The 144,179-nt window shown below is 39.5% G+C and overlaps 8 protein-coding genes across 8 annotated transcripts; 4 read left to right on the top strand and 4 right to left on the bottom strand.

Annotated features, from left to right (window-relative positions):
- Positions 1–990: 990 nt before the first annotated feature.
- LOC139726268 (late histone H2B.L3-like) lies at positions 991–1,425 on the top strand. Its single transcript, XM_071637340.1, has one exon. It carries the CDS (start codon positions 1,009–1,011, stop codon positions 1,378–1,380), a length of 372 nt encoding a protein of 123 aa, XP_071493441.1. The 5' UTR covers positions 991–1,008; the 3' UTR covers positions 1,381–1,425.
- Positions 1,426–5,859: 4,434 nt separating this feature from the next.
- On the top strand, positions 5,860–6,332 carry LOC139726258 (late histone H2A.L3). The gene has a single exon (XM_071637328.1). The coding sequence runs from the start codon at positions 5,901–5,903 to the stop codon at positions 6,279–6,281; it is 381 nt and encodes a 126-aa protein (XP_071493429.1). The 5' UTR covers positions 5,860–5,900; the 3' UTR covers positions 6,282–6,332.
- An 8,953-nt stretch (positions 6,333–15,285) lies between these two features.
- Positions 15,286–25,248, top strand: LOC139726247 (electron transfer flavoprotein subunit alpha, mitochondrial-like). Its single transcript, XM_071637316.1, has 8 exons — positions 15,286–15,391; positions 18,060–18,209; positions 20,257–20,521; positions 21,370–21,480; positions 22,540–22,644; positions 23,349–23,500; positions 24,450–24,596; positions 25,127–25,248. The coding sequence occupies exons 1-8, from the start codon at positions 15,347–15,349 to the stop codon at positions 25,157–25,159; spliced, it is 1,008 nt and encodes a 335-aa protein (XP_071493417.1). The 5' UTR covers positions 15,286–15,346; the 3' UTR covers positions 25,160–25,248.
- Positions 25,249–31,643: 6,395 nt separating this feature from the next.
- On the bottom strand, positions 31,644–39,478 carry LOC139727129 (28 kDa heat- and acid-stable phosphoprotein-like). Its single transcript, XM_071638112.1, has 6 exons — positions 39,359–39,478; positions 36,855–36,961; positions 34,974–35,084; positions 34,063–34,184; positions 33,177–33,328; positions 31,644–31,858 (listed from the first exon to the last, which is right to left on the bottom strand). The coding sequence occupies exons 1-6, from the start codon at positions 39,369–39,371 to the stop codon at positions 31,824–31,826; spliced, it is 540 nt and encodes a 179-aa protein (XP_071494213.1). The 5' UTR covers positions 39,372–39,478; the 3' UTR covers positions 31,644–31,823.
- Positions 39,479–67,065: 27,587 nt separating this feature from the next.
- Positions 67,066–76,679, bottom strand: LOC139726236 (lysophospholipid acyltransferase 7-like). Its single transcript, XM_071637305.1, has 7 exons — positions 76,429–76,679; positions 72,746–72,872; positions 72,158–72,335; positions 70,845–71,040; positions 70,427–70,588; positions 68,615–68,785; positions 67,066–67,536 (listed from the first exon to the last, which is right to left on the bottom strand). The coding sequence occupies exons 1-7, from the start codon at positions 76,638–76,640 to the stop codon at positions 67,152–67,154; spliced, it is 1,431 nt and encodes a 476-aa protein (XP_071493406.1). The 5' UTR covers positions 76,641–76,679; the 3' UTR covers positions 67,066–67,151.
- Positions 76,680–87,080: 10,401 nt separating this feature from the next.
- Positions 87,081–104,416, bottom strand: LOC139726225 (cerebellar degeneration-related protein 2-like). The gene is made up of 4 exons (XM_071637295.1): positions 104,034–104,416; positions 94,176–94,288; positions 89,255–89,403; positions 87,081–88,601 (listed from the first exon to the last, which is right to left on the bottom strand). The coding sequence occupies exons 1-4, from the start codon at positions 104,119–104,121 to the stop codon at positions 87,602–87,604; spliced, it is 1,350 nt and encodes a 449-aa protein (XP_071493396.1). The 5' UTR covers positions 104,122–104,416; the 3' UTR covers positions 87,081–87,601.
- A 4,686-nt stretch (positions 104,417–109,102) lies between these two features.
- LOC139727088 (uncharacterized) lies at positions 109,103–114,630 on the top strand. The gene is made up of 5 exons (XM_071638072.1): positions 109,103–109,190; positions 110,977–111,184; positions 111,898–112,045; positions 112,812–112,923; positions 114,112–114,630. Exons 2-5 carry the CDS (start codon positions 111,022–111,024, stop codon positions 114,346–114,348), a joined length of 660 nt encoding a protein of 219 aa, XP_071494173.1. The 5' UTR covers positions 109,103–109,190; positions 110,977–111,021; the 3' UTR covers positions 114,349–114,630.
- Positions 114,631–123,585: 8,955 nt separating this feature from the next.
- LOC139725389 (uncharacterized) lies at positions 123,586–141,929 on the bottom strand. The gene is made up of 15 exons (XM_071636472.1): positions 141,863–141,929; positions 139,433–141,259; positions 138,843–139,182; positions 138,086–138,376; positions 137,128–137,285; positions 133,267–133,426; positions 132,344–132,664; positions 131,507–131,701; positions 130,552–130,727; positions 129,540–129,808; positions 128,924–129,092; positions 126,789–126,882; positions 125,829–125,893; positions 124,462–125,046; positions 123,586–124,206 (listed from the first exon to the last, which is right to left on the bottom strand). Exons 1-15 carry the CDS (start codon positions 141,908–141,910, stop codon positions 123,586–123,588), a joined length of 5,319 nt encoding a protein of 1,772 aa, XP_071492573.1. The 5' UTR covers positions 141,911–141,929.
- Between the last annotated feature and the right edge of the window lie 2,250 nt (positions 141,930–144,179).

Raw genomic sequence — 144,179 nt, 5'->3', positions numbered from 1 at the left:
GACATTGTCATTTTGTCCGCGTCGTCACGTTTTGTTTTTACCTTGTTTGATTTGGTTTTTTGCCCCCCCCCCCCCCATCATTCTCCCTCCCCCCCCCCCCCTTTCCGGGCGAGTTTTTTTTTTTTCTTCTTCTTCTTCGTTTTTTTTTTTTCGTTTTTTGCGCCCCCAATGAGTGGCGCCCGGGGCACTGTATATAGTGACCATGGGTTAGTCCTGACGAGTTTTCGACTGGTGACGGTGCACCCAAAGATCAATCTGTATTTCATCGGGAATACGACTGGATCACGGAATCATCAATCAAGGAGCTTCAAACCAACACAAGCTCCTTGACGGAATCCTTCTCGAGAACAGTCACAGTAACGTCAGTATATACAAAGAAAAAGAGATAGATATAAAACTCCTCAGAAAAGACGTTTTTTTTTTAAACCCGAGAACAGACCGTACCAGTCATGCCAGTAGCTAACGATCATGAGTTGGCTGTCATGTGAAAATACAGAAACCGCCAGTACAGTCATTATCATCAATTATTTAGGGCCTTATTATATTTTCACTACATAATATCCAAAGGCAAGGGCAAGGGTAAGCTCTGTCAGGGAGGCACCTCTAACATAAGCAGATGTCCTATGCTACATGTACATGTATAAACTAGTACCACGATGGTCATAGGGACACATATTATCATCCTTATGCAGCGTCAAGAAATACCACACAGCATGACACGGGTAGAGTGGGCTTTGTTCTATCCAGGAAGTGATATAAATTCGCCGCCGCTCAAAGGGCGAATCAGCGGTGCGCATCGAATAAATATCGACCAATGGAAATTTGGCGACGAACAATGCGCCCGCAGAGTCCGATAAAATCATAAATATGCAAATTTAACTGAACGCTGGGTGGCAGCGGAGTCTAATTTACATATACCGCCAATTCCAAACTCGGGCGCTGCCTTATAAATATCCGCGGCAACCAGTTGGCAGCACAGATTCGTTTCTGACTGCAAAGTGAACAATCATGCCACCCAAAGCGCAAGCTGCTGGAAAGAAGGGCTCCAAGAAGGCCAAGGCCCCCAGGCCTAGCGGAGACAAGAAGAGACGCAGGAGGCGAAAGGAAAGCTACGGCATCTACATCTACAAGGTGCTGAAGCAGGTCCACCCCGACACTGGTATCTCTAGCCGTGCCATGTCCATCATGAACAGCTTCGTCAACGATGTCTTCGAGCGCATCGCTGCCGAGGCTTCCCGCCTTGCCCACTACAACAAGAAGTCGACCATCACTAGCCGTGAGGTCCAGACTGCTGTCCGCCTCCTCCTCCCCGGTGAGCTGGCCAAGCACGCTGTGTCCGAGGGCACCAAGGCCGTCACCAAGTACACCACCTCCAAGTAAATTGACTTCTGTCGATTTCTTGGATACCAACGGCTCTTTTTAGAGCCACCACATATTCCAGAAAGAAATCTCTTGCATTACTTCCATTTAAAGTTGTTCGATATTAACAAGTTTTAAACGTTTTCCAGTCCATTTTCTTTATGCGCCATTTTTAACGGCCATGATTTTAACTTTTTAAAATTTCTATAAAACAACATTTTAACTTTTTCGAATTCAAGTTCAATGTTGAAATACTTAATTGCTTTATGCAAAAGTTCTCACACTAAATCAAATCTAACTTATGCAGTTCTGCAAGTCCATAGTTTAAAAATGTTTTGAACACATACCAAGTTCTAATTAAGAGACTCTGAAAGTTGACATACAAGATTCTTTTAACCCTTCTTGGGCAAAGGTCCTAAAACTGTAAAAGGAATATCTGTATTATCTACGTAGGCCTATATAAAAGTAACACTTTTTTTTCACAAACCCTGGTTACATTCATCAGACTTGCTCAATGTTCATTTCTGAGCAAGGGTAAATGAACATAGACCTGTGCGTACATCAATCATTCTGAGACCACAAGAACTACATGTATAATCATTTCAAAGAAAGATGCGTTTAACGCTACCATTACCACCACTCCACATTAAAACTAGATTATCAATATCCTTCAAATATCTTTCAGGAATAAATACAGAGTTGAGAATAAATTCTCAAAAAATTGTAAAATTAATGTTTTGATATAAAGATTTTGAGTTACATCTTCCCAATTAAGAATAAACTTCTCGCAAACCAGCACAAAGGATTATTCAACTGATCTTAATTCAGTTTTGTACAAATTGAGATCATGAATAGTATCCAACAGAGAAGTTAACCCCCATGCAGACAAGAAAAGGAAGAATGAATCCTTCCAAATGAGTCTTTTGTCACAAAAAAGTCTCTCATTTGACCCCTTTATTGTTGAACCAAGCCAAACACTCACTTTCAGATAAATTAATTTTATAACCACAACTAATTATCAACCACATTAAAAAAAAAAGGTTCAAAAGAGGTATTAGTACCATTCAATAAAACAGGTTGTATCAGCAATAGTATATGCTGACCTTGTGTTCCATGTTACCAATTTTGATGCCTTCTATATAATTATTTGGCTTTTTTTGAGCGTACTGAATGAAATCCCACGAAGAAAGGGGGAATATAGGGCACCTTTGAAAGATGCCTCTTTCCAATCTGATAAAGGGTGATAATATCAATTACTATGACATAACTTTGTCTGTCTCTATAGAATTACTTATAATCCAATCAATTAAACCTTAGTCAGGATATGTACAGTTGTATTTGCCAAAATTGAAACTGTCCTGGAAAAAAATTCGAGTGCATTGTGTTTGTCATGTAATGATAATCTTCATTGACAGAAAAATCAATGCAATTAAGAATAGAAATAGAAGAGATTTGATTTTATACTTTTGTTGAATACGTGCAAAAAAGCTTTGACAGAATGATACTGTACGTCAGAACTTTGTGGAACCGGAGATCGGTAGGGATTTCTCCTATCTCCTTCTTTAAAGGGATGGTACAGTATTGGTGAAGATGAGAATTGGGCTGTTAACTTTTTGCGAGATACCAAGAAAACACTTATAATATAGTACAGAGCATACCATTTTAAGAGGAATTCAAAGTTTATTTGATGAAAATCGGATTTGGAATGACTGAAACATCCAAAAACAAAGTAAAACAAAACGATCGTAATAAAGTGTGGGTCCCACACTTTCTTAGAATCGCTATTTTTTGGATATCTCAGCCATTTCAAAACCAATTTTCATCAAATAGACGTTGAATTCCTCATACAATTACATGCTCTTTCACAATTATTCATAGAGGTTTTTCATTATCTCACCAAAAAATGTTAGAAACCTGAAATTAGGTCTCAACCAAAACTATACAATCCCTTTAATCCTTTGTCTGCTTTGAGTGTCGACTGGCACAGGAAAAACCTATAGAGCTGTACCTTACACACTGTCCAAGGTCCGTGACACAGAAAGAGATAAATTTAATCGAACGATATCACAGAAGTAGATGGCAAATGTTAGTGATATTAGTATTTCGATATTCGAACACTCCTACGAGTATCAATGATATTAGCTTATATTGAATGCATAATAACAAGACACAAAAACACAAATACATGTATTACAAAGAATATTAACACTCGACAGCAGTAAAATAGAAGACAAAAGATGTGCACACAGGTAGGCCTACATGACTGTATACAGAACAGAGATGAAAAAAAGGACAATAAACCTAAAAGATAAAAACGATTATATATAACCACGATGATACTAACAATTATATGGACTAAAAGTGACATGCTAATAAAATATCATTATAGTGTAACGATAATAATAATAATATAATATTGATAAATAGAGAACAGCTCTTGACTCTGTATTATGACAGGAATATCTGAGCGTCATGAAGACTTGAAAAGTGGAGGTGTTTGATTCGGCGCCCGTGGAGGGGATCGAACACTCAACAGTGAACTGATGATTTATACTCTCGAAACGGAATTTCTTTTTTAAATCTGTTACTTTTTTCTCTTTTTTTTTTAAAGTTTTGATTGGGCAATAGCCAACACGTAATGTACAATTACAAAAACACAATATAGCAACAAGTACTAAAGAGTATTACAATTGTACTTGACAAAGCGCGCCATTCGAAGAATGCATCACGGAATAGACACACATGCAGAGTGAGGGTATACGCTAACGTCATGACATTTTAATTGTTTCGTGATCGTAGACGATGTGCATGCGTGAATACTGTATAATATATTGCAGGTTGCCCAGTAAGTGCAATAATGTACTAAGTACCCTTTGCAACGCCATGATCTATACCGTATGCGATTATGAAACCTCATGTCAGATGAGCAGTGTATGCGAAGTCATGTCTTTTTTGATGGGGGTATATAATTTAGACCCTATAAACTACTTTTCTGGTTTATTATTTTAATTCATAGTGTCATTTGAATATGTTAGGTATTCGCAGATTTCAACTACTCAAAAGCAAAAACAGTCGTTAATATAAAATAGAAAAAGAATCCATGCAGATGTGATTATGAATGTAGGGTATGCGTATATAAGAACAGGCGTGCGTGTGTGTGTGTGTGTGTGTGTGTGTGTGTGTGTTCGTTCGTTCGTGTCTAAGCACTATTTTATACGTAAGAGCTTCACTTAGCTTCGAAATCTTTGTTTTTAATTTGAGTTTTTGAATTTAAAATTCAAAGACATTGGAAACTACCAAGGATACAGACATGATTTCGGCATTTTGTTTTATGAGCGATCTACGTTTTACAAGCTCCGCTTTTCAGTAGATCACTCTTTTCCATCTTACATTTCACTTTTTTATCATCATTATCGCAAAATATGCATTGTTTCTAGTCATAGTTAATATTTTGTAAACAACTTTGTGATCTGTGATCTGAATTGCTTGGTACAATCTTACCAAAACTTATTCTTTGTATTTGCATAGTTTCTGTCGAACATTGAGTGGAAATAAAGCACAATTGAATTGAAATGAATTGAATTGAATTGAATTCGTTACATATTGAGGCTCGTATTTTAGAAATGTTATAGATTCAAACATTGAACGATTTTAGTCGATCTCATGTTAGTCACTTTCATCGTTCTATATCGGAGTGCACATCAACATTTTAGCGATGCGGAATTACTGATGAGATTACAAGCTGTTGTATATTACCTAACGAAATTATTCAGCTGACAGCAATCCTTATCTTTTACTTCTGTTTAAATGACAGCATCATGTAATTGGAGCCATGAATGGTCATTTTTATCGTTACTATTATTTTACGGGATTCTAAATCGATTAGCGCGCGATCAAACCTTTGCGACAGATTTGGCATATAGTATATGTATATCATACAATGTATTCGATACACACACACACACACACACACACACACACACACACACATATATATATATATATATATATATATATATATACATACATATATATATACACACAGGGCCTAACATGTTTATCGTGAATTGGGTCCTATGCTATACACATACATGTTATATACCATTTACATGCATTATACGATGTACATTGTCCGAAATCTCCAAAGGGATTCGCTCATTCGATGGCAGGGGATATCCATTTACCTTCGAAGGACATTCTCCGGTCATACAAACAGAATTTCAAGACCTCTGCCCGCTGGTAATAAAGGCATTCAAAGGGGAATAACACAGCTGCATAGGCTACCTTTGTTTGCTCTGTGCACAATATCCATGCTATGCTGTTGCATGGAACATAATGCCAATCCATGTGGCGCCAGAATCGCTCGCATGCAAATTAGGCTAGCGCGAATCGCGGTTCTCATCTCTGATTGGCTGCTGCATCCCCGTGGCAGGAAATTTGACTGCGTGCGGATCGCACAGAACCCTATTTATTGGTAGCTGGAATCCGTCACAAGGCACAGTTCTTTCTTCGGAACAAATCACTACACATCTTAACTCATCATGTCTGGACGTGGCAAAGGAGGTGGAAAGGCCCGCGCTAAGGCCAAGAGCCGATCGGCTCGCGCTGGACTTCAGTTCCCCGTCGGTCGTGTTCACCGATTCCTCCGCAAGGGCAACTATGCCCAGCGTGTTGGTGCTGGTGCTCCAGTCTACCTCGCTGCCGTGCTCGAGTACCTGGCTGCCGAAATCCTCGAGTTGGCTGGCAACGCTGCCCGTGACAACAAGAAGACGAGGATCATCCCCCGTCATCTTCAGCTCGCCGTCCGCAACGACGAGGAGTTGAACAAGCTTCTCAGCGGAGTAACCATCGCCCAGGGTGGTGTGCTGCCAAACATCCAGGCCGTGCTCCTCCCCAAGAAGACCGCCAAGGCGAGCAAGTAAATCAGTCGATTTACTGTGATTCGCCAACCGACCAAACGGCTCTTTTCAGAGCCACCACATGATCAAAAAAGATATCTGAGATACTCTTGAATTGTAATCTTTCGTAATTTTAAGGTGTAAGTTGCGTTTAAAAAAATGTAATTATCTAATGTGTTCATCGTGTTCATGGGTTTCACTTAGGTATACCAACTACTATAGTGATTCATGTATGCAAAGTGCAATCAGTGGTACAAATTAATTGGTATCAAGTTCATGAATTGATCCTGTTATACCAGGGAGGTCATAAGGCAAAACCTCCCTGATCCTATCAGGCAGGTGGGAAAAGAGACACCACGCTGCCACCCTGATCCTACCGTACACAACACGTACCATAACGTACTCGATATAGGGGTCCTATTGACGGCTTGCTACTGATTCGTATGTCTGGCGTGTTCTGCCTTCTAGGTGGGTGGACAGGAAATAGAAATTCACCCATGTCATCACTATATCGAGTAACTTCTTCCCCTGAACAGTAATTGGTATTTCCTGCATTATTTTTCTCCCACCGTACAGTAAAAATACAGTTCTGCCTATAAAGGTGACTGAATGTTTCAACAGGCCTCCTACTGGAAAACGACACTTAATATAACCGTAGCGAATTAATAAAGCACTTCCCCGTTTGGAAAAGTGAACATAGTGTACATTCTACTACGTAGACAATCTAATTGTCTTATACAGTATACATACATGCGTATTAGTTATGTTCTGTCATATTAATATTTCATCCCTGTTACTGCATACATGAACAAAAGGGGAACGTCTGGTGGGTTCCCGCCAAAGATAAGTTCTAGCACTGTGGAATTATCAAGGTTGGCAGGAGTTATAGGAACATAGAGATACTTTAGTATCTATCTCTCCACATGTTCTTAATATTTTTCTCTAAATAATCAATATAAAATAATACAACATTTAGGAACTACCAATATGTGAATACAGCTGTAATGTTTAATCGCATGCATTGCGTAGGCCTGTATGGTCTGCTCTACCAAAATCAGCTGGAAATGTTTACTTCCACAAGACATTTTTAAGTTTCATTGAACGGATAATCAAGTCACAGAAATTTTTATGTTTGAATGAAATGTAAGAGCACTATATAATAATGCCATGTACACTTTTCCAATGAATATGAATTTGCAATCGTGCTCCGGACGACTTATTCAAGTACACGTAGGTCATTTTGTTTGTATGTCCAGCAGCCGGGCTTAGATATTCAGAGTACACTGTATTTGTGTTTAGTATTCTTTATTTGAATTTCGTGCAAATATACTTTAATATAAATCATATTCACAAAGAAACATGCACATAACACACACACAAAACAAATAACACGTGAGATTCTCCTCATGAATGCTGATTTATCACATAAATCGGTAACCTATACATGTAACTTAGGGGGGGGGGGGGGAGATGAAGATTCACCCAAATAAACGAATATACAAAGCCATGCAACCATGCATCGGCCTAATAGCCTATAACATACCAACTCACACGTTTTGACTTTCTTGACCAAACTTATCAATGCTTCTTGATCACACAAAATGCATACATGCAGAATGTATGAGACCAATTTACTATAAATCCATATGGTAAGAAATGTGACAAACTTAACTTAATTATCAAAAAAGAAAATTAACGAAGACACGAGATATTCATTGTACAGCTCATATGTTTGCATATAAGTAGGCTTACACACATAGTTCTCCCACCCCCGGGGAGAAAAAAAAAATGTCTTGCCTATTACTAAAGGCGTTTCAGTTTCATATTATCTGGTATTTGATATAAATTATTACTCAACGTGAAATTATGTACTTTTTTTTCAATCAATGAACAGTGATTGTGATGTTTAGCAGAGCTTGAACTATCATCTATTGCGTTTGAGTGTATCAGTGCTAGTGGTTGATGAAACTTATCGCAAAGAGGACAATCCCACTTTTGTGTTTGCTCTCGCGTTTCTGTCCCGGACTGCAGGAGGATTATTGAATACAGTGTACTGGCAGCTTTCCTCTATTATGTATACTGTACTCCGTATGTGTACAAACTTCCCTTCACTACAAAAGGTAGGGGAGACCGGGTCTAGTTGTTACAATTTTCACATTTTTAGGTCTGTACAAAAAACGAATAGAGGAATCGGCTTCATTTTTGCTTTGAGGATACTTTATTTCCTCCTTTAATTAAAAACAGTACAAACTTAGGAAGTCCAGATAATATAAACAAGATATTACGTAATCAATAAACACAAAATTTTGTAACAACTTTCCCCGATGTTGGGGTAAGTTGTTACAGCACATGGGGTACTTTAGGGCTTTTTACACTTGTGTTTCTTAACCCCGGACTTTCTCTGACCCAGGACTATCGTTAGTCCCGTACCAATTTTTTCAGCTTTTTACACTCGCCAATTAGTCCCGTACTATCTCTTGTCCGGGGCTAAGGAGAAAACTGACCTTTTTACACTCGTATTTCTTAGCCCAGGACTTTCCAAACCACACGAATATTCATAATTACGCTGTGTACTGTACAAGTACACGCACGCACCGGCAGCACTTGATGACCTCGTTTCTGATTGGTCAGTGAGGGTCGGACTTCGTCTCCGTCGCTTAGCCCAGGATTATTTTTTCGTTCTGTTTACACTCACTTGCTTGGCACCGCAATTGCGGTGCTAGCACCGCAATTGCGGTGCTAACCCCTGCTATTTTGCAGGGCCAGATATTACCGTACTATCGGTGGGGCTAGCCCACTTTGGCAAAAACGAGTGTAAACAGAAAGTGGGCTAAGGATAGTCCCGTACCAACGGTGGGGCTAAGGCCCCCCTTAGCCCCACCGTTGGTCCGGGGCTAAGCAAAATTTTACAAGTGTAAAGGGCTTTTTACACTTGTGTTTCTTAACCCCGGACTTTCTCTGACCCAGGACTATCGTTAGTCCCGTACCAATTTTTTCAGCTTTTTACACTCGCCAATTAGTCCCGTACTATCTCTTGTCCGGGGCTAAGGAGAAAACTGACCTTTTTAAGGGCTTTTTACACTTGTAAAATTTTGCTTAGCCCCGGACCAACGGTGGGGCTAAGGGGGGGGGGGGGGGCCTTAGCCCCACCGTTGGTACGGGACTATCCTTAGCCCACTTTCTGTTTACACTCGTTTTTGCCAAAGTGGGCTAGCCCCACCGATAGTACGGTACTATCTGGCCCTGCAAAATAGCAGGGGTTAGCACCGCAATTGCGGTGCCAAGCAAGTGAGTGTAAACAGAACGAAAAAATAATCCTGGGCTAAGCGACGGAGACGAAGTCCGACCCTCACTGACCAATCAGAAACGAGGTAATCAAGTGCTGCCGGTGCGTGCGTGTACGTGTACAGTACACAGCGTAATTATGAATATTCATGTGGTTTGGAAAGTCCGGGGCTAAGAAATAAAAGCCCTTTTGTTACACCGTAGAAAGTCAACTCAAATCGGGTAATGCAGATCTGACGAGTTAGGTAATTCTAACCTGTCTGGGTGTGCATGTTAGCCTATGCTGGGGTGTATGAGCGTGTTGGGTGTGTGTGGGTGTGTGTGGGTGTGTGTGTGTGTGTGTGTCTGACTCTGTGTGTGTGTGTGTGTGTGTGTGTGTGTGTGTGTGTATAACCATAGATTCAATTGAAAGTGCATTGGGGTAAGTTGTTACACCACTCGATTCTCCAGACGGGTCAAGTTGTTGTAACAACTTGACCCAGTGCGTTTTCAAAAACTTTTCACACGTGTGGCCAATAAACAATCAAACATCACGTGTTGCTACTTTCACCAAAAGACAGCCAAAACACGCTTCTTTCAACCACATACTCATCACTTACTGGAGAAGAATGGATTTGGTGTAATAAAGAAAAATCGAATTTTTCAAAATTTTACTCGGAGAGGTAAAACAGTGTTTTTTGTTGTTGTTTTTTTGGACCTATCTTCTACATGTGACGTCCAGGCAACGCCAGATTTCGCATGCAGAGATCGTTGGCTATACGTTTTGATTTGATATTACTTGTAACGCCCTCTTTTGATCATACCTAGAGAAAATGACAGTGTAACAACTTGCCCGTGTAACAACTCGACCCGGTCTCCCCTATATAAAAGGCCTTATACATGCCTTTGAGTCGACAGGACATACTCGGAGGTCAGGAGAGAATTGGATGAGAAGCAAAAGGACACCATATAGTCCATGGGCCAAGACCCGAAAAATGGGTTGTTGGTACCATCTTAGGTGGCACAACCTTGTTGGTGTCATTTTGTTTGTCGGGCATAGATATGCTTATCAAGCTATGATAGCATTTCCAAATGAGTAGCTTAGTCATAATAAATGCATTTTTAACCAATTTGGTCTCGTATTTATATCCCTATACTTCTGAATCGAAACTAAACCGCCATACAAAGAAGAGCACTGCCTTCTGTATGTCCACAGGTGTTCTGTTGTAAACGCGGTGCGCTTATTCTTTATTCAAGGCAGCGAAGGGAATATCCAAAGGGTTATGATGTCCACAGCTGTCACGCAGTGCGCTTAGTTCTTTATCTAGACCAATGTACCGTTATCATATCTAAAGTTCCTCATAAAAGGGATTATCTATACTGTTTTTATACTACCCTATCAACAAATACATCAGTTTGAAACAAAAATCACTCTGTTCATTTACAATATCATTCATTATAATGTATCGTAGTGTACCGGTACATTGTTTTTGCATTATCTTATATTGTTGGAGGGAAATAAAGCGACATTGGCGTGATATCAGCGTTTCCACCGTAGCGTTTTCACCGGAAAATGATAAATGATTGAAAAATACGGTAAAATTCACGAGGAATTGCTTTTGTTGTTGTTGTTGTTTTTAGATAAAAGGATATACACTGTATCATACGCTTTGGATATTCCCTTCGCCGTCTAGAATATAGACTAAGCGCTGTGGACATCATAACCTTTGGATATTCCCTTCGCTGCCTTGAATAAAGACTAAGCGCACCGTGTTTACAACAGAACACCTGTGAACATACCATAGAGCTGCATTTTACAGCTCTATGGAACATACAGAAGACAGTGCTCTTCTTTGTATGGCGGTTAGTTTCGATTCAGAAGTATAGGGATATAACAACGAGACCAAATTGGTTAAAAATTCATTTACTATGACTAAGCTACTCATTTGGAAATGCTATCATAGCTTGATAAGCATATCTATGCCCGACAAACAAAATGACACCAAAAAGGTTTTGCCACCTCAGATGGTACCAATATCTGGCCTGGCCCATGGACTAATACAGGGAACAAGAGAATAAAGACGGGAGCTCGACAGCTGGGATAAGGGATAACAATATGATGAGCATTGCAGAAAAAATGTGTTTTTAAACTTGATAGATTTATTAGGGAAGTGCAGTTATTATGTTAACAGCTGCGTAAAGTAATTAATCACAAAGCTTATACTTAGTATACAAGTATCGCTGATATTTTATTTTTACATTAATTTTGATATCTACATCCTTATAATTATAGGGAAGTATTTTTCTGGTATATCAAAGTTGTACGTCATTACTATAACATGTCGTAATGTAGTACACCACCACTGTGGTCTAGCGCCACCTGTTGCTGAAATGTAATCGAGCAGAACAACCATGGCTGAATCACAGAACTCTTAAAGAGTTCTGTGGGCTGAATATTCCTAGAACGATGCCGGAATTTTCTGCTCCGTCACCGCTGGATGAGAAGACTACTACAGCTTGTGATGTCACATGCGTACAACTATACAAAGAAGATTATAAAGAAGACTGCGCTTTTTTTTCACTCTTCTGGCATAATAAAACAAAAACTTGACTTGCCTCTTTCAGAAGGCAGAGAGCATATTACATACGTCAGTGACAAGTCAAGGAAATGTGCACTTTTTCAAAAAAATAAAATTTTCTGAAATTCTCTTTATATTTTCCTTATATCGTTCTATGCATGTGACATCATACACAGTAGTAGTCTTCTCATCCAGCAGTGACTGCGCAGAAACTTTAAAAATTCATAACTTTTGGAACGGATTGTTCGATTTTTCGCAAACTTTCACTGAAATGTTCTTCTAATATTGCTGCGTTTACTCACTCCACATGTATATTAAGGTGGACTTGTCCTTTAAAGAGGAAATTCACACACAAAAATAAATAAAGTTCAAAGGAAAGAAAAAACAAATATTCCCTACAGAATGATACAAAAATAATTCAAATAGGAAAAGAAATAAGAATGATATGGCATTTTGAAATTTCACATTTTTTAGGAAAACATTTTTTGACCAGTCCTTATGAATATTCAAATAAGCAAGTTGACGATGTCACGCGCTCAACTTCTTATTCATTTCACCACATACAAAAACGACAAAAATCTCACATTTCAACGGCATGGATATAAAATTTGCCTTAAAACCACCCAAAATAAAGAAAAAGAACAAGAGTTAACTCTGATATATCTTGTACGAGAACATGCTTTTACTTGTATTAGCAATATTTTAATAAACCAATATTTTTCTGAATTATACTACAGCCGTACTTATAATCATTACTGCACAATCTCAGTCCATTGTATATGAAGGTAAACTTTTTCTTTGATCACTCTCGTGTGTATCAAGTTGCGCTTACTTTATCCGAGATCGGCAGGTTGTAAGCTTCCTCATATCGTTTTCCTTATTGTTATATACACCAACATGAGAACAATTAAAATGAAACGTCAATGAAGGTAGGAAATCTAATGAATTTATCGGATGTTCTGCACTTCATCACGAATGCCGTGTGTATAGCCTAACCGAATGCCTAAATTTATCTGTCACAATTAATATTTGTAGCTAGACAGAGATTAAGGAAATGCACTACGGTCAGTGGCGTATCTAGGGAAAACGGCGCACGGGGCAAGCGCGAAAATTGCGCCCCTAATTTCTGAAAAAGTGTTCAAACCCAACCCCATCCCGGTAGGGACTTTAAACAAAGTCCACATGATATGCTTTTTCAAGCACTTTAAAGGGGTCCTTTGAGGGTGATTTAAATGTAGTGAATTTTGATAAATTTTGGCGAGCGAGCGCAGCGAGCGAGCCGAAAATTTTGGTATTTCAGCTTACAAAACATGGAATTCTTGTCATTTTTTGCTAATCAAATCTTACAATTGCAATCAAGATATAGTGACGGCTTTATAGATAACGATTTATACCAACAAACTGCATGAGGAATTTCAAAAGTACTCTAAATTAGTACGCGCGAGTTAGCCGAAATTTGTATATTTCCACGTCATCATCACGTTTTGTTCTTATCTCTTTTTTCTTTTTTTTTCTTTTTGGATATAAATTTTGGCGAGCGAGCGCAGCGAGCGAGCCGAAAATTGTGGTATTTCAGCTTACAAAACATGGAATTCTTGTCATTTTTGCTTATTAAATCTTACAATTCTAATCAAGATATAGTGACGACCTTATAGATAACGATTTATACCAACAAACTGAGGACTTATAATACTAGTACTCTAAATTAGTACGAGGCGAGTGAGCCGAAATTTGCATATTTCCGCGTCATCATTACGTTTTGTTCTTATCTTTTTTGATTTGTTTTTTTTTTTTGCGTCCCCCCCTTCATTTTGTTCGAAACTGTTGGCGTCCTCTCTTGATCCAATCGGCGATCGCTTCAGAACGAATGAAATTGCAGCCGCTGCTCCGTGTAATATTTTTCCTGCTTAATATAAAATGACATGTGTGAACACAATAGATATTGTCATTTTGTGCGCGTCATCGTCACATCTTCTTCTTTTCTTTTTTTTTTTTTTTTGGATAAATTTTGGCGAGCGAGCGCAGCGAGCGAGCCGAATTTTTTTGTATTTCAGCTTACAAAACATGGAATTCTTGTCATTTTTTACTTACACTGTATTTAATCTTACAATCCTAATCAAGATAATAGTGACGGCCTTATAGATAACGATTTATACCAAGAAACTGTGGATTTGAAAAAAATACTCTAAATTGTACGAGCGAGTGAGTCGAAATTTGCATATTTCCTCGTCATCATTACGTTTTGTTCTTATCTTGCTTGATTTTTTTGCGCCCCCTCCCCCCCCCCCCCCCATATGTTCGAAACCGTTGGCGCATTCTTTTGATCCAATTGGCGATCGCTTCAGAACGAAAGAAATTGCAGCCGCTGCTCCGTGAAACATTTTGCTTGCTAGATATAAAATGACATGTGTGAACACAATAGACATTGTCATTTTGTCCGCGTCATCATCACGTTTTGTTCTAACCTTCTTTATTTATATAAATTTTGGCGAGCGAACGCAGCGAGCGAGCCGAAAATTTTTGTATTTCAGCTGACAGAACATGGAATTCTTGTGTGAACACAATAACCATTGTCATTTTGTCCGCGTCATCATCATGTTTTGTTTTTATCTTGTTTGATTTGGTTTTCTGCCCCCCCCCCCCCCCCCTCCGGGCGAGTTTTTTTCTTCTTCTTTTTCTTCTTCTTCTTCTCTTCTTTTTTCTTTTTTCTTCTTCTTCGTTTTTTTTCTTTTTCTTCTTCTTTTTTTTTCGTTTTTTTTTCGTTTTCTGCGCCCCCAAGGAGTGGCGCCCGGGGCACGTGCCCCCCTTGCCCCCCCCCCCCCCCCCCCCCCCTAGATACGCCACTGACTACGGTATCTCAATCAATTTCACCTTAAAAATAATGTTGATAACTTCACAAAGTTGCGGAACGGATCGCAAAGAAAGAAATAATGCACAAAATGTTAGGGTGGCAACTCTTGTGGAATGGCAATTTCCCATAGCTACAGCCAATCAGGGCGCTGGATTCTTGACGTTACTATGACAATTGCCATTCCAGCAAGAGTTGCTATCATATCAACTTTTTATTAAATGGCGCTTTCCTCCGGGGATCCCTCTTTTTTCCCCACTGTCGATTTTTCGCATGATGTAACAAGCGACATTCTCTCGTGTATGACACTAGAGGGCGTGCATCGATTACGCAAGTTGAGAAAATCAGCGAACGCTCCCTTCACTTGAGACGTAACTGGCTCGGGACCTAAATTAAACATGTTTGGACTCGTGAGCAGACATTCAAGACGTATTGGACAAACTGTAAGTAAACTCAACATTTACTTGATTTGATATTTTTTTTTTTAAGTTTTTACTCTGAGAGAGAATTTAAGCAATGCATGATGATTGCTGCAACGGGTGAGTGAAATATTGAATGCGACAGTCCCGTGTATAGGAAACTGCGTAAGACCTGTATCTACTGACCTCTGCATTCATGAACGTTCACCTTCTAAAAGTGTTCGACTTCTAGTTTATCGGGTATTTGTAAGGGATTTGAGCATTGAAAAAGGTACGTAAATACTCAGCTCGTCGTAGAATTCATCACCCTCCCCCCTACAGCAGCTTACATTCATTTTCCCCTACATCTAGGCCTATTCAACGTTAGAACTGTAGAATCTAGAGTCAGTAGAGAGCTTCCAAGTAGATCTACCATATTCATTTCACTGGGCTGGGCATGATTTAGTAAGTTACTCTTGAGTGCAGTGCAGTGGACTGTGATGGGCGGGTGGTAATACCAATGAATTGCATTGAACATGTGCATATTGAACTTGTGAATTGTATACCATGTAGATCTTTATTTGTTTCCAATATTCAGTTCAAATTAAGGAAGGCCTTTTTATTCAAGTAGGGTAAGAGCACCAGTATTCGGTCAGCTACCGGTATTCGGTCACTTCAAAATATCACTAGTCACCAGCCAGTAAGTTCAACTGTCACAACACACGCAAATCACATCAATTCACATACTTGCACACTCATTCACAACAGGAAACTCCCTTAGCCCCCTCCAAAAATCCATCCAAAATCCCAAATTTTAATGTCAAAAGTGCAAAATCAGCGCTACTTTCCAAAAGCGCGCGGATAAAGCCCAGTTTTAAGAGTACAGGTCGCCGAAAAAGTGCTAAAAATTGAGAAATAGGCCGTTCTCTCGTGGGATTTTTTTGCTTATCGCAAGCTTTGAGTGTGATGGTATCCTCAAAAACGCAAAAGAAAAACAAAATTTCCGTACGTGTCGAAACAGGTGTCACAGTGTCTCAATGCACAAGGGTTGAATGCAAGTGCTGAGTCCCCAGCATTCGGTCACCAACGGGCGCCTCAAGGTCCCCGATTCAATTTTGCGCCAACAAGGTAGCGCGCGCGCGTTCTTCAGCTGCCTTGAACACGCATTGACTTTGAACGCGCATATCGCGTGACCGAATACTGGAGCCGGTGACCATTTACTGGGGAATTTTCAAGGTGATATATTTTGCGATTTTGTGAAATTCTGTGTGATATTTAACAAAATGAAAATTGAGATTAAAGAAATTTGATATATTTCACATACATTGCTGTAGATATGATGTATGTCTGTATTATTTTAGTTTGAAAAATATTGCAAAAAAGCTTAAGTGACCGAATAGTGGGGATGTTACCCTAAATAAGTTATATAACTTATGTTACTGTATTATCACTATCAGAGAGTCGCCCCCTTTTAGATGGTAGAAAGAAACTCTCATGCGATCATGCACTCATCATATAAACAAAGAAGCAAAGATGAATTGCCACCGGACATTCAGAGCACAGTCAACAACGACACTTTTAAACTTTTTTCCGCAACCAAGACTCAAGCTACAAGGACTAACAGCAATATCGTGCACTCCCCCTTTCCTCCTCGTTTGGTTCCAGACGGAACGTTGAGGAGTATTTTGAAGAAGAACAAGAATTGTGATTATAAATCAAGATGTTTCTCACCTCTGATAAAGTGATAGTGAAAGCAAAGAAAATCTTGATTATCGGTAGCAAATCGAAGTTCAGTCAGGGGTGTTTTCAAATCTTATGTTTGTTTTGTGGTGTGGACTTCTGTTATGAAAGGCTTGACCTCCGAGACATGATTGATAGGAGCCGGAGCTCAGCTGGACCTTACATACCACAGTACTTTGCCCACAGACTGCATGAAATGTAAATGCGATCTACTATATAAATCTAATTATATAAGGGAAATATGAAGAGAATTCCGTAAAATTAAATTTTTTGAAAAAAGTACACATTCTCTTAGTCTTGATTTGTCACTGACACATGTCAGGTTTCTTCCTGCCTTCTAAAAGAGGCAAATTAAATGCACATTCTTTATACAAGAAAAATGAAAATATGTTGCATTTTCTTTATATTTTCTCTATATTGTTCTACACTCATGACATTACAAGCTGTAGTAGTCTTCTCATCCAGCAATGGCGGCATCGAAACATAGAAAATGCATAACTTTTGAACAGATTTTCCTGTTTTCCTCAAACTTTCACTGATATGTTCTACTAATGTGGCCTCATTTTGTCAATCCTTGTGTATAAGAAGATGAACTTGTCCTTCAATTTACCATATTACGTGCCCACATGTCCATCTTGGCCATGTGCTCATTCTGAATAGGCTGAATAGCACACTTGGCCATCGAGTAGTTGAATTTCATTCGTACAATCACAGTTATAGTAGAAGTGAGTACTAGTGAATACTTGAAATTTGTTTCATGTTTGTGATAAAAATTATTTCATTTCATTGGAGAGATTTGAAGTGATTGCACCTGTGTATGAGAGCCAGCCGGTATGTTCTATGAGTAGTACCTGTGATCGCATGTAATAATGATATGTATCTGGAGTATGCAGATGTGCCAATAAAATTCAGAATTTGATTCTCTTTTATTCTCATTTTTTGTTTTTTTCTTTGCGCTCCCTTTCTTTTGTAGCTGTCCTATCTGCACAGGAATAACAGCACACTGATCGTTGCTGAGCACAACAATGAGTCGCTGGTGCCCATCACCCTCAATGCCATCTCGGCTGCCAAGAAAGTGGGGGGAGAGATCTCGTGTTTAGTTGCTGGTACCCAGTGTGCTAAGGTAAGGGTGGTCTGACTGAAGACCGAGTCACAATGCACCTTTGTATGTACAGGTGTATGTGCTTCTTGTTGTTGTCGTTGTTATTTGAATTTATTTGCCATTTATCATTCCTCTAGGAATATTTACGTGCAATGTACCAAAAATTAGCCTCAGTTCCAGGCTTTTATATTCTTTAATGATTTACTAATTGATGTAAAAGAGTATGATTTTGCCTAGAGTGCAGTTGTTTAATTCCCACCCCCCCCCCCCCCCCCCCCCTGTATGTGGGAGTTAGGTGCACCAGACACCTATATATCATATGCTTCAGAATTGCATTGTAGTTGTTAGAAGAGCCTATCATGGTACATGTGTCATACATGACTGTATGAAATATTGCTTGATTATCTATGGATTATTGATTGATATATATTGACAATCTTGTTGAACCATGGCAAAATCATTAATTGACCATGGATTTGTTGCATTGTACAGCAGATGAGCTGTCACTGCGGCAGCCCCCTGTAAGGTCAAACTATCAGTTCAGGATATCCACATGCTAGAGTTGCCTTGAGCAGCAAAGCAAAAATTTGATAACCAAATCAGCAACAGGATATGACTATAGGTAGCATTGAAAATTCTTCCATGAGGTATTAGATTACAAGATTGTTCATGTGATTTTACATAGCAGTTGGGAATGTTCTAAGGGTTGCAGTTCAAACACAGTGCAAGCAAGGGAATGGTGTTTGCCAAACTGATTACTGGTATGTGCACATGAAAAGGACATACATATGTAGGGCATTAAGAAAGTTTGTGCTGAGTGGAGTGGCTTTTTATTGTAATAATATTCTTCTAATCATTGTACAAAAGCGAGCACCCTTCCCTTGGCACACTGTAAACTTACAGTATACTAGTACTACATTTCCTCACTCCGTTCAAAGTCCAATGTTCAGAGCAGAAGTGTCAATACACTCAGCAATACACTGAACTACATCAGACCATAGTTTGTGCTGAGTTAGCATTTTTTAAAGAGATGAACAACACCTAAAGGTTACGTACTGATCATAGCACCCACCACTTATGAAGCATTGTTCAACTTTTAAGCTTTGGATATGTGCACAGATCAACAACTGGTTTGAAGTGGTTTGGTGGTACATGTATGTTTTCCCAACACAGAGTATATCACCATCCAGTGTGTTAAGAACTAGTCTCTTAGGCACCTATATACAGTTACTAGTATATGATTATTTTTCAAAATGTTTTAAATCGAAAGGTTTTATTCAGAAATAAGATGGACTTAGATGTTGTTCTTTTGCAACCCCAAACAAACAAATAAACAATCAAATTAAAGAAAACTTGTAACAACAACAACAACAACAACAACAACAAAAAACAAATTAAAAAATGCAAAACCAGAAAACATGATGTTGGTAGTGGTATTTACTATACCTGTATTAATATTTGTAATGAAGCTGGTAACGTACTTCAACTTTACTGTCATTTATGAAAGAGCGCTTGACTCAAGATCTAGTTTCAAAAACAGGGGGAATGATATTACCCACACATACATGTATGTTGGTAATAAGTTGAGGGAATATGTGCTATGCATAAAAAATTATGTTTTGTGGAATTCTCTTTATTTTCTTTATTTATTACTGTCCATACATGATGTCACATACTGTAGTAGTCTTATCATCCAGGGATGGCAGCTCTATAACTGTAAAACTTCACAACTTTTGATCAAATTGTCTGATTTCCTCAAACTTCGTTGATGTGTTTTACCGATATTTCTGCATTCACTCAATCTACATCTTGGATTGAATTTCCTTATAAATACAATCAAACCTGTCTAAAGCAGCCACCCAAGGAAGATAAAAAACAAAAGTGGCCATTGTAGACAGGTGATCACTAGAGTCAGGGTTGTTCACATGGCTTTTCTCTTGGGGGAAATTGCGTTAAGTGATCGCATGCAGCAGGTGGCCACTATAGGCGGTGGTTGCTATTGACAGGTTTCACCTAAAATGATCCAAGCTGTTGTTGTTGGTGTCATCCTTGATGATGTCGCACACAGGTGGTTGAGGAGCTGTCCAAGGTACCTGGAGTGAGTCGCATCCTGGTGGCGGAGAGCGACGAGTACAAGGGCTTCCTGCCCGAGGCCTTGACCCCACTGCTGGAGGCCACCCAGAAGCAGTTCAACTTCAGCCACATCGTCGCCGGCGCCTCCAGCTTCGGCAAGAGCCTCCTGCCCCGCCTGGCCGCCAAACTCGACGTCGCTCCCATCTCCGACATCATCGATGTCAAGGCCCCCGACACCTTTGTCAGAACCATCTACGCAGGTGACTCAGTAGTTCCCAACTAATGCATTCACTGCAGTTTGCAGAAATGTGAAGAGAAAGCTGTGTACAGCGTCAATACAGCATCAATTACAGTTGAACCTCTCTTATCCGGCCTCCCTTTATCCGGATGTCTCTATTATACGGACGCAATCTCGCCGTGATTTTTTTAAAATAATTATGGGAGGAAAGGGGGATTCCCAACTCCTTGAGATCTCCTACACAAACACAATGAATTACATATACTTGATACATTTCTTAATAATTATTTACGTAAATCATCCCAAGAATTTATAAAAGAAAATGATTTCATTCTTGCAAACATGAACCTCTATTTTGGGGTCTGTTACTGAGTGTAACAATGAAAAGGTTGCAGTATACACATTACTACATGTGGTACTACAATGGGCTACATCAGTACATGTGTATGTATATGTACATGTATAAAGCATTGAGTCTCCCGTATCCGGCCAAATCCCTTATCCGGATGAGCCCCGGTCCCGACTTGTCCGGATACGAGAGGTTCAACTGTAGCTGTTTTTGTGTTTGTTGAAATAATGATAGTTTCAATTTGTGTTATGTATTCCCTTGTACAGTATGTCTTTAAAAAAGATACAAAACATTAATGAAGGATAAATTCATGATTAAATACATCATTTCCAACATTGCTACAATATGTGAACCCCACCAATAATGATCCTTTTTTTTTCAACATCATTTAGGTGTGTATGTATATTGATTACTTGAGTGTGTCTGTGTTGTGAATTTGTCTCCTCATGAAGTGATCTCTAGTGTAGTTTGATATTGATGTACGCTTGACTCGCCATCTGTTTGTTTGCTGTCACATTCAGGTAATGCAATTGCGACTGTAAAGTCCCTCGATGCTCTCAAGATTTTCAGTGTTAGGGGAACAGCATTTGATCCAGCCGAAACATCTGGAGGTTCTAGTGCATCAGAACCGGGTATGTCTATGAAATTGTCTTCTTCTATTTTGATGCCTCTGCCATGAAGTGTTGCCAGAGGCGTTATTATTCTCTCTTTTTTTGATGCCTTAGGGGTATTGCTGCTGTTGATTATATTTATTTCAACTCCAATTATCGGTTTCTTTGTTGATTTGCAATATAGCTGCTGACAATAAATTTTGTGTGACATATTGCAACATAATGCACAAAGAAGCTAATAACATTGACGTGAATAGGAGATGCAGTTTTTTTGAGAGTGATAACCCATGTGTGTCATAGATTCCATTTTGTTTTATGCAAAGGTAAAATGGTGAAAACAGAACAAGATATGAAAGGGAGCATCATACGGAATATGTTCCTTTGTTATATGGAGTTTTCAGTCGGCGATCTTACTAGACATCAAATATTATCAAGCCACACATTATGCCATGGATCTACTAAAATCAATTGATAATACATACTGTTTAAATTAAGTAACCAAAAATTATCATTTACAGTCCAGAACAATATTGAAGTTCTTGCAATGTGTGTATATTGTTGATGGTTATAAAAACAGAGCATTTTAACATTATATAAAACATGTGGTCTAAGTTGACATTTAGGAAGATTATTGTCAAGAAAGACATTTTTAAGAACCGTCCATTGTCTCAAATGGAGAAGATACCACACAATGCCAAATATTGTAAGACATACCATTGGTGCGTATATATTTATACAGTTTCTTCTTTTTTTTCTGAGGAAAGTGGCTTGTGCTGATAATGTGTACTCATTGAATCTAGTTACCAAGTACAGTCAACCTTGCCTAAGTTGAATCTATTTAGACTGGAGAAATAGCGTAACCTTTGAGAAAATTTGACTTCCGAGGAATAAAAATCAGTAGAATATACCAGGTAAAGAGAAGAGGACTTGAAAAGACCCTTTGACTTCGGCGATTATTCAACTTATGCGAGGTCGATTTAAGCAAGGTGGACTGTAGTCAGTTTTCTCCCAACATTGGAAATAGATTGTTACGGTGAGAGGTATTGTGGTGTTTTATGTTCTTGTGAATTTCCATCTCAGCCCCTGTGTGTGATGCCAAGAATGACCAGTCAGCATGGCTAAGCCAGGCGCTGAGCAAGAGTGACCGGCCAGAGCTGACCAGTGCAGACTGTGTTATTTCAGGAGGTGAGAATCAGTGTAGTTTTTCCCATCTCTGTGTAGGGCAAGAAATATGCATAATGGACTGAGTTTCATATCCAGGTTGTACGGGCAAGCATGACCTGCTGTCCAACAATGTCATACTACCATGTAGTGCATGTCAAAATGCACTAACCATGTAAGGTCACCATATAACCTTGATGAAGAGATAGTGGGATCATGGTCAATCAAATATCAGTATCACTCTCTTCTGAAGGACAGCAGTTATGTAATGTGAGATAAGTGTGCATTAACCCATCATGTGCCCACTGAGTTAGCAGCCAGTATCAAGGTTTCAGTATCACAGTGAGAGATATATTTCAAATCTTTCACTAAACAACAACAGCTGATGCTGGCAGAAGACTTGTTAGCAGCCAAACAAGTAAAGTGGGACTCTTTTGATTATTTTTTAAATATATTAATCAGTCATGTGCCCATTGGAGCTCACCAAAATCATTAGGCATAGACCGTGATTGTGTGTCGATTGTGAGCAAACTGGACGATAATACTCCTGTGGATGTGAGAAAACATGAACATGGCTCGAAAAAGATGATGGTTTGATGCTTTGTCCGTTTTTGCTGTGATCATGATTGCCCTGACCATATAAATGTGATAAAGGTTTTCAGCATATTGATGAGAAACCTGCAAAGATACCAGATACATCTGTGACTTTCTACTTTTCTCCTGATCAGGGAGGGGAATGAAGAATGGAGAAAACTTTGAGCTCCTGTATAAACTTGCTGGCAAAATGAATGCCGCGGTTGGCGCCTCGCGTGCGGCAGTTGATGCCGGCTTCGTCCCCAATGACATGCAGGTCGGACAGACAGGAAAGATTGTAGCTCCAGTGAGTCAATGCACTTCTTTTTTATCGTCATTCTACTTCACTTTTTTTTCCACATCGACAACATCAACTATTACAAATGACAGTTTTTTTTCCCCCCTTCAGACCTGTGTTTTGTAGGGTTTTTTTATCATATTTTGTTAGTGTGATGTATGGAAGACTAAGATTTCTGTAAAGCTCTGATATTACACATTGTCATCTGACCTGTAAAGATATATTATGATTCATATTTTCTACCTCCGACAAGTTATTGGTCTAGGTGAGGTGATAATGGATATTCATTTGTCTTAAGCAGAAACAAAGTACCTTGTGAAAATTTATAGAAAGTAGCTCTCTCTCTCTCTCTCTCTCTAATGCAAGCCTTTCTAGTGTTTGTGGTATTCTTTCCAAAGATGTTGTTTGGTTCCAACATGGCGTGTCATACTTTGCACCAGACTGCCTTGCTCCTGTGCAATGAGATGAACACACATTTTTCTATTATCAATGTAATTACTGGGTATTACTGGGCATTGATAGTACTACATGTACCTTGTATATCTGGTCCTTGAATTACTTTCAAAGTCACTGCATGTGTCGTGTGAGTGTTTCAAAATGACTAACATGAACTCTCTGTAGCAACATGTATTCTATGAGGAGATATGTATCATGCAGCACACAAGGCCCAATTTCTGGTGTAGATGAAGCAGAGTGTTTTATAGGTAACTCCTTTCACCCTTCTATAGAATCTGAACTACATAGCAATCCTTGTGTTAGCCATCAGTAAAAAATATTTCAAACATCTGTCAGACACTTTGCAATTCAACATTTGTGCAGGCCTAGTCCAAGTGGATATTAATGACAGGATATTAAAGATCTATCACAGTAGTTTTAAGAGCAGCAATGAGACTCTCTCATTCAAATTAATAAATGTATTTGTGGTAACAAGGCTTTCTTTTGTTCTCCATATCCATAGCAACTGTACATCGCTGTGGGTATCTCTGGTGCAATCCAGCATCTTGCTGGTATGAAGGACAGTAAGACCATCGTAGCTATCAACAAGGACCCCGAGGCCCCCATCTTCCAGGTGGCAGACTTGGGTCTGGTGGCTGACCTCTTCAAGGTAAGCCCTTTCATAAAGAATACACAAACAAAAGCATTATACAGCAATGTTAATAAACACCGAATTAATCATTGCTTTGATAGTAATAGCCTTGATAAAAAATCATGGGCATACATACTCGGGCAGGATTCAAACCTATGACCTTCTAATCACCAGTGATCGGGTGGTCGTAGATTCGAATCCTGCTCAAGTATGCGTATGTGTGGGTGTGTTTGTGAGTGTGTTTGTGTGTGTGGGGGTGGGGGGGGGGGGGGGGGAGGCTTGTACCATAAAACTGGGGGATGTTTGAAATTATTCTAATGCTTCAGATAATGTGTGCCACACATGCACATAAACATGCCAGGAAAGAAACAAATAATGCCCACCCTTTGTGATTCGCCCCACCCGACTATCAGTTATTTGCAAAAGTTATCAAGTAGTCGTGTGACGTAGTACAATTGGAAAAGGAGAAAAAGTTCTAGTGTAATACCACAAGGTCATATGTGCATGTCTATAGTGCTAACCATTTGATCCTGATTCTTCCATCACAGGCTGTCCCAGAGATGACAGAAAAGCTGGACTAAGTATGGCACCCTTACCATGACACCAATGGACACCGTTCAGAAGAGACACTGCTCGCCCTCACCCAAACTTTCTCCCACTCAGAAAGGACTGACAAAAAATGCAACCATAGGCTACACAATCATCATTATAGCCACGTCCTGTTTGCCCCTCGTGACTTCGAGCAGTGCGGGATGCAGTCTGTGTGAACCATCAGTCTTTAGTCTCATTAATTCTGTGGGTTGAATGTATTCCTGTTTCATATTGTTATTTTGCCATTTCCTACAATGGCAAGAAAAAAAAAAATTCTGGGATGAAAATCCTGTGGTCCAGCACAAATCTTCTGTGAGCCTAGCTCATTTCAATAGGACAAAGATGCAATAAGATTTGTGATATATTTGAAACTTGCATGTTATAATTTGTGAGTAAGCCAGCCAATTATAACAAACTTGGAGACATGTGATGTACGATTTTAGCAAGGTTTTTTTTTTTTTCCAAAAACTTGGGGATGTATGACATATGATTTTTGCAAGGTTTTTTTTTGCTGTGGTGCCTAAACCATGCATGTTTATCAGCTCTTGGGAAATAGTTGCATCTACTGTTCATCCCTTTGCAATTAAATTTCAGTTAAAATTCAAATAATAAACTTGCTTGCTGTTATATTTGAGGGTAGAGATGCACAACTTGACAACTTGAAAGTTTGAAAGTTCAGTTTTCGTGTACAGTCAACCTGGAAGTAAAATTTTAAGGTTGATATTGAGCTCTGAATCTTTCAAGATAGAAGCCATTGGGTAAGTTGGCAGTGATTTGCCATGGCCCACATTAGTGGTCCCAGTTCTGTCCAACCAAATTAATGAGTTAAAGATGTGCATTCCTCAAAATTAGATGTGCATGGAGAAAATCAGAGTACATTGAATAGAATATACTTAAAGTTTCGAGATAAGAATTTTATCCATCCAAGTTTCAGCCCATCTTGATGAGCAGTAAGATGAGATTGAAAGGAATAAGGATTTCCAGTACGTGATTTACCGGTTCTAACATTAAAAGTTGTTTTGGGAGTGTCACTGCAATTCCATAGATTCTACAAATAAGTTGTAAGTCATCCTTTGGAATAGAAAATGAGTCATTATTTTGTACTTGTCATAAAAAACAACAACAAAAAACACAGAACAAAATTAGCTGACATTCTGTTAAAATGATATCAGTCTATGTTGATATTGTCAAGTTGTTTATATGACATGGAGAAATATGAATTTACCTTTCAGTGTGCATATAATAGTAAATTTCACCGAAAAAAATTGACATTGTACCACTGCATAGGCCATGTCACAATTCCACTTCAGATGATATTGAAAGGTATGTTTAAAATATATCACAAATATGTCAATGTACAATTAATGGAGTTTTATGATGCATTTCTTTCATATGTTATGTTTGTGTTGTCTTCCTTTGAGAAGACTTCAATTATGGTGTCGTCTATGTTGTTCAAAATACTGTAAAACGTGATATATTCGCGGCATGAATTTTTTGCGAATTGGAGCTGACCGCCTTTTTTGCGGCATGAAATTTTCGCGAATTGCCACTGGCGTTCAATGCATATAGTGTAGACAAGAACTTTTGCGTGCATTTTAATTTTGCGAATCTTGGCGCTCGCGAAATTCAAATGCACGCGAAAATTCCTCGTTTTACAGTAACCGAGAGGATACGTGGTCAGTGAAGAGGGTGTGTGTGGGTGTGCAGAGAAGTGTGTCTGTCTGTGTATCTGTGCTTGTTTATGAAAGAGAGACAACTCTTGCCCATTTTCTTAAAGCTGAAACATAGTACTTAGCGAGACTCTAACATTCATCTTCTACCATTTTGAATTTGCTTGCTATATATCGGAAAGATCTATCAAGAAACTTGTCTGGCCGACAGACACCATTTGTCAGGATATCGAGTTGTTTTGTAGTACAATGTATTATTTTGAGATCAAAGAGTGTGAAATAGTTGGTATACCAACTTTTATTCCGCAAGGGAGTGCCCTCCCCAGTCATTAGTGGGTGTGTAGAATGCTGCTGGTTGGTGATGATTGAATCATGTCCAAGCAGTAGTTTTGAATCACACGCAGAACAGACTGCAAGCAGTTCACCCACGTGAGCGATGGATACCATTATGGACCAATATATTGTAATTGATGTTATCGAATGTATAACATTCCGTAGCAAGGATGATTGGGTAAGCTCTGAAACTGAAATACTTTGTGTGAACCATATTGGTTACTGTTTCACATTTTCATCACTACCTAATTGTAATTGCATTCTTTCACACATTCCTTATACATAAGTGTACAGATTAGCAAAAATTTAGTTCTGCAAGCACACGAGAAAACTGTTTTGGCTTCAAACATACAAATGTATCCACAACTTAACACACACACACACACACACACACACACAGACACACAAAATATACTCCAGCTGATATGCACTGTATTGTGCAATAAATGAATATTCAGAACAAATGTACAATGTACAAAGTTAACTCCATACAAAGCCTCTTGTATGAAAAATTTACAGCCAAACTGGCTTTACTGATAAACGGAGTGGGTCTGCAGTGTGTTGTGTGTGTGTGTGTGCGTGTGTGTTGTAGCAACCTGGTATATGACTTCACCTGCAGTATTTACATGGTACTCGCATGGTAGCGATGAATGCTTGCATACAGAGATACACCGTGTATACAAGACACAGAGACCCAAACACACAGACATACACACATACATTATCATTGCAGTTGTGAATATTGTCCAGTCCAGTGGAGGGTTGCATTTATCTAGGAGTATAACCCATCCCATGTGGAAATCTTCATACACATACACATATACATACACTGAGATTTCTGAGGTGGAGTTAAATCTTTATTACATAAACAATCCACAGAGATGCACTTCTGAGGCATGCAGTGCCAATGAAATAATAAAGAATTGAATTGAGACATACACTATTACATACCAGTATATCACAAGTGAAGTAAGTAGGCTTGTGAGTGCTCTATTCCAAACATAATGTGAAGGAGAACGAAACACAAAAATAAGAACGAAACACAAAAATAAGAACTTAATTAATAAGAGGGAAGTAAACTCAGAAAAGAAATATGAAAAGATATTACCAAGATCAATTCATCGGCCCTCTCCCCCATGAAAAAAAAAAAAGATAATAATAAAAATGTATACAGTCTGTAGCTTTGAAACCATGAAAATCCATAGGGATGAAAGTCTTGCTATACATGAGTATTTATGTGCAGAACATGACTAGATTTGCAACAAAGAGAGTTAATAGACAAATATTTTAAGTACAGCAAATAAGGCAGTGAATGCTGCACAACCCTATTACAGTTTTTTCTGTATGTCACTGAAATCATAACCAAACTGAAGAAAAGTGACACAAACTTGTTACATTCTGGGTACACATTACGTGGAGGAGACATCAACGATAGATAATTTTTTCAACGAGACTGATTTGCAGCTTCTTCAAAATATCATGTACTAAAGTAGTACACATATAATTATAAATGCATACTAGTTCATAAATACATTTCAGAAAATGCAAACATTGAATTGTAAAAAAAACAAAAAAAAACAGCAATAATGATTATAATGGCTTTGACATCATATGAAGCAAAAGACAGAATAGAGCAAGACAAAACTGAGGAGAAATAATATTATGTCGGATGACAATTCACTGTCAGTGACCCTTCATGGAAACTTTGCTAGCTACACGACATTAGGAAAGTCTATACTTTGTACAAAATTTCACATCATATTATAATGCTGCTTGTCCTGCCCACAATATTCCCTGCATTCAGCATTTTGTTTCCACTTCTGGCAGTAAAAATAACAAACAAAAACAAAAACGAAACAAAAGCTGAAACTGTTTGCCAAAAGCCATTACCTGAAAATCCTAGGCAGTCCCAAGACGATCATTTTATTCACACAATATTTTGCTGTTCCCCAAGGAATTTCATATACAACTGTGTATTGACATTTAAGGGTCATATGTTATTTTAACCTTTAATAAATGACATATTGCATAATGAGAACCAAGAGATATTATCTAGGGAGGAATCTTACAGAATAACCCCCTGTCTAGAACACACTAATGATGTACTGGTATGTTAGTGTACCTACTAGTTAAAAGAGCTACAGGCTTTAGGCAGGCCTGCGTACATATCTTCTGATCTTAACTGGAACTCATGATTGACCATTCAAAGTGGAATGGACACACCAGATCATATTCTTGGTGTGGCTTTGACACAGAATCTATCACTTTGTTTTTCTTATGCCACCATCTCGATCTCTGACCATTAAGTTTTCAGACATGCCACATGATGTAACTCAGAAGCCAGCAAAAACTCACATTTTTAAGACTTCGTACACATGTTGTTTTATGAGGAACATGAATGTTCTGCGTATCTATTCACAAGACACGTTCTTCTTTAAAGAAACATAAGAAGCAGTTAATTCCCAATTTAGAAAATGAAATATCTCTACCTCAAGACCAGCCAAGTTACACACAAGACTACCAATAGTCCTTCCTGCAAGGCTTGTGGAAGTGGAATACTGTAAAAGTAGAAATTTTCGTGCACACTGCGCGACCAGAAATTAGCGCGAAAATAAAAGCATGCAATATATTTGCTCCGTATATGGAACACTATTCAATGTTATGATTCTGTGACATTAAGAATACTCAAAATTCATCTTGCCCGACCAAACACAACAAAATTACTCACATGAAAATTTCCACTTTCACAGTCAATTCCACACTGAATGGAGGCAGGTGAGAGATAAATAGCACTTTGCCACAAAATTTCTGAAAAATTCGCGAAGCCACTATACTCTGCCACACTAAAGCATATATTTGACTACTAAAGTAATATATTCTTAATTGACCGGCACAATATATTCACAAAAATTCATAAACTCGGAGTTGAAATTGATATGTTGTTTTTTTCTCCCTCTCTCTCCCAACAACTCAAGACTCGATTTTTGGTAATTTGCTATAACATGACCACAATTCAAATCAACAACCGTTTCTGACGTTGAATCTGAGGAAATTTTTGCACTATTTCCACTTAAAGTGGACTTGAAGATACACAGAGCTGATTGCGATATGAAATTACAGTCCATTATTTCAATTCATCTCTTATTTTTCATGAGTGACTGGCAGAACAATGCTATTTCACATGGGGGGGGGGGGGGGGGGATTGCAGAGCATCCCCTACGTATCTATGCGATACTTGCTGAGGAATCTGAGCATGTGTATGACCGTAACATCTGAACTGCAACAGATGGACATGTGAGCTTTGTTTTGCACATTGATTGATAAGCAAAGAGTTGTGCTTTGTGATGAGAAACCAACAAAATGGAAGCCACTAGGTGTATGTATGATTCATCTTCAATGCATAAATAAAATGCAGGGGTGGATCCAGGAATTCTGTAAAGAGGGGGTGCGTTTACAAAATTAAAGGGGGGGGGGGGGGCGCACGCACCCCTCCCCCCAATTTTTTTTCATTTCTTTTGTTTCAACAAAAAATAAAGGGAGGGGGGGCATGCACCGGTTGCAGTCCTCCCTGGATCCGCCACTGTAAAATGGAGCCAGATTATGGCACGTAATCCTTGAGTAAATATAAAGACTTGAACAATGATATGAAGCCACAGGGCATGGCTATTCCCTATCATTTGACAACTAGCAAACAACTCGCGGCTCTGGTATAAAAAGCAACAGACTCAATTGATTACAGACAATATCCCACTGAAATACTGGGGGGTGTTTCATCATCGCTTGTCAGCGCCAACAACTGTCGCCGCTGTCGAGGCTGACCAATTTCAGCAAAATCCTTGGTTTTGATTGGCTGAGATGCTCTGGTCACTGACTGTTACTATGGTTATTCAAGTTTTCAGCGCCGACAAACGTTGATGAAACACCCCCCAGATCTTACTGAAATAGAGCCTTTTTTGCATATGAATGCTGCACGCTACACTACTAACTGTATTTTGATGTTTCACAGTGATCTAACAGGATCTCACAGGTGAAATATCAGAAATCTTATCTAATGGACAACTACTTATGGACTGACAATATTTGGTAACATTTTTAAATTGACTGTCTGCGATATGTTGACCACATCAAAATTGTTCTGAACAAGTAACCAACGTCCATTTTCTATGCCTTCCTCAGCATGTCTTCCGTCCCCCACCCCCCCCCCCCCCCCCAACCAGTGGACAGTTACCCCTCCTTCTTTCATAATATATTATGCATGCATTCACCCCTGGTATTTGGAGTAATTGTTGACAGGAAGTCTATCTCAAGATGGTATATACATACTAAAAACAAAATAAAACAAAGACAAAACAAAAACATCTACTACGGGGGGAATTAAGATCTTGAAGTAGCCGTTCAAAAAAAAATCACATTTGCTTGACACGGTGGAATTCTGCATCGGGCATCCAATGCAATCATATCCATTTCTTTCCCTCCGGTGGAGTGGGTGGGCACACCACCGCTGACATGGTATATTCGCTTATCTTCTTGCCAGTACGTGGACGTTTTCCAGAAAGATGACCCAGGGCGACCATTCTTATTGCAGGCTTACTAGCATTGCAGAGATGTAGTTGCGCTCACAGACATGAGAAAATATTGGCCGTCTCCGTCGTCATTTCTTGCCTTTGGCCTTTTGAGATTCTTTTGCTGTACAAACAAATCAAAAAGGAGGCAGGCACCGAATGAGAGAGATGGAGACATAGACCGACAGACAGACATACACACAAACAGATTTTGGACAGACACATAAAGCAGAATGACAGCAGAAAAAGGACGCAATGAGGAAAGAGACAAAGATGAAACAATTAATCATTTTCTCTCAAAAGATGACTCTCTAACCCAGCACACTGTTTCATTGACATGAAAAAATACTCAGATGGTCAGAGATCCAGACATACAGCCAGTTGATGCTCTCTACATCTACAACTGTACATATATTCATATGACGCAGAAAATAACTGAAGTTCTATTGATATCCAAAGATATAAAATGCCACATTTTAGGATAGTAAAGAGTTTCTAGTTCCTTACCACCTCGACTACTTCTTACATTCTGTAATGATTTTCATTGATTTCATTGACTGATTTAATCAATGATTTTAGGAATGGCGATTGTGATAACAATCACAGTCATACATGTGTATTGACTATTAAACAGGAAGTACTGAAGGGAAGTGCTCTAATACTGCTATTAGGGCTGTGGTCTCATGAACTAATGATCATTGCTCATTGATTGCAAGGCCCTTCAAAAGAGCAGTGGCTAGCAATGACTAGGCTGTGGAAAAGCAAAACAACAGCTTCATACCTATCACCATCATCATCATCCTCATCATCATCATTACTATCATCATCATCATCCTCATCATCATCATTACTATCATCATCATTATCACTATTGTTACTATTATCATAATCATTATCATCATTATCATTTTCATCTCTTTTATAATTATTATCATTATTGATACTATTATCTTTGTCATCATATTCATCGCTATCACTTACATTATCAATATCTTTTCACCACTAATGCTACTTTTATCATCTTCGTTATCGCTATCATCAGTACTATTGGACAAAATATGCATGTAAATGATGAAAGCATTTCGTAAGTAATACTGTAAGCCCAGAAACATCTGCGGCATGAGACGTTTGTGAATTGGTGACTGGCATTCAGTGCATGTGGGTAGACAAAAACTCTCCCGTGCTTTTGACTTCCGAATCTTGGCTCCTTGCAAAATGCACAAAAATTTCATGCACGCAAAATGTCTGGTTTTACACAGGGCTGCACAATAACCCCTTTTTTCTACTGGTTCGGCCAGTCCCTGTTGGACCAGTAGGTACCCAGTTTTTCCATTTGATTACTGGTCCATTTTTGAAAAAGTTACTGGTCCAACAGTGATTTTTACTGGTCCTGACCATCCGACCAGTGGCCAGTGTGCAGCCTGGTTTTACAGTAAACTGACCTTTGGCCTCAAGTTCCCTCCTCTTGGCCGCCTCCTCTCTCTCCTTCTTAACGATTGCTAGCCTTGCCAGGTCAGCCCGAGCCTCCTCCGTCTTCCCCGCTGCGTGGAACTTGAGGTATCGGTCCTTCGCTTGCTGCTTCTCTATCTCTTCTCTGGGAAATATAACAACAACAGAAATTAAACTGGCAAAAAATGTGAGAAACATGTTGAGAATGGTGACTGACGAAAGAAAAAAAAAAACGTTCTATGGAAGCACATGCGACGGTCAAACCCTGTGCTGTGACATAATATCAACAAAACAGTAACTTATTCAAGATATTGTTGACAACTGCAACAAAATCATCATACACTGGTAGACTGTTCTAATGAAACTCTGGAGAACGAAACAGATAAAACAGAATGCCATAAAGAATCTTCTAACTTTATGAATCAGTCTACAAAAATAAAAATTTATTTCATATTTTAGATGTGATACGAATCCTGGACAAATAACGAAATGATTCATTCGTTATTGACAATCACACACTCAAAATAATGTAATTGTATCCAGGAAAAATCTGAAAAATAGTACAATTGGATTAACACTTCAGCAATCAGAAATGTAATACAGTGTATATGTACTGCATGGGGAAATGAATGGTGATCACTTAGATTTTGTGTGATTGTTGTCAACCTAAAAAATATGCTGTAAATATACCTATATTGTAATTTGTTCACTGTTAGAATCTGTGCTTCATTACCTGCCATGTATAAAGAATAGGACCATGGACCTGGTATATGTCAACATGTCCTTTGTTTTATTTATCAATAAAGACAGGATTACAACAATCACACTACTGGCATCCAAAAGTTCATTGAAAACTCTTCTATGTAATTGCTTTCTCACCGTTCTCTTCTTGAGAGATTTTGCACTCCTTGGTTGACATCGACGTTGGAAGCTTTCTGCATCTTCTGCAATTTCCTGTTGGGATTTGAGACTTCTATAAGATGTTCCACACCTTTTCCTTTCTGTAAGGAGATAAGAAACGATTCCTTCAGTGATTAAGGGTGAAGTACAGAAACAAGATGCTAACTCAATTTGAACACGTACCTCATATACATGTATATACAGATACCAGGTAAATTTCCAATGGCACATATCAGTGAGCATCAAAGCTACTACTCGTTTGTTTGTTCTATTTTTTTTTTTTTTTTTATGACAATTGGGTAAACTAAGAGTGTTTAACTGTACAAGATCCTACAGACAATGAAGGGCCAGAAAGGAATATAATGGACTGTGTGTTCCTATGGAGGGATGTTGACAAACTTCATATCACAGTGATTATATTCTAATTAGCAAGTCTACATCTGCTACAGTATAGAATGAATTGGGTTGATTTTGATACCCTCACCATGTCTTGACACAAGCCAGCAGTTAGCATGCCACTGGAGAACCTACACTCACTTTTTACTCTCCTACTACCATTCTTTCATTTTGGGGTGTTGACATTGGCATACTGCAGCTTCATTCTGCTTTTATTCATGCTTTGCAAAGCATCACATCGTGTGATACTCACTTAAATCACTGCTATCTGTTGATAAGGCAAAGTACAATTACTAAACTTGACACCAAAAGATATGGATAGTATTGTTTCATTAAACCAGTGAGGATGAGTCCCGAGTATACTCGGGCAAGCGTCTATGGGGAATAAGTGCAGCAAAATCAAACTGTCCTGAACGGGTTAACAAAACATGTAAGTTACCCCAATCATGCTACATTAGATGTAATCTCTTGACTGCATGGGATAAGATTCCTACCGATTCCTCTTCCTCCTCCTCGCTACTCTCCTCAGAGTCTGATGGGGGCAGTCTTCCTGCTCTGCTCTGCGGACTCTCATCCTCCTCACCACCATCCTCATCACCCCTTGGCTAGGTGAGAAGCAGACATCATGAATTAAAGTATCAAGGCTAGAACCCCTTCAAAAATTGGGATAGAACACTGATTTCTTGCATATTTACTTGACTGATTGCTACTGATTGCCAACAAAAATATCTATGAACTAGAAATGTCGCTATGGCGACTGGTATGCCTCCGCCATAATGCATGGTTCTCCTAATAGGTCTATAGTACAATGTCTTGACAATGTGTGATGACAGTTTCACACAACTGGCAAAATATTAAAATGACAGGTTTGCCACAAATGTGCTGAATGTTCACTTTCCTAGAACTAGGTTCAATTGGATGAATGATTAAAACGTCAGAGTGCAGGTATTTGGGGGAACTGATGATTTGTACTTGACTTTTGACCCTTTTATAAGTTTATGCATTGAGTAATTTTCAAGGTATTGAGAAAAAGTATAATTTCAGTATCAAATGGTAAAATAGTACTATCTAAACCTGGCCTTTGACCTTTGACCTCACAGTTCCAAAGAGAATCACTGTTAGGTAGAACATGCATAAATATGTAAGTTTCATGATAATACCTTGAGTTACTTTTGAGATATGGAGGAAGACGTGCAATTTAGCACTTTCACTTGACCTTTAAACCTTTTGGCAAGAAACTTCCCACAGAATATATATTGGGTTATACATGCATACATCAAGTTAAAAAAAAATCCTTCAGGCATTGCATAAATATAAGGAAAGTAGTGATATTTTGAGGAGTTGACCTTGACCTTTGACCCCCCCCTGACCTTTGACCCATGACCTCCAACTTCCCTAGATAATCACTGCCCATCGGTACATGCATATATACTAAGTTCCATGAAGATACCTTGAACCATTTGCGAGATATGGAGAAAAACATGAAATTTCAACCTTTTTTCACAAAATAACCTGTGACCTTTGACCTTTGACCCCGTGACCCTAAAATCCAAACAAAGTATTATCCCCCCAGGATATACCCTCATACCATGTTTGATGCAAAACCACCTCACGGTTCTTGAGATATCGACAAAAACAAAACGGGACGGACGTACGGACAGACGGACGGACGACCCGAAAACATAATGCCTCCAGCCACTTCGTTGGCGGAGGCATAAAAAGATATTTTCATGCAGGCATAACATTATTGTCTCTTAAGTGTTCCTGAAAGATCAAACAATTACTGCAGCTATCAGAGTATCAGTTTTAATAGCTTTTTCAACGGTACAAGGTTGTTCCAGCCCAAAAAGCCTAGTAGAGTACATAGAAGAGATAATTTCCCCCATAAACCAAAATAGTGTGTTATGACATATACTACAGTTAAAATAGATGCAATGGTATCCTGTATGTCAGAGTGCATGACTACTCATTTTTATCCGACCTAAGATTGTAAGAGAGAAAATAATAAGACTACAAAATATGACACTGTGTCCCGTTTTTATACATTTCATCCAGTCCAAGCATGTAAGACAAAACTTAAAAAAACAAAAAATGACATGACATTCCATGACATTTATATGTTACTTGCATACCCACTCATATATTCAGAAATATGACTGCATTTTGAAAGTACTTGTAATGCCATCTCTACCACGAAGTCTGTACTAAGTTGCTGCAGTGCAGTCCTTGAATAACAAAGTAATCTGTACATAATTTAGGCCAAAGTAGGAAGCCTCATCAGTGGTAATGAGCTGGTTTTGGCATTTCCCTTTCCAGCAGATGTTGTTATATGAAGAATGAATCATTCCTAGCAGATCAAGACTTCTTTTGCTTACCCCTCGCTTTCTGGCTTCTTCATCTTCCTTCATCTGAGCGGCCATCTCTTCTGGTGAGGTAAACTTCCGAGCACGTCCCTTGTGCTGGGGTTTTGACCTTCCTCCACCTGATGAAAAACAAAATAATTACCCACTGGGTATTTTTTTTTTTGGAATTTCTTTAAGGCAGTCACTGTTTAGTTTTATATGCATGTCCTTGTTCACATGCACAATGTGAAGATTTGGCATGTCATATGACACCTACTCTGCATGCATGTGGACATGTTACTCTCATGAATACTGACAAAACACTTTTTTTACTTCCACACATACTCTCAGGCACAGGCATAGAACCTAGTTCTAGTGAGATTAAACTTTTTGTTTTACTACATACATCAATAGGTGAAGTCCTCGCAGCTTAAAATCATTCTGTTTAAATAGATAGAGGAAAATCCCCAGTTTTCGGATGGCCTCCAGAATCTGGACTCTAACACTTTGACTTATCACAAGCCAGCAAATTCTACTGTTACAGCACATGTGAATCACATGCACCATTTCATATACTGGCAATCGTTCACAACAGAAAAGTGCCTTAGTCACCTCCCAAAATTCAACGTGAATTTTGTCGTCAAAAACGCAGAATCTGCGCAACTTTTCCAAAGTAAGCGCGAATGAAATCCAGTGTGGAGAATCAGGGTCACCTAAAAAGTGTTAAAGATTGAGAAATCATGCCATTTTGTGTGAGACTTTTCACTTATAAATCGCAAGCTCAGAGTGTGATGGTATCCTCAAAAACACAAAAGAAAAACAAAAATCTCCGTACGTGCCAATGCAGTGATTAAATGTACCGCGGTTGAATGCAAGTACCGACTCGCCAGAATTTAAACACCAACGGGCGAGGCAACGTCCGTGGTGCAACCCAACGGCAACAAGGTATGGCGCGGCCCATTTTTCAGTGGCCTTGTACGCGAATAGCGCGTGTGACATTGAACGCGCATATCGCGTGTCCGCATTCTCAGATTCTGGAGAGAGAGAGGCTGGACTGATTTCTGATGGATTATCATGGTGATAAATTTGGGGATTCTGTGAAATTTCATGATGTAAATTTAATTTCATGATGTATTAAACGTTTATAATCAACATTAACATAAAAGTAGTTTGATACATGTAACATGGCATGTAGACTATTAGAGTAACTGCGGCAGTAAGCGGCCGTGCAGCCGTTCACTGCAGGTACAACATACACGGTAATATACCGCTAAACACAGCACTGCACTGTTACATGCATACTACACATATACTAACACACTAGCAATCAACAAAAACCAACCGATACATTGGGCACGATCTCTGACGAAAGTGAAATTTTCTCACCTAAATGACAACATATAGCATCCAAAATAAAATTTTCGGTACTTCTTAACACATCAATTAAGAAATAATGGTTCAAGAAACTTGATTTTTTGTCGTATCCTCAAATAAAATAGAACTTTCGCGAGCCGATGTGGGCCGAACACCGCCAGAATTACGATCTTGTTTGCGGCCGATGCATGTGCACCCGCTATTTTCACATGCTTTCGCAATGGGAATTGGCGCTTACGCAATGTTTTGCGAGACATGTGAAGGCATTCAGCTAAAGATCGCGGAGCATGCGCGCATTGCATAGGGATTGTACATCGTGCCGCTAGCAGAAATACTACGTCGCATATCGCCCTTATCGTTATCGGCGAAAATTGTGCCGGGTTTTGCCCTGGTAAATCATGAAAACTGTATTGGTCAATTGTAAATTTCTTTTATGAAAACAATTGCGTTAATGAATAATCTTGTCTATGATATATGAAATGGTTGAAAATAATTTGCCCGATTTGTTTACAAGTTGGAAAAACACTAACAATGCTTAAACTGCCGCAAACGGGATATTTTACTCTAACGGTTAAATTAGATTGTTGCAGACATGATTTTGTATACATTTTTGTAGTTAAATATTGCAGAGAAGCTTAATGTTGTCGTTACTGATGTAAATAAGCCTAAAATAAAACTGGTGGTTTTTTAGTGCCAGCGCAGCGCGCAGCGGTTTACATGGCCCATGCCCGCCATACGCGCCATTGAATATGGTCAAGAGCTCGGTAACAAAATATTTTTACACTGGTAAATTTACAATCTAGAACAGTAACGCGCGCTAGATAGAGCAGAAATCTGCATTTTAGTAAAATCTAAATGATACGTTAGAATGAAGCTGTGCAATGCTGTCGTGGTAACTACAAGGAAAGCAAAATGATGACACAATAATAGATGACAAGTTACACTAACTGTAGTAATCCATAAACATGAGGCAGATTGGACAACTGGAATAGAACTATTTCTAGTAGAACCTACACTGTATATAGTGTATGTGACATCAGAAACATAGTCTTCGATAGATGGGACCAAGGCAATTACGCACTGACGGGAATACACGTGTCAAAAGTCATAAAGACTAACATTCTTCGTATCCTATATAGGTACACACTCTTTTACCAATTTACCTTTTTTTGGCATCTTGTCACGGATTGATGTCACAGTAAAAAGTAGAATGTAGGTGAGTGAATCTCGGCTGCAATGGCTAGGTAATTACGCAGCAATTCAAGCCAATATGTCTCAGGCAGGCTCTCAGCTCTCACTCACTGGCAACACACTCTCACTACAAGCGCAAGCCCTTTGGTAGGGCCAAGGGCTGCATCGCATGCATTATATCCATACTAGTAATACACATTTCATCGTTACATACAGTGCATGCAATGTACTGTATGTCGAGCGGTTCATTTCGCGCGCCCGCGCGCGTTTCGCTTACGGCACATAAATAATTTACTAGTACTCTAGTATGTAAATCGTCAACTCCAATGTCAAGTGCGTCGTTTTTTTTTTCTTTTCTCTGTTTTTTCCGTGGCATACATTTGCATATGACAGTCGACGCATCGAAGGAAAATAAAACATTCAAACGAATCCGGAGAACAGAGTAGGCTAACCTCTAAAGCAAATTTCGGATCTTTTACTCTCCAAATTGCATGAATATGAACTAAATTATAATCTAAATCCAAATTTAATCCCAATCGCCACTGGTGAGTGATGAACGGGGCAGAAAGGGGGAGGATCCTGAAATTTTGTAAAGGTAATGTGCCTTTTAAACGGGGGGCACAAAAAAAAAAAAAAAGATTGAGGATCTGGACTGATAATTAAGGACACAGATGTCAATCTGTTTTCACAATGGGGGAGGGTGGGGGGGGGGGGGGTGGGCAAAACTTGGAACACATGTGCAAGGGCGGGGAGGAGGGTATCTCGATCCCCTCAAGACATGTCGAGAGAGATTTTGCATAATTTTCAGACCTAAAATTCAGTGATCTGTTATGGTGCACTCTTTGGGTGAATTTTTTAAATATTTTTTTTTTCTATCAAAAAAAAAAAAAAAAAAGAGAAAAGAATTCAAAATGAATATTTAGAGAAGTGTGAATGACTAGTATCATGGTACATGGTAACTCATTCAGCTCACCTGAGAGATTTTGCATTTTCAGAATTGATACTAAGCAATCTGGTGCACAATTGGGAGAAACGGACACTTTTCTATTAAAAGGCAAGAAAATTTTCATTATGTACACACCTTGGGAATTACAGGGAATAATTCCCCCTCCCCCCCCCCCCCCCCGCACACACACACACACACACACACACACACACACATCCACACACATTTTTTTTTTTTTTTTGGGGGGGGGGGGGGGGGACCGCCCCCACCCTGGACTGAGGTCCCCACAACATAAGACCATTTTCTTGACACACCGCAGTGATCAGCACCCATAACTTATTATGATATGTCGTGTTTTATGGTATTTCATACATACACTATAATTATGTTTTTCATTCATATGTTATTTGATCAAAATACATTTAGCTTGCATAAATCTGCCACAATTTCACTGTAAAACTAAAAAAGAAATAGTGTCAAATTGACTAGAAACAGCAAGGGTGACTAAAATGCATCCAACTTTAATAATTCTCTCATATATCTTATTCCACCACACTGTACCGTATGACAGGTGTGACTCTTATTCTTTGGATTTAATAAGCTCAGCAATCCCGACAATTGACCCAGAGGATCAATTAACCCATGACAATCTCTGCACAGAGGAAAATATTTCAGTTTGTTTCTGCCCATGCATATGTCACATGCCAAAATACCTTCTATATCCATTTATGATTTTCTTTTGACCTCGATATTTTCTCCCGAAGCATTGACTATTAAGAGGCATCCCCATTCATCAATGCATCTGTATCCTTTATCATAGACTGATATTACGTTAACGGTTTGGACAGATCTCGAGTTATGACTTGGATTGCCTTTTTGGGGGGTCAGTTTAGTACAGTAACCTACTACTCTATAACATGACAGGATCTCCTTACGCCTATGTGGTACGAACCAAGCTATCTACCAGTGCCGGTACCTAGTTGAGTCTGAGATGTAACCACTGGGAAATAATATGGCACCTTAAAAAGACATTAAAATTTGGTCTACAAGTGTGTTTAACAAAAGTGAGCATGCAAGCAAGCAAACAAATACTAGTGCTCTTGTAAGCAGTAAAACAAACAAACAAACAAACAAACAAACAAAAAAACAAAAAAACAAAAACATAACCCTGCAATGTTTATGGTTTGTATCAGTGTATCATCAAATGTGTACTACGTTTTAACGTGTGCCTGCCATTTCACGTACAGGGTGTGGCACTGTGTATTAAATAATTTCAAAAGTTTATGTCTTCAGTCATACATGTACATGGGGATTTCCCAGTGGTTGTGCAACGGCAAAAGTTTATTGGCCTTCTATTGTACTAGTAACACTTCATGCAGTATGCTATCTATCATACCCTTTAAAGTGAAAACAGAGTTCTGGTAAGAACCCGCCTTGCACCATTTCACATTTGCTTGCAGTATATAGAAAGAGTCTACCAAGAAACTTACCTGGCAGACGTGATTTGCCAGGACGATGAGTTGTTTGGGAGTATTTTCAGATCAAAAGTGAAGAACAATAAAAGTCAGTTAATCAACTTTTATTCCAAAAGGTTCCAGGCTAACTCGGTCTCAGGGACAACTCGGTCCTATATCTCAGACAATTTACATGCAGTTCGTGATCGCCATAATGTCATAAAAAGCACATGAAGAGTTTGTTTGCAAAAACCGATGTCCATTTTTGAAGATTTTGAAGTACGGTCTCTGTCAGAAAGTACAAAATGATACCTTTTAAATGATATATTGGTCACTACATATAAAGGTACATTTTTGAAGTTATGGTCAAAAGACACAAAAATTTTCTTATTATTCTCTTTATTTTTTTTAACCTTTAATCGCAAATATCTCCATTTGACAAATATGGACTTATCGGTTTTTGCAAACAAACTCTTCACATGTTCATTTTGTATGCACACCACAGAGATTTGTTGATGCGCGCATTGTATCAACTCGGCCCATAACTTCCTAAGATAGTTTGTTGATGAGAGAGCTGTTAAAATGCCATATTCAGTCAATCAATTGACATGGAGATTGGGATCAAAATTGTTATACTACTGATGAGCTTGTCAGAAATCTTCAGAAGGGGGCCTACTACTGTCATATTATTCTCTGATATACAGTTTGTATATTATACATTCACAGCACCTCAAATGTCTCATTCAAACCAAAATGCTCAACTGACATACATGTACATACACATGCACACACACTCACACACACGCACGCACACACACATATGACTGTGTACAGAACATTGAATCCTTGTGAAAACAGAACACAGTGATTATAAATGGAATGCATCACAAAACTAGACAAAAAAAAAAAAAACAGGTTGCTTCTAGGAGAAGTACAAAGAAATTAAACAGCTCATATGAACAATTTTGCTAGAGACATGTTTTAATAGCGATCAAAGAAAATTCAATTTATACACAACACATAATCACTGGAATTCAATAAAAATACATTTAGGAAACACACTAATCTGTGAGCAATGATCAGGGTCTAGAGAATAATCAAATACATCTGTATGCACACATGGTAGACTGCATAACTTAAACAACAGAGAAAAGATAATGCCTCCGGCACCCTTCGGGCGGAGGCATAAAAATGCGGGAATCCAACTTGTGCATAAGACTATATAGTAAAAATCTGTGGATGAACCAAAGACACAGAACATTACACACTTTAAGTCACAATTCTCTTTATAAATATGTTTTTTGCCTCTATCCCTACCTGTCATGGTACTTCTGCTTTACACTCACACTTTGAAAAATCTATCATTCTTGTAACATATGTACAGAGACCAGTCAGACAACTGTCAGTTGGTAAGGATATGACACGTCTATGGTTTCTTAGGCAAATGTCAATCAAGAATGAGATTTCTCAAATGCTTGACGACATTTGCCTCAATCAAGTACAGGGGCAGTCCAAGAATTCCGTAAAGGGGGGGGGGGGGTGAATTCCACAAGCTGAATTCCACAAGCCCTTCACAGAAGAGACCGATGCGAGTCAGTAGCATCACCTGTAATTATACTTTAAAAGGATGATGATGAAGGGAACAAGCATGTCACTGCATGCCTCACAGCTGCAAGTTGCTCTTACAGCCCAGTTCCCCACTTGGATCATCATTTCTATGTATGTGTCTATCTCACAATACCAACACTATACACTGTTAATCTGACTGCACCAAGATATCACTCACCAGAACTGCAAAAGGTCATGCAGGATTCCCATCATGGACTTTTTATACATTTTTTTTTTGAAATTTCACACAATTTTATAACATTTTGATAAATGGTAAAATGTGACCAAATTATCACCTTTCTGTTGACAGTGGTATTTGCATTTAAATATACAGTGTAACTGTATGCATTCACAGGGAATACCCCAGTAATAATAGTGGTACATAATATCTGTCTGGTATTCACAAATACGCACTCACATGAAATGAAAGACAATGCTGAAAACTGTACCCGATACTCATTTTGTCACACATACATATAATTCTCCGATCACTCAAATGAAAGCCACTTTTAAGAGTCAAAGTGACATAGGTTACAGAGCTACCATCCAGAAATGACATTTCATCCACCAGCAGTATGTTTGTATACCTTCTTTTTGTCTGGACCTTACCATCAAGATAACAGATAAAACTCAGTCCACCTTCAACAAACTTTATTATGAAAAGCTGGCTTAAGTAATAAGTTAAAACACTACTTCAACTGTTTGGTCCACTAAAGTCTTGCAGAGGATTTTGAAGTCTAAATCTTCCCTTGTCAGCTGTATGCTCAATATATCAGATACCAATAATCAGTCACAAGTTCATATTCAATGCATACTCTGCAATGCCATATTCTATCGTAAGGGAAACAAATACTAGATTGCCTAAACACATACAGAACATTCTCAGTACCGGTAGTACATTCTTGCTCTTGTGTTTATTGCATCTTTAATAATTTCATTGAAAAAACAAACATAACAGCAGACTCACTGAGAAACAAAACACAGAAATATACTTTGTATCTTTATCAAAATAAAAAAACTCACACATTTCATATGACCTCTTATGATATTTTGCTCTGGAAATAAAATTGTATGGCTTCGGAGATGTTTTAAAATGGTTGGTTTAGATATAAAATATTTTTCTCTCCTTAAACGAGTAACTGTTATAAATGGACACATGTTGACTACATAACTTGTCACAACTGGTGTGCCCCAAGGTAGTAAACTGGGCCCAATGTTATTCATTCTGTACACGGACGATCTACCTCATGTTGATCACCATTGCACTATGTCACTGTACGCAGATGAGACATGTGTTGTGTATCTAGATGACATAATCATCTTCTCCAAGACCAATGACAAGTACAAAGACAGAATATGACAAGTGCTCGACCAACTGACCAAGCATGGGTTTAAACTTAAACCCAACAAGTGCAAACTCCTCCAAAATAGGATCACATATTTAGGACATGTAGTATCACAAGAAGGAATCAAAACTGACCTGGACAAGATTGAAACTGTTAAGTCATGGCCGAGACCAGTGCACACGCGCGATGTTTGGGGATTCCTCAGGTTTGTGAGCTTTCATCAGAAGTTCATCCGCAATTTCTCGCAAATTGGGAAGCCCTTCAATGAAATTGTTGGCGGCTCCCATAATACAGAAAAGGCAAAACAACCCAACAAAAAACCCCTCCCTTCAATTGGACCCTAAATGCGAATTAGCCTTTTAAATGATCAAAGAGAAATTGATGAGCACCCCCGTTTTGGCCTATGTCGATTTCAAGAAACCATTTGTCCTCCACACAGATGCCAGCACTTCAGGCCTTGCCGCGGCACTGTACCAGGTAGATGATTCGGGAAAGGGAAAAGTCAAAACATATGCAAGTAGGTCCCTCAGTAAAAGTGAGAGCCATGCCTCAGTGCATAAGCTTGAGTTTTTAGTACCGACATGGTGGGCCATGGCTGACAAATTCCATGACTACTTGTATGGCAATAAGTACAGGTACCGTACTGACAGACGATAATCCATTGACCTATGTAAATTCTACAGCAAAGCTAGATGCTACACAACACAGGTGGCTCGCTGAGCTGGGCGAATTATAACATCGCCATCAAATATCAATTAGGTAAGTCCAACACAGACGCTGACCTACTCTCCTGCTTACATGCTGGACGAAGTGATGAGAGCGAGCATGATGTGAGCAAGTGTGACCACATTCAGTCTGATTTATTTGAGGCTATTTGTGGTTATGCCATGCATGCAGATGTTGACACAGACCCGTATGCTGAGAGCCCATGCTGGTAGTGTAGTGCCTCCTGAGCAACATTTCTTTTGGAGTTTTACGTGTTGTCTTAAAGGAAACTCCTCACAAGTGTGAGGCAGCCACAAAAACTCTGAACATTTCAAATAATGTTCAAGTGACGTAATTCAATACTCATTATCAATTTAAGTTAATTTCAAAAATTTAAGTTGAACACTGAAACAGTCATCGGAATAACTAAAAAGGATTGAAAGGCAGAAGTGACGTCAATCGATGAAGCTTGTAAATCATCACTTATAATGAAAGAGGATGGCTCAAATCACAATGTAAAGAGTGTCTGCAGTGACAGGAGCAGAGTTAGTAGGTCTGCCAGGCAGCAGTCACGCCAGTTCCAACCAGTCAGTGAGGCATGAAAAGTTTAATCTTCGCAGAAGGATGGCATCGATGACACTTCCACCTTTTATCCCACATGTCAACCCTGTCAGGTGTTTATCTCGGTGGACAGCATGGATTCAGAGCCTTGAATTCTACTTTGACGCGGATGAAATCACTCAGGCCTCGAGAAAGAAAGCTCTCCTTCTACATCACAAGGGAACAGCTGCCCAGAGCATATTCACGCAGTCGATAAGGCTGCAACTTGCCACCCAAACGCACCCATTGGCAGAAACATATGCCAAATCACCAGTACATTAAGTCGCACTTTGCACCGAGGGTCAACATCGACTTCGAAGTCTACCGGATTAGCCAGGCAAGACAGCATGAAGAGGAAATTGTAGATCAATATGTCGATCGTCTAAGATCATTAGTGACTCAATGTTCCTTTTCCAACACAAATGCACAAATAAAGTCACAAATTATTTGCAGTTGCCTCGACCCAGGTCTTCGACATCACGTTCTTTGTGACTCTACTCTGGACCTCTCACAGATGCTAATGCTAGCCAAGACGTACGAGGCAACATAGACAACAAGCATGTAACAAGAGACCCGCGGGTCTAGCGCTCACCTGAGTATCGCAAGTTCACCTTTCACGCAATCACTAATCTAAATTATTCACAGCTCTACCAAAATTTGACCAGGCATTCTCAAGTAGAAGATGAAAATGTACAATAAGGGCCCAAATTTTAACAGATTCCTTAATTTGGGGGGATTGGAGCCCCCTGGGGCCCTCTGGGTGGGGCATGGTGCTCATTTTGATAAATTGAGATCCTGACCCCCTCGGGATGCTACCTGCCAAGTTTGATGAAAATCCATCACGAGGTGTTCAGGAAGAGAAGATGAAAATGTACAATTCAGGCCCCCATTTGGACCTTCCCAACCACCCCCCCCCCCTACCCCTGCCCCCAAGAGGGGCACCCCTGGATCTCCTATGAACAAACTTGAAACTACAGTCATCAATGTACTCACTCGTAGTATTATCTTAGCTCTATAACTTCTGATTCTAGAGAAGATTTTTAAAGATTCCTTCATTTTGGGGGTGTGGGCCCCCCTGGGGCCCCCTGGGTGGGGCATGGTGCCCATTTTAACAAATTGAGATCCTAACCCCTTAGGGATGCTACCTGCCAAGTTTGGTGAAAATGGGTCATGGGGTTCTCAAGAAGAAGATAAAAATGTACAATTCAGGCCCCATTAGGACCCCTCCTCACCCCCCTCCCCTGGGTCCCAGGGGGGGGGGGGGGGGGGGCACCCCTGATTCTGCCATGAACAAACTTGAAACTACAGTCATTAATGTACTCACTCATAGTATTAACTTAGCTCTATCACTTCTGGTTCTAGAGAAGAAGATTTTTACAGATTCCTTAATTTTGGGAGGTTTGGGCCCCATGGGGGCCCCCTGGGTGGGGCATGGTGCCCATTTTAACAAATTGAGTTCCTAACCCCCTACAGATGCTACCTGCCAAGTTTGGTGAAAATGGGTCATGGGGTTCTTAAGAGGAAGATGAAAATGTACAATTTAGGCCCCATTAGAACCCCTCCCCACCCCCCTCCCCTGCGTCCCAAGGGGGGCACCCCTGATTCTGCCATGAACAAACTTGAAACTACAGTCATCAATGTACTAACCCATAGTATTAACTTAGCTCTATCACTTCTGGTTCTAGAGAAGAAGATTTTTACAGATTCCTTAATTTTGGGGGGTTTGGGCCCCATGGGGGCCCCCTGGGTGGGGCATGGTGCCCATTTTAACAAATTGAGATCCTAACCCCTTAGGGATGCTACCTGCCAAGTTTGGTGAAAATGGGTCATGGGGTTCTCAAGAAGAAGATAAAAATGTACAATTTAGGCCCCATTAGGACCCCTCCTCACCCCCCTCCCCTGGGTCCCGGGGGGGGGGGGGGGGGGCACCCCTGATTCTGCCATGAACAAACTTGAAACTACAGTCATTAATGTACTCACTCATAGTATTAACTTAGCTCTATCACTTCTGGTTCTAGAGAAGAAGATTTTTACAGATTCCTTAATTTTGGGGGGTTTGGGCCCCATGGGGGCCCCCTGGGTGGGGCATGGTGCCCATTTTAAGAAATTGAGTTCCTAACCCCCTACAGATGCTACCTGCCAAGTTTGGTGAAAATGGGTCATGGGGTTCTTAAGAAGAAGATGAAAATGTACAATTTAAGCCCCATTAGAACCCCTCCCCACCCCCCTCCCCTGGGTCCCAAGGGGGGCACCCCTGATTCTGCCATGAACAAACTTGAAACTACAGTCATCAATGTACTAACCCATAGTATTAACTTAGCTCTATCACTTCTGGTTCTAGAGAAGAAGATTTTTACAGATTCCTTAATTTTGGGGGGTTTGGGCCCCATGGGGGCCCCCTGGGTGGGGCATGGTGCCCATTTTAACAAATTGAGTTCCTAACCCCCTAGGGATGCTACCTGCCAAGTTTGATGAAAATCGGTCTTGGGGTTTTCAAGAAGAAGATGAAAATGTAAAAAGTTTACGCACGACGCACGACGGACGACGGACGACGCACGACGGACGACGGACGACGCACGACGCACGACGCACGACGCACGACGCACGACGGACGCCGGACGAAGGGCGATCGCAATAGCTCACTTGAGCCTTTGGCTCAGGTGAGCTAAAAAGGAAAAAGGACTCCTGATTCTCAGCCTGACACAGACGATAAATAATGTCACTGTTCAATCGTCATCATGCCCGAATTGTGGAACGAATCATTCAAAGACCGAGTCCTGCCCTGTCCATGGTCGCACCTGCCTTCATTGCCAAAAGCGCAATCACTTCTCGTCAGTTTGCCGCTCAAGACCAACAGGCATACTACAAGTATCTCAAATGGTGATGACCCCTTCATGTCATCGTGATCGTCAAAGTCACATCAAAACTGGTGATGCAAAATGTGGAGAAAAGTCACACCACTGTCATAAAAATCAATCGTCTACTCACCAACATCACAATGACAAACGATCACGATCCCCGTCACACTGCCAAAATCATCGTAACAGATGACGCAAATGCACATTGCACTCGCGATCCTCTTCAACATCATCATGTGATGTGAACTGTACCTCACATGGTGACCAGAGGGAATGCTTATCATCAGACACTGACGTTTCGACATTTCATGTTCATGCTCTCACCAGCAGTTGTTGACTACCCCAAGGCAGTGTAGTCATCGCAGGGAAGAAACTTGAAATGACAACTGACATTGGGTCAAGCATCGACATTCTTCAGGAGCGGGACTACAGACAACTCTAAGCTCCGCCGACCCTGCATCACTGTAACATCAAGCTGTTCGCATACGGCTCCACACAGATGGAGATAAGGCCCCCCCCAAAAAATGGTTTGTTTGCCCTTCACGACCGACCGAAAATCACGGAAATTTCGGGTCAGGGTTTTTTTTTTTTTTTTTGCTCTTTCAAGGTTATTTTTTTCCACGAATCTCATCTTCTGCAAATTTGGGAACGGTTTTAAACCCAAAATTATCCATTTTAAGCTAAAGAAAGAATGAAAAAAAAGTCTAAAAATGTTTTTTCATCTCATCGACCCGTCGTAATTGTTTTCAGGCCGCGCGGGGCCGCAGGCTACGTTTTATAGCATGCATTGCATGCTAGCTACCTTTTTGACTCACGTGCGTGCACGCGCACGAAATCCAATCAATGAACTACATAGGTAGTGCGCTAGCTAGCTAGCTACCGTACCAGCCGTGGCGCAGAGCAGCTCGACTGCCAAGATGGCTACTTTTGCAGCATCCGTTACCAGCTGTCATGGCATTTAAACTGTTTGGAAGGTACTATTTTGGAGCTGTTTGCAAAATTTAACAGACTCTCGAGATGAACGTTATAAGTGTTTGTCAGCGAGTGTTTCTGCCTCGCCTAACGGGCCCTGGCAAGACGTAAATTTGAATGAATCCCTTGGAGTTTTGAGTGCATTATTAGTACCAGACGACAGTGGCTCCATGTTTTAGATTTGAAATATATTTGGACAAAACAAAATATGGCTTCCGAGCTATGAGATACATAAAACCTCATTTTTGGATATAAAAAATGGAAATACATGTACAAGGTTTCGTCACCCCAGTGATGACATGCATTTTCCGAATTCAAGTTTGAAAAATGCAGATCCCCAATGTACTTACTTTTTCATGACTATACATGTAGTTGCCTTTTAATCAAATACACTGGTGAATAGATGAACACATCATTCGAGAACGGAAATTGAATTAAAGTATCAAAGATCAAAATTTTTCTTGTCTACTAGTCTTTTTTGAGTTCTTTAAGGTGCATATGTGTAGCCTAAAGGCATGAGTGATATTTATTGTGCTGCTGGATGAGTGTATTACGAGATGGTAAGCACTGTTGGGGCACCCCATCCCACTTCATCATGAATATTCATCAACTACATGTATCCATAATACCATGGAAATACATGATTTTTACACTTCCCGGCAGCGTTTTTACAGTTCTCGACAAAACACTTTCCATCTCCCGGCGAGACGTTTTCACATTCCCCGTTGATGCAATTTTTCGAGATTTTTACATTCTATGGCACCTATCCAGTGCTCTGGGCACTTACTAGTACAGTATCTTACTGCCTGATGAATATTCATGATGAAGCGGGACGGGTGCCCAAACAGTGCTTACCTTACGAAATGCCCTGCCAAAGTTACAAAATCACATGGGTAAAAAGGGTATTAAAAAAAAAAATGACCTACCGACCCTCTTGGGTTTTGACAATTTAGGGCAAACAAACATTTTTTTTTGCCTACGGATAGATACAAGAGAGCACGCCAGCAGTTGGAAGAGCGTCATTCGAGCACCTCTAGCGTCACCTTCACAAAGAAGTTAAATTCCAGGAGTAGGATCGGAAATTGTGATGCTAGTGGCCTGAGGGACTTTTCAGACTTCCTAGTGAGGGTAAGAGCAGTGAAAACAAACTTGTCACAGCCCTGGGATCCTTGATTACCCTCAGAATAATGCAAAACTTGGGGGAGAAACTCCAACCCCATCTAGAGTGCAAATGGAAAGGGAAATTGTCAGGTGGCAGAAGAGAGAGGCCTTCAAAGCTATCCATCATTTTTGTACTTTGTTGAGTTTGTGAAGATGGCTGCGACCAGTGCGAATATTCCACAGTTGGGAGTCCGTCTCAAGAGAGACAGCCAGACCCAGGTACTTGACAAACAAAGCTGACAAGACCAACAAGGCAAAGACATTCACTATCAGTGGGAATGTTGATGAACAGAAGAAAGTCCATTAGTATGAAAAACATTCTTCTTTCAAAAGTTGTTGTGTATGGGCTGTGGAACTACGGATGAGCACCTCTACAGGAACTGTAAGAAACTGAAAGCCTGCAAGACTTGTGGAAAAGCCCATCTCACATGTCTCCACACTCAGAGAACCAACTTCACAGGTAAGGCAGGATAATGGATCCGCCAACTGCACTTCAGTCTATTCCCTTCCCAACCAAGACAAAAAGGACAACTGCATAACTGTACATGTATGGCTTCATCACAGAGACAATTGGTCAAAAGAGTGCCTCATCTATGCAATTCTAGATGACCAGTCAAATGTCAGCTTGGTTTCAAAGATTGACACAAAACAGCTCAGTGTCAAAGGGCCACAAACAGATGAGTAGTCGGCAAAGTTCTTTTTTTTAATAAAAAAAAAAAATAATAATATTATTTTTTATTGACAATAACAATATTGTAGTGTACATTGTTGTTAAGGTTTAGGTTACATTCAGAGTTTTGTTGTTGTTGTTGTTAACGTTGTTTTGGGCAAATACGCTATAGTTTAAATGAATAACTGAGGGGGAGGTGTAAAATATTTGGGGTTGATTTTAGACGAACAATTGTGGGGGCTCCTTCGAAGACATTCCGGGTTCTTTGCGGGCCAGGCCGAATTTCTGGAAGCTTTTGGCAAGCCCCTCCCCCTTAAGTATCAGTTTGGGGTACCTTGGCATATCCAAGAGCCCCTGGGAATATTTGCCACCTTGGTAGACGGGTTATTGCAGAAGCCAGGTTTTCGAATTTTGCATATTGAGGATTTCGTGGAGCTGTGTAGTTGTATACTTGTAGAAGAACTAGTGATCGTAGGACTAATAGCGGGGTCGAGTGGGGGCTACCAGCCCACCGAAGGCGCGTTTTTGCGTCACATTTTTCAGGCCGAGAAGGAGGAGTACGACCGGTTGGCGTCATTCCTTTACAGTAGCCTGGGATTAACGGAGACGCGGTGGTACCTTAAAAACCAGACGCTAGACGAATTCGAGCAGCAGTTCAGCTGGGTATTGCTGCCGAATTTGATGCGGCAGCACCATCCAGTGCACTGTGCAGTTCGCCAAAATCAGCGCGAGTATACTCACCCTTTGCTTCTACGATTTCCCGCCCTGACGCTTAAGGCCCAGTGTCCTAGGCTTCGGTAACGAACCCCGGGCTGCTGTGGCGCATCAGGTAGAGCCCTGGAATAATTCTCCAGCCCTCCCTGACAACACATCTAGTTTGCCCAGCCATTCCCCGGCCCTCCCCATCCATTCCCCCGGTCTCCCTCCCCCAACCAGCAGTTCGACCGGTGGAACGACCGCCCCGCTATCCCTGGCCGCGGGCGCGAATACTCATCGTCATGTACACTTAGAGCGCTATTAGATTCTGACGATCATTATAGGGATAAGTCAGGGTCTCATGCAAGATTGTTCATAAATATTGTATTTGGGTCAGTTGCGAATTGCGACCTTGCATGCAGAATAAGTGTGTCCTAAATTACGCGCAAATTATATTAACTGATGGACAGGGAGGATATAGTAGAATTTTGTACCGAGCACTGGCTTGTCATCGCCGTTGGGGTAGTATTGTTATTGTTGCTATTGATCGTTTTAATTATTTGCATTTCGATTTACGGGTTTTGAGCATTTACATTTTGCTAGGTCGTCAACCATTTTTGTTGTTTATATAGCACCAAGATTTTGTATTAATAGGAATTAAGTGTATTTGTTAGGACATTTTTTTTTTTGGTCGGTGGAGCGACAAATCATGGCGGCCCGCGCCGATTGCGTAATCATAGTGAAGAATCTCGCCCCTGAGATAACTGAAAAGGACTTGGCAACTTTCTTTAAAAGTATTGGGGGCATAGAGCAGGTCCAGTTGGGACTAGACTCAATCACTAATGAGCCCACAGGGACAGCCTACTGTGTTTTTGATTCACCTTCCCGTGTCGCCAAGGCCCTTTCTTTAGAGGACCCTGAGTTGGGCTCTCCGGTCCTAACCCTTGAGGAGGCTCCAAAAAGACTTCTCAAGTTAAGTGTTAAGGGGGAAGAGGGCGAGCCGGGGGGCGCTGCCACTCCCCAGGTGGTCCTGCAGAACTCAGTTCACCTCTCCCAGTTTAGTGGGGACCCGAAACTGAAAGGGGGGAAGTTGATTTTGAGCTATGGAAGTATGAAGTAGAATGCCTCCAGCGGGATAGTTCGTGTAGTTCTGAGGCACTTGCCCGGCTAGTTAGGCGGTCACTTAGGGGGGAAGCCAGTCAATTATTTCTGCACCTTGGCATAGACGCCACTGTGGGACAAATACTCGATAAACTCACAGGGTCCTACGGGACAGTGGAGTCCGGGGCCGTCCTTCTCCAACAACTCTACGCTGCAAAGCAAGGCCCAGATGAAACAATTTCAGCCTTTAGTGCAAGATTGCAACTAGCCATAGACAAAGCCGAGGGGCGAGGGGGGATAGCCCCCCAAGCCAAAGATGAGACACTCCGGGTCGTATTTTGGAAGGGATTAAGTAGGGAAGCGATCAAAACGGCCATACGCCACAAATACGATGTGGTCACCTCCTTCGATGAGCTGGTGCGTGTCGCCAGACTCGTCGAACAGGAGCAGGAGGACTTTAAGAAATTTCACACACATAGTTCCGGGGTTGCGGACACGGGTAGGCATCCATGCTAGCCAGACTGAAAAGAGTAAACCCGATATAGCCAATGAACTTAAGGCTCTTAGGGATCGGGTCCAGGCTATGGAAATGGGAAGGCGGCCTCCCCGAAGTAGTACCGAGTTGCTCGGAGGATCAAAGAAGCGTAAAACCAAGACCAAGACACCTCGCCCCAGCCCCGCACCCCCGTGGGAGTGGAGCGCAAGGCGTGACCAGGCCTTTAAGGAGTTGAAGGAAAGGTTAACCCATATTGCAATATGCTGATTTCTCCAAGCCCTTCATATTGCACACAGATGCCAGCACTCATGGGTTAGGTGCTGCCCTCTACCAGGTGGACGACGATGGTAGGGAGCGCGTCATTGCATACGCTAGTAGGTCAGTGAATCGAAGTGAGAAGAATTGTCCGGCCCACAAACTAGAGTTCCTCACCTTAAAATGGGCGGTAACAGAGAAATTCCATGACTATTTGTATGATAATAAGGTGCATGTGTACACTAACAACCCCCTAACTTATGTGTTAACCACCACAAAGCTTTACGCCGCGGGCCACCGCTGCCTAGCAGCCTTGGCCAATTATGATATACCTGGTAATGTTGACTTATCACTCAGGTAAAATGAATGTAGATGCCGCACTCGCTTTTCCTTGTAAATTTGAGCTAAATTGTGTCCTATTTTTAATTGTTTTAATTCATTAATAAGTTGAATGAGTGGTGTGTCCTCTAGCTCCTGGTCGAGTAGACTACTAAGCTAACAGACCCTTTGAAAAATAAACTCCAGTCTACTCGGATTGACCTGTCGACCTAGTGTCGAGCCCCTTCCCCGAGAGCGGAGGTTGGGGGTGGGCTAGACTAACATTGAGCTCGAAAATATTGAATTAGTGTTCCTCCCTGCCAATACTACAAGTGTCACCCAGCCAATGGACAGAGGGATCATTCGCAATCTGAAGCTACACTACAGGCACTTTTTGTCTTTCTGACGCCTTGTTGCTGCTGAACATGACACTCCATTCTGGTGGAACTTGCTTGATGCATTCCTTGCTGTCAGATCTGCCTGAGCCAAGGTGACAGAGGAAACCATTGCCATTGTCTACCAAAAGGTGGGTTTCACAGCAGGAGCAGCATTTCCCTCGCCGACCACGATCCTGCTCCTGATGACTGTATAAAATGTCCCAGTCCCAAACTATAATTCAAACCTACCTAAGGGGGGAGAAGTCTCTTTCGAGGTATGGAGGCAGGAAATTTAATGCCACAAATTAGACAAAGAATGCAGCTCTGCCTCCCTTGCTAGATTAGTGCATTGCTCCCTAAGAGGAGAGGCAGACCAATTGATAATAAATATGGGGGTGGACTCAAAGTTAGGAGAGATTGTTGACAGACTGGATGGCTTTTATGGAAAGGTAGAGTCTGGAGCTGTACTGCTCCAGCAGCTCTACTCCACGAAACAAAACCTGGGGGAAAACATCATGCATACAAGGCACGATTACAGCTTACAGAGGACAAAGCGGGGCAGAGGAGTGGCCTATCTCCTTCTGCAAAGGATAAAACCTTGTGAGTAGGTTTCTTGGAAGGGGTTGTCTAATGAGGTGATCAAACAGGCAATCCAGCACAAATATGATTCCATGAAGAATTCTGACAAGCTTGTTAGAGAGTCCAGGCTGGTTGAACAAGAGACAGTCGACAGGAGAAAATGGCCAACCTGTACCCCATTTAGATTATGTAGAGATTTCAATTTTTCTCCCCGGTTCCTTCCCTCAGCCTGTTGACCTAGATGCCCCTAGTTTTGATTGTACAAGATACCCCATACAATAGGAAAGTCCCTTTGTGTGTTGGTACAAATGTGATCCAAGTGTGTTTCGATTGAGGTTTGTCAAAGTTTGGAGAAAACTTTGGGACACAGAGTCAAGCTGACCCTGTGTGGCAGTTAGTGTATCAATGTATGCAGTCCCCAGTTGCAACTAACTCGACAAGCAAGATACACATATTTAGTAGTGCAGCCAAGCGTACAATTAGGATCCCTCTCCAGCAAGCCGTGATCACAGATGGGGAAGTCCCTCCTCCATCCTCAGGCAGGTCCTATGATGTAATCATAGAACCTAGAATGCCTAGCAGACCACCGGCCGGTATTGTAGTAGACCAGAATGTAGTTAAGGTATCAAACGAGAATCAGAGAGCAAAGAGGGTCCCTGTATTGATAAGAAATCAGTCTGATGGTCCCATCTGGATCTATCGTCACACCCCCCCCCCCCCAAATGAAGTATATGTGTGCAACGTCCAAGGAACTGTTAATGTAAATTCACAGTCTGTAGGTAAGCACGATAAAGGAAGTACAAGTAGGGTTGTCGAAGGGTTAGATTTTTCAGACTCCCCGGCTTCCCTTGAGGATACTGATCTTGTCATAGGTGTAATTAGTAGGTATCCACATGCGTTTAGCCAGTCAGATACTGATCTGGGCTGTAGTAACATAACTAAACATAGTATTCCTCTTGGTGATCCCCAACCATTTAGAGAGAGGTACCGCCGCATACCTCCTGAGATGTATGAAGAGGTGGATGAGCATCTCTGATCCATACATGAGGCAAAGGCCATTTGAGAGTCCTCTTCCCCTTACGCAAGCCCCGTGGTTCTCCTAAGGAAGAAGGATGGTTCCCTGCGATTTTGCATAGACTTTCGGAAACTGAATACAAAGGATACTTTTGAACAACGAGCAACATTTCTGTGAATGTTACTGTTGTTTTCACTGGATGCAAGTCCCATTGTTTTGGTAGGGAAAGATGGCTCTCTGCATTTTTGCATAGATTTTCGGAAATTAAATCAAAACACAATGTAAGATTCATATGCACTACCCTGCATTGATGAGACCTTACAAATACTGTCAGGTGCAAAATGGTTTAGCTCATTAGATTTGAAATCAGGATATTGGCAACTTGACAATGACGAAAGAGACGAGCCTAAGATTGCTTTTGCTCTACCTCCACATTTCGGCATATGGGAATGCAATCGTATGCCATTTGGACTGTGCAATGCTCCCAGTACTTTCCAATGAGCAAAGGAAAAATGTTAAACCCGGATCTGAATCACACTTGCTGTGTCTACTTGGATGACATCATCATTTTCAGCAAGACCATCGACAAGCATATTATGTGCCTTAGTGCCGTAGCTGACCAATTAACCCCCGCATGGTTTCAAACTAAAGGCCTCAAAGGGCAAATTACTGCAGACTAGAGTAAAACATCTAGGTCATGTGTTTATGGAATTGATGGAATCAAAACTGATCCAGAAAAGACAGCTGGTGCGAGAAAGTGGCCTACTCCCTGCAATGTGAAAGAATTGCATACATTTCTCGACTAGAGTCCCGTTTAGAGTCCCCCTGTCTAGGAGGACCTCCAGAGGAACTCTGGAGGACATGCCAGACGAAAACAAGCATTTTTTTTTAAACCTCTCAGCGGGGGATGAGAGAGACCCCCGTTTACAGTCCCCCCTATCGTCTAGTGTAAGGTCGGCATATGTTTCAGTGGAGATCAGTGAGCGCGCATTTTTCCTTGGAAGAGAGGCACGCGATTTGAATCGCTATGGAGACAGCGGGGGGTGAGAGTACGATTGTGCGATGCAATGACAGTATACATGTGTATGCGATGCATGTCCCCGTCGTCACGTCCTTTCAAATACACACATGTATACGTATAATCATGTATTGCTGAGGCATTCCAAAAATCGTGAAGCTCTGTTAATTTTGTACAGTCTAGTTGTTCTGAGTGCTTAGCTAATGTGATAACCATCGTCACAATGGATCCAAAGAAGAAATATCTCCTGTTTCTACAGTTGTTGGGCTGTCCTCTCCTACGTTTAGGAGGACGGCCCAAGAACACCTGGCGGAGAACGGTTGAGAATGAGCTAAGGACCTTAACCCAAAATTGGGGAACGATGACAAGGATGGCCTAAGACAGGCAGAGGTGGAGAACATTCGTTGCTGCCCTACATGCCGATCAGCATAATGGACAGTAAGTAAGTAACTACAGTTGTTGCTGCATTTTGTTGCAAACTGAAGCAGGGCAGTGCTGTTTTTGACGACTGAAATGGGCAGCGTTTACCATGAGAACATCAGGAAATGGGCGCGTCGCAAATTTGAGAGCCGCATCGCGTCTCTCAGTGCCCAATCCCACTTGTTGGAAATACAGCTGGTCAACATTTTCATTCATACTGTGGTTCTTGGTATGGGAAGAGAAAGATCCGCCCACAGCTGGAGCAGGCCGCAAGGTGCCGTATTCTGGGAGGAGGCAGAAAGAAATTTCAGGGATGACCAGTGAAGGGAGGATTTTCGGATGTCAAGAGAGACATTTGAATACCTTGCTACGGAACTTCGGCCTGCTCTTGAGAAGGAGTCAACCAAGAGAGAGGCAATTCATTACAAGCGCAGATTGGCTCCAACTCTATGGTGGCTTGCCACACCATGCGAATACCGGACCATCTCTACCCTTTTTGGCATCGGAAGGTCAACTTTGCGCATTCTCATCAAAGAAGTTTGCTTCGGCATCAAATGTAATACTGTTATATAACACTTATTAACAAAAAGTTAATGACGCAAAAACAGAAGAAGAAGATATCAAAAAAAATTGGGCTAAACATCAAGATATTCTAAACAAGGCAAAGAAAAAAGCCAACCAATCACCCTCATACATGGTCAAGAGGAATGTGAGGAAGAACCCCCCCCCCCTTCTTCCTATGAAGTAGGAGAGAAGGTTTTTCTTCGAGTAAAGGACAAGGGAAGTGGCGTGATTCGTGGTGGAAAACCATTACATAAGCCATTGGTTCATAAAGCCAAAATTATTCATGTTAATCATGAAACACATCGCTACAAGGTCAAATATGTCGACGCTGGGAAAGACTGCATTGATTGCGTCAGTGTTAATAACATCACGTCACTAACCCGAGCACAGGAAAAAGATAAACAAATGCAAGCAAGGGGACACTCTAAAAGAAAACTTTTATGCATGTGCGAGGATGATGACTGTAAAAGGAAGCCAGCCTGTGACTGCAGATTCAAAATGAATGCTGCCTGCTGTGAAAGGCAAGCAAGGAAGTGTCGCCATCACAGGGTCGGGTACTCCACACAACAGCAATCTTTATCAGAACAACCCTCTACAGTACAACAGCCGTCAAAATCATTACAGGACTCAACATTATGTGTCTCTTCAACATTTTCAACTTGCAGGTATAATCTATCCTCGCCCAATATATTAGGACGATTTTTTGGAGATTTTTCCAAGGATCTTCACCTGATGACATCAAATCTATCCCCACAAAACAATGAGAGAAACTTAGATATAAACATACAAAATGCAGGTCTGAAATGTGAAGTGCCGAGAACACCTGGTGATGGGAATTGTCTGTTCCATGCCCTTGCTGCACAGCTCCGAAGGACCACAAGTATCAGGATCACACATAGTCAGTTAAGAGCCCAGATAGTAGATCACCTCCACAGAAATCGCAATACTACTCCTGATGGAACTCACATGCAAGCATGGATTTTGAATGAAGACTGGGATGGATATTTGGCATTCACACCAGACTCACTTCCAGACTCGTGCTAGATGCTTTGTGCTGTGACAGTTTAGAGTCCCCATCGTCTGGCGTGAACACGGCACAACCGCTAGAGGTTGTGCCATGTTTCGGGGGATTCTAAACAAGGCATTAGTAAGCTATCATCAGAAATTCATTCCTAATTTGTCCAAAATTGCAAGCCCTCTAAATGAGTTGCTCAGCACAACAAAGAGACACAAGGCGAAGACGAAGACACCTCGCCCCAGCCCCATACCACCGTGGAAGAGGAGCGAGAGGCGTTATCGCGCCTTTCAGGAAATAAAGGAAGAGCTAATACATGCCTCCATACTGTAGTATGCCATTTTTTCGAAGCCCTTCGTACTACACACTGACGCCAATACTCAAGGCTTGGGTGCTGCCCTCTACCAGGTGGATAATGACGGAAGAGAATGTGTACTTGCAAACACTATTAGGTCTGTGAACTGCAGCGAAAAGAATTGCCCAACCCACAAATACGAATTCCTTGCCTAGAAATGGGCAGTAACCAAGAAATTCTACGATTATCTATGTGGTTATGAGGTACATGTGTATACTGATAATAATCCCCTAACAAACATATTAACTGGTCACAGCTAAGTTTAATAGACACCACGGGCCATCGCTGGATAGCAACCTTGACCAGCTATGACACATCGCTCATGTAAGATGAGCATAGATGTTGACGCTCTGTCCCCAAAGCCGGAACAGGTGACTTCTGGCCCGGCTGAAGAAGGGACGCCCCACATTCCAGTAAAATTGCTTTATTATTCATTTTTTTAAGACAAATTTAATATTTATACAGCTGAAAGTGATATTTTTGTCTATTCTGTATATGAAATGAATAAGAAATTGTGAGAGCATGACATCATCATAAGCACTGGTCAAGAAATGTTTTTAAAAATACATAAAATTTCAAAATGCCAAATCTTCCGTATTTGTTATCCGATTTTTGTTATTTTTGTATCGTTCTGTTGAGAATATTTTTCTCTTTCTTTTGAAGTTTATTTATTTTTGGGGCGGATTTCCTCTTTAAAGGTAGGGGATACCTTTTACAGACCTCCCAAAATGCAGCAAAACATTAAATATGAACCTCAGGGGACTTGCTTAGGCCACTGCTTAGAAATTTGGAAGTCAACAGTTATCTAAAATTTGAATAATGCACAAAACTCAACTACTCAGTAGTTCTGTGTGTCGGCCACACTTAAGCATTTTTGTTGCATTCTTCTGTATTTGTGATCTATAAACACAAATCTAAAAGTACAAGAGCTGATGTAATAACATATAGAGTGTGTGGTAAGAATGTATATATAGAAATGTTTGTAAGTGTTGATGAACTTTCTTCACAAAATATACATGATGGACACACATGCAGTACATGGGTCTGCAAAGGTAGCCTAGTAATGTACTGGAATTTACGGTGAGCCCCGAAAACAATTCAATTCAAAATCTAACCGTCAAAAAAATGTACTAAATGTTACCTTCCACTTTCAATACTTTATGGGAGTTTCTAAAATGATATTCTCTTCACCATACCACTGTATTTATACAACTCTTCATTTAAGGCATGCAAATGGGATTCCCTACCTTTAACTGCTGGTTATCATATTGCTATTGTTTGCAAAAACCTTCCCACATTTTCCTTAATCTCCTTCCCCAATACTGCAGAAAGTAATGGGTCTCTTGTCTTATCATTTTCAATCATCTCAACAGCCTCTACTATGACATCTTCAAGAAGACGTATAGAAAACAGATATTCATTGACATGGAGAAAATCATTGAGCAGTATAACAAAGACCAGCAGGACATTTGTACTTGCATGGCAACTACTGAAGGCGATGAAATGGTTGTGGCTATATGCACCCTACTGATGAAGAGAGTCTAAAACTGATGAAACATAGTGCTGAAATGCTATTCATTGATTCATCAGGGAACTGTGATCAACACAACCAGGATGTTTGTCCTTCTTACACATGCTAGAGCTGGGGGACTACCTCTTGGAGTGATTTCGACTACTCCCGAGAGTCAAAACACAATTGCTGCAGGCCTAAACTTTCTGAAGAGAGTTCTCCCTGAGGAAAGCTTCTTTGGAATGGAGTCACATAGGCCAAAAGTAAACATCACAGATGATTCCCTTGGACAGGCCTTGCACTTAGTATATCCACAGGCAGTACTTTGTAGCAGCACGTACCCTGTTAGTTTGACAGTAAGTCACCGGCCGAGAGAGGGAGCTATTTCAATCGGTAGTATAATCATGTTACTCTCTCCGGACGCTCCCCGATGGCAAAAAGAAACAAAAGAGCTAATTTTTGCTGACCAGTCCTTTGACCACGGTTATGTAAAAAGGTACACGTAGGCTTATCCCATAATACTTGCCATGTAGCCCCCTTTTCCTAACATTAACCGTGGACATAGCTCTTACTCTCACTCTGGCTCCTCAACCTCCAAAGGAGAGGGATTTGGACCATCGCTCTCCTGCGTCCAATACAAAAGGGAGATGCAATATTACTTTCCAGAGTCAAGTCCATTCCTTATTGAGGCGGTTTTACTATAATTCTTGAAGTTCATACATGTCTATTTTACACAACACATCGGTGAGATGCTTGGTTCCAGCAACATCAATTTTAAATAGTTTTGGAACAATTATTACGGAAGAGGAGTTGCCTTCCTGTCACACTTGCGGACGCTGCATGAGGCCATTGCATCAGAGCTCGTCTCGCATCTCCTCTCATCGTCAACCCCGTCGTCAATAACTGAGGATGAACTTCATCCATTTCCAGCTCACGACGAATTAGCATGAATGTGAATCTCCAAGCTGGGATCGCATCCTTACTAATCGCATTAGTGTCAACGCTAAGTGATGTGAGTGCCAGGCGATGACCAGACAGCGAACACCCGTTCCAGACAGAGTACATGTCAGCATCTCGACCCGGAGCTCATCGTGGCAGTGCACACTGCAGTTCGCAATCGCGATCGCGATCGAGGTCCCCTTGGAGAGTGACGTGGCCATATTTCACCCTTGAAGCGACTTGGGACTCTGTTCGGACTATCGCTGTGGTTCGTACCTTATGCACCCTTTGATTTGTATTACCGCTCCTAATATAACCACATATATTATGTCCCCTCAAGTTAAAGACCTCCGTTTAAACATTTGAGCAGATATAATTTAGTGATGTTGTTAACTGCTCATTGAGAGTCTTATAATCAATTCACTGATTAATTCATAATTCTGTGGAAAATACCCTATAATTCTGTGGAAAATACCCTATAATTATCACCTGCGTGTGATACATAATGTACATGACAATAAAGCGTGTATACTAATAATTGAACATAATATTCTGTTGTCAACGACTGTTATTATAATCAGTTAATCGAGTGGAGTCATAACTCAGGAAGTTGGAATATGGCTGTATGATGAGAGTGTGTTTGGCATGTAGTCTTGTTACATAACGATAATAATATCTTGCCACATTTAACAGTTCATAACACGTCACGAGGCCTACCTTCCAACAACTTCTTCCATGCATCTTTCATCTCCTACAAGCCATGTGGCGTTGGGTTGTGGAACAGCCACAATGGCATTCCAAAGAAGGACAGGTCATCCATTCTTCAGGTGTTTAAGAGGATGATGTATGCAGAAACAGCCACAGACCTCAATGAAAGTTATGATGTTATCTGTCAGGATGCTGCTGAAACACAACATCCCAAGTACATGAAACACATTGGAAAGGTATATGAGAGGCAACAAGCATGGGCTCTCTGTCTTAGGACGAACTTGCCAACAAGAAGGAATCACACTGGTAACAATTTTGTGGAGAGTGCGATGCGAATCGTTAGGGAGACAGTTCTTCACAGTTTGAAGGTCTATTATGTGACCCAACTCCTGTATTTCATCATGACAAGGATGGAGGACTATTATGCCAGGTGCCTGACAGATGTGGCCAACAACAGAATGACAAGTTTTTGTTTTTGTTGTTGTTTTTCTCCCTGGAATACTAGTATGTCGGAGCCCCGGGGGAACATTAACTGGACCCTCGACCTGCAATGATTTCTAATAACCAAGTGGCAGGAAAAGGTGGTGAGGGGCATTTTGGATGGAAAGACTAAACGAAATTCAGTGGCCTACCACAAAATGGCAGAGGCGGTGGTAGTGCAAGCAGGGCTTGTGATTTACTGACAACAACAAGAAGACTATCAAGGCGTCTATAAAAAAAATAAGTTGAAATATTTGCGGGAACGTTTCTGTAAGGCCGTGTATATAGGCTTCATATGTCAGGGAAAGAGAGGGATGACATCCTTAAAGTATGCCCCCTCTACTACGAGCTGTTCACGAGACCAGCAGTGGTGACGGACTCCGCGACCCGATCTGTGACCTGAACATACGCAACTTCCAGGTTCACCGCATTTTAAATTGCATGTTACCTCGCGTCACCGGGTAGTATTTTATCGCTCAGTAGAAACAGCTCGAAGAGTCGTAAAAATACAAGGTGATGCGGGGGACAAAATTCGCAGTGATGCGAGGTTCCCTCTGTAGAAACACGTTTAACTAGAAATATCACTGAAGGTGATTAATACCCCCGCCCCGTGACGACAGTCTGACCCAAGGAATGATCTTTCCTTGATCTTCTGCCATTTAAATGCCGTTACCATGGCAACGCAGCTTCCGACACGTCCAAAAAATATGTCTTGCACATCTTCCCACCAAGACTATTGTGTGTGCCACATTTCATAAGCTTTTGTCAAAAACTGAGGAAGTAGTTCAATCCGCAAGATCTTTCCTTGATCTTCTGCCATTAATATGCCGTTACCATGGCAACGCAGCTTCCGACACGTCCGAAAAATATGTCTTCCACATCTTCCCACCAAGATCAAGGTGTGTACCACATTTCATAAGCTTTGGTCAAAAAACTGAGGAAGTAGTTAAATCCGCAAGATCTTTCCTTGATCTTCTGCCATTAATATGCCGTTACCATGGCAACGTACTTTCGGGTACTGTCAAAAAATGCGTCTTGCACATCTACAACCAAAGGCACACATCTGTACCAAGTTTCATGGAAATTGGGCAAAAACTGAGGAAGTAGTTTGCAACACAAAATTTTCCATCATTTTGGCTCATAATATGTGAGCTGTTACCATGGCAACATACTTTTTGTCACTGTCAAGAAATGTGTCCTGCTGACCTATATCCTAAGACAAACATTCAATATGAATTCCATGAGAATTGGAAGAACACTGATGAAGCAGTTTTGCCATGAAGCATTTTGCCCTATATTTTACCAATAACATGCCGTTACCATGGCAACGCACTTTTTGCCACTGCGGAAATATGTGTCTTGCACATTAACATATTCAGATGAACATCTGTACCTAATTTCATAAAAATTGATCAAAAACTGTGGGAGGAGTTCGCGACGCAAGATTTGTACCCATTTTTGCCCATAATATGCCGTTACCATGGCAACATACTTTTGGGTACTGTCAAAAAATACGTCTTGCACATCTACAACCCAAGGCACACATCTGTGCCAAGTTTTATGGGAATCGGTTGAAAACTGAGGAAGTAGTTCGCGACGCAAGATTTGCAACGGACCGACCGCCCGACCGCCCGACCGCCCGACCGACCGCCCGACCGCCCGACCGCCCGACCGCCCGACCGCCCGCTGATTCCTATATACCCCCTTCAAACTTCGTTTGGCGGGGGTATAATTAAGCAGGAGAAGAAGAGGCAGAAGGCTGCTGCTGATGCAGAAGCTGAAAGGGCTCCATCACACACCCTGCCCCCTCAAGCACTGTCCCGGGCTGTTGCCAGGTCTCCCACCCCACTTCCTGAAGCTGCCGCTGTCGATGAGGTCCTGGAAGTCCTTTCTGGTCCTAATCGTGCCAGAGACGCATCTGATACACTTCCTACTGTTGGCAAGAGGAAAGGCAGGGGAAAGAAGAACAAGGAGAAAGCAACAGACCAGCAGCTAGAGAGCAAGCTAAGGAAGAACTTCACCCTCCTAGCAGGAACAAGAGGAGGCTGTGTTTGAGTGGCTGGAGGAAAATGAGCTACTGTGGAGAAGGGCGCACAGGCTGTTCAAGGACAAGAACAGAAAGAAGGCCTTGTGGGAAATGGAAGAGGAAGAGAGGGAGCTGGATGTGCCCTCTGAACATCTGCAGGGCTGGTGGAGGGGGATGCATACCTGGTGCATGGGTATCATGTTATCAATCGTATCATTCCTGTAGCGGCACAGGAAGTATAAATGATGACAACACTGTATCCCTCAACAAGATAGAGTACAGCAACTCCCCCAAAATATTTGGACTAACCCTGAATCCCCCAAATATTGTCTATCTGTCCGGTGGTCTAATTTGCATAGAGCACCCTCACCCCAAGAGAGTGTATCATATTGTATGTAGAGTGATTTGGAAGTGGGAAAGACAAGCAGTGTCTTCCAAGAGCCATGACGAATTTGATTGATTGGGACACGTAACAGTTGTGAACCATGTTAGCCACACACGTGAGCCATACATGTGAGCCATACACTAAGCCATACATTTTCAACGAGTAACAATATAAGCATCGACTAGACATAGCATGAATGACACTACCTGAATAAAGTCACTATCCAGTATAGAACGCAAAGAACTGTGTCTGGTGTAAATGATTCAGACTGCGTGTATATGGACATGTGCGTTTACGACGTTAGATTCTCAAATGTAGGAAAGGTCCTTCGGACAAAGCTATATTCCATCATGATAAAATTATCCCCCAAAAAAAGAAAAAAAAATTCAAGATAATTGCAATATACTGTACAAAGTCAATCAATTTAATTATGACGAAACATTAGGAAAGGTAATATCACAATCACCTCAAGTTGTTTTTGGAGCACACATTTTTTGGTCATTTGCACTTTGGTAGCTGAGATTTTCTCTAGGCACAGAGGCACAACATATCCCTTAGTGCCCCTACCAACACCACCATCTATGGTAAAAATCAGCTCTCTTTCTTTGGGGATATAGCTCGAAGTTGAATCAGATTTATTCTTGGGTTTCCTTGAATTTTTGGAGACATGTTGATGCTTTCAAACATCTATTTATAAAATGATATTTTATTCTTTCCTTGTTTTTTTTTTTTTTTTTTTTTTTTTTTTTTTTTGGGGGGGGGGGGGGTTTACTACCATACCATTTAAGTCACAGGGGAGATAGCACAAATTCACGAGAAGACACATAGTGCTTATTAAATCTTGAGCAATTTTTGGTATAAAGTCTTAAAACAAGGTGTGTCTGAAATTTGTCTTCCTCAGCCACAGAAGAATGTAGTACTTCACTGGCTGCAGATACATTTTGATACATAGAACTGATTCAATCGAAGAGTTTTGTTACATACATTTACAAGTATAGAGATTTTTATCTTAACAAAAGACATCAAAGGTGTACCCAAATGAATACCAAAATATTTTGTCTCATAACTGATAGGGATACTGGATACACTGACTGTTGGTGGGATGGGCAAGCCCCAGGCATGTGTCAAGAACATCATAGCAGCCTTGCTGGTGATGTATCTAACTAAGCCAAGTACCATGGTAGTCCATCATTTGTTCTTGTCCTCAGTGGGACGATCGCTGGACACGACGGGCTGACTGTCTGCGTCCGTTTTCCTCTTCTTCTTTGGTTGAAATGCGAGACCTATACCAATGAATGCAAACGTTACCACGTGAACGATGAAGAACGTCGACGCCCAGTAACGAGTGACCGCCTCCCAGCTGAGGAGAAGAAACCCGCAGGCGAGGTAGTCAAAGGCGCGCATGCGGAGGAACCAGTTGAGCCAGTCAAAAGCGGTCTTGTTCTGCTCGGTGCGGAAGGCTCGGATGAGGAGATCCTCGGCGTAGAGAATCATTGGTACTGTCATGAAGCTGAGGTAGTAACCAGGGTGGATTCCGTGCCAGAATGCACTGACAAGCATCGTGGCTGAAGTACTGTCAGCATGCAGAGATTAAAAGTGTTTTTACCATCAAATTTCATTGTAATGATTATCCTTAATAAGATGAATACAAGCACCTCAAAAATTAATAAAAAAGACACCTACAAACTTGTCATGTAATGTAAAGTCAAGATTTTCAGAGAATGTGTGGTTGCTCATAGCGATTACATTTCAACAATGTTACAGGTTTCCCATTGCTATTGTCATTTTTCTCAAAAACTTTGAAGATATAATTAAAAACTATAATGAATGTTATACCCATTATTGTAACAGATTTTGGATTTTGGTCAGTTAGGACAATACATTTTTCCCTTGATTTCTGCTTACTTTATTTATAATGCAGAGACTCCAACCCAAAACACCTTCTGATCTGGAGATTCTCCCGCCTGAAACCCCTAGCAAACGGGAGACCCCAACTTGATGTGTGCGAAGCGCGAAGTTCCTAGGGTTCTAGATGCTCTCTTGTGCTATCTAAGGCTTATTTTTTCAACATACGATAGAAATAAGTAAGAAATCCCTTCCAACGGGAGACAAAGAGCCAGGGCGGGAGAAATTAAATCTCAAACGGGAGAACGGGAGATTTTGCAAAAATGGGTTTTCGGCGGGAGATCTCAAGTCGAAAATGGGAGAGTTGGAGTCTCTGATAATGATAAATGATGCCAAGTGACAGGTTTAGATTTGTGTGTATGTGTCTGTGCGTGCAGTACACAGCAACTTAACAAAACAAGTTATTGCCTGAAATGGAAAATTATTTTGTTTGCACTGGTCATACAGACATAATGTTGTTCCTATAATAACGACACTTTGGCACAACACATCATACATAAAACCACAACACATCATACATAAAACCACATCACATCTTATTTACACCACATATGAAGGCAAAATAAAAACAGTTGTCAGTTATGAAATCTGGCACAAAATGGTGGCTGAATTTGAGCTCAATGTGATGCAAAAGAAATGGAGGAAAATTTCAAAGAAATCACTACATTAGTCAATTTTTTAAGAGTATTTTTTTTTCATACCACAAAAAGTTTTTTCTGGACATTTCACGGTCAAGCTAATCTCACCTCCATGCCCTGACTGGACACCTAAAATAGATGAAATTCTTGAGCCACCACTGGACGGACATGTTCCACCATCTCATCCCATCTCTGAATGTGGTGGTCATGTCACACATGTAGCCATTGATGTTGTGCACAGCCTCGTAGTCATAATCCGAAGGATCGATCTCTTTACCACTGTGGACAGTCAAGAGATGATTAATATTCTCTGAGTAATGTCATACACTATGGGTATTGTGTTGGGTAAATCTGGAGGGACTGCGCACAAATTCAGAATGATTACAAAAGGGATGTACGAGCGTGAATTTAAGACAGAAACAATCAATGAGGCCCTTATACCATACAGGAGAAAAACTCATTTTAGAAAAAAAGCAATGCAGCAAAAACTGTTTCACTCATTATTTAATCACAAGTGGCAGTCTATTTCAAGAGTTGAAAATTATAATTGATGCCTTAATACATCAAGTACTGTATACGGCTATACGCTATATGTGACCCGCTACAACAGAATGATCCTAAAGTTGGGCAAGGTCGATTATTTGAAAATTGCATGACACAATTTCCTAATCTTTCTGCTTTAAATTGATATATAACACATCTTATAAAAATAATCGGCTGCGGAGATATCGATGTTTAAAAAAGAGCATGTCGAGACGTCTGGGAAATCACTGTTTCGAGAAAAGCGCCCTAAAAGTTCTCCTTGCGACGCAATCACGATCAAGGGACACGCAAGTCAGTATTCACCTCCGGACAATAGAAGGTAAGCCCTAGCAACCCCCGAAATGTTCATTCAAACATAGCGTCGACGGTCTCCTCACCGACCAATCAGTGACCAGGAGGCCAGAAGAAGTGGCTGGGCATAGCGCACCCCGCCAGCACGCACCAGTCGACTGGGCAGTGTGCGAGCTTCACGCTTCGGTTAGCGGCAAGCAGCAAACTGACCAATGAGATCACTCTGGTCGTTGTTAGGGGCGGAGCCTATGTGTGGGGCTCAATCCAAATGTTCGAACCAGTTTCTGCTTCATTGAAACGCCAAAAAAAAACATGGCCCAGAAAAACGCTATTTTTTAGTCTTTCCTTCCATCATTTTGCTTCAAAATTTCGACAGATGATAGAAGACATGTCAGACTCTAATAATATGTCAAATTCAGAAAATCGTAAGTTTTGACCAATTTTGATGCTCTGACTTCAAACTCGATTTTCACGGCTTCGACCGTGCGCGACTTTAGGACCATTTTGTTGTAGCGGGTCACATATATATTCAGTGAGTCTAATTTTTCATGAATCAGGACTTCCCAACAATTTTACAAGTGGTTAAATTTGCGACTGTGGAGTACAGTGTACTGAACAGAGAAATGTATGCGTGCACATCAGACTCATGTCGGGATCAGAATGACTATTTTTGTGTGTTTTTAAATTTGCGAATAGCATCCGACTTGCAAAACTTACAAATATAAAAACCTTGCAAAATATTCTGCGTATACAGTACCTCTTTCAATCATCCTTCCTTCAGAAATAGATGATCAGCATGGAATTTGTAAGTTATTTGTACACAAATGTTCAGTAAATTCAGACCTGACTAATGAAAACTCTGCAGAACTGAAAGGTTCCCAGATGGAAAATTCCCTGGCAAAGTCACAACAGTTGTATGCACATGAATGATTGCACAAAGTAACACTTAATCTCATGCACAACTTGTCATTTTCAAAGTGAAATTGAACCAGTCATTTAATAGGCCAGTTCAAATCTATGGGTATGCTTCTACTAAGAAACTAATAACACGTTCACTTCATTCATATGTGCACCCATGGCACCCACCTGATTTCCTCTGGATCAATAGAAGGACCTTGGCCACACTTTGGTTTCAGAGCCTTCGGGTAAGCTCCCAGCGCTGCACTCATGCACACGCACTCAGACAGAAGCCAGGCCGAATACATCCGTGTCCGGAAGACAACAAAGATCGGGACCATGTAGAATGTCCTACAGGGTAAAGGAGAAATTCATGTACTGAGCTACATTTATTTTTCTGCTAGATACAACAAAATTTCAACATGTCTGTTCAACTTGCCCAGAAATATCAAGTTTCATTATCTGGTGGACACAGTAGCACAGAGTCTTTAGCAACAAGCTAAATGTAGTGCTGTATTAGATTTAGTATTACTGGCTGATCTGTTCATCTATTCCAATAAATCAAAAGAATGAATGAATAGGTGATAGCCCACTTAATAAAACTCACCTATACCAATAGCTGTTTTCATAGAATTCATCAGTCTTCATGTAGTCCACTGTAAAATAGTGTGAAAAGAGGAGGAAAGCGCCCCCTACTGGTATCAGCACCTTAATACGGTTCAGCAGCGGCTCTATGCTTGGCAGTGAGGCAGAGTGTGGATGGTGAAGCATGTCATAGTAGGTCTTGTACTTGAAATAGGGTCCTACAGCGGAAGAGAACAAGGTAATTTCAAATCAAAAAGTGTTGAAGTAAAATAAAAAGTGAGAAGATAAATCATTGGAATACAGTTATTCAGTTGTTCAGTACGGTATTTGAAATGATTCAGTACCAGACCTTCAAATGAGATATTCGTAAGAATCTATTGACAGCAACTGCATTTCATTCTTTTTGATCATAAACTGATTCAAAGCAAGCTACATAGAGTTTAAGGCACATGGCAAAAATACAAGGTTAGTAGAAAGTATCTACATCTACTAATATATACCAAAATTATTTACTACATTTAAATATGCACTTACAGCTGAACTTTCTTTCATGTTAAATGTAAGCTTCACAGCTGAACTTTTCTTTCATTTCAAATGTAAGCTTTAACCCCAACACAAAATTAACAATATTGATCAAATATTGGTTCAAGCTAAATCAATCAATACAGCAGGGCTGCAAACTACCCCATTTTTTCTACTGGTCCAACAAGTTCCGTGGGAACAGTAGGCACCCAGTTTTTACCATTTTGACTAGTCTGAACCTAAAACTTACAAGTCCGAAAAAAGAGGGAAACAAAATTTGTAAGCGTATGGTTTCCTTTTCCCTGTTCCCTGGGATGGGGCCTCATGCAATTTACAGGCAGTTTACGACCTGCTGGGGAGTGAAGGAATGCATATAAGCATTCCTTTTTCTGGCTGACAACACTTAATGATCGACTCTGCTTTCATGGAAATCTCCACAAGTTTGACCTTGGCTGGCATGGCATGGGTGTCAAGTTTCCCTCTCATCCAGCAGGATGCACTAAAAATGTGGAGTTAGATGCCGACGGGCCATATATGATTGCTACTGTATTCCAACAAAACCTGATACGATCACTTGTGTAAAACTTCTTGAACAATGTGATTGTCTTTGAATTTTATCTCCCCTTCATTACACTTGTTCTTCTTTTGACTGGCCCTAATAAAGACACTTTTTTTTTTTTCACTGGTCATGTCAGACCAGCATTGCTAAAAAGTGACTTGCCCGACAGTGATTTTTACTGGTCTGGACTGGCAGATCGTCACCAGTGTGCAGCCTTGAATAAAGTACTCTCATCATTTCTATTGAAGGTTTACCTGTTAAGATACCGATGAAACAGAATCCGTAGTGAAAGTGTTCAAGGATGGATGGATCTTCTATGGTTGGAACGTATCGTTGGACCTTCTTGTCCTTCTCCTCTCCCTCTGGAGAATTTGTTGATGCTGCCTGCTTGATTTTATGAGAGTCATGAACCTCAAAGGATACCCCAATAATCTGTTGATAGGATAGAAAAAAAAAAGTATGATCAGAGTCAGTGAGACTGGCGAGGATGGTGAGATCAATGAGATGCAGGTAACCTACACACTGACAGATTCATTCCAGATCAGACTTGGTACTTTAGTGCACCTCTGGGGTAAGGAGAAGCTACACAACATCAGAGGAAGAAGTCAGATGTTCAAAGCCAAAGTACCGGGTACTGTCAATACTGATACTGTCTCATCACTCAAGGGTGAATGCACAATTTTACACTCTTAAATGTTCTGATCATCTCTTACTTTGCTATCTTGTCATAAAGACATAATCTTTGAAGCTCTTTATCAACACTAAGCCTATGCAGGGGATCAGCTACAATCTTTAAGATTTCTCCAAAGCTACAGCTGTATATGATTGATGTGTTAATGTACCTTTAAAGTAAGGAGAAGCTGCACAACATTGGAGAAAGATGTTGGAGGATCAAAGCCGAAGTAACCTGCTGCCCGGAAGAAGGCAAGGTAGGAGAAACAGAAGATGAAGCTCCAGACATGACACTTCCTGTGAGAAAGAAAACATAAAGCTGCACATCACAAAAACTATGCCTAGAATAATGAAATTCACTTATTTCTCAATTCATTTCAAAGATGGTTCACCAGTGCTGTTCAGCTTCATCTATACAGAATACAGTGTTGGTGGTAGGGCCTATAGATCATGGATGTAGCTATGGATGAGACATATCAACAGCCACATCAAGGTTCAACCTCCTGTGCCAAGGTTGGACCATGCGCAAAAGTCTATATAGGTTTCTACACGTAGCAGGTGGTTGAATTTTGGATGGTGTTGTGGTCGAATTATGGGCCAGGCACTTGCATTACACGCAAATTTTAATCTAACTACAGATCTACATCTAGACTGTCTACTTTCTCAACCCAAACGTAGAAACAGTCAGTAGGCCCAAATATTTACAAAATGCACTGATCTCATCTATAATGTACAGTATGGCCTAATTCTAATTGATTGGTGATGTCAATCCTGGGTTTTAGGGGGCCAAATCATTTTAGGCTTCCAACTTCAGCACAGCCATATGTAATTTACCTCTGCTAAAATTGGGGGAAAAAATTAAGTGATACCGTATGCATCAAAGTAATATGACTAACCTGTTCCTCCCGCAATTCTCCGAGTCCCTTCAATGCCCCAAAACAAGATTCTTTTTGCGGGGTGACAGAGAATGGACAGGTTGGTGATCCACAGTGGCGGATCCAGAGGGGGGCACACGGGGCGTGCACCCTCTCTTTATTTTTTGTTAAAACAAAAGAAATAACAAGAAAAAAATGGGGGCGCATGCACCCCCATTTAATTTTGTAAAGACGCCTCCCCTTTATGGAATTCCTGGATCCGCCCCTGATCCACTTCTGCAAAAGCAGCCTAGTTGTACTTGTACTCCCTTTCCGACGTCAACTACATATGTGTCATTGAACAATAGAAATATTGATCGGGCGCAAGATGAATAGAGCATACACTGGAATGCCCACACAAACTCTTTTGTCATTTTTTTTTTAACTCTTTTGTTATACACAAAAGATGCACCTAAATCATAAAATGGGGTCAACAAAGTCAAATATCTACTGAGCTCAACCTTCATCGCTATGTACATTTTTAAACGAGTTAAACAGGAAAACAAGTACATGCTGCATTGAAAAAAAAGCAAATAATACTGTGATATACGAAATTTTCATACAGAGAGAAAACAGATATTGATAGAAGAAACTCTTATCTTTCTATTAGAACACTACATTACAGGCATTTTTGTGAGCAGCATTTATAATACTAAATAACATACGGATTTAGGACATGAAGAGTTGATATGATACAGATTTTTAAGATTGTGAATGGGATCGATGATATGAAGTCTTTGGAGTCTTTTGAGTTCTCATCTGGAGTAAGGACGTGTGGTCATAAATTCAAGATACTGAAGAAACATGTTAAGTCTAAAGTGAGACAGTGCTCTTTATCTCAAAGAGTTATTAGCAAGTGGAATAAGTTGCCACCATTTGTAGTTGACAGCCCATCTGTAAACAGTTTCAAGTCTAACCTAGAGAGGTTCTGGAGTCAAAACAAGAACAAATACAGCCCCAAAGGGATATTCCTTTGTCAACGTAATACAATTTCTGCACAGCGCCCAACAAAAAGTTATTAATGTCATATAATGACGACACAGAGGGGCAAATAAGTTGTGTTTTACTTTACGCCCACATCCAAGGACTAAGGTACCTTAGGTATGTTATCCAAGGTATGTTATGAATGCAGGCACTCCTGTATTTCCATAAAGGAACAGGTTAAATATAGGTGGCCTTAGCTTAATTTAGGGTTTAACAGGATTAAAGTTAAAGGGAAGATAAACCCCAAGAGCAATGTGGATTGAGTGAAAGCAGCAACATTAGTAGAACACATCAGTGAAAGTTTGAAGAAAATCGGACAATCGATGCAAAAGTTATGAATTTTTAAAGTTTTGGTGTTGGAACCGCTGGATGAGGAGACTACTAGAGGTTATGACGTATGAGTGGACAACAATACCAAGAAAATATAAAGAAAATTCTACAAAAATCCATTTTTCATGAAAATTACAAATTCCATCAACTTGATATTGACATATGTTAAGGGTAGCAATTATTCCCCCTGCTTTCTGAAAGAGGATGGTCCATTGCTCTTTCATAACTCTAGAAAAGTGAACTTTTGTTGAATTTCCTTTATATTTTCTTTGTATTGTTGTCCACTCATACGTCATATCCTCTAGTAGTCTCCTCATCTAGCGGTTCCAACACCAAAACTTTAAAAATTCATAACTTTTGCATCGATTGTCCGATTTTCCTCAAACTTTCACTGATGTGTTCTACTAATGTTGCTGCTTTCACTCAATCCACATTGCTCTTTGGGTTTACCTTCCCTTTAATCATTTCTTTTTTTCACTGAAAGGGCTATCTGTGAAAACAATTGATGGACATGTTTATGCCAGTTGTATCACTAAACATTAGGCTACCATACAAACATTTTGCAATAAAGTCATAGATATATACTGTAAGGGGATATCACTACTCTACCCATGTGCCAAATATGAAAGCGATACATCAAATGATGAAGAAATTACAGAGGGGGCACATTGCTCCCCCCCCCCCCCCTGGTCTAGATCTAAGTAATATTAGCTCCTAAAATCCAGGATAGCCTATTCAATTCAACATTCAATCCTGCCACGTACAATAGTCAATACTGCTACTGGTCATTCATGCATTAGACGAGCAAATGCATATATTATTATATTTTATAAAATGGGTTCAAGAATGTAGCCAATTGGAAGCGCTGAAATGAGTCACGTGTGCGTGCATTATTTTCTTACTAACATGCACGGTCGTGCAAAAAGCGTAAAGTCACTGACATCACAATGTTTACACTAGCTAGTGCACACTCAATCAGTTGTTACAAGTGCGACGCGCGCTACCATACGTGCCGTTAATCCTGTAAACAACTTCTAGTTCGGGCTGCCAGCCGGCCTTTCTTGTGCATAACATGTGGCGTATACCGCGTACGTATACTCTTATACGTACAGTACATGTACTTATATGTGCGGGATTTCCGAGTGCGACGTGCGTAAATGTTTGGGACGAACATCTTCGGACATCTTGACTTTTGAGCGAGTGCTACATATAGCTGACTGATATTGACCCACAAAGGTACATGAAAAATGCTGTTAGTTTTCGACCCATTTTATAAATCAAATGATACACAGGTTTGAGTTCGTGACGTTAGTGGAGATGCAGCTCACTCTCAGGTATTTACAATGTAGTGGCTAGTGCAACATCTCGAGTGCGCTAAATTTACATCTCCACTAATGCACTCTCACCTGTGTATTATTTGTATAAAATCATGGTAAATCATTGCGATCAGTATCATTATTTCTACTTCTTCTTCTTCTTTCCTCCTCCTCCTCCTCCTCCTCCTCCTCCTCCTTCTTCTTCTTCGTTAAGTTTATTGCACATTTCTTATCAGTGATATACTACAAAAATTCTTGTATATTTGTTTGTTTTTATTTGTTTTTCGATTGTTTGTCCTGTAATATTACCTTGGTCCAACAGCTTTGATGATGACTGCATTGACCAGCGTGGTAAACACAGAATGGAAGCTCTGCCATCGGCACAGGATGAGAACAAACGAGAGGCCCACTCCGGTACATAAAAGTTGTTTATTTCGAGCACCTTTGGTATGCTTCACAACATGACCAAGTGATATGGATAAAAGGAGCATGAAGAGGTAAATTAGCTCGTCTCGAGACATGACTAGACTCTGCTTTGATCTGCCACAAATCCAGAAGCTGAACAGTTCTTTGAGCTGATGTCCGATGAGCGCGGTGTTTTGGCCTTCGAATCGCTAGCTCGGGCTGCGCGAGTGTGACGAAGAAACTGTCCGTCGTATGTTATGTTCTGTTTCTGCTCGCCGCACTGCCCGCTCTCCGGGCGGGGCGCGGCCCCCGACGATGCAAGGCACAGAGGGCCCTACTAGGGATGCGGAGTCTCGGTTTTACGCTGTGGCAGCGATTTTCTCATAAGTATGCACAGCGCAGAACTCAAGAGTTCTGTGATTACAGCATGCATGTGAGCAGCATGCCTTTGTTGACCTTTGACCTGAACTTTACAACGAACGGCAACACTGCTGGCTTCCAACCAATGATGAATAGCCTCGCATCTGTGACATTTACTATAAAATAGATGGAATTCGCATTTTTGTAAATAAAGATTGCAATTTTAGACAAGACGATGTCTGTATATTTCAGAGTATGTAAATGTTTTTAAAGGTAAAAAAAATTAGTCTAATTGCTTTCTTTTCCGCCTATATTTCCTCTTATTCATAATCTACTCATTATATTCATTTGTTTATTGTTATTGTATGAGTATGTCACAATTTCTTATAAAACAAAAGAGCTGAAATTCTCACTCTCTTAACTTTTTTTTTTTAGATTGTAACATGTTCTTTATCATAAGCAAAAGAATGTTGACAGAATGAGTGAATTGATTAGTGACTCTCTTAAAGGGATCATTTAGTTTTGGTTGAGACCTAACTACTGGTTTCTAACATTTTTTTTGTGAGATACTGAGAAATCTCTTATGAAATGTGAAAAAGCATGTAACTCCAAGAGGAACTCAATGTTTATTTGATGAAAAATTGGTTTTGAAATGGCTGAGACATCCAAAACAGAGTGCCTGATCCTAATGAAAGGTGGGACCCACCTTTCATTACAATATATCACTTTTTTTTTTACATGTTTGTTTTTGGATCTCTCAGCCATTCCCAAACCAATTTTCATCAAATGAACTTTACATTCCTCTTAGAATGTGGTATACTTTATACTATTTCATAAGAGGTTTCTTGGTATCTTGCAAAATGTTAAAAGCCCAATCCTCACCTCCACCAATACTATCCAAATATCCCTTTAATAACTTTAAATTGGAAGATTCAATCAGGCTCCATCAACAGTATGAGCACAGCAATTATCCAAATCTATTGACATCCCTGGCCTAATTATTTTGGGATTATAGCTGTTCACTGTGCTTGTTTTTCTCTAGCTTGGGTAAATATGACTGGATTCTTAACTGGAATACCTCAGTCATTGCCAGCCCATGTGGTATGCCTTTGGATTGCTGTGGATATTATGAAGATGTAAACAAAATCAAAACATCATATCAATAAACTAATGTATATGCATGCTTACATTGGGCCAACTTAAATTGTTGACATAATCATATTGATATCGATTTTGTGAGTAATTTCCTCATTACTGCAATTAACTTTCGGCCAAGATTGAAATATCATGCCAATTTAAGATCATGGGAGCAGTGGTGAAGTGGATGAGAGTATTTTTTTTTTATTTCTGTTTTTATTGAAAACTATAACATTTGCCATGAAACAAAGGACATATCATAACTTATTTGTTTATTGAGTAGTACTGTGACTATGACTCATGTCATATACTGTCTCTCAAACTGTACCTTCTTCTTCTTTCTCTCTTTTCTTTCCTCTTCTTCCCTTTCTATTGTTTTCCCCGTAGCGCTTAGAGACATTTTATGTGATAACGCACTATATAAATGTTGTGAATTACTATTATTACCTATGAAAGTATAATGCTCAATGGAGCATAAATGAACACACAACCAAGACAACACAATCCAATACAATACAATACAACACAACACAACTCAACACAACACAACGAAAATGTCTCCCTGCATATGCAGTGGAGCCCCACCATAACAAGAGCTATGGAAATAAATTACGTTCTATAAAATAATAATTACATGTATTGAAATCACACAATAACTGGGAAAAGCATTCACAAAAATTTGAGAAAACGGCCGGGTGCCACTTTTGATGGAAAAAAGAATCAAGTACAGATTTGTCGACTAAGGTAAGCTCCCCACCAATCTCTCTAACATAATAACTCCAAAAACACTAAAACGACTCTGCCTAGGTGGGGCTCCACTGCATATTACCCATGTCTGCACAAAATTAGAATAAAGTAACATTAGAATAAATTACAGTAGGTGTCTATTATATCTTTAATCTTTGAGCTGGGAATTCACATGGACTAAGTTTATCTAAATTAAATTCTATTTATTTTATCAATTTATTACAGCCCTTGAAGGTCTGATTATTTACTTACATTTAGGCCTATCATCCATCTTGAGACATAATAGAGCACAAATGAATGCATATATGTATGCCTATTTGTGTGTGCGTGTGTGTGTGGGGGGGGGGGTATGATACTTTCAATCATCAAAATTTATATTCTTATATAATTCTAATCTGAAGTGTCTGTACTTTTTTCTCATGTAACTGCATAACATACTCATATTTTTTTTTTTTTTTTGCATTTCTCACACAAGCTAGGGACATTACCTCTGGTAAAACATCACTGTTATGATAACAGCACTGAGCTATAATAGGGTCATCCCTCCATTGAAGTGTCACTTTTTTATGTAATACATCTTTGCTTGTATATCTTTTTATGACACAAGATACAATACAATACAATACAATACAATACAATACAATACAATACAATACAATACAATACAATACAATACAATACAATACAATACAATACAATACAATACAATACAATACAATACAATACAATACAATACAATACAATACAATACAATACAATACAATACAATACAATACAATACAATACAATACAATACAATAACCTTTCCCAACCAGGCCATTGCAGTGCCAGTCTCACATGCACTGAATTTATCTTATTCAATTTCGTTATGTTATTATTAAGGCTGTGTGTGTAGACTTGAAAACATGGTTTTTCCAGTATCAATTTTGCTTTGTTTTCATTCATGTCATTGTTTTGTTTAAAGAATCTTAAAAAGCCCCTTACTTGCTGAATTCAGATCTGACCATTAGTTCCTGGGCCCTTCTCAAATTGGCAAATCTTTTCAAATTTCTCTCTGATTTTGTACAGATTAATTATAACCATAGCCAGTTCCATTTAATCTCTGTCCAATATACGATTTGCTACAAAACTGAATAGAGCCGATTATAATTAATGATAAGATAATATTTGTGGCAAATTTTCCAAGTACGACGTAATGCATGGTTCGAGAGAAATGGACTCATACATTGTAAATGCACAAACATCCCATACAGACACAAACAGAAACACACACACACACACACACACACACACACACACACACACACACACACACACATACACATACACAAACACTGCATTGTATTTACTTATTCCACACACAATTGCCATACACTTTCTCTCACTCTACTTATTTTCTTCCCCATAATTTACAGGGGAATTCATCCAAAATACATAAGAGGATTCAAGAAAGGCAAAATATCAACAGCACATGAGTTAAGTTTAATTTTTCTGGCACAATAAAAAAGCACTTGAGTTACCTCAGGCAGGGGTAGTGATTTTACCAATAAAATATGCCAGAAACAAGTTGAAAGAATATATGTAATTTTCATGAAAAATTAAATTAGATTTGGTACAATTCTCTTCACCATGGTGGTATTTTTTTTTCTTTTCTGGATTGTGTGATATTTCTCAGAGTTCACTGAAGTGTACTACAAGTACAACTATATCTGCGTTCAATGAAACCAAATGTATGGTTGGAAAAATTACCCTTGATGTAAGAGCAACACAAATGAATGCATCTCTCTGGAATTTTGTTTACTTTTCTCCTCAGCAGCAAATTTAATAGAGAAGCCACCATGCAAAAGGATGTAAGTCATACATTTTGTATTCTGCATGCATATGTTAATGCAATAATGCAACATATGTCATAAAAGAATTAAATGTCATATACTAATCAAGTATAACGAAAGATATAAAATGTATGATGAATTTCAATAAATTAATGATTAACTTTGTATAACTTTTATAACATAATGTTATGAAATGAGTGATGGCTGCAAGGCCATGTAATTGCATGAAGATTATCACAAAACAAGAGATTAACTGACAATGGTACACATTTTATCACATTACATTAAAAGTACAAATAAATTTTCAGCACCAATAAGAGAGGAACAATAATCATTACCTGAACTAATCATATATGGCTACATCATTGCACTTACAATTTTACATTCTTGTATGTGCAGGGACTATATCATTATACAAAACTGCACAAATAATACAATGATTGGTGAGGTACACTGGAAGAGACCTTAGATAATCTGAAAGGAGAATTTATCCTCCAAGAGGAAAAAAAACAACAACAATATTTCAATAAAAAACACTGACAACATAGCAGCATACCATTTAAAGAACCGAGTGTAACATCTCGAAGGAAAAAAAAAATAGAAATAGGAGAAATACTGTAAAAGTGGCAATTTTCATATATTTTGTGATACAAGAAACTAGCGCAAAAAATACATACCGGTACATGTATTTTTGCCTGTTACATATACATATATGTAACACTATTTAATGTTTGGATTCCATGGAATTGAAAACAACCGAAATTCATCTTACCCTGTTGAGTGCAAATAATTACTCATGAGAAAATTTCCACTTTTACAGTATGGCTATTTGATTGGATGTAAAATTGGGTAGCATGTGTAGTCCACGAAAGCAAAATGACAGTTATGTAAACGAAATCAATCTATCATGACTTCCAATAGACACAATATGTAAAATGCCTCCTTGACATTCAAATGGCCATAACTCCATATTCTTTAAATTCTTACTCAAATCACAATGATTATTCATCTTTCTTTCATTGTTATTTTCTTCTGAGGGATATATTCTCCTTTGACAAGACACTTTCAATGACAATGAAAAAACACAATGATCACTAAATGGATATTGCTAAGATGACTTCACAAATCGAACATTTTCTATCCTATTTTCTTTTTACAATTACATCAGCATTACATAATATTTCATACTACAACCATCATAATTACTCTTCAGCTCAATGTTTCAGGTATCCTTAAGATCAGTAATGTTACCATAAAATTGAACTTATAAATAAGAATGAGACAGATTCAGTCCGCTTAAAATCACTGCTTGGTTCCAATTTTCTAAAAGGGAGTTGATGTCGGGGAACTTTCCAACATAAATCATCACAGTCCTGGTCAGACCACAATTCACTTGAAATACTCGAAAGTATAATCTTTCACCAATACTATATTCCCTTCCTCAGTCCATGAATTATCCATCTACTGTTGCAGTCCCTCTATAATGCTACTGATCAAATCACTGTTCAGATTTCTGCTCGAGTTTATGCAAATGTACATAATTATCATTAAGTGATCTTCAGACAAATATCACTTATCAGTGTGAGCATGAAACATGGATATCTTCTTTTCCTTTTGGGGGAATTATAGTTTGATTAGAATCTCTAACAATCTTATTTCACTAATTTTCTTTCGTCAGTATTTCATACCATACAATTCTCTTTCCCTTTTATACTACCATGCAAAAAACAAATATAAATCAAGTACAAAACTCATTCTTATCAAGTACAATTAAATGTATGTGCCAAGTGAATTACCACAGTTTCTGAGAGCAATAAATTGGAATTTATAATTAAAGTACATGCAGTGTGCTACTACAGCCAAAAATATACCGGTAGTGAACACCAAAATGGAAAGACATTACAGCACAGTTTTCATGGCTCCACATGATATTGGTCACAGTTCGTTATTACAAAGCTTTGTAATTTTGAAGGTTCTTTATTCCTAAGGTTCATTAATTCGAAAATGAAGTTAGGATCATTATTCTGGAGGCTCATTACTCAAAAGATTGTTATTCCAGAGGTTTGTTAATCTCAGAACAAGATAAGGTTTGTCATTCTTGAGGTTTGTTGGCATGCACCCTCATATCACTTTTAAAGTAACAAACCTTCGTAATCATCCCATGATATAGCGAAGAAAGGAATCAATAGGATATTGTGTGGGGGACAAGTAAAGCATTATTTGGAAGGGAGGGGAAATAGCCCTTTCACAGAGGAGAATTTCTGTCTGTTTTTTTTTCCTTTCTTTTCTCAAGTTTTTGTCAGTCAATTCAAGCTGATTCAAAGCAGCTCTGGGCTAGACGAAAACGAGACACCACACACACAAATAAATGGATATGACTGTCCTAAGCCCTGAAACCATCTTAATGGGAGCTTTCATGTTTACCTTTCAACAACCTGATATCATCATTTCTCAGTCTAGCACTAGGAGGGTGTCTTTTGTGCAAAAAGAATGTGTTGCTCCTTTGTCAGCAGTAAAAAATTGTTTCCCATGAATAAGACACAGGAAGTATCAAATCTATGTGATATTCAACACAGATTGTAGAGTTTCTAGTTTTCTTCTGAATCACTGCCCACTGCATGACCTGTCTTCGATTGTGGATGGATGTATACAGCAATATCAGACTAGTCTGAACAGCATATGAAGATCCTTTCCATGTTTTGGACAAAGATTGAATTTTGTATTTATCAGTTTGGACATGATACAATATGCAAACAAGAGCATATGAGAGGTTCATGATAGAGTCCAAGAGAAAAATTGTGTTTGGTAGTCAGCAAACACTCCATGTGGATCCTTTGTATTTTCTCCTTTTTTTCATCTGGGAGTTTAGAAAAAAAAATGGTTGTACATCTTTCCTTCCAAGCACAGCATGTCCTACACAATACAGTACGGTGCATGACAATTCTGAGCCCCATTTCATATAAAGTTGATAAGATGGCAACTCTTGCTGGAATGTCAATTGTCATGGTAATGACAAGAATCCAGCTTCCTGATTGGCTGTTGCTATGGAAAGTTGTCATTCCAGCAAGAGTTGCTATCCTAACATCTCTTTATGAAATGGGGCCCTAGGTGTTGCCCCTGTCTGTATAATCACTCGATGCATAGACCCTTTTTTAGATATGGATACACACTGGCCTATCACACTTGTCATCTTTGACACCCTATGCAATAATCACACAGTGACATTTGCTTCCTCCATTGTATAACTTCATACATGTTATCACACTGTATATAATATTGTTCATCGTTGTCTTACACATGCTTATTTATGTTCACTCTTGCAGGAAATGAACTGGGAGCCCAATTTCCATGTTTCCACGTGGACACAAAATTGCATCCAATCACATTCACGTCACTCCTGTTACAATACCTTCACTTCATTCTAATTAAATACACACCAGTCTCAAATCTGTTTCACAATACAAAACTCTGTTCATTTCTTTCTTGATTACACGAATCAGACCTTTCTAATATCCACCTATCATTATAATTTGGCCAGGTAACATTCTTATGCACATTATGGCAAGATAGCTTAAATAAAATATCTTTTTTAATGAAATAATACTAACAAAATATGACGAAATTATTTCAATCGTGTCCAACAATCAGCTTTTGGTAAAGTGAGAAAAATGTATACGGCAGTCATCCTACTATTATAGTGACAGAGAATGTATCAAAATCAAGGAAATAATAATGACAGAGAAAAATCAAACAACCAAACAGCACTATTGAGGACCAATTCAATGTTAGTAATCACCTGACAACACATGTCTCAGTCACATGGTTTGTATGTGTGCCTAATCTTTTGCCACTATGTTTCTCTCAGGGGCATATCATCCTTTAAAAGGAAAGTTGTTACAAAAATGAGTTGCTACACTTCACAAACAGGTACTACAGTTGTACTTTAATACTGTTACAATTTTTTCTTCATTAAGGTAATTGCTCTAATACATGATTGTAATATATCTAAACATTAGAACTCACAGATAAATATCTATATACATGGTTTATTGCCATTAATTAAGATACTGCTGCCTTTACTTGGTGAGTCTTACTGTCAATCAGTCTAATGAGTTTACAACATCATCAAAAGATTAAGTTGAATTAGAATAAGAATGTGAATGCCACAGTTACATATAATTATAGGCAAGTCTTTCTGCACAAAATCCATTTAATTTTCCTCACTTCACTAACACAGCAAATACTATCGGCACAGCCACTGCGCTTCCTCACATTCGGAGAAAATTCCTGCTTTGCAAGTCACTTGCATGAGCAAACAGTTTTAAAGTGGTGAATCTTGAGGAAACACATCTCTCAATAGGTCAGAGACCTATCTTGAAAGAATCAGAAAGAGGGAATTACGTCTGCAGTATGTTGAATGCTCTGTGGTTTTCCGGAGGTCTGTACCGCCTGGAGGGTATTTATGAAAACTTCCGACCAATGATTGGTGCAGATGAACGAAAACATTAAGGGAAACTCCACACATTCTTGCACAGGGTTCTTTTCAACACTCTCAAAACTCCCCTTATCTTTCTCTTTCTTTTTCTCTCTCCTCGCCTTCTACCTTCTCTGCAGCTTCTAAATCACATTGGCACTAATTGCTTGGAACATATTTGATCACTACAATATAGCTGAGGATGAGAGGTTTGCAGTGTTATTTGCAGTCAGTGTTGTTTTCAAACAGCACATAGAATATTTTTTTCCTCTCGGTCTGTTTTTCCTAAGTATCTGTTCTCTTCCCTCCCAAAATATCTTTCAAGGACAACTTCAACATGGTGCAGACGACATGGTGAAAATTTTACAACATTATGAACATACCACAGACAGCTTAAGCACTCCTGTTAAAAGCAGCAGCAAGAACAAGATGATTCAAAACATGAAGTGATATGTTCACTTTTTAAAATGCAAACTTGATTGATGTTACAAATGAAGAGCATCCAACCTCCCCAACATACATTAACCTTTTACCTCTCAGAATCTGTTGGGGCCTCTCCAAAGTATATAGTCAATGGATATCTCTCAGAAAGAATCTAGGTTAGTAAATAATTATGGGCTGTAAGTGCAATTGTATGAGAATACTTTGTTATGATTGTACTTTTAACCAGTTGACCGTTGACAGATCGAGAATCTTGTGAAATCCTCATATGGCATGATGATTCAATTGCCTCTACGGAAATGAGGATGCATGTAAACCTAACCCATGATTTACAGTCAGTGTTGGAAGGCAGACACAGTATAAGACTGGTGGATCAACTTCACCATCCCCATAATGCCACACTGCATGGAAGAGCATTAATACTTAACAACGTATGATGCTACAAAATGTTGCATTATCCAAGAAAGCATTTAAAGGGTGTCATTGAAGTACTCACAGAATATGCTCAAATCTTGGATTACTGTTGCTCTGGTGAATTTCTGAGCAAATTCAAAGGAAGATTTAAAACCCTCCATTTTTTTACACGTCTTTCCCTGTATGGTATATTTATTTTTTCACCTACATTACAATGACTTGGCTGGGCATCACCACATAATACTGCAGACACTAATAACTGCTACAATACAACCTTTCAGCCACACAAACCTTATCAGTGATGTCTACAAAACACCAGCAAATAAGGTATAAAATCTGATCATCATCCTATTACCTTGAACAATTGACACGTGGATTACGCAAGAATTTCCTGAATTACCCCCTCATTGTTGGCATTTCCTGTTTAACGTGCTAAAACAAAGTATTTATCTGCCAGTGTATGAGTTGTAAATTGCATAGTTTAGTTTGTTTGTTTGGTGTTTTTTTTTGTTAAATGAGAAACTGACCCTGTTTCAGACAAGAGTTGAAAATACACTCAATGCATGTGTCCTGAAGTATATTGTTTTCCATTCTTATCAGAAGTTGCACTGTGACAACCGGGTACTACTGAAGCTGGGCAAATTTAGCTTGAACGAACATCCTGGAATCCCTGGTATGTCTTATAGATGGTGAATGATGCTAGAGCTTTAAACAGTGTTTTGCTTCAATATTATGATGAGTCTACAAAGAAATGGTAACCACAATTGGCTTTAAATTGTCATACTTTCTGCATCACCCACTTCAAGGGAGAGTATTAAGTCTTTCATTAAAATGTGCAGTCACCTTACTCTATTTTCTTGTTTGTGCTTGAAGTACTTGTGCTCTTTTCAATCTATGAAAAAGTTAAATAATAATAAACAAATAATACACAATAAAGCACTTTGTGGTTTCCACAGAAATGATACAAACTTAGCTGAGCAAAATTAAAGTGCTCTGGCATCACTCTTTAGGAGTAACACAGACAAAAATAAAAGGAGTAATACCATGTAAGAGTGACCAAGACCAAGACCATAGAAACATATAAAAGAGCATCAAAATCACTATGAACTCTTAAAACTTTTTCACTACTCAAGATGAAACACAGATCCTCTGTTAGCTCTGTGAAATGAAATAATAACACCATGTGTTGCAGTGAATTGATGAGTGAAAAGTGGAATCAAGTGCATTCCTTTCCCATAACTGTGGATGTAAACCACCGCTGAGCTGCAATTGGTAGGTAATGTCTTGATCACACTTGAAAAATAAAGGAAAGTAACAAAAAATATTGTCCTCTTATTCACAGTAATCAAAAAGATGAAATATAAGTTCTAGAAACAGCTGACACTCTATTCCTTTGAAAATAAAAATGGGAATGCAATTCTTGTTCTTTTTCAGCACACACCTAAAACTCATGCAATAATCAACACAGAAATAACATTTCTGAATGGAAAAGAGACACATAGATAATGGCATTTACACCAACGTACCTTCAACCCTTCTAACCTTGCACATATTACAACTTTTTGCTTCCTTTTTGTTTTTTTCCTCCTTATTCTTGGCAAGATAACTTAAACGAGATACAAGTTCAGTCAGCACTGTTTAAAATGTGGAAGAAAGTTTATCAAATCTTGAATCATTGATTCTTGTCATCCCCTGGGGGCTTTTTGTTCTTCTGATGGAGTTTGAGTGGTCTATGAAGCACCTCATAGATCTTCTTGAAGAGGATCTTGTACTCCGGTGGTCCCGACTCAAAGTGGACATCGACAGGACAAGCCGACTCCTGATTTGAGGCACTAGACGTGACGGGGGAAGTGCTGAGTTTCCCCATGCTAGAAGACTTACTGAGACCGGGCGTGGCATCTTGGCCATCTGCCGTCTTGCGCCGGAGGCTGTTGGTCCTGGACCGGCCCCCAGATTCATGGAAGGAAGTGCTGCGACTGCGCGTGAGCAGCGTGTTGTACTTGTCCATGAGGTTGTGGTATTGAGCATCGATCTCGCCCAGGAGGGACACCCCATCTGATTTGGGGTTGATCAGGTCGTGATTCGGAAGAGGGCACTTCGTTTCCGGGTGGAGCTCCTCGGCGATGGGCTTGAGTTCCAAACTACCATGACGCCTCAGCTCACCGTCCTGTTTGGGGGAAGCTTTCTCTTGCTCGGTTACTTTGTCTTCATCTGCTAGATTGATCATGCTATCACAGTACTTACACACCGCTTCGTTCACATTATCCAGGGAGTGGAAGTCCCGCTTTATCTCCTCCATTCTTGACTTCACCTGAAGTTCCCGATTGTGATTCTCCAGAGCCTTGTTCTCCCGCACCAACACCGCCATTTCTGACTCCAGTTCATTCTCCCTCTGCTCCTTCAGCGTGATGTCGTGTTTCAGGTTCCGAATGCTCAGCTGGAGGTTGGTGATTTCGTCCTCGTAGAGGCTCTCCGCTGAGGGCTTGCCGAGGTCAAAGCTGTGGGCCCTCCTCAGAGGGAGCCCACCCCAGTTGTTGAGGTTCAGGGCCTCATGGGCTCGCTGCTGGCGCCTGCCCTCTCTCAGACGCTCCTTCTCTGCTGCCCTCAGCTGGTCTATGACAGACTGCTGTTCATGGACTTGTGACTCTAGGTGATCTATGGATTCATTTATCCTGGGAACAGAAAATATGAAAGTGTATTAACAAAACATACAGCCTGCCTAACAAGAATGCTAGCACAATCTTGAAGTGTAAATCACAACACAAAAGAACAGGCTTTGAATTTTTATTCAAAGGAAATGTTTGGGACTGGCATGAACATGTTTCTAGTTTTCGAAGTATAAACATTTACAGATCGTCGGTTGAGAATGATAAGGGCGTTAAGTTGCCGCTAAACCCATAGTGTTCTGGACAACTTAACGCCCTTCTCATTCTCAACAGACGATATTTTCTGTCAATTGACACATCAAATTTGAACAATTACAATGAACAAAATCTTAGAGCTGAACAATAACAAAATCCATGACACATTGCACTTTTTCTCAATGACTACATTATTTCAAGGCCTGGATTTCAAAGCAAGACTTTTTTTTTTTGGGGGGGGGGTATTTGTCTAAAGATAGAATGGTTACTTCCAGCACTAATCAATTAAAGTTAAAAAAAACAACAACAGGAAAGTAATGAGAAAGATCAGCACTGCTCATAATCTGGGTCGATGCTTTATTCAGCATGTCAGCTAAAACCAAACTTTTGGAGACAAACTAATTTTCTGCCCATACATATCACTGTTGTTGAAACAAGTCTAGACTTAGACAACAGGCACTTACTTGAGGATCCTCTGCTGAGCTGTCTTGAGGTCATGTTTTAGTTGGGTATTTTCCTTTTCCAACTCCTGGGAGTTTAAGTCTAGCTGCTCATAGATCTGAGCCTTTGACTCAGTGACATCACGAAGCACATGAAGCTGTTTCTCCAGGTACTAAATACAGAAAGATATCAAATAAAACCTTGAAAGTATAAACAAGTAAAAAAATTAACACCAATGTCAATTTATTAATTATTAAAAACTTCCTTTAGATAATTACTCATCTCCTGCTTATCTCTGGACATTTTCATTCCAATGGCATCTTTATCTGGGGAAAATTTTGCATTATGGAAAAGTTTACTAGCATGTGATAGATTTCATGAGAGTATTATATTTCAAATCATGAAATGACCTATAACTATGATTGCACGTAATAAGAATGAGCAAAATGTCATCATAGGTTTATTTGTTTGTATTTGTTTGTCATTTTGATTCATAAAAAGCATAATGTCACTATCTAGAGTAACATATTTGTATCCTAGAGATGATAGCTAGCCAAAGGAATGTCACAATGGGGCATGAGCAAATACTGTGACTGCTCGTTAAAGCGCCTGCCTGTATGTGGTTAGTTGTAATATGTAGCAAGCTTATCAGCATGTCTTCCATGAGTAGATTTGTAATCTATCCTGAATGCCATAGAATGTAATATACTTGCAAGGAAAAGAAGGAGTGGAAACTCCTTGTAATCTATGCAAACACCCATATGGGACCTAAAGCAATATGGGATTCCAAACATTTCTCTACATTCTGATCCCATGCCCTGTTCCAATCTACCTCCAGGATAGAATTTAAAGACAGGGAAAAAGTTTCACATTTCATTACATTACAAGCTGTATTATTTTTAACATCTAACATTTTGAATGTGCTGAAATATGTTGAGAACCATTTAGGAAAAAATCTGAAGTTAGCATCTGTTCTCATTATGCACTATCAAAATGATGAAAATCACACCCTCCTAAAAAATCCTCCCACTTGTCCATGGTCAGCACATTTGCACATATTAAAGATAATATAAAGTTTTGGTACCTCAAAAGTTTCCCTGAGTTTCCTTGTCTTAGTTTGTGTTTCAGGTTAAAGTACCTTTCATATAACTAACACTGTGAGACTTACTCGCCCCAAAGTGCTCTCATGTCTTAGTAATCATGCAATAATGGTTTCGTACAACTACCAGAGCAGAGCGGGCTCTGAAAAATTCGAACGAGCCGTTAGTTTGACTCGACGCGGTACCGCAACAATCAATATACACGTATTGTATGAAACCATTATTGCATGATTACTAAGACATGAGAGCACTTTGGGGCGAGTAAGTCTTACAGTGTTAGTTATATGAAAGGTACTTTAACCTGAAACACAAACTAAGACAAGGAAACTCAGGAAAACTTTTGAGGTACCAAAACTTTATATTATCTTTAATGTTACAATCTGCCATGTACATTCTTATCTGATCTTTCAAACAAAGTACACTCACTGTTGCTAGCACATTGAAAGAGAGAAAGAACTGCAGCAGAGAAGGTCTTTTCTGTGAGAGCGCAAGTACTTGATTAATACTGATGTGCTCTTTAATCAAAGCACCTGGGTACCACTTGTAGTTAGCCGTATTTCTCAGTGATGTCCAGCATGACATCGGTGTAGAGCAATTAGTTTCTCCTCCATTTATAACACTTTCCTGGATCTGGTACATTGAGGGCTTTGTGTACATCAACAGCAGATCTTCCCCCACGCAGAGACCATAATTTATATCCCAGAATCTGCAAGGACACTGCTTTCTACAAGGTTTAACTTACATCATATTTTTTATGAATTTCAATATTACAAACTTCCATCTTCTCTAAAACAATAGATTGTTTACCTGTAACAGGTATTTACATTAAATTATCATTCTTCTCCTAATATGCAAAAGAAGACAGAGCTGCAATTTGCTGTGTATTTTCCGCTGGTTCATTCAGGAGTGACCTTTGCCATGTACACAAGCATGTTCCATTACAACCTGTGCAAAACGGCATGATATGTCCTGCCCTGTTTGCTTAGTGAGGATACCTTATCTCATGTGTGCTGGGCTTATACTGTCCAGAGGATAACATCTGACAAATGGAACCAAAGTGCATATGGTAATCTAGTAACAGATGACAGGCACTATTCACGACATCCGTCCTATCAAGTTTCAAGAACCTTAATCCTATAAGATGTATGAATTGTGTAGCAAGATGAGAGCAAGTTGGCAAGCAGACTTCTATGCAACTTTGATATTGCCCTAGTATATTCATCACTACAGCTAACATACTATTTGGGATGACTATTGAATGTGATTACACAACAGGGCAAACACTATTGAATGTGATTGTATCATGAATGGCAATCAAATGTTATCATATCTACACAATAAAAATAAAGAAAATATGTCAAGCAAATCTAGATTTTAAAAGTTTTTATATATACCATTAAAAGTCATAAAAAGTCTAACAATTCTATACTTTCAGTGGGCTTTTTTTTTTAATGCACAAATTTGACGCAGGTGTTATATGCAAGGTAAGACATTTGTAGCAATTTGTATCTCATGAGTCAGTGATCTCTAAAACAACAAATACTGGAAGTCAAGAAAACTGGTTGCTCCCTTCAGTCTGCTGATTGAAATTGAGGAAGATGTCCAAAATTTGGACAGTAACCTGTCAATTATCATTGTCTCAACTTAAGTTGTTTTGAATGTGATATGAGAACTTTCAATGTACAAACATTGTTGTACCAGAAATTGATTGCCTGCTCAGACACCCAAACATTTGATTGTTCTGCAGCTATAATCTGTTCATCAAGATGCACTATACCGGTACTATTTAAAAATGTACAGAATTTTATTACACGGCATTACAGCTGGGCAGATTTGAGGTTTCACTATTATATCCCTTTCGTGCCTTCTGCCACAGACTGCTGTTGCTTTATGACAGATTTGGCTTTGGCTGTGAATAGAGTTAAACTGCAAGGTGTTATTGCCATCATGTATGGTAACAGCTGGGATTGGAGTATTCCAAGGTATTTGATAGCAGCTCCTGTCTACACAAATCCCAATAGGTATGACCTTTGACACTATGGGGACCGTGACCTTAGCTCTGATCTAGGGGCTAGACTTGTCATCTCCTTGTCTGGAACAAAACCCTGGTTCTTACATTACAGTTTGCCATAATTCCATGCTTCTGTGTTTGTGTGTGTATGTGTGTGTGTGTGTGCATGTGCACATGTAAGATCATAGAAAAGGGTTAAATTTTGGTTTAGGAGTAAAATACCTTCAGATTGTAGGCAGTTGTTGTTTGTTTCATTGTTTGCATCTGCTTGCATTTTTTTTTAGTTGTATTTTTTTTTATTTCAAGGGAGCTATTATAACCTACAGTCTGTAGCTCGATCATGTAGTCCACGTGGCTAAATTTCCATTATCAGCACTTCTTGCAAAATGCTATATGTTCTAAGTTGCAGAGTCAGAATGTACTATCAATCTCTCAATTCATTTAGACCCCAACAAAATTATCTTATGAATGACAACATTAAAAGACAAATATCAAGACATAAAAACAAACTCATGATAAAGTAAGTTACAACTTAACCATCTGTGTCCTTTGAGTGTCAATTGGCACAGAAAACTTATAGCACTGTACACATTCTCCAAAGTCTCAAAGGGTTGAGGAAAACAATATTCCTCTGATTGAAGGTTTTACTTCTACTTCTTTTTTTGTACTAGTATTGAATTAACAGATATGCTTTGCCTATATGACAGGTCTTCATGAGACTATCTAAAAAGATGTAATGCCAGAAAGCATAGCAGAGAAAAATAACACTATTAAATCAGCTAAGAGTAAAGACTATGGTACGGAAACTGAAATGAACCCTGGTCAGGATCTATTTACAGAGAACATCTTGAGTGGCCTCTTGGAATGTTTGACAGCACTCGAGTATATCTTGCTCTTTGAATTGGAACCCCACACTATACACTGCATGTACGATGTGGATTTGCTATAACTAATGAGGGAATCGCAGAAGGCCCACAGTATATACTGAATGGAAAAGATTACTGAACGAGTAAATAAACCAATTGCTAGAATATCATTTGGGGAAATATGGACTGCTAAAGGAGATGATATTTACATTGCGTCAGTGATGGGGGAGGGGATATATTGACAGATCTATTGATGAATGAAGTAGGGATGGACGAAGGGCATGTGAAAATAACGCACAGAGGCAATGCTACATGCTTCATAGCAGGGATGTACACAAACCCATTATTCATACCAAATGGAGGCTGTCATGACATCTGACGTTGGATAGCTTCTCATATTCTTTTTTCCCTCTTTTGAGTACAGTTGCATGCTCTACCTAAGAGCCAGCCTTCATACATCTATAAAGTACTGTAAAAGTGGAAATTTTCGCAGTGTTGAAATTTTCGTGCATTTCGCGCAACGAGAAACTAGCGCGAAAATAAAAAGCACGCAAATTTTTTGCTTGCAATATGTTCCAGTAGTTGATGTCTTGATTCCATGCAATAAAAAACATGTGAAACTCTTCTTTACAGGCTGAGCACGGAAAATTAGTCGAGCGAAAGTATCCACTTTTACAGTACTAGACAATGAGCTTTCAAACCATATCACAAGTTTTGAAGAGAATAAGAGAGGAGCTCTTCTGAATTGAGGTGGGGTTTCCTTTTTTACCACAGAGCTTTATGTTGATCTACATTATAATGATGCACACTGACACCTATTCCATCTTACGATTCTTACAGACTTCTACAGCAACTTTAATATTCACCTTGCCTTTAAAAGCAAGAAGAGTTCAAATTCACATCTAGATAGAATGTGCACAAGTCATACTACAGACTTACTACAATAAAAACAAAAAAGACACCATACCACAATCTGCATGGCTTGCTCCTCATTGTGCTGTTGGGACTCCAAGAGACTTGCTTCCAGCTCCTTGTTCCGCTCTAGGAGGGTCTTGCCTAGCTCCGCTGCCAGGTGCAGGTCTGTGGGGATGCACAATGGACAGAAGCAAAAATGTCATTATCCTCTTGATCATTTTCATCATTATTATGATTATCATAATCACCATCATCACATAATTACCACAATTATAAGAACCAACATTACAACCACAATACTTATTATCCTCCAACTCCTCCACCTCATTAATGGTCATTAAATCATCACTAACACCATTGTCATCACTACCATCATTGCTGCTAGCAATTTTGTCACCATCATTACTATCAGTATAACGACCATCCTCGTCATCGCCATCATTATTACCATCAAAAACATTTCATCAGCATCAGCATTGTCAACATCATCTCATATTCATCAACATCATAATCAACATCAAAATACCATCTAATCATCACTATCACTATCATCAGGCATCAAAACATCTTATCATTGCTATCATCACCATTACCACCAAACATCTAACACATGATCATCACCATTGAAACATCATCTCACAATCATCCATCACCATCAACACATCATTTCACCATCAATCATTATCAAAACATCATCTCATCAGCAACAGCATCATCAGCTCATCAAACATCATCTCATAATCATCATAACCATCATCATCACCAAAACATCATCTAATCATCACCATCATAATCCCCATCAAAACATAATCTGATCATCACCATCACCCTTAAAACAAGAATTCATTATCATCATCATAATCACAATCAAAACACAAATTCATCATCATTATCATCATCACTGTATATCATCAACACTACCATCATCACCATCAAACATCTCATTACCAAATCATCATCACTAGCCCATCATTTCATCATCATATCATCTAACCATTGCCGTCATCATCACTTCTATCATCATTACTGTCAAAATTACACGATGACCACTGTAAATCCTTTCGGCTTCTATTCAACCACACCTCCCAGCCAGCAATAACCTCAAATCCATTTATGAGCCAGCTGCATCTGGCAAGTCTGGACCCTATTTCAGAGACCAGTTTCATTACCCAGCTGTTGTCAGTCTAAACATGACAACGGCTTTATCTATAATAAAAATGTCACTAATTAATATGGTTTCATGCAATAGCAAAGACAGCCAAAGGTTTATTAAACATGATTCAAAATGGCCTTAACCAAATCCCTTAATAGTCCATTCTTTTCCATGCGTATAGGTCAACATTTATTCCCTATTTTAAAAGCAAAAGTCGAGTCAATATATCTACTTACTCACTGTGTACAAAATCCATTCTTTATGCACAAACTCTGCATCTATCCCCACAAACAGATTGACCTTCCCTCCCTGGTTTTGCAAGGAAATACTGTTCCCAATAAACAGCAAAATGACCTTTCAAAAAGCTACAAACAAGTAATGATGTTTCACTGAAACATCAACAGGAAAACTACATCAGGGGGTACAACATATATAGTTCACTCCACAAATAATCTGTGTTCATTACTGTCATTTATTTCCTAAGCCTTGCACATTAACTGATCCAAAGTTATGGTAAGTAAACAACTCATCATTTTGATATGATCCATCTACATGCATGATATGCTTTGTCAAAATGGTACAGTTACATGACTGGAAAAGCCTCAAGACTTGCGAACAAAAAGATGTCAGAAATGAAGATTGAAAGACAAGGCATTATACAGCATTTGAGCCATAGTCTGCAAATACAGAATATCCTAGATACATGTACTCATACACTGTAGCTAGAAGGTTTGCAATTAATAATGAGAGAAAAAAAAAAGTATTGAAACTGTTATGTCAATACACCCCACATGAATAACAAAAAAAAAAAAGGTTTGACTTGCATGCCATCTGTGTTTGCAATGCAATCAATATTTAGTATGTCAGAGCAAAGCACTGTTGTATCATTTCACACAGTACATTGTAGTTTCAATGAAACATATCATAGTCAACATATGGACAAGAGCATGTAGTACTGTCATACTGTGACTATTAAGTATTTTAGTAACATTGGTAGCCATTGTTTTGCTCATACTATAATCACTGATTTTTTTTTTTTTTTTTTTTGGTAGCTAGCCAATGACAAATGAAATTTGATTCACTCTCAATAATAATTTTGGATACTAATTTTGACTCATTCAGTACTGAAAGTATCTGAAATGTAGCACAGCCTACATTTGCACATTGGGGGACTGAGTGGATGATAAGTTTGATATTTGAAAAGTACATTGTACATGTACATGTATTTCAGGTTCTGTGAGATGTAGGGCTCCTTCTCTCTAAAAAAAAAAATCGAGTGAAAATATTCACTCTTAAAAGAGTGAATACAAAAAAGAGTGCATTTCCAGTGAAATTGGAGTGAATTTTGAGTGAAAATGTTCATTTTCACTCATTTTGGAGTGATGTCAGGGATCACTCCAAAATCTTCGAGTGATCCCTGACGTCACTCCAAATGAGTGAAAATGAGCATTTTCACTCAAAATTCACTCCAATTTCACTCGAAATGCACTCTTTTTTGTATTCACTCTTTTAAGAGTGAATATTTTCACTCGATTTTTTTTAGAGAGTTCTTTGTAATGCATACGAGCTGGTGGACTTTAATAAACATGGAATGTAGGTTGTACAAACAATACTTTTAAGTTCATGTTTAGAAGGTGGGAAAGGTGCTTTAACCGCAAACCAATGTGAATTTCACAGCTCATCAAACACAAAAAGATTACTGTAAGTAGTTATCAGAAAATTTTGACAATGAGTCTGTTTGCACAGGATTTAAGACAAATAATTAAAATCTTTCTTGCATGAATAGCTAGGACCTTTTTCACTTCTTCGAGCTCACTCATCTCCATGAAACATCAATCCCACACAACGGAGTAATGCTCTGCCCACAAATCTTTGCAGATTTACACAGTGAAATAGAAAAATCCAAATCTGTAAAACATATTTGCTGAGATTCAAGGCCATGACCATATTTTCCATTGCATATTGTTCCTGATCACTTCCTTGAATAAAGACGAGGCTATGAACATTTTCAAACTTAAACTTGTGACCTCCTTCAAAGAACCTTATCATCTACTAATTTCTTAAAAATGTGCATAATGTCAAGTTCTCATGCCACTATAGAGGTGAAACTCTTTCAACAGCCACATTATATTTGATAGTATCTCCTACAAAGGAAATGTTGATGCAAAGTGCAAATTTTTTTCTTTAAAAAATTGCCTTGGATCAAACGAACACCGAGGTTTGTGCAACCTTGTGCTCAGTGCTGAAGAAACAGTGAGATTTGTAGTCCAGCTATGGGAACTACAGTGCAGACAATTTGTTAGTTTGCTAGTCAAGTAATAGTACTAAAAGGCCAAATCATCAAGACATTTGATGTCATTTCGAATTCGATGTCATTTCGAATGTCTGCAATTTAGAACAAATTGCAGACATGCATTCCTCATCGCCTTTAGCACACAATGATGCACAACTTCCTTGAACTGGACAGTGTTTCCCTAGTCAGGCCACATGGTAACTTCCTGGAGAATTAAGAATGCCGACGGATTTCACTGGAATGCAGGATGTCCCAATTCAAATCGGACACTTTCAATTTCTGTATTTTCTATCTTAGATGCACAAAGTGAGCAGCACGAACTGATGACCAGTCAGAGTTGCAGCCACACTTACAGTGGGGCTTTTCACGTCATGGCTTTACCACGTAACAGCGTTTAACCCACACATAACACATGTTTCACTCACAACTGTCACTAATTATCATGCTGCGCCAAGAGATAATTGAAAATTTCCCTGAACATTCTAGTTAGGTAACCTCAGTAGACAATTACTAGCAACAAATTACCCAGATCATATTTCATACTTCATCATCATAATACAAATTACCTATCGATGCAAATGGACATGAATTGCCATACACGTACATAAAGTATGCCATCACAGATTTGGATAAATTTCTGTAAAGCATATTTTGAGTTGTCAAATTTCCAAATGAGAACCAAAGTGTGGGAGTGAGTAGTGAGAATGATGATAGGTATCATCCCTTTTCGTGAGAAAACTTAGTGAGTTCCCATTCTGGAGACAATGTACAGCGCATTGTGTTGTGGGAGGCAATAGTTAAAATAAATATCAATCTTGCTGATACCAGTCCACTAAAAATTTGCAGAAACAGAGAAGCACTGCAAAATATAGAGCATAATAAAACAGAAATTTTGAATAACATTGAATGGTAATAATATATGTGATATTCTAAATAAAGAATCAATATTCTGTCTCTGTACAATATACATTGCAGGATATAATATCCCACATTGTTTTAAAGATGTGCTACACATTAGAATTAACAAACCATACATCTAGCCATCTTATGCTCATTTTTGTTACAAATTGTATGGCAAATACACTACATTTGCAATTTAATAACGAGTCAAGAGATCTTGTGCTATGCTGTTTGTACCTAAGCGACATGTAGAGAGAGTAAACATTTGGGAGACCAAAGACTTCATATTCTCAGCTAATTTTTCCCTTCAAAGATCTCAAATTCCCCCTTTCCAGGATTCATTTGACTATAAAAATGAGCAAACATAATGTATGAATCATCGTTCAGCTGGTTTTCACAAACACCACAGGAGTCATTCCCACAAGTGTGACTGGATTAGCACTAGACTTGGTGAAACAGAAGGAACCCTTCATTAATTCCATCAACATGTCTCAGATCCTCCTTAGGAAAGATAAATGTGCTAGTATTTGGCTCAAGAGCAACTCAGTGCAAGCCCACCATTGGTTTAATGATCAATATCCAAAGAATGCCATTCACTATAATAGCACCTTACACAGTACCGGTATAACATCTTGCTCTTATAATTCAAGTCTCAATACAGTGTTACAGTATTTCTTCAGCTCTAAATACAAGTGTACATAACACTCTGATAATCATAATAAAGAAACTATTAATCATTTGTTTAATGACACTTTCTCTACACTTCCAAACAAGCTATTAAGAAGCATCTTTCACTTTCTACAGATCTTTTAGTGTCATCATCTATCAGATTTCAAGTTTACTTGTTTCAATTTCATTTCCACGGATGAAATACAGCCCATGTATCTAAGTCTCGGTACATAACAGAATTTATACAACTGAAACACTACGCTTCACCTTTCCAGTGAGTGTAAGACAGGATAATATTATCATGAACCCTACACTTGTGACATTTGATATGTATGTAGTTCATGTGGTTTAGCTGTGTGGAGACATAATGCCCCCATGCATGTACCAGTTGATTTCGGCCATATCTAAATATCTGGGTTTGTTTTTAATCAGGTTTTAAGGTTATATGATCGAAAACTGGATAGTACAGACTTTTACTTATTTATTTACTTTTATTTGCTTCCAACATACACTGTAAGTGGGTTACAGAGGGACAGTGTCAACTGAGATATCATGCAAGAAGCAATAGAATTACGGAGATTATACTGTTCAAGCTATGTGTTCTGGCACACAAACTCTCACAATTTGGGGGGGGGGATGAGAATGATTTTCAAGGATCTGGATTCAAGGTACATGTACTTTATTGTCTGTTATCAAAAATAAATATGCAGAAATTTGCCTTACACTGCACAATTTAATGTGCAATGTACAGTGTAGCTGTTGCTCTATACATCACTTCAGCCACTAAAACAGTGTGTCATAGATGTACACTGTAACCATTGAAGTCTGAACACTCGGCCGATAGTGGGAAGAGGGATGACGCAAACCTGTACGGCTAGAATGGTTCTACGTAGCAGGTGGATGCCTTCAAAGTGGTCATCGAACAGTGTGGAACAGGTGCGATAGAAATGCAATCATATGCTCCAATTCTTTCTGCAAACAATATTTCCTACCATGAATAAATTCATACACACACACACACACATACAAGTGTACAGTGTATGAGTGCAATAAAGATATAAGATATCTGAGGCAAGCAGTCTGCAAACACATTATGCGATGACTCAGTACATAAAGTTCAAGTGGCTGGGTGCTTTTATGGTATTCTTGCAGGATGGATAATGAATGATTGATTGCAGCATTTGTAAGATTGTCCCCAAATGACATCGTCATCAATGTGAAGCTATGTGGAAGGCTCCTCAAGACGATTCACTGCCGAGAAAATGAACAAACTGGTGGCTATATTGATAGTTCAGCGGCTTTTTTACAGTGATCAGTTTGGGGCACTGACTGTGGGAAATTGATGGAAAAGAAAGAGTTTTTTCAATCATTCATACACATCTTACAGCTTATGAACATCTTGATTGAAAAACCTAGCATTACTGACATTCAAGCTCAGTGAAGTCAATTTACCAGATGAGTCACACTTTAGTTGATAGAAGAACAAAAGGAGTAACAACAAATTGTCAATTTATTAATTTTTAACACTTAATCTACATACACCTCAACATAAATTTTGCAGGTGCCTGCTTATATTTCTTGAAGTGAACTCATCATCTGACAAAGCTCAGCACAAGACCAAGTCAAATGTAGCAATATGTAACTTTGAGAAAGAAACTCTGGCTTGAAAATCATTCTTTTTTTATAACTCAACAGCTCACAATAGTATACCATCATGATATCTAACAATCAAGTTCCATAACTCCGCTCTGCCACTGTGGTTGTTTTACTTCGGGCTCTCATTACGTGAGAGCTCTACATTTTTTGGATACCAATATTACTAAGAAAAGTACACGCAAGGGGAATACCTACATGCATCACAGCATGTGTACCTCCATCAATGGATGTGCTTGCTGACATGGTGTGACAACCATCTCCATAATAAAATTCCATTAAATACCAGCAAAGGATTGCTATAAATCACAGCATCATCATGATAAAGGGGCCCCTTCCCGAAATGCAATGATAACTCTCCGCCTAGGGGCCTTTAACGGGATGCCATTACTAGAATGCCTTCCTGTCCTCAACCTTTAACAGGATGTATTCTAAAACTGTTCACAAAGATGGTTTAGATGGACCTTAAAGCTACAGTTGTAATACATAGTACTCGGACAGGCTCAAAATTCACCTTCCACCATTTGGAATTTGCTTGCAATATATCAGAAAGCTTTACCAAGAAACTTGTCAGGCTAATGTGATTTGCCAGGATAATGAATTGTTTTGTAGTATTTTGAGATTAAAGGTGACAGATGCAATACTGATTTCATAGCAATGAATGTTGGTGTAAGATACAAAACAGGCTAAAACTCATGTCTTTAAAAACAAAATGAACGTCAACCCCACAGCAAAACCTTGATTTCCTCATACATGTACAAGCCAAACTTCAAGGACACTGTCAAAACAGCATCATAAACAGTTCATATAAAACACGAATTTTCTTACCACTCATTCTTTATCAATCCTGACACTCTACAAAATGTGTTGAAGTTATGTTTGAATCATAAGGAGTTGGGAATACATGTATGTGTTAAAGGTACCGGTACTGTTTACCATTGGGAGCAGTGATTTTAAAAAATGTTTGAGATATCACATTTGATGCACATGTGACATGTCAGTTGTATCACAAAACATCCTATCATATAAAAAAAAATCATAATAAAGCCTAAAGTATAACAAGATATCATTGTTTTTCCCACTAAACCATAAATGTAGATGGTTTTGTCTATAACCATTTTTACTATAACTATTGTTAACACTTTGCATTTTTATCAATATTTAACATTGATTATCAAATTTTTAGATCATTGGTTGTTTCTATTCCTAACTCACATTTTAGAACTATTCTGAAGCACTAAAGCTGGGTTTTTGTTTCATCTGCAAATGGTAAATAATGCCTTTAAACAATATGTGAGTTGCCAGTGTGGATCCATGGACACAAAACTGACTACATCACATGTAGGATTTTAATTCATGAGTCAGTGCAGTGTACAGCTGTTAGATGGCTCATGCGAGACGTAAATCCCTCGACATGATGTGCAAATTCAGCAACCTTCTCCAGTACAGTTGTGCGGTGTCAACATCCCGTCTCACACACACTCTCTCTCTCTCTCTCATCCTAAAAACCTATCATTGGTATCGTCCTCAAAATCCCTCCACAGTTTTGATCTTGGCAACTCATAAATAAACAAAAAATTATTTTTTTTTTCTCTAAAATCAGTACAACAGCAAGGAGTAAATGCACCCTGGCCATCACCAACAACTGGAGGAAATTCTATTTTGGTCAGACAAGTCAAAGTCTTTATAGCTTCAATCATGTAGGCCTACAGCTGTACGTGTACATGTATAAATCTCAGATTAGATACATTGTATAATCCTTGAATAAGATCAAAATGAAGTTCTAACTGCAGAAGGCCCTGCAAAAAAATATATATATTACCCAAAAATCATGATGTCAATCTTTTCACAGGTGTTGCACTTACAATGAATCTGATTAATTGTAGTTTGGCTACCTAATTATTTGTATTGGAAATTTCAATTCAATACATTAAACTGTTTTAGAAATCTGAAGAAAAGCATTTTGAAGTAAAATTCTGAACAACCATTCATAACTCATCTCACGTGGCAACTTAAATTGAAAATCTCAAAATATAAATCATGATCTGTTAAAGGGGCATTCCAGACAATTTTCATAATTTCACATCAGGTAGTACATAAACCGACAGCTCCATGTACAGATTCGTGGAATTTATTGTCGTCCTTGAGCAGATAAACCAATAAATTGAAAATCTCAAACAAATTACACTGAACAGTGTTGATGACATCAGAGCCTCACATATTTCAGAAATGTCAGTGTAATTCCATTACAATACCGCCTGCTCAACAAGTTCACCTGTGAAGAATCTATGCATGCCTTCTTCTTTTGTTCTGCTTCCTTGAGCCCCAACTCATGCATTCTTATGGCAAGGCTGCCATGTCATCATCCTTATTCATTGCAATTTATTATAAATTTTGAAAACACTCTCATTCCTCATCCCATTCACTATAAATTCTGAAACTCCATACTCAGTTTAACTAATTTACAGTGGTTCAAATGTAAAAGTCTGAAAATCATGCAGAGGTCCCTTTAACCACTAGATATCATTCATAAGGACTACCCCCTTTTCTTCACGGCAAAAATAATAATTAAAAAAAAAATAACTGTATGATATATGTAGATCCTTCTTACACATCTACTATTCTGTGACATATTCAGAATACCCTGGTATCAAAATGTTTATGTTTTATAATTGTTTTGTGGATTTTATATTATTTTCCTGTTGGAACTATGATAGTGATTAAATTAAATGAAATATACAAATGAAATGTACGTCTGTTGAAGGATCAATCAATGGAGTTAGATAATACACTTTAAAGGCAACATCAACATCAATTCCATTGTAAAACGTTGCACTTCAAAATACCGCAACTAAACTTGAAAATCAAATCCCAGTCAAGTGTATCCCCTATTTTATGGACTGCAAGGCCGGCCAACGGGTTGGTACAGGGCCAGGGAACACGATATTGTCGTAAACATGTGAAGACAATAGCATAGTCTCGGCCGTATTTACAAATCTTTAGTCTATCTCTGTCGGAAGCATATACCCCCCCCCCCCCCCCCCCCATCATACATGTGATATACAGACGCCTATTCAAACAGTGACACTCCTCTGCCTGGCCTCTTTGGAGTATACATACTACGCTGTATGCAGCCAGCAGGATCATAGAGTCATTTCACGGCCTTCTTGGCCACGATACACGCATAATCTTACCAGTATTACTGCCTATTATGCTACTTACACTATATGGTGTTGTCTTACCGTTTTCATACCAGCCGTCCGGTGCGTCCTCCTCCTCTACCATCGTATAGTCGTCCATCCCAAAAGGCATCTTGGATCTTGCAAACATTGCCTTGCCAAATACATCCACAGCAGAACCTAGTTACTGGACACCAGTCACCCTCTTTCTTCGACGTTGTCTGCGTTGCGTCAGTTCTGTATTCGATTTCACTTTATACGCCGCAAAATTGTGTCTGCATCATCATCACCTTGTCCTTAGCTTCATGTCTTTTTTTACAGCCAGCACTACTTACGGGCAACACTACAACTAGCGATAGCAAATTCTCTCTTGCCGCATTTACGATCACTGTTGTCGGGCCCATACGGTAACATCCTCCGGAGCGGCCAGGGGAACTCCGTGTCACAACAACGTCCTTCTCCAACCCGACCCACACATCACACTCACCGGATTGTCGGCGCGTAGAGAGTGGATCCTGATGTACACACACACACACACAGCATACAATCCTGTATCAAGTTATTCTTGACGATAAACGTCGTAAGCACTCATTCATTCCACGGCCACGTTGGATGACGCATACCTTCTTTAGTCTTGTTGTTGTTGTTTTTTTTCTGCGCCACGCACAGGAGGGGGCGTGGTCCATCCAGTTTTGAGTGAGGCGTTGGAGTGTTGTATGAGCAGGGAGCGGAGGTGGAAAGCGTCTCCCTGGTATGAGAAAAATCTCTACCAACGTGTTCGTATACTAGTAAAGAGGTTTAGTAAATGTTATAGTGATTAGTGATTTACCATTTTGCCGGGGGGGGGGGGGGGGGGGAAATAGTCTGAAATTGGTACTTTTCGCGGAAATCAACTGTACAAAGAATAAACTAGAACCAAGCTTACACAATTGGTCTAGCTAGCATGACCGTCATTTCATTCCGAGACCCAAACGAAAGTAGAAGAAATTTTGAGAGGTAAAGTTAGAGGGAGAGTTATACTTAGTAGTTGGGGAGCGCATCAAAGAATTAGAGCACGTGTGTATGTGTGTGTGTGTGTGTGTGTGTGTGTGTGTGTGTGTGTGTGTGTGTGATTTTATACATACATTTTCTTTGTATGTTAAAAATGTGATTCAGCAGCACAAGTGAGAAGAATACAGATGTGTAAAATTGTTCATACTTATTCTGTTGTGAAAATGATGCTAATATTGAATGGAGAATATTATTAAATAGTTTGTGTCTTTATGTGATTGAAGGTGAAAGATGCTCATCAAGAGATGAATGTAAATCAGGAGAAGCAAGGATATTTTTCTTGAATTAAAAGAAGATAAATAAAAGATTGTTATTGTACACTTTATAGCTATCAAGAGTATACCATCATAAAATCCCCAAGCTTCAAATTTCTCACACTGATGAAATGCTCCTACCAGTAATTCAAAGTAAGTGGAGCTACATTTAAAGTATGTATAGTCAGTGAGTTGCAGGATTATATCATTCGATATACTCTGCACATATTTAAGCCATGAATAATGATTCTCTAGCAACATGATAATAGATATTGTTGTGGCTTTGAAGGGAAAAGACTGCACGGACAAGCAATGCGTTCAACTCACGCTGTCTTAATGAGTTTCACAACAGACTTGTTCCTTTCCTTTGTCTTGATAAATCAGCGTCTTTACCATAAAACACGATGACAAACAACAGAATGAATTAGATCCATATGCAGAATAATATCTCAACAGGACTACATTAGGCTCTACAAATTAGTCAATCATTGAAATTTCTGGCAAGTGGTCAGATATTGCAGTAGATTTTAGTTTCAGGAAATTGTGCTCAATATGGCTTGCAACTACTACCAGTTTTCCCATTTCCCACATGTTGCTTAACTTATGGCCACAATGCAGTCCAAGTGCAGAGCTACCAAGTCTCACGCAGAATGCGTGAGACTCAAGCATTTAGGGGCCATCTCACGATCTCACGCATGACACCCATTTTTCTCACGCATCGGGCGAAGTCTGCAACTTGGGCCTATTATAATGAGCATATATGGATAGCTCAAAAGATTAAAGTGATAGTTGCAATTGAAGGTATATTTCCCTTTTGTCTTTCAAAATATCAAGAGCTAAAAATATTAAGAGCTAAAAATATTAAGAGCTAAAAAATGAAAAAGCTCCCTACCGTGGGAGGCCACGGGGGGGGGGGGGGGACCCCTCCCACACCCTCGCTCGCGTGCACATATGCATGCCGAGATGCCGAGTCATGAAAATCTCACTCATAATTTTTTTTTTGAACTTGGCATCCCTGCAAGTGCAGTAAGAAAAAGATGTGGAAATGCATCGATTTTGTATGCTCTGTGCAATTCTTTAACAAAAGATTGAACTATGATGGCAGATTTAATGAAACTTTATGCTGTGCTTTGCTTCACTACAAAATAATTATAAAGACAGCATAGATCATGGTCTATGAACACAGCACACATCATGGTCTAAGATAGTGTATATGACAACATTTTAAACATGTGAAGAGTTTGTTTGCAAAAACCGATAAGTCCATTTTTGAAGATTTTGAAGTACGGTCTCTGTCATTAAGTACAAAATAATACCTTTTAAATGATATATTGGTCACTACATGTAAAGGTACATTTTTGAAGTTATAGTCAAAAGAAGCATTTTTTTAATTATTCTCTTTATTTTTCGTGACCTACGAAATATGGACTTATCGGTTTTTGTGAACAAACTCTTCATATAAGTACATAATTTGTATTTGAAGCATGCGTTTTGTGTTATGCATGTGTGTTTATTTTCAATTGTCAAACAATATGAATTGTCATATTCATTCTTTGCATTATGTATTGTTTTTGTTGAAATGAAATAAAGTATGCTATACTTGAATTGAAGACCTGAATATAAGAACGACCCAAGTCCAATTTTTGGCCAAATGAAGAGTTTGTTCACAACAACCGATAAGTCCATTTTTGAAGATTTTGAAGTACGGTTTCTGTCATAAAGTACAAAATAATACCTTTTAAATGATATATTGGTCACTACATAATATAAAGGTACATTTTTGAAATTATGGTCAAATGAAGCAAAAAAAATTCTTATTATTCTCCTAACTTTTCTTGACCTTTAATCGCAAATATCTCCATTTGGCAAATATGGACTTATCAGTTTTTGCGAACAAACTCTTCAAATTCAGTTTGACCTGCGAAATTGTAGCTTATGCATGGCCTCATCGTGTGTAATGATAAACACTAATTACCCCCAGAAGTGACTGAATAATGAATGAGTGAAATCTTATACGAATGTAAGAATGACCCAAGTCCCTAAGCCCCATTTTATAAAGATGTTAGGATAACAATTATTGCTGGAATGGCAACTTCCAATAGCAACAGCCAGTCACGAAGCTGGATTCTTGTCGTTGACATGACAATTGCCATTCCACCAAGAGTTGCTATCATACCAACTTTTTATGAAACGGGGCCCAGACTTGGGTCATTTTTATATTCATATTATAGCGCCCTCTCTCATCACTCCTTGTCCAGGCCTATTCTTGTATTGAATCATGACTTGCTGGACAGTGATGAGGAGTTACGTTGGGAAAAAACAAAGGAATTAGTTAGAATGGAAGCAAAACAAGAGCAATAGGCTTTAGAGCAGTGGGGGAAAGGTACAAAAATTGCAAAAGAACCAAGTTCCTACCATTTGAATGACACAAAATTATTGGGGAATAATGTGGAGAAATTCATGTTTTCAAGTGCACATTGTTAGTAATAGGCCTAAAAATGGTCTGAATTTAGGAGTAACTAGAAATGTAGTAATCAATCCATTTTAGAACATGGAGAAACTAGTGAAATGACAGCATTTTTACCTTACCTTTGAACAAATGACCAAACAGATTCAGAGAATTGATGTCTAGTAATACGTGTGTAGTATAACTGTATGAAGATACTTTCCCACACTGCAGAGACAGGGGGAAAATTGTGACATTTTGCAATTTTAACTTGACCAATGACCTTTGACCCTTGACCTTAGGTATGTGCAACCATGAGATGATGGGGACAGCTTTTTATCCACTTATATAATATGCATGTGCAAAGTTTCAGCTGGGTATACCTCTAGTGGTTCTTTAGTTATATCATCCACATAATTTATTATTGCTTATAAATAGAGACAGATGGAAGACATTTCCATGCATTTAACACAACACATAATAATATGCACATTATAGCTCCATGTATACACACTGTACAGCCATGCACACACACAGATACACACATTAGCATAGTGATGAGGGACATGATACTACGGTAGACAACTACATTTTTGTAGGCCACACCGACTAAAAGCTGAAAAAGTAACAAAACTCTCTTATCTATTGCTCCTACCATACCATCAATATAGCAGTCTATCCTTAAAGAACAACCCAAGTCCATATGATTCAAAGAACGACTCAAGTCCATCACACAAAATGACCTCTCCACAATTAATGTAAATGTTAATTGTGATAATAATATATGTACTGATATGTATATACAATGTTACCTTCCCATCACAGTTACTTATAGAATACTATTGGACAAATAAAAAAGATATGAATTTTTTTTAAAGTTTACTCGAAATGACTTTCCATGGACTTGGGTCATTCTTATATTCAGATACTCAATTGAATTGAATTGAAACGAAGTATGAAATCATGTTAACAATTAGATCCAAAATACTGACTCCAATGGGTGCACAGTAATTAATTATATACATTGCATGATTTTATCCCACTATCAATACTTTCTTTGATGAACCATCTCTACAATGTAATACATGTATGTCAAGGTTTTGGAAATAAAGACTAAGTTTTCACATGCACACGGTACGCATCATTGATCCGCGTGGCTTTTGCTTAGTCTTAACTTCCTCCGATCAGACACTGATCAAAACGGCACAGCCAATGCATGCTTACGCGTGTGTTGTATCTTCCGGTATCTTGCTACCCGACGTGACGCGCACACGGCCTACTGCACATCACACGGGCTGTTGTAGCTCCCAGAACTCCTATCCGTGATGTGCATAATTATATGTGGCATACAAAAGAGGTTTACATTAGATTCTGTTTTAGGTGGCACAGCTACGCAATCCGGTCGAGGCAGTGGTGACTATTTGATGACACAAAACTGAATTTCCTGAATTCAACCGACCTGGAACGCAGGTAGGTGACAAACCGTCTAGTATAAGTAGATCTAGCTGCTGTTTGCGTCGCTGATAGAAAGATTGATATATTAATCCATGCCCATGCTGTTTACGAACCGAAATAACCCGGCTTTTAGCTTTTTTTAGTTTTATGCGTTTCATTCGTGTAGTCCCAAATATATATAATTTCGTTAGTCATGATTCAACTTCACCGATTCGGCAACAAGCACGGCACACAATTTTCTTTGTGAAGCGATAGAGTGAGTTTCCAAAGAACACTTGGGTAAAAGAATACTAGGAAAGAGTTGAATACTAGGGTATGTAGAAACTTGTATGATTATGCGGCGTTTGCTAATTAATAGACCATGATCCATACATGGTGAAATTGGTAGATTCCACTTTCCAATTGGTTGGACTTTGAACATGGACTTGAAGTGAGTTGAACTTAAGAAGATAAACACCAAACTGTAGTAGCCTAGTGTAGTGTAGTATGCAAGTGTAACCGCACCAGCGACCCTAACCCCAGGGCGCTCTTTCTACACAGTGTGTGTTGGGGCTGGTGGTAACTGCGTCAGCCGCCACACGCAGTGTGGCGGCTGCGCCGTGCTCCCATAAAAGATCTTCATGTTGAACAAACGGGTGCCTTTGCGGCGCTATATTTCCTTAATTTTTCAACAGAAACTACTAGGAATACTTACATGGGTCGATGAAACCTAAATGACTATCATCGGCGACTGTTTGATGCATTTCATTGCCTTTGATGCACAAAATGATGTCTTATAAGCAGCTCACCGATGTTCACAGAATTCACAATCACTTGCACAAGCGCACAGAATTCTTGAACTATAACATAAGCGAAACTGCGGGGAAGCCGCCAGGACCGCGCCTGGCGGCGCGGTCTCCGGGGCTAGGGCTGGTGGCAGTTACAGCGACCCCAACACACACTAGTTACAGCCACAGCGCCCCGCGCCGCCGGGGTTAAATGAATTGCTGATGTGATAGTGCTGTGTTACATGTAGATTGTAGTTTTGTTTTGTTTTGTTCTTTTTTTTGGGCGGTCACTTCAACGGCTTGGCACCCTGCTCTTTGTCATGTCATGAATGAATGAAGCAGGATTTTTTACATGCATGAGTTGTGACTCCCTCACACATACAAATAGGACCTCAATTCTGTGCTAGCCGTTGCGATATGAGGGACAGAGTGGTTTTGCCCCTTTATGTATGTAGCATGTTGACAATATTGACAATAGAAACGTTGAGGGGACTGGGGACAGGATGATAACACACAATTGCTCAGTGAGACTCGGGAATTGAACCTGGGTCTTTTGGGTCTGGAGGCAGACGTACAGACGCGCTGTCGACTGAGCCAAGTCACTGTCCTTACTCTTGCTCTAATTCTGAACATGAAAATCATATAGGTGTGTGTTTTTGTTAAAGTGGGATCCAGACTTTCAGACTTGGTATATTTCTCATTATTGTCTTTACCAAGTCAGAGTGTGAAATTTTAAGGGGATCATTGGTCATGTATTCACATGGATTATAAAGCAGAATTCAGAAAATCACTTGAGACAATGCTACTAAATTGTTACTAGCTACTACTAGTAGTAGCACTACATGTATAATTATGTACAGCCCTTTTACTGTACACAATGTGCTTTGCACGGCATCTGGTCAGGCTGCTACTATTACTACTACTAGAAACTGTCTAGTACTTAGTAGTAGTAGTACTAACCTTAAAGCAAGATTTGCTAAAAATACTCCCAAAAAGAGTATTTAACATTTCATGTACATTGTATTTTCATTCAGGCTTTGATTCTACAACCAGCTGCTTGTGCTCTGACCAAAACAATCATGGCACAGCTCATAAACAGTGTGGTGGTTTCGATCATCTCCACTCTCCTCTTTTGGAATGTGGCATCAGAATCATGGACATCAAGCAAATACATTGCAGAGTGTGGTTACTCGCTTCCTCCTTCTTTTCTCTGTGACCCTGACAATATTTTGGATGACCCAAGTGAGTGCATAAGTTTAATCTTTTAAGTTATCATTTGCAGGTACTTCTAAGAAAATTTTTATGTTTTTCTTTGCTAATTATAAATGTTTTCCTTTTCATTGCTCAATAAATGATTATGGTAATGTGTACAACAATTAAAAAAAAAAAAAAATTCATCTACTTTTAAGCTCATTTTCCTCACAGTTGTGTCATATACTGTACGTCATGATGCTCTCATTTTCTTATCCAGTTAGCTTCCAGCTGGGAAGAGACAATATATTGCATTTATGTTATAGTGTCCAACTTTTTTTTTTACATCTTATCATTGGTCTTGTCATGGACACAACTATATTCTACTGCGGTGTATTTAATCCCAATGTTAATGGCTACAGCCAGAACATGCATTGTTTGCTTTTAGTTTCAGTATGAGTAATGATGTGATGATATGGTGTTATTGTCCCAGGGTAGCTAGCCTCTTCAATGTTAGCGCTGTTCTTTCAGAGGTTTCTGCAATCATCATTACTCACACATTGCCAGGAACTCTTTTTAGCACCTGGATTGGGATGGACATGATGGATAAAGACATCCTGTTTAAGAAATTGGCACTTAGCACTTGGCAAGACTTGAACTCAGGGCCTCCATATCAAAGTCAAGAGCCATATGTAATTCATCAGGCTTTGGTTTACCTAAAACTCGAATGAAATTGATTAGATATTCCATCATATAACCTGCAGCCAGTGAAACCGCAAGTCAGCTAGCAGAAATCAACAGCAACAACACGGAGGGCGTCATTTACTGGAAGGAGGGGCAGTATGTCGAATTCTTCTATGGCTACACAATTGCAGCCACCGTTGTGGGCAGCATCGAACCAGAAGAGAATGAGTAAGACACAGCATTATATTAATATTCTATATCAGGTGTTTGCCTCTGTCCTCTGGAATTCATGCATCTCAGACTTTCCATTGCCTTTACTGTGAGTACTTTAATGGGGGTACTTTACCCAAAATAGTGTATGCAGACAGATTCTGTGAAGGCAGAAATAGTAGCAGTACATGCAAGTTAAATTTGGGGAAATCTGCCAGTCTGCTTAAACATTGTATGAATTTTTAAGTTTTGGTTAGATCCATGTGGCGTTGTCCATGGAAAAGAAGATTGCAATAATTTGTGATGTCACAGTAAAACAAGGATAAAATGAGTATACAAAGAGAATTCGACATATATGATTTTTTTGACAAGCACAATGAGAGAGCACCTTTCTCTTTCAGTAGCCAAAGGAACAATATTACCCGTAATATGTCCGAAACAAGTCACAGAAATGTGTAGTTTTTACAAAAATGTAAATTTTGATAATTTTCTATATGTTTTCTTTATAATAGCTCTGCATATGAATGCACACATGTATATGGGTTAGATTCCCCTTGAACAACACTTTGTTTCAAATTCAGCAACAGGATAGAGTACTATTTGCAAAGTTTAATGCAAAAAAAATCAAGATTCAGTCAATGGAATGCAATGGCTTGAAGTAATATGTCATGGCATATCAAAAGCGAGTGTTGCGAGTATCTAGATAAAACAATGAAACAAACACAAGTAACTCCTGTAGGTGGCTAGTCAGTCTTATGACATTGTTTCTTTGTTTTACCCACAGAACTCCTGACCAGAGTATAAAAAGATTTGGGGAGGCAGTGCAGAAAGATTGGTTTGGTCACCGAAAATGTGATAACTCCACTCTTGTGCTACTCACTCTGAATTCCTCAAAGGTAAGACTCAAGTTGAAATCAGTCGAGATGGCATGTCAGATTTCCTTATGATTCTGATTGCATAACGATGTATTTGGTCGGCAGTGAAGAGGGTAGGTTTGATGTAGGTCTGGTGAGAAGAGAGTTCTGAATCCGGTTGTCCCGCTTCATCCTGATAATAGATTCATGTGTAAATGTATGTTAGGTTGCCATGTGATTTTATAGGTATCTAATTGGCCATGATCTTGCAAAACTATGTACATTATCTCATTTGTGACAATTTGGAGATATTAAAAGTTTATATGCTTGCTGATTTTCATATAGCAGTTTATATAAATTGGGATTGTGTTCTGTACCAAAAAGTGAAAGTATATTTTTTATGTAATTCAAAATATGAATTCCTCATCAAATCTTTAGAGATATTTTACTTTTATTTTGTTAAGATGATACATACTTCTGCTGTATCGCTGTAGTAATATGGGTAACACCGTACACTACACCTGTGCAGAAAGGTAGAAACCAGAAAAATGTTCAATCTATCGTTTTATAAACAGCTTGCTGGATGTATACTGTTTGCATACATGTGACTGTCTTCTCAAGCAAACCACAAGAGCCTGTCTACCTGTGTGTGTGTGTGTGTCTGTCTGTCTGTCTGTCTGTCTGTCTGTCTAGCTGGCTGGCTGACAGTCTGTTTGTGTGTCCGTGTGTGTTCACTTTGTGAACACATTTAAAGTGACTGTGTATATTTCATTAGTATCATAATCAAATGGAAACTACTAAAAATTGCTGAGGAATGTGTATTTGTGTTTTATAGGCCACTTAACCAGGGTTTTATTGTTATTTTCTTTGTCTGTTGGGAAAAGTGAAGTAGATGACTCTGTAACCTGCAATTGGGGCTTATTTGTCGCTGTCTTTAGTAGTATGCACAATCATGTAGCAACCTATGGGCATTTCTGTGTTAATGAGATTTTGCTACAACGAGTAATTGAAGAACAAGTGATGAGAGACAGTAAGAACTGATAGCTTCGAGTATCTCATCATGACAGGGGTTTACCTGTAAGTGCCATAATCCCCTGAACGTTGACAGGATTATCATTGCCAACTGTTGGCAGAGGAAAAGTCAGGGTAGATGTTATTGCCTGTGCTATTGTCTCCTCGAACAAATCTGAGAACCATGACCCCCTTGATGACTACTGTATGCACCCATAGATCTCCCTCTTCCCCGGCGATGGCTCGTTAAAGAGGATGCGCGCCCGTCACTTGACGGTCTGCGATCACCTACAGGTGGAGGAAGGGAACATCACCGACACCCTGATGGCTTGCCTTGCTGACCTGGACGCTGCCATGGAGGATGCCTTCAGACCGATGACCAACACGGGCTGGGGGTATGGTGGGGTGATCGCCATCCTAGCCATGCTCTTCTTTCATTACTGGATCAAGTATTGAGCAGGTCACCCATGCCTTCCCTCCTCCTCCAGATTTTTTGCTCAAACACCAACTCAACCCCAGAGTTAGAGAAAAGAGAAAAATAGACACTGGACTGATATAGGAAGATACAAAATGGAAAACTATAAACAAGAGAGTGTCTTAGTGCAGATGAAATGAATGCATGTACATCTTTAGAATCACAACTTACAAAAACTTAAAAAAGAGAAATTCAATATTTTCATGTTTTTATGGGTGACTGGATGGAGTATGACGATTCCAACCAAGAAAGGTAATACTGCCCCCCCCCCCCCCCCAAAAAAAAAGGGAGATATCTGGTGCTGTTTCACAGGCAGCCATTGGAGGTTATGAAGAATTCAGATGATACGAGATTACATGTATCTCGTTTTTGTTACCAGGTGGGGAGTGGCATTAAAACGCCGTGTGGCATCTACAATTGCCACTTTGGGATATTATACAGAGCATCATTAAAGTTCATGTGCTCAGTCATGCATGACATTTGTCAACATAATGCGGCATCAATGGAAAGAGGAAGAGTTCTTCTTTCCTCACAACCGAAATTACACTCTCTATAGATGACAATTATGAAATGGTAGCCCTCCAAAATTGGATTACCTTTTTTTTTTGGATACACTCTGTAGAATGATGAGTTTCCAACAGTCAATCCTTGATGTGGTATGTGTTAGTTGCCCAGCAGCCCTCACAAACAAATTTGATGCCATGTAAGAGAATGCAGTGGTTGTGGAAGGTATGAGTCAACCAACTTGAAATATTGGATTGCCGTTTTGTTGGCATCAACTTCTTTCTCTGTAGCTATTCTGAGGGGATAAACATATTTGACAAATGTTTATGTCTCAATTTTGGACTTCTTTAGAATTCTTTCATCAATCACCTTTTCATTTCTTTTTAACTTGTCATGCTATTAGTATTTTTCTGTCTTTTTCCCAAACTTACCCCACCATCTTCATTCTTGGTAGAGATCAAAGACGCTTAACCAAGACAGGAAAGTGCGCGCTAATCCTGTACAAAACAAATGGACAGCGCGCGGTCCTCAAGCGTATTACGCACATCACCTGAGACCACTAAAAGATGCTTGATAAACAACAACAACAACTTCAAAGACAGCACGTCTCAGGTGATGTGCATCTTTGCCTGAGATGCGCTGTCTTTGAAGTTGTTTATCAAGCGTCTTTGATTGTTTTTAGATCATGTTGTTGCCAAATTTTTACCTCCACGAAATAATCCTTATTACTTTAAAATCTAGTTCTTCAAAATAATCCCCTTAATCAGAAAAAAAGCTACGACTATAAGATTTAAATCTTTTTAAGATAATAAAAATACCACTACCTTTGGAAATGAATGATGTTTCTAGGTGTACTGAGTTTGTACTTAGCTCTCTTTTGTATAGTCATGTAAGGTAGCCATTTTGTTTCCATTATTATCACGCGCCTTCCTAGCTTCCTCTACTCTCTATTATCTTTGGTAGAGGGCTTCTTGCCGCTAACCTTCAGTATTTAGAGCACAATGAAGCCACTCATGTAACCAAACTCAACGTATACATGTACATAGTCAATGCTGTGAAAGCTTCATTGATTTATAAAGGTGCATTGTGGCATACATGTCTGTGTGATAGAATTAAAAGGACAAGTGCAATCATGAAAACTTCTAGATAAAAGTACAACAATAAAAAGAAATAATGCATGAAGATATGTGTGACAAGAGATTTCTATCATTATAAACCTGAATTATTCTTAGGTTTTAAGAACAAAGAGGGTAGTTGAGCTTTAACATGTTCACAATTAGCAAAAGTTTAAGTCTATCTGTATGCATATACAGTCAATTTCACCTAATGTCAATCTTTCCCAGGTTGAAAAATTGGCTAATTTGAATTAAAATTATACTGGGATGGATATAAACATGTGTATGTAAGTCGAAGTTCATGTAAGTCAAAAGATTTCCTAGGGTCTGTTGGATTCGACTTAGTTGAGGTCGACTGTATTTGAATCTACATATTTTTCTGCCTTCTATGAATTCTCTGTGTATCTCCATGATGAAATTTGAAATTTCTAGAGTTTCTGATGATTTGCAGGAAACATTTAAGGTGCAAAATTTTGTTTTCCAATTCTGGTGCCCAAGCTCTGATGCACCATTGAATGTGAACAAGAAGATACTATTTTTGTATGAAATGATTTTGATATAATACATAAATGTGATGGTAAATACCTTGTCTGCTCAGATGGTCATCTGCCATGGACAAAAATTATGACAGTCATTGATAATTGCAGAAATAATGGGGCTAGTCTGCAGTGGTATGTAATTGAAGTCATTCAGCTATGATTGATCAAGATTTTTGTTGTCTGTTGAAGTAGTCTGTGAAGAGAAGGCAAAGTACATGTATGAATCACATTTCAGTCATGTTATCAACCACACTACATGATATACAATGTATTTTGATTATTTAGATTTAAAAAATGACATGAAATGAATGCAGCTGTACTTAGCTAGAGAAATGTCTTTAGGATTCTTCACATGTCTGTGGTGATATCTTTTCATGAAATACCATTTGGGATGTGGTTTCCTTCCTCTTTTTTTCTTCACATGTTCTGAAATATACTCTTGTTTTTGTGTCAAATGTAAAGTAAAGGTATTTATCAATCATGTTGCACAGTTAGTGGATGATGATGTTCTAGTCTTGTGATGGGGAGATTTTCACATTTACAGTCTCAAACTGTAAACCAAATTAAGTATTTTGTCTTTCCTAGGTGAATTTCCATCCAATCCTCACTTTATAGTGCCTTGTTTTCTAAACAAAGAAAAATAAATGCTCTGCATCATAATTGATATTTAGAAAATGTATAACCAATTTCTGACCAAGATGGCGGAACAGATTTGAGCATTGCTGACCTAATTGAAAGAAAAGAAACCTAACCGATTACAACTATTAAATATATAATTTTATGTTATTAGGTACATGTGGTCTTGAGCATGCTGTTATTACATTTTATAATGATGTTTTTATTTGCTCATTGTTGTTTTATAAAAACTTTACCTTTCTGGGAGCATATTCCTATTTCCTCTCATTCATTCACTCATTTTGAAAACTTTCTTTGTTTTTAAGTAATTATATTGTTGGAAAGGTCCCCAAGAATATTGGGTGGATGCATGCCTGCAGATGAAATTGATACCCAAACATTGTTGTTAGTCATAGATTGTTTGTTCATTTGTTTTGGTTTTTTTAATGAAAGTATTTGATGATTACAAGAATAATCAGATAGTACCTTGTTTATTGTTTCATTTTTTAATGATCAATATTCTATTATAAGAATTTCTATATTGTCAGTCAATAATCTAATACTGAACTGCTGTCATCATCATTATGCCATTATCAAAATTATTATATCATCATTTTTTGAAAAGGTGAAGTTATTCATCCATTTATTTTATGGCTTACCACCCTTTTTTGCTCTCATTTTAAAAGCATGCATGTGAGTACATAGCTAACTTACTGCCATTGAGTATGCATGGATTTTGTTGTGTGTAGCATAGTTATATGGCTTTCATCTGCCGAAGGAATATTTAGTCAGAAAAGCTGTTATTACTCGAGAAATGTGGTGTCTGCATGATACATGGTGTTCAAAGTTCTACAGTGTAGTTTAGTTATAACCATCCTTTTGCAAAATGCAAAGGGCTTGTTGACTACTTTCATTTTCAGAGTGGCTTACTAGTAGTGTCTGTTTTGAAAGTATCCACCAACAACCTCAATTCCAACTCCTGGTTCTAACTTTTAAATTCCCAATTTTTACTAAATCTCTTCATATGCAAGATGGTAAAGAGTGTTGTCATACATTGTTGACATGTGTAAAGTATCAGATCAAACTGTTGACCGAATGAACGGTCTGTATCGTGTCGTTGGGGATATGTTCTGCAGAGACTACATATGGCTTCACATAATCCCCTCCTATACGGAGGAGGGCCGTAAGGTAAATAAAACAAACAACAAAACTAAACAAAAAAGTTAAAAAAACTCCTCCATACAGACAGATTTTTCCGTCTAATCAGACTGCTACTGAATCATAAAAGGAAGAGAAAATACAAAGAGACTTTTGCATGTTTAAAATCTGATTTATTTGTCATATTTACTTTTGTACAGGCCTATGTCGAAGGTCTTCCAGTCACAAAGGAAAATACTGTAAAACAAGGAATTTTCGCGTGCATTTTAATTTCGCGAATTTTGCGAGCGCCAAGATTCGCGAAATTAAAATGCACGCGAAAGTTCTTGTCTACACTATATGCATTGAATGCCAGTGGCAGTTCGCGAAAATTTCATGCCGCAAAAAAGGCCGTCGGCTCCAATTCGCGAAAAATTCATGCCGCGAATATATCATGTTTTACAGTATTCGTTTTTCCCCTCATGACAGAATTTGAAGTTTGGCAAACCACTATCATCTGTTTACAGGTTTCCTTGTCTCAAGGTTCTGTGTGTACAAAATTCAGAAAGGTATGCTACCAAATGTTATGCATAGGCTCCTGCTGCATTGGAGAGACCTCGATGTGAATTTATATTAGTTCGTTTCACCAGTGTGACTATGATGATATCTTTGTTCAAAATTTTGGCCATGTTTATCTACCAAGATATTTGAAAACTAAATTTATTTTTCCTTGAGCACACACATGATAAGTGTACAAGCGGACTTCCGGTTCAGCTCCAAACTGAGAATTGATGTTTTGTCATTCCTTGAATATTTTGTGTCATTAACTTTGTCAGTATTTGTTTCATTCCATTGCAATATTGAATGAGAGGTTTATAAAATTCATATGTGGCCATTATAGATATTTACCCGATATGGAAGAAAATACATTTATTTCAAAGTTACTCTGTATTTGGCGCTTTGTGTTGTCATTGTGAGCATGTGTATTGCCCATTGCTTTGTATGAAGGATTTTGAATAGTGTGTATGTGTGTGTATTTATATATATATATATACTTTTGTATATATATACAGGGCTGGACATAAGCTTTTTAACCATTTTGGTACACTGTCAGAATGAGGCAAGACACCAAGCCGTGCAGACACATCTACGGCTGTGAACAAGGCCTAAGGCTGAAAGCTCGGAAATAAAGTGCGGTTGGCTAAAGCTACGTCACTGGATGATCATTCCTTGATTCGTACACACAAATATAAATATACAAACATACATATACATTTTATATATATATACAGCTGTATATATATATATATATATATATATATATATATATATATATATATATATATATGTATATATATATATGTGTGTGTTTTACACTAAAGAGAGAAAGAGAGACCTAAAACAGACCAGAGCTATGTGAAAATATGATATATATACATTGCACAAGTACATGTACAATGTTATCATGCTACATCTTTTACCGATTTAAATAGTTGCCATTCAGGGAAGAAATGAACATAACCAAGCAAACGTCAAAATTGAGTAAATTTATTCAAGAAAAATACACTTACATTAGTGTACAAATGTGAACTATGACAAGAAGATACGTATACTGTACAGAAATTTCACACATCTCTCATTCCTTTTTTGCTTTGAGCAAAAATAGATTTTGTACAAACATGACAGCAATTATAATTCAAAATTTCATAGTTAATACATCTAGGCCTACACAATATAATTCCAGATTACAAGTGCCACAATCTACACACCGGGTTGCTAAATTTCCTTTTCTCTCCTATTTTTGCCCACTCTTTGAATGTGGACAGATAAGACACAATCCATTTACACTGCACTCCATTTTTTAATTCGCCTTCTATCATTTTTTAAGTTTCATGTTTTTCAGTTTCCTGTTTTTTTCCCCAAAGATAGACCACAGTCACAATCAGACTAAGCTAAACTATGCCGGAATATTTCTTGATAACTTCTTGTAGATTGAGTGTGCAGTCACTCTACTAGCAAAAACTATGCTTAGTTCGAGCGACAAGAAACTACCCATTGTTTTTGTGTCTAACCCCCATGCTCCACATGGGCAAACATTGCAGGCCCTCCTCAAATATAACAAATGCAAACATGCAACAGCTTGCAAAAAAAAAAAACAAAAAAAATGTGTAATGTAAGGAAACAACATGGAATGGATCTAATCACACACTAACTTTTTTTTAAAGTTTCAGCTACAGTTGTATGCTTGGTCACACTACAATTTTGCGAGAAGAAGAAACTTCCCAAGGAAGTGCATGCGGAAGTGTCTCTGCTTAAACATAACTTCCTGAGAAGTCTGCTGTCACACTGCTCAAACTACGCAAAGCAAAATACTGGGGAGTGAAACTATACAAAATCTTAGTTTCACATAGTCTGCACTGGCCTATTATTGTCAAGTATACTTGTACACACACACTACCGTAAACATGTTTCCCTACAAGAACGCTGCACAGTACACATTCAGAATACTGATAATCCTCCACACAGTCTTGCAAGAAATGACATCACTTTTTCAAGCTCGCACGGCTGATCTAACAGTTTTTGCCGACAAACATCTGAAGGCTTTTTAATTTTCATGGTAGCATAACGGGATTAATTGCAAGTACTCCATATGCTCATTATTACATTGCCAGGAAACTCTTGTATTCTTTTTTTTTTTTTTTCATGATCAAGTTGGGCAAGTCTAACACTCACATTCTCTTATTGAGACACCCAGGCAAACAACATCCACAAACATGACAAGAAGATAGAACGTAATCATTGAATACTGAACTTGGAGGAAAGAAATTCACCTTCAGGAATGCAGCATTTTGTCTGCCTTCTAAATACATGCTACCGTAACACTGTGCATGATGATGTGTGGGGACATGCGCGAATAATCCAGGAAATATAAACTTTGCCATCATATTTCGTTCCATGACGTACTTGTGTTTACACTTTCAAAATGTTTGCTGTGGTTTCAGTCTGGTGCATTACTGAAAAGCTACCAATCTACATACTCCTCCAATATTCACTAGTGGGAACAGTATGTCCCAGTAAATCATGACAAATGTTGGGCCTTCATTGTCTAATAATAGGACAGCCAACCTTGAGGCAACGAAGTCAGGGAGGTTTGAAAGGGGAATCAAGAGATAACTGTTTGTTACACATTCAATTATTATGCATAAGGCAGCTATGACTCCCATACTAGAAGGCTCCTATATTCCTCTTGAAGAAATTGTCTACTTTGCTGCCAACAAAGTTAGGATGACTTGGCAAGTCTGCTAAATACTGATCATAGTGAATGAGGCATGATGGCTTAGAAACCTCACAACCATGCCAGTAAAGACTGGACCAGGATGACGAATGGACGTAAAGTCCACTTGACCAAATGCTCTCAGAACTTCAAAGAAATCCAACATTACCCTAGTCTGAAGTTAGCAGAATATGAGGAGTTTACTTGCAAAAGGGGTTAGATCCACTTTTAGTACTTTAGAGAAAAACTGGTTTGTTTGTAAGAATTTGTACACAAGTGTATGGAAGATCAAAATTTAATTTTGCTATAATTTCTATTCAAATGTTTGTCTGGATTTGAAATTTTCACTGTAGCTAACTCAAATGCAATTCTGTGCAAAGATGCTAATAACTCAATTTTCGTCAAAAAGGGATCTAACCCCTTTTGCACATGAGCTCTTCATATATTGAAAGTGTAATGCCATACAAGTATGCCTGCTGACTTATGAGAAGAGAGGTGGTGCGGCAAGAACAAATCAAGACGATGGGGGACAACCGTCTGTGGAGAAAGTGCTGGCTAGGCCGAGGTAGGTTGCCGGTCTCAGGCCCAAAGAGATGGCGTCCAGGTAGTGGAAGAATCTGTGCGCAGGTCAGGAAGGAAAAAGAAAATGCAATAAAATGTGGCAGCTATACAGGCATACCGATTCAGAGAATGCATTGGCGATACAGAAGTTCATGTATAAATGCCATATTTTCCTGCCAGACTCTCTTTCATCATTTCATCATATGAACATACTTTCTTATGTCAAATATAATTTGAAGATGTCAGATTTCAGTAGGAAACGATGGACAACTGAAAAAAATGCATCTTACTTACAGGATTAAGATGGGTCACTAAAACTTTAATTCACGTTCAAATTTGATCAAAGACTAAATAAAAACCCCATCAAATTGTTATCTAAATCTTGAATTTCTATACTTCTGCCGGGGGGGTAGACTGACTTGTGAGATTAAATTGCCACTAGCATTTGGGTAATGCCAGTAAAGAGCTCTTTGCTTGATGTAGAGCACATTGCAGGTTTCTGTATCCATGGACCAGCCTGGTCCGAAGCCTGTGGAATGGGTACAGGTGCAACCCTCCCCACCCTCCCAATACTCGTACTCTGCTGGTCTCTCGAAGATTAAATAATTGCGCTGAAATTAAAGTGACTATTCACCGAGCTTGAGTGATTTTCTTCAAAATTCGGTCGATGACGTCTCATCAAAGAAGTTACCTCAGTATATATTTATTCATACCATTAAAATATCAAACTCGAGGAGATTTTTACTTTCAGATATGAAATGGAAGAAATGACCACATTTGCAGACAGCCTCTAGAAGAGAGAGAGATAAATGACCCTGACCACAAACCTTCTCTTCAGGTTAGCCTCTCGTCTCCTTTCCTCAAAGCGGCATAATCCCCTGAGGGTGGGGAGATAGTCCAGCGCCAGGGCGGGGTGGTTAGGGTAGACATGAAGTGGTAGGTGATCAACGGCCGCCTTGTGAAGATCTCTGTGATACAAGAGTGAAAAAAAAATTCATCTCAGTGACTATGGTATCCTTTGGAATGAACTTTTCGGGATGGACAATAGGAAGAGTATTTTCATAAAAACTACCATGGTAGTAGAGGTAAAATGTAGTTTTAATATGCCAGCTGAAAATGTTGACCTTTGCCTAAAATGTACACATAATAAGCATAAGAAATGAGTGAAAGAACGCTCTGATAACATGATTTCAATTGGGAAAATGCAAAATATTACCGGGAAGCACCATAGCGCAATCTCAGAGCATTCCTGATCGTGGTTGCTACAAGATTTTAAAAATGAATTAGAACAATATATTGGGTCATAGCAGTATTCACTATGAGAGACTGAATCGCATTGGCAGTTCGTTACCGGCATGCAAATCAATACTATTGTGGGGGACCGTTTCGATCATCATTTACTAGCAGCATCATACATACCCACCACTAAAACATTCTACCACCATGGAAACATTACGGAAAATATATTCCAACTCACCCGACTGTGGACTGCAAGTCTTTTCTTTGTAACCGAAGTGCACTGTTGCTCTCCGTCGGCGAGATATTTTGTAATATCCGACAACTGTCCTCATGCGAGAAACCACCAAGAATCCGCTCACTGCAATGCCTCCATTTTCTGCGACAGCACACCAGACTCGTTGCTTCCAGATGACAGTCGATCTCTCTCACCATGGACTCGCTTTCCTCGGAGTAAGGTCTGACATCCATGGAATTGATGTCTGTACTTCCTCCATCTTGACTGTCATCCAGCCCCGGAAACATCAGGGGTTGCCACCAGTCCTGGTTGCCATAGCGACCGAGTCTGCATCCCTGTCTCTGCTCCTGGGGCAGCATGGTGTCGAGGACGGACATCCTGTCTGTGTGATCTGCTAGGACTTTCATCAGTCCACTTTCCAACTTAACAGATGCCTTCTTCTGGTCGGCTGACAGAACGTCTCGGCCAGATTGGGAGGGACAAGTTCTAAGAGGATTCTGACCATCCGTCCATGAGGCTAGGAGTTGAGGTAGATTGATGTGACACAGATCCAGTCCATGCCTGCAGAATGAGTCTATAACTGATGCTCTTCGACTTGAATCATCTATGTGCTCCAAGTTCTGGAAAGACAAACAAAAATTCAGTATGACTCTCTGTCTATCTTTTAGCAACAGCCATATTCACGGCACCCTCCTCCACAATGAGAAAAGGCTGATAATAATTTATGATGAGCACAAGGGCTGCTGCTTAACTTACGGGTTATTAACTTGTGAAACTTTTGGCAGAATAGCCCAGAGGAATGCTATATGAAGGTGACTGGATATCTACGGAAAGAGGTACTAACCCTCTCACCTCTGACAACAATGCCAACATACCTTCAGCAACAGTAGTGTGTCTGCCACTGGTCCTGCAGCATTACCGAGTCCTAAGACACTCTCCAACAACCCACGATGCTTTGCACACAGTTTTTCGGAGTCCACGGGGGCCGCACTTTCACTCGCTCCATCTCCTTGCTGTTCCTCATGTCTGCCATTGAGCTCCACCAAGTTACAGGTCTTCTTCACAACCTCCCCTGAGCTGTCTCCCTGTGTGGCTTTATCCTTACTTGGCAGGTCTGCTCTCGACTCAGTGTTTAGTATCTCTCCATCTGAGACATTCTGAGGTTTTTCAGCATCAAAGCTAACCCCATCACCACTTGGTAAATATTTTACATCAAATTCAGAGCTCTCCTTGCAGTCCTGTTTCAGTGCATCAGCATCTTCCCTGCATGACGAACCCTCCACATTCCAGACTGCCTGGACGTTTGTTGGCATGGCAGCCGAGAGGACCCAGAACTGGAGGTTCTGCAGGCAGCGTCTCACATCGCAGTTGAAGAAGTTCACCAGAGAGGTTATATCGGACTCACTGACACACACATTTTCTGCCAGACACAGTAGCTGAAGGTGCTTTGTGAGTGAACTCTGTTCAAAGAATGCAGTGAGGAAAAAAGGTGAAGGGTAGCAGCTCAATGACAAATGCACGGTTCTATTAACACAAAAGCTGATAGATTGCAAACTCTTTGACACGACTAATTCCAAGATGTCTAAAGTAAATAATGGTGAACAAAGATTGTCCATGAGATGGTTGGAGAAAAATCTGCCATACAGTATATACTACTAAAACTGTCTGATCAAGCATTGCACCATTGACATGTAGCCCATTTCTACATGTAAGTGCAATTACCAGCATGTGCAACAAACAGTATCAGTCATATTTCAGAAGTCTTGAAAAATCCACTTATAAAAACTGAAAGGTTGCCAATTTAGTAGATGGTCAAAGGTGACTGAAACCATTTCACGGTTGTTTACATTTATGTCCTTCATTCATTTCTATCTAAATTGGTTTCCTCAATCATAATGCAAAAAACACAAGGCTGTCTTGCAAAAAATCAAAAAAGTACATACAAGAGCATGTGGACACATGCATGCAAGTGTTAATTTGCAAACATGCATATCTGTACTCAACTACTTGTACACTAATATGCAAATGCCAGATGGGTGTTGAAATGTTACACACTGTTGACACATCACAATCCATCTGCAAAGCAAAAAGCTATTTCAGTCTGTCAAACAATAACTTTCAAAAAAATTGAAGCTCAGAGATGGATTCTCCATGAAATTTTGAGAAAGATTTCTTTCAAAACACAACCTAGGCACATTTCACATGACCTGGCTTTCCCTATATCCCAACTTGGCACTCTTACCACTGGTGGCTTTTTGAACTTCAGTTCTTCAAATCTCCCAGGCAGTGTGTATGCAAACCGTGGATCTGTGCAAAGTGACATAAATAGAATCAAACGATTTCAGCAACAACATTCAACATACCGTATTTCCCCGAGACTGAAAAAGAAAAACCAAAAGCCATTGACAATGATTCAGGAACTTTCAGCAGAAGAACCTGCAGCAAATTTCCCCCAACTTCAGCGACTGATTGCAAGCACACAAAGGAAATGCAACTTGCAACATGTTAACGGAATGGTACAGTTTCGGTTGAGATTGGGATTGAGGTTTCCAACGCTTTTTTGACGATGATTTTTCTTTAGATAATGAGAAACTTTTTATGAAATATGAAAGAGCATATAATTCTAAGAAGAATTCAATGTTTGTTTGATGAAAATTGGTTTTGAAATGGCTGAGATATTCAAAACAAAGCGATCGTAATACAAGGTGGAACCCACCTTTTATTAAGAGGCTTTGTTTTACTTTGTTTTTGGATATCTCAGCCATTTCAAAACCGATTTTCGTAAAATAAACTTTGAATTCCTCTTAGAAGTTCATGCTTTTTAACTTTTCCTAAAGTGGTTTTTAAGTATTTTGCAAAAAGTTAAAAGCTGAATTCTCACCTCAACCAATACTTTTCCATCCCTTTAACTAAACAATCTAATAAAGACTTGCTTCAAAATACCAAAGTATGTGTATCTTCCCGCTTTGCTATTCAAAATACCAATTTGAAAGTATGTGTATCTCCCCCCCCCCCCCCCTGCTTGTTAAATATCTGTATGCCCTTATGTCTGAGGTTTGAAAGGCATGGACAGCAAAAGCAAGACATCTAATTAATTAATAATTCAAAGACCGACATCACACAACTTGAACAATACAACTACATGTAGAAAGCTGTATGGAATTGGAAGCTCTGCTTGAGGTGATGGTGACATTTCAGTTACCTGAGGTAGTTAGGACAATTGGTCTCTTGGTGGTCTCCATGAGTGATGTGATGGCCGATAGAAAACCTTTGTCTTCATCGAATATAATATCAACCTATAGGAGAAAGACAAGAAAAGGAAGATGTGGCATTCAACCACAAATTTTCAGCCATCTGCATTTTAAAACAGGAATGCTTAATACCACATATATACCAGTAGCTTTTCTACTCCTTATCTGAGGGACAAAAAAACCCCAGAACTTTCACTATAATTTCGAAACAAGCCAAGAAATGTTTTGCTCTCTCTTCTGCTCGACCTCAAAAGAAAAAAAGAAGAAGAAATATCTCATCTCTTACTTCCCTATTATTCATCTAATTCCTTAAAATCAAAGTGACTAGGATTTAACTTCACAAAATAGTATGTGAGAGCATCCCACGAGTTGAAATATTTGTAGATCAAGCTACTCTTTTCATGTTGTAGCCTTCATTTCTCGAAAGCTAATGCACATAGGAATTCTGTACTTTTCTACAACAAAATCTCAAAACATTCTTTAGCCTACAGATACATAATATGATAGGTGATTACCAAACATAGCTATTTATCATGACAGGTGTGGAAATAAAAGTTCCCTATCCAATTCACAAGGTTGAGTGCTATCAACTAATAGCACGCACAAATTGCCTACCTGATTTTTTTTTTTCATTTGACCAAATGCTAAGAAAAAACAAGAGACCCGCGGGTCTAGCGCTCACCTGAGTATCGCAAGTTCACCTTTCACGCAGTCACTAATCTAAATTATTCACAGCTCTACCAAAATTTGACCAGGCACTCTCAAGTAGAAGATGAAAATGTACAATAAGGTCCCATTTTTTTAAAGATTCCTTAATTTGGGGGGATTGGGGCCCCCTGGGGCCCTCTGGGTGGGGCATGGTGCTCATTTTGATAAATTGTGATCCTGATCCCCTAGGGATGCTACTTGCCAAGTTTGATGAAAATCCATCATGAGGTTTTCAGGAAGAAGATGAAAATGTACAATTTAGGCCCCCATTTGGACCTTCCCAACCACCCCCCCCCCCCCTCCCCGAGGGGCACCCCTGGATCTCCTATGAACAAACTTGAAACTACAGTCATTAATGTACTCACTCATAGTATTATCTTAGCTCTATAACTTCTGATACTAGAGAAGATTTTAAAAGATTCCTTCATTTTGGGGGTGTGGGGCCCCCGGGGGCCCCCTGGGTGGGGCATGGTGCCCATTTCAACAAATTGAGATCCTAACCCCTTAGGGATGCTACCTGCCAAGTTTGGTGAAAATGGGTCATGGGGTTCTCAAGATGATAAAAATGTACAATTTAGGCCCCATTAGGATCCCCCCTCCTCACCCCCTCCCCTGGGTCCCAAGGGGGGCACCCCTGATTCTGCCATGAACAAACTTGAAACTACAGTCATTAATGTACAAACTCATAGTATTAACTTAGCTCTATCACTTATGGTTCTAGAGAAGAAGATTTTTACAGATTCCTTAATTTGGGGGGGTTTGGGCCCCCTGGGGCCCCCTGGGTGGGGCATGGGGCCCATTTTAACAAATTGGGTTCCTAACCCCCTAGGGATGCTAGCTGCCAAGTTTGGTGAAAATGGGTCATGGGATTCTTAAGAAGAAGATGAAAATGTACAATTTAGGCCCCATTAGAACCCCTCCCCACCCCCCTCCCCTGGGTCCCAAGGGGGCACCCCTGATTCTGCCATGAACAAACTTGAAACTACAGTCATCAATGTACTAACTCATAGTATTAACTTAGCTCTATCACTTCTGGTTCTAGAGAAGAAGATTTTTACAGATTCCTTAATTTTGGGGGGTTTGGGCCCCCCTGGGGGCCCCCTGGGTGGGGCATGGTGCCCAGTTTAACAAATTGAGTTCCTAACCCCCTAGGGATGCTACCTGCCAAGTTTGATGAAAATCGGTCTTGGGGTTTTCAAGAAGAAGATGAAAATGTAAAAAGTTTACGCACGACGCACGACGGACGACGGACGACGGACGACGGACGACGGACGACGCACGACGCACGACGGACGCCGGACGAAGGGCGATCGCAATAGCTCACTTGAGCCTTTGGCTCAGGTGAGCTAACAATTGAAAAATAAGAAAAAGATATTACCTCATCAAAGAGTATCAGAGATGTGGCAGTGGTCTTTGGTTTGTGGCCAAGGTCAGACGTTGGCTTGGGGCCACCTAGTGTCCGCTGCTTGCTGGCCTTGGTCTGAGAGGTCAAAGGTCTCTTGGCCGGAGACTTCTTGACCAGTTTTTGGGGAGATTTCTTGACTGTCCTGTTACAATCATATTAGAATGAAGAGAAAGGAATTATATCTTGTCAGACCAATTCATACACATGTATACGTGAGCTGAAAGCCCCATAACAGTATGCTAATTCAAATACACTTCGAAAGCACCAGACCAAATTTCTAATTGACTATACAGGGAAAATATAAATCTTTGTGAGCAATAGATTTGAAAGCCAGTTGCATGAATATTCAATGCAACAGTCTACGAAGACAGAGCACTCTCAAAATTATTAAAACTGAACAGAGATATACCTGAAGTATATATCAAGCACTCATGGTGTTGACCTCATTTTATGTCAAAAATGTATTTTTTCCTTTTCCACATCAACACTCATTCATTTCCACAATGGCAGAATACAGCAGAAATATAATACACACATGTTTCGGATGCAGAAATGTGAGACACAAATCCACCGAACGCAAAGCACATACCCCGGCTTTTTGACTGGAGATCTCTTGCTGACTTTGTCCCCCTTGTTGCCTGCCTTGAAGAATGCGGCAAAGGCTTTTGGGATGGCCGGCTTCTTGTTGGCAGGGACTTTCCGGTCCTGGGAGGACAGAGACTTGCTTGGCGACGACTTGAAGAGGTTGGTAGAGGAGATGCCTGGTTGCCTAGCAACCTGATGAGACTGGGTGACCTCCCCTAGCTTCATAAGGATCTGCCGTCCACTTCGACGAGAAGATGCGTTTTCCTCAAACACCTGATGTGAGGAAAGCTTGATACCATGTCTTTCTACTTCATACCCCCATTCCATAGAGACTTTTTCTCACCAGTCACTCATCGGAAGCAAAGTCTTTTGCTTCCAGCCACCCATCATACTGTATTGGAGCACAGTCGGATGAATCCCACTTGTGATAGTCAACAATCAGGTCAATGTCAGACATGTCTGACGTGATCCTCATAGACGATCTCGCCTCATTGGATCATATCCAACATGTCTGACACTGACCTGATAGTTGACCAACACAAGTTGGATTCATCAGACTGCGATCCGATACACGTTGGCTGGTGGCTGGAAGCAAAAAAAAATTGCTTCCGAGGAGTGACCAATGAGAAGAAAAATCTCTGTGAAACTGGGGTGTCAAGTCAGAAGATTCTGCTAGGATCGAAAGCTCAGGCCCCTTTAGACTCCAAGCCATGAAGGACATGGGTGATGTCACAATATATTCACAACTTAGCCAGGTGATAAATTACAAAAAACAACATTCAATAAAGAAGACAACATAAGTTTGTACAAGAGACAAATCAGGAAAAAAAAAACTACCTCTACTCATCTAGAATATAGCAGCTTCGTGAAAAAAAAGGAAGAACTAAATAAAGATTACTATGACACAGTTCTCTCCCGTAAGAACATTAGCCCCTTACAACGGGGTTATTCTATGCTTGCTACATTTTTACTTCACCTACTTCAAGTCGTCATGAATCAAAAGCCAGTGTTCTCACCTCAAAGCCCTGCTCCTGTGCACAGGCATAAACGAGCGACGTCTTGCCGACTCCGTGCGGTCCCACGAGGAGAGTCGTGTTGCACAGACCGTCCTCATCGTCACTGTCGTCACTGTCATCGCAGCAGAAATCCTCGTCACTGTCATCCTCCTCATCGCTATCGAGTCTCTTGGATTCTGTGATAGGAAAGAGAAATGATTAGTGAGGCATATATAGATGGTAGAAGAGATTTGTCAATGGAAAATAAGCCTGTGAAATGTAAATTTTCCTAAATTTTCCTCAATCCAAAGCATTTCTATGGTGACACAGTCATATCAGGGGAGCATATTCTCAAGTTATCAAATGTTAAATGATGTTGAGGGACTTATTTATTGTTGTTTTTTGCTTGTTTAAAGGGATCGTATAGTTTTGGCTGAGACCTAACTTCTCATTTCTGACATTCTGTAATAATGAAATACTTCTCATGAAATATGAAAGAGCATGTAATTCCAAGAGGAATTCAATGTTTCTTTGATGGAAATTGGTTTTGACACAGCCGAGATATTCAAAACAGAGCGATCCAATAAAAGGTGGGACCCACCATTTATCATGATCGCTTTGTTTTACTTTGTTTTTGGATGTCTCAGCCATTCCAATACTGACTTTCATCAAATAAACTTCCTCTTAGAATGATATGCTCTGCATTATTTCGTAAGTGTTTTCTTGGTATCTCGCAAAAAAGTAAAAGCCCAATCCTCATCCCCATCAATACTACACCATCCCTTTAATCAATCTATTGTTGCAAGAAAAAAACAAAAACACTTCACAATGTTTGACAAACATCTTGGCAAGCAATAAAGGCAGGACTCGGCACAATGCTGGCATGGCTCAAATACAAGATACTAAGTAGATCCAACATACACTCCTTTGCAAATCTAATTAGTCACAATGCAAGCGATGTCCCACATGAACTGACTTGTTTGTTTCTTCTTGGCCTTGCTTCCCATCCTGGACGTTTTCTCTTTCATCCTCTGGGTCTTTTTCTTCCATTCCGACAGCCAGGAGCTGAACTTCTTGCAGGCGACAGCATTGCCAATTATAGCGGATGCCGAGGTTGGCTGGTATTTGTCTGTCCACGCCATGCTGGCAAGTCTCTTGTCTGCCTGAGCTTCTGTGCAGTGAGTACAGAGTTGTCAAGGTGCAACGGTGTCATGGCAACAGATCGTCATGGTGATACTATGTCATAGTAACATATTGTCAGGGCTATAGATTGTAATCGCAGCTACCAGTATATTGCTACGGCAGATACATTGTGAATTCTTTTGTGTGTAATTTATGCTACAAGTTGAAGAAGAAAATGTGCTTAATCCAGAAACCAGATATATATTCAAATGAATCATTTTTGTTTCTAGTATAAGATTGCAAAATTGGGTGACGTCTGCCTTTGTGAGTTTGCAGTGAGAAAAAGCCGTTCATCCTCATGTGGCTTGCGGCTTCAGTAGATCATTTTTTGAATTACATAAATGGTAAGTATTCCCGAGATGTTGAAAGTTTCAAATGTAGTGCATTCCTAGCAGAATGATCAAAATAATTTGTGATCATCCATTAGATCTTGACATGAGAGAGAAAAAACATGCTTTAACATTTCCAATACCATACAATCATAACATTGATATGTCACTCATTACTCAAGTGATGTGTTATTGACTGTACAAATGATGTCTTGACAAAGCAAATGAAACTATGTCAGCTCTCAAATATCGGAGAGATGCCAACACCTCTCAACACATAGCAGTTAGAGTGTATTTGCTACCTTCAGAGCTGACTTCTTTGCCATCCTCCTTTGTTGGGTCAGCATCCTGGGGGCAGGATGTAACTTTATCTTTGCTGTCATCATCTACGGCAGTCTCCATGGCAACCAGCCTCCTGCTGCTCCTCCTTGATGACCTCCGTAGACTCCGACTGCTGTCGGTCTCCCCGCTCTCATCCGTGGTCTGCGTCGCAGCAGAGTCTGCTGACACGTCTAACGATCTTCGTGCCATTTTCCGCTTGCCACTGGCACCCTCTGTACCATCCTCTGCCTTTCGCTTCCCCCTCACAGTCCTGGCTTCTTTAGTCTCTTGTCCATCTTGCGCTGTTTATTATGCCAATGAAAAAGACAAAAAGAACATATGATCTCATGAATTTATGTCAGCAATGTACCAAATCTGTGTTTTTTTAATTTCTTACAAAATAAGCAATTGATGTGCGACAAAAGAAACACTCAGTGTACATGTGTACACCACAACACATGAAACTGAGTGAACAATAAAATAACATACCGTATTCTGCGGCGATAAGGCCACACTAATTTTCACAGAAAAGAAGCAATACACTCGGGCTGCCTATTTGCCAGCACAACCATATCATGGCCTGTTCAACCTAGAGAATAAAATGCTGAATCAATACAGGTAATCATGTTACGGACTATGCAATGTGCTAATGAGCAAATTGACATCATACAATGAATCAATCTATCGTATTGACAGTGCTATGTTTCGCAATCAAATGACAACTTTTTTTTTTTGTCATCACCTCCTGACTGCTGTTGTTTCCATGCCAAATTTTGGGTAGCATGAACATGTTGCTTCACATAGCCGTCCTCCTGGCTACAGCATTACAGTATCCTGTCTTGCATGCATCACAACATTACACAATGATCACAGCTCTACCTCATAAATTCTTTTTCAGACTTACCATGTTTGTCCTCTTGTGTATTGTTCAGCTTCTCACCAGACTTCTTGGCCTGGTACATCTTAAATATCCTCTGAACTGGAAACTTTGGGTTGGTCTTGAGGATGTCATCCAGGAAAGCCTTCTTTTCTGCCTCCCCCAGTGGAGGGTGTCCATGGAAACCCTAAAATGGAGACGATATTTGGAAAGAGCAGAAACAGAAAAAAGTGTGTAGAATAAGTACCAATGACAAAAGTTAAAGTAAGTCTGAGAATGCATCAAAATAGAAAGTAAAGAGCAGCACATGCACATGCTAATTGACCAGCAGTACCTAAATGTCATATCAAGCTCCACCATGTATGGGTACCTTCACAAATATACAGAAATCCTAAATATCAATTTGTCTTGGAATAATGCCACTGCTAGATGTTCTTTACGTGGCAAAGAGATAGTCAATGCGACTTAAAAGAACTTAAGGTCTTGTTGAAGACATGTAGCTGAATACAGTCAACTTCGGATACCTCGAATTCGTCGGGACTGAAGAAAATGGTTCGAGGTATGTGAAATTCGAGGTACGCGAAATTCGAGGTACGCGTGCGTTGGTCAAATTTTCTTCGACTTATCCGACGTTTATCGATGTTCAACATGGTATCTGTTATAGTGCCTACCGATTGTTTGCATGCTTGTCAATTGGAATTGAATTGACTTTTATATGAATGAATTGAATGAAAATTGGAATTGAAATCAAAATTTCAGAAATGAAGATTTTGGTGGCCCTATTGCGCCACCAAAAAAAGTCGGATGTTTGCCTTTACTTTTGAAAATGAACAGCGGTAACAATCGGCTCTGTAAGATACTGAAATAAATGTCGGATGTTTGCTCATACTTTTGGAAATGAAAAACGATAAGACTCAGCTCCGTATGGTGCTAAAACTAATGTCAGATATTTGATTTTGCGTTCGGAAATGAACAAGGATAACATTCGGCTCCAGAAGACGCTGAAATAAATGTCGAATATTTGCTTTGACGTTTGGAAATGAAAAACAATATTCAACTCCGTACGATGGGTAGATAAGTGTCGGATGTTTCCTTATACTTTCGAAAGGAAATAGCAATAACATTCGGCTTCGGAAGATGCTAAAATAAATGTCAGATGATCGCTTTTATGTTCGGAAGTTGCAGTAATATTCTGCTCCATACGATGCTGAAATAACTGTCTGATGTTTGCTTTTAAATTTCGAAATGAATAACAGTAACATTCAGCTGCGTTCAATGGTAAAATTAATGTTTGATGTTTGCTTTGACGTTCGGAAATGTGTAACAATAACATTAAACTCCTTACGATGATAAAATAAATGCTGGATGTTTGCTTTTACGTTCGAAAGTAAATGGCAATAACATTCAGCTCCGGAAGATGCTAAAATACATCTCGAATGATTGCTTTTACGGTTGGCATGTTTGGAAGTGAATAGCAGTAACATTCTGCCCCATATGATGCTAAAAAAATAATGGATATTTGCTATTACATTTCAAAATGAATAACAGTAACATTCAGCTACGTTTGATGGTAAAATAAACGTCTGATGTCAGCTTCGACGTTCAAAAATGAAAAACAGCAACATTCAGCTCCGTACGATGATAAAATAATTGTCAGATGATTCATTTCACTTTCGGAAGTGGACAGCAGTAACTTCGTTACATTCGGCTCCGTATACGATGATAAAATAAATGTATGTTTGAAATGAATAACGGTAATATTCTGCTTCGTACGATGCAAAAATAAATGACAGATTGTTGCTTTCACATTGGGAATGATTAACGGTATCAATCCGCTTAGTTAGATGCTGAAACAAATAGCGGATGTTTGCTTTCACGTTTGGAAATGGATAAGGATAGCATTCAGCTCCGTAAGATGCTAAAATGAATGTCGGTTGTTTGCTTTTACATTTAAAAATGATTAATGGTAATATTCGGCTCCGTAAGGTGCTAACAGACTAATAAATGTCGGATGATTGCTTTTACAATAACAAATGAATAACGGTAACTTTCGGCTCTTTACAATGCTAAAACAAATGTCGGCAAATGCTCCCACTTTTTCATTTCAAACGTAAGTTTTGACCTCCTAAATATATAGGCATCAATTTTTATAATAATCTATACGCCTATTTGCTAAATCTTAAAACACAGAATAAGATGATTGGATTTTCTATTCATTTGTTTTAGACATGGGCATCTGTATCACTTTAATGATGCTTAATATTCACTTTTCTTTGTTTAGTAGGACCGATTTGGTTTTTCTAATGTTTTTCTCCATTTTTTTTGTGTGTGTGTGTGTGTGTGTCGCCAGATTTTAATTTGGAGTAAATACGACCACCAAGAAATACAAATCAGTGATACTGGTGGATAGTGTGGAGCCCTGTCTATTCTATATTTTATTATGCTCGGCCTATACTTCCACATCATATTCCACAATATTTTCATAATCTCATTAAAAAAAAATCAGTGCTTGCGTTTTCGGGGAAGAATACATGAAACATACTTCATGAAAGGCAAAAAAAAAAAAAGTTAACCCGTTCCTTACGGGAACCTGGTTCCCGTGGGAGCAACTGATATACGGGAACCTGGTTTACCAGGTTCCCAAAATGAAGACAAGGGTGCCTGCTTCAGTGGCCTAAATTCATGTTTCTTTGTGTTAAAATGCTCAGAAAAGTGGGTTTGATAAAAAGATCAGAGTTTATTCTATCAGGATTTGTTCTCCTGCTGTTTAAAAAAAAGGGGGTTTTACAGTATTATGTACCTTTTCCTGATTTAGTTGTTTGCTTGTTCTGCTGTAAACTCGTACGAACATGTACATAATGATCAAGGCTGAGATCAGTTAGAAATGCAGGTTCGCTGACCCCAGTCACCTCATTCAGGTACCTGGTTTTGTGTAGAACAAAAGATTCTGAGAGCTCATCAGCGCACGCTCTATTCATACCTCGCACCCGATCGATATTTCCATTCTTCACGGGCACATGTAGTTGACTGTAGAAAGGGGGACACAATGAACCGCTTGACTGCCTTCACACAGCTGGATTACCAACCTGTGTGCCTCTCTGTCAACGGGCGAAAAGAATCTCGTTTGGGGGCATTAAAGGCACTCAGAGAATTGCGGAAGGAACGGGTTAAAAAAGGTGCTACGCAGGAGATTGATGTTTGGACAGTGGACAGTGATTAATGCAAAGAGATTTTCCCAAGTGGTGGGGAGGAGAAAAATCTCTTTGGATTAATGCCAAAGATGTAACTGTCAACACCTTCGCAGGCGCGCCACGACGGTTAAGAAATCTACACGCACGGCATGACTATCATGATCAAGAATTAAAACACAGTGGTTAAAGAAAAGAAGATGATGGGGCAGAGCGTAGTGCTATCGTAAGCACTCCATTGGCAAGGGTGATATGTGCATACCGTATACGTGTGTAGATAGGTGTTGGGGATTTTTCTTGCCAGCTGTGTACCGGGTATTTCTTTGGGAGCGCGATTGTTTTGGTCGGGAATATTTACTGTCGAGTGTGAAAAGATTTTTGACATGTCTTCTTCGCATTCCATGCGCGCTTAATCGGAGATGCTGAGTGATGTTTGCAATTTCGATTCGAGCTACATGCTGGGAAAAACAATAAGTTAAATAAGATCAGGACAGTAGATTTCACTTCGAGGTAACCGAACTTCGAGTTATTTTCTTCGAGCTACGCAAATTTTAATACACGGAAACTCCATAGGAACAATCGGGACTTTCATTTTGCCCCCGAGGTAAGTGATATTTGGCTTATCCGACGTCGAGGTATCCGAAGTTGACTGTATGTCCTCCCAATGTAAACTTGCTCTTAGGCTGTCAGGCATGCCTACCTTGAAATCAAACGAGGGCGCTGCAGTCATCTTGCTGAATGTAAGGCTTCCCAGATGTATCCCATCCTTGGGTTGCATGGGTTTGGGGTCATTGACAGGATGAATTCTCCATTGCCCGTCGTTTGGGGGAGGAAGATTCCAGAATATATCAGAAGAATCTGTACATGGGAGAAAAATATACAATGTAGATCACTGAAGAGAGATTAAGTAAAAGTTCCTATGATATCAGCAGAATTCTCTGGAAGACAGAAAGTAATAATAATGAGATGAAGTATCAGAAAATCAAAGGTATAAGTCTTTATTTGTTTACTTTCACTTGGTTTTCAAACTTCTTCTTTAACATCTTTGATCACAGATGGAAACTAACTATTCTCCTAAAAATTTACCTTGTATCATCTGAAAATGGCAGTTGCATGTACTTTGTATCAGGCAAAAATCTGCAAAATACACAGTACACTAATGACCAGAAAAGTACATACCAGGGAGGACCGCAACCGGCGCACGCCCCCCTTTATTTTTTGTTGAAACAAAAGAAATAAAAAGAAAAAAATGGGGGAGGGGTGCGTGCGCCCCCCTTTAATTTTGTAAACGTGCCCCCTCTTTACGGAATTCCTGGATCCGCCCCTGCATACATACATATAGGTAAAATCAAGTGTCTGACATAAAGCAAATAAATCTTATCCACCCCTTACTAGACTGTACTAACAGACTGAAATAGACAAGGTTCCAATGACATCATCAAGCCAAAAACTGGGTATGGGGGTCCTCATGCGCGTGGGCAAGCGCATAAGCGTTACATCCCATGTCCCATGATAGGCAGGCGGGTATGCTGTACGTGTACTGCACGCTAGAGCTATGCGCTTAATACACACATGACTTATTTTTACCCCTCAGGCACAGGCCCTTGACATCACAGAATCTCGTCTAAAAGAAAAGGAAGATATATATCCAACAATACCTTTCTGCAACACGTGCACAACTTTCTGAAGTGGCAAAACTTCCACTTCTTCCACAGACCCAGCTGGCGCCTTCAGCTGTTCAAGCATGTTGAAACCCAGTGTTGCCGGCCCTGGAGTGTTGACAGGGGGTGGGGCTAACTTCCCTTCAATGAGGCTGTCCCTGCTAGCCTCGTCCATTAGGAGGCAGTCTCCGCTGGTCGCCATGGCAGCGGCGAGGCTGTCCTGCTTGAACTTCTTTGCAGCTGCAAGCTGGCCTTGTTTGGTAAAGATTGGAGCTAGTTTGGCAGCAGCTGGGGGGGGGGGGAGGAACATACAATCTGTGGTAATTTTGGCATTATTGAGCAGTGTTAATCTACTTGCAAATAATGTACAATGAGCATAGACTAGTTATGCCACATATCCAAGACCTATGTCTGACACTCAAACATCTTTTAGAAATACTTACATCAGAGGCACATACTTTAAGACATGGTGCATTAACATGCCCCAATTTGACATAGTATGGAAAATATCTTCACACCTTTTAGAAGCAGATTGTTATGCTAAGTAGTCAAGTATTTTTACTGTGACTGCCTTCAAATCATTTCCCAAAACTTAGTACTGCTGCTAGACTAACAAGATAACATGAGCTCATAGTGAACATGTGTACAGTATTACAGGCATGGTGTCAGCGAGGACTAAAAATCATATGAAGCAAGGCCTTGCAAGATCACAAGACTGAACAGAAGAGTGCGAATTGCTGGCCAAAATACTCACGTTTACGTGGCGTCTTTGGTTTGTTCCTGGAACTAGACCTTCTCCTGTTGGGCGAGACCTGCTTCTGTGTACTCTCTCCATGCTCCTTTGTGAATATCTCATTTCTTTTCCTCCCCAGGATCATTTGCTCCCCAGCTTTACCCTTCTGCTTTCCCAGCCCCTGTGTGAGGCCACTTCTACTGTTGGTGTTGGAAGATGAAGCTGGGAAGCTCTTCGCAAGTGTCTTCTTAGCAGTCCTTGAGAGTTTCTTTGCATTTTGGAGTTTGGTTGCTGTGGCAACCTGTTGACCCTTCTTTGCTCTTTGCAAAAGCTGCTGTGCCTTGGTTACCTTGGTACTCTTCTACAAGGTATGACAAACATATTAGAAGGATACAAAATTAGGCTTACATCAGTATCAATTCAGTAGTTAAGATCTGTACACGATAAGACATCAAACAAGACTGTATCTCTCAATCTCCAATATCTGAACAAAAGTTACAATGAAATGAAAAGACAGATAAAATCCAGTGTGCTAAAACTTAAAGATGGCAGAAGGGCTTTGGCAAGTGAAGGACATATAACAGGGGAAAAGTGAAGAGGCGGAGTCTTACCTTTGGAGAAGACTTGATGGCTGTCAGTTTCATTTTAAGTGACCCTTCACCTTTACTTCCTGTTAGTATAGAAGCCTTGAACTTTCTGTTGCTATTGGTGACAGGATTTTCAACTTTTTTTGCTCCTGGTGCAACAGCTTTTTCCTGCTTGCTGGCACCTTTGGGTTGTTTCTTTTTGCGTGACTTTGAGGGTATAGAATCTTCGAATTCTTCCACACTCTTGTTGAGGTCAGCTGTGAGGTTCTTGGCTGCCCTGGCTCTCAGCACTCGTCTGGTTGGTTTGGGAGACTTTGCACTTGATGTCGCAAGATCTGAAGTACTGCCCTCCTGCATTTCCTTCATTTCCTGCTTGACATGATCAACATTCATTTTGGTCTCAGTCTCTCCCTCCTTGCTGTCTACAGTATCCTTACTATCGTGCCTTGATGTTGTTTTCTCTTGTATGCTAGATGCACACTTTGAGACTTCTTCACACTTTTGATCTTTCGTTTGCTCAGCAAGTGCTGGCTTTGTGTCATCAAGACGTTTCACACTGTCTGTGCTTTCTTTTTTACGACCCCCCTTCTCATTTTTGTCCTTCAGTGGGTCTTTGACATTTTGCGGGCCCACCTGTTGCACTTCTCCTTTCACAGATTTTGATTCTACTGGAGTCTCTTTTTTCAAACTTGCTGGTTTCTTTTGGAAGATGCTGTAAACTGGTCCAACTTTCTTCACCTCCTTCTCCTCCACAAAGATTACCGACAGTTCGGGGTTTGTGTCTGGTACACTAACATTTGACATCAGTCTCCGGGGACAGAACCCTCCCTCTTTCGATGAGGCACTTTCTTGATCCTGACTTGGAGACTCACTCTGAGGGGACAACTCTTTGTCCCCTTTGGCCTTGCTGCATCCCTCGAATGGACTGTGGACCTGGGCTCGGACTGTGATGACCTTACGTGGAGGGGGATCATCCTTGCCTTCTCCATCTTTTCCTGCTTTCTCCTGCCCAGGACTTGACTTTGGTGGTGTTGAGACTGATTGCTTGGCAGCACTGGGGTCAGCATCTTTGACTCCCTGCGAGCGATGAAAATTTGGAGGAGTCTGTATGACATTGTCTGGGACCTCCTGGGAATGTGGAGGCAGGCAATCTTGAGAGGCACCCTCTCCTTCTAAAGCGTTCTGGTCGGTGTGTGCTGAGTCCTCAACATCCTTGTCAACATCTTCCCCAAAAGAATTGAGGAAGTCCATGTAAGACACATGAGTACAGGTTTTAAGCTCACCACCATCTTCCCCCTGATTGGGGACTGTCGCATCAATGGAATTGGAAAGTTCTTCAGTTACATTTTGATGTTCCTCAGCTGACTGTTTACCCTGAACATCGGGAGCGGCTTCCGTCTGCTGCCCTTGGATTTCACCAAAAGCCTCATCCAGCGAGGCAGAGTCCAGGCGAGACTTCCGCTTCCTTCTACTCGGTGGCGCAGGCTCAAAGTCCTCTTCACTTCCATTGCTCGCTCTGTCTTCTGCCTTCTTGCGTTTTTTCGACCCCTGGCTGGAGACTTCCTTGCTTTGTTTCGTTTCCACCCTCTTCTTCTCCCTCTTGACTGTGCTATCACTTTGAGAGTCTGCAGTTGAGGATTTCCCATTGTCAGTAGCATTACTGGTAGTAACAGGTAAAATTTCCTTCTGCGTCTTCTTCGAAATTGGGAAATAATTCCTGAGATCAGATGGCTTGTTTTCTGTCACCACAGGACTGGGCTTAGGCGTCGCCTTGAAGAATGTTGCGATGGAAGGTGTGCTAGTTTTGACATCTGCCTTCTTCTTACCTTGTCCTGGAGTTTGAATCACCTCCTACCGATGGAGAATGACAAGGAAACACATGAAGAACAATGTTTGTTGACATTACAGCAGGACATATATGGAAAATAGGAAGCACGCACTGGGTAGCTTGTAACACTATTTTCTTACTGTCACTTTAACAGTCAGTGAGTGTGGAATATGGTGAAATTGGTAAAACTGCATATAAAGTTCAGGAGTTTTATGGTGATATTTCTGGGGGAGGAATGTTCTAATGGCTAATTCACTGACAAAACCATGATTTATGTTATTTTTCCCCTAAAAGCATAAATACAAGGGAGAGTTGAGAGATGATGACATCATGGCCTCATTCTTTTAATAATCCAAGGTGGTGACATGATTGTGCCCAATATCACTATTGAAAATCTGTACAAATTTACATACACACACAAAAAAAAAAAACCATAATTTCCCAAGCAAGTTTATTAAAATTTTCACTGACATGTTCAAATGGTGTGAATCTTTTTTAAGTGAATCATTTGAACATACAGTTATGCATCTTTTTACCAATTAGAATGGTGCAACTAATAAGTTCTTGTGATGCAATATGAAAACAAAGAAGACATAAAAAGGACTCCTGCATCGATCTAGTCTTACGTTTTCAGAGGGTGACTCGCCCTCCTTGTGATTCATCATTCCAATCATGAAGAACTGGCAGTATGGATTTTCCTTGACATTTGTTGGTTGAAAGGTGCTGTTTGTAACATCTGTGGGCCAAACTAACATGCAAAGATAGAACCATACAATATTCAACATTCACTGTGTGTAAGACAGTGTATTCAAATACATACATGGGGCATTAACCATGGGAATTCTGCACTTGTCCTAGGTACTCCACAATTTTACCACAAACTTTATTCAACCAGTTTTTTCTCTTTTTTTGAACAAAAGTTGTGCTCCTTGTACCCATCCTAATGTAGGAACCACTTTATGTAGTCACACACAAATGTAGCAATTGATTGCGACCTGCATCTTTGTATTAAACCTCTGAGAGATCCAACAAAACATGCACAAACAGATTTCAAATTAATAACAACTCATTTGTGACCCGCTACAACATAAGGATCCGAAAGTTGGGGAAGGACAATTTTCTGAAAATGGCATGACGTTATTCCCTTACTCTTCTACTTTGATTTCATATATAGCACGACTCATAAAAGTACTCGGTTGCGGAGATATCGATCATTTTCTTCATAGCGCATGTCAAGTAGTTGAGGAAATCGAAGTTTCGAGAAAAACGCCTTCAAAGTTTTCCTTCCGTCGCTATCATGATCAGGGGAGGCGAGACAGTTTTCACCGCTTGACAATATAGAAAGCATGCTCCTAGCGACCTCCGCGATGTTCATTCAAGCTTAGCGCCAGCAGTCTATGCACGACCAATCAGTAATCAGGATGCCACGCACTGACCAATAAGACCACTCCCTCGTTGCTAGGGGCGGAGTCTAGCTGCGGCGCTAAATCCAAATCTTCGGACACGATTCTGTTACGTTGAAAATCAGAATATCATGGCCCAGAAAAACGCTGACTTCTTGCTTTTCCTTTGATCATTTAGCTTCGAAATTTCGGCAGATGATAGACAAAACATTAGACTACAAAATAATGCCACAAACAGAAATCTGATTGTTTTGACCAATTTTGACGATGTGACTTCAAACTCGATTTTCTCACGGCAGCCGTCAGCGACTTTAGGATCCTTTTGTTAGTGGGTCACATTTTTTTTTTGGGGGGGGGGGGAAGGGAGCAATTCTAAATTAATGTCGTATAGAAGTTTTACTGTGCTCCTTATCAAATTAAAATTGGCTGCTTGTGCTGTTTGATCTCTATTCCTTCTAAACCAAAATGGAAATTAATTTGTCTTCCAGCAAGTAATTCATACAAATTATATGTACATAGTTAACATACATGTATGTCCAACGTTCAAAAAAAAAAAGACAACTTCTTTTGTTACAATACAATGGCACTTCAAATTACTGTACATGTTTCCAACACACCAATTGGGAAATCTCTAGAGAGATTTTGAGAGAGCGGGATTGGAACCCGGGCCCGTTTGTAGAAATACAAGGAAATAACAAAGGGAAAAATCAGGACTTTTCTACCGTGTTGACTTACGTGAGTTGTCAACTTACGCGATGTTGACTTAAGCGAGGTATACTGTATTGCCATTGGCATAACCTTTGGCTTGACAAGACCCTGTCGCTGAAGTGTAGACAAGTCATCAAGGCTCTTAGTCTTAGCTCTTGTTCTGCGAGTGCGTCCTCGATCCTCCCTACTGTAAAAGTTTATGTGCAAAGACTTAAAGTCAATGGATATGCTACATCCATGGCCATTTGGTGTATATGGAGGTGGATAACAGTAACACTGTCAGTAGGTCAGTGCTCACTGTTAGCAGTCACCGGCAATGACAATCAAAATGAATGGCGGTGAATGGAGTGGTGACCGATATCAGGATAATGCCATAAACTGTAAATTACTTACCAGACAATTCACAAAGTCTCGTGCTTCATTTTCCGATCCTGGCTCTTCACCTCGACAGCATAAATAGACATCTGCAGTGCAGTGCATCCATGAAGCAGAACAAGCTCCAGCTCCGTATACAGGTATACTCCGTACGGACAGTACGGAAACGTACTAGTACTGAGATCCGATCCTACACTGCAAGCACTGTGTGTAGTTGATTGCCTTTTCCTATAAATCTCCCGCGAAATCCAAATGCGCGAGATTTTGTCGACTAGCGCATAGACTTTCTTCAAGTCACTTACTAGTATTTTGAAATAATGACAAAACCAGCACGTAGGCCCTATACCGTCATTAAAATCAGAGCTCCATAAAAAATAACAAAACAAATTAAAATCTCACGAAAAAACAACAACAATGTAACACCGTTAAAGAGAAGTAAATCAAATCTCAAATTATC

The sequence above is a fragment of the Diadema antillarum genome, unplaced genomic scaffold (genome assembly GCF_040938485.1).
Source record: "Diadema antillarum isolate AM-2024a unplaced genomic scaffold, OU_Dant_1.0 scf00000017, whole genome shotgun sequence".
Taxonomy (NCBI): Eukaryota; Metazoa; Echinodermata; class Echinoidea; order Diadematoida; family Diadematidae; genus Diadema; species Diadema antillarum.
Note: the sequence above shows the minus strand (reverse complement) of the source record. Positions and strands in the feature narration are given on the sequence as shown.

Coding starts and splice junctions, on each gene's coding strand:
- LOC139727129 (XM_071638112.1), bottom strand. Junction 35,085..36,854: donor AAGAAGCCAGAAAGCGAGGG/GTAAGCAAAAGA, acceptor CTTCTCACCTAG/CCAAGGGGTGATGAGGATGG. Junction 34,185..34,973: donor AGGAGGAGGAAGAGGAATCG/GTAGGAATCTTA, acceptor ATCTCCTTACAG/AAAGGAAAAGGTGTGGAACA.
- LOC139726258 (XM_071637328.1), top strand. CDS start 5,901: ATGTCTGGACGTGGCAAAGGAGGTGGAAAGGCCCGCGCTAAGGCCAAG.
- LOC139725389 (XM_071636472.1), bottom strand. CDS start 141,910: ATGATTGGAATGATGAATCACAAGGAGGGCGAGTCACCCTCTGAAAAC. Junction 137,286..138,085: donor TGTGCACGTGTTGCAGAAAG/GTATTGTTGGAT, acceptor TCCCATGTACAG/ATTCTTCTGATATATTCTGG. Junction 126,883..128,923: donor CTCTGATACTCTTTGATGAG/GTAATATCTTTT, acceptor TTTCTCCTATAG/GTTGATATTATATTCGATGA.
- LOC139726225 (XM_071637295.1), bottom strand. CDS start 104,121: ATGTTTGCAAGATCCAAGATGCCTTTTGGGATGGACGACTATACGATG. Junction 94,289..104,033: donor GGACGGCTGGTATGAAAACG/GTAAGACAACAC, acceptor GCATCCCCACAG/ACCTGCACCTGGCAGCGGAG. Junction 88,602..89,254: donor GCTCAGCAGAGGATCCTCAA/GTAAGTGCCTGT, acceptor TTCTGTTCCCAG/GATAAATGAATCCATAGATC.
- LOC139726236 (XM_071637305.1), bottom strand. CDS start 76,640: ATGTCTCGAGACGAGCTAATTTACCTCTTCATGCTCCTTTTATCCATA. Junction 72,873..76,428: donor ATCAAAGCTGTTGGACCAAG/GTAATATTACAG, acceptor TCTTTCTCACAG/GAAGTGTCATGTCTGGAGCT. Junction 67,537..68,614: donor TGTCCAGTCAGGGCATGGAG/GTGAGATTAGCT, acceptor GCATGCTGACAG/TACTTCAGCCACGATGCTTG.
- LOC139726247 (XM_071637316.1), top strand. CDS start 15,347: ATGTTTGGACTCGTGAGCAGACATTCAAGACGTATTGGACAAACT. Junction 21,481..22,539: donor TTCTAGTGCATCAGAACCGG/GTATGTCTATGA, acceptor TTTCCATCTCAG/CCCCTGTGTGTGATGCCAAG. Junction 22,645..23,348: donor AGACTGTGTTATTTCAGGAG/GTGAGAATCAGT, acceptor TCTCCTGATCAG/GGAGGGGAATGAAGAATGGA.
- LOC139727088 (XM_071638072.1), top strand. CDS start 111,022: ATGGCACAGCTCATAAACAGTGTGGTGGTTTCGATCATCTCCACTCTC. Junction 112,046..112,811: donor ATCGAACCAGAAGAGAATGA/GTAAGACACAGC, acceptor TTTTACCCACAG/AACTCCTGACCAGAGTATAA. Junction 112,924..114,111: donor TCACTCTGAATTCCTCAAAG/GTAAGACTCAAG, acceptor ATGCACCCATAG/ATCTCCCTCTTCCCCGGCGA.
- LOC139726268 (XM_071637340.1), top strand. CDS start 1,009: ATGCCACCCAAAGCGCAAGCTGCTGGAAAGAAGGGCTCCAAGAAGGCC.